The sequence below is a fragment of the Giraffa tippelskirchi genome, chromosome 2, assembly GCF_054371585.1.
Source record: "Giraffa tippelskirchi isolate mGirTip1 chromosome 2, T2T-mGirTip1v1.2.pri, whole genome shotgun sequence".
Classification (NCBI taxonomy): Eukaryota; Metazoa; Chordata; class Mammalia; order Artiodactyla; family Giraffidae; genus Giraffa; species Giraffa tippelskirchi.
In genome coordinates, this window is record NC_137276.1 from 91,421,684 (window position 1) to 91,545,679 (window position 123,996).

The 123,996-nt window shown below is 41.4% G+C and overlaps 1 protein-coding gene across 1 annotated transcript; it reads left to right on the forward strand.

The window, feature by feature from the left end:
* Nucleotides 1-35,646: 35,646 nt before the first annotated feature.
* On the forward strand, nt 35,647-121,528 carry PCOLCE2 (procollagen C-endopeptidase enhancer 2). Its single transcript, XM_081569628.1, has 9 exons — nt 35,647-36,122; nt 37,128-37,236; nt 92,214-92,469; nt 98,491-98,615; nt 102,217-102,353; nt 110,677-110,831; nt 114,888-114,971; nt 118,002-118,169; nt 120,956-121,528. Exons 1-9 carry the CDS (start codon nt 36,040-36,042, stop codon nt 121,084-121,086), a joined length of 1,248 nt encoding a protein of 415 aa, XP_081425754.1. The 5' UTR covers nt 35,647-36,039; the 3' UTR covers nt 121,087-121,528.
* Nucleotides 121,529-123,996: the final 2,468 nt, after the last annotated feature.

The window sequence follows — 123,996 nt, forward strand, 5'->3', positions numbered from 1 at the left end:
GATAGTATCTTTAGGGTTTTCTAAATACAGTATCATGTCATCTGCAAACAGTGAGAGCTTTACTTCTTTTCTCATCTGGATTCATTTATTTCTTTTTATTCTCTGATTGCTGTATATAGGACTTCCAAAATTATATTGAATAATAGTGGTAAAAGTGGACACCCTTGTCTTATTCCTGATCTTAGGGAGAATGCTTTCAGTTTTTCACCGTTGAGAATAATGTTTGCTGTAGGCCTATCATATATGGCCTTTACTATGTTGAGGTAGGTTCCTTCTATGCCCATTTTTTGAAGAGTTTTAATCATAAATAGGTGCTGAATTTTGTCAAAGGCTTTTTCTGAATCTATTGAGATTATCATATGGTTTTTATTTTTCAATTTGTTAATATGGTATATCACATTGATTGATATATGTATATTGAAGAAACCTTAAATCCCTGAAATAAACCCAACTTGATCATGGTGCATGAGCTTTTTAATGTCTTGTTGAATTCTGTTTTCTAAAATTTTGTTGAGGATTTTTGCATCTATGTTCATCAGTGATATAGGCCACTATTCAGTTTTATAATAAATAAAATCAGCATATTTTATTGTTTATCCTACAATAAACATTGTGTGCTACATGGAAGTTAACTCACGGAATTCCCAGCATAACTGGATTTATCTACATGCATTTGTTTGAGAGTTTAGTTCCTAATGGTTCAGAATCATTCAAGCTTGCTTGAACACATTTCATGTCTCCAACTCCAGCAGAACTCTGCTTCTGCATTTAAACAAAAGATTCTAAATTTAAAAAGGCAATCTTAACTCTAACAGCTACTTCAGTTCTCTATCATTCAACTGAATTTTCTCATTTTTCTGTGACCACTTGGAGCTTTAATGTGTGATTAAAATTTAAAATAGCACAAACTGCAAGATGGAATATTTTTGTCTGATAAACACAGAAATTAGTTTATATGTGAAATTTAACAGCATTTGAATTCATTTTTAGTTGTCATTTTTCTTATTTGTTATTTAATTACTATTCACCTGCAATGTTATTCATTTCTATGGCTGACTAATACACAGGTATACTCCCCCATTTGTTTGTTTGAAAAATAATAATGCAATTAAAAAGGAGTAACCCATTCCTTTTCCCTCTTTTTTGATCCTGTAATCATTATTTTTTGCTTAATTATTTGTTTTTACTGGACTGATTATACAAAGTTCAACAACAGAAAAATCTCGTTGTGGTTTTTCCTGTTCATGTTATTATTCTCATTTTATTACTGTCACTGAAAATAATGTATAAAGGAGAATCTGTTAAACAATGATTTGCTTTGTGTGTCAGGTAGGAAGGGCACACGGCTGCTTCCCAGCGCAGTGAGACCACCCTGCAGAGCCAAGGATGGGAGAACTGCTCCCAGCTAAGGAGGCTGCCCCTTGTGGCTGGAGTGTGAATCTGCCCACAAGGGTGATAGAAGTTAACCCTCACTTTACCCTCAATCTTCTTTTATTCCGAGGTATGTAATTCAGGGGGATTCCCTGGCAGTCCAGTGGTTATGATTCCAAGCTTTCACTACTTAGGGCCCAAGTTCAATCCCTGACCAAGGAAATAAGATCCTGCAAGTGGCATGGCCAAAACAAAACCAAACCAAAAAATTCCCAGAGGTGTATAGTTAATGAAATGACAGCTCCATGAGGACTCGAACTTGGTCTTGGCAGCACTGATCCCCAAGAACAGAGAGGGCAGTCAACACATTCTTATTAAATGAAGGGAGGAACATGCTGTCACTCTGCACACCTATGCATGTGCGTATGTTCCTGTTTCTGAGTGTTCAGGGTGAGCATTCCCAGTAAAGGATGGGACCCTATCAAGAGCAGACATTGTGTATTTTGCTTCCTTTGTACCTCCCCACAACTACCCCGAAATGCCAGAGACTTCATGCTTGCAGACTGACTAACCAATTGACTACAAGGTCAAGACTCAAAACATTATTCTAATGAAACGTAAAATGGCCAAGGAGTCATTTGTAGAGACATGGATGGACCTAGAGACTGTCATGCAGAGTGAAGTAAATCAGAAAGAGGAAAATAGTTATCACATATTAACACATACATATGGAATCTAGAAAAGTGGTACTGATGAACCTGTTTACAGGGCAGGAATAGAGACCCAGATGTAGAGAACAGATGTGTGGGCATGGGGCAAGGGAGAGGGGTGGGATGAACTGGATGAGTGGAATTGACATAGTAATATATACACTGCTGTTTAGTCACTTAAGTTGTGTCCAACTCTTTGTGACCCTATGGACTGTAGCTTGCCAGGCTCCTCTGTCCATAGGATTTTCCAGGCAAGAATACTGGAGTGGGTTGCCATTCCCTTATCCAAGGGATCTTCCCAACCCAAGGATTGAACCTGCATCTCTTGCTTGGCAGATAGATTCTTCACCACCGAGCCACCTGGGAAGCCCCATATATATATTGCTATGCGTAAACTCTATGGCTAGTGGAACCTGCTATATAGCACAGGGAGTTCAGCTTGGTGCTCTGGTGACCCAGAGGGGTGGGATGGAGAGTGAATGGGAAGGGGGCCCAGCAGGGGGGCGGATATATGTATACATATAGTTGAGTTACTTCCTTGTACAGCAGAAACTAACACAACATTGTAAAGCAACTATACCCCAATAAAAATAAATAAATAAAAAATAAAATGGTCAAGGAAGTAAAATTCAATAAAACAAAATAGCACTTTTTATTCTCTTCTTATCCTCTTACTGATTTCCTTTGGAGGGAGGACTACTCATTAGAAAAGAGAATGCTCAACATATTAAAAGATACTATGCCTGATACTAATCTTTGCCAAATTTTAATAATGTATTGCTCGTTTATATAACTGATGCTAGGAAAAATGCATCTAACTATGTGTCAGAATTACTAATGTTCTATTCAAAGCAGGAAAGTAGGGAGAATGTAACTTTTAAAGGATCTGAGCAGCTCAGATAAGATGTTCTTTCAAAGATAAGTAATATAGAATGTTAAAGACTCTAAAGATTACATAATCCGGCCTCGGTTTGTAAATAAAGATGCCAGAGCCTGGAGAACACAAGACTTCTGTCCAGTCTCACAGAAGGGGGAGAGCCAGGACCAACAGAGAGCAACCTTGACTTTTACCCCAGGTTCTTTTTCTATATGATGGAGCTTCTAAAGTACAAGAAAATGCTCCTTACTTGTTTATTGTATCAACTTGCTTAAAGTACTTAACAGGTGTTCCAGAGCTACAGCTGTTTATGATGGCCATTGACTAAACAATGAAAAAGAAATGATATCCTTACATTGGCAAATAACAAGATACTGATTAATGAAGATTTGAAGATATCTTTAAGAACCACTTATTACAACACACATATTTATAAAGAAGAATTGTGTGTTAATTGCTCAGTCCTGTCCAACGTTTTGTGACCCCTTGAACTGTAGCCTGCTAGGCTCATCTGTCCATGGGATTCTCCAGGCAAGGATACTGGAGTGGGTTGCCATTCCTTTCTCCAGGGGATCTTCCCAACCCAGAGACTGAACCTGGGTCTCCCACATTGCGGGCATGTTCTTTACCATCTGAGTCACTAAAGAATTAAGAAATATTTATTGAACATCTACCGTATACATGACACAGAGTTATTTCCTATAGAGATTACTGGATGAATAAATAATAGACACACTTGCAGAATACTCACCATATGCCAGGCTCTGAAATTCTTTACATTCACTAACACATTGGTCTTCACAGCAACCTTCCCCATTCTACAGATGAGGAAATTGAGGCAGAGAGAACTTCACCAAATCAAGCAGCTAATAAGTGTATCTCTACTAATCTGATCACCTGGCAATGTAGACTGTACAAACTATTGGATATGATCTACTTCTTGCTTTAAGGAACATAAATTAGGAAAGGTGAAGGGCAGTGCAGTGCAGATTTAAAGAACACTCAAGGAAGACTCTGATGTCCACCAGGCCATCCACAGAGCTGAGGGGATGGTAAATCAGGGAGTTCTCTGAGTCCAAGAAGCAGAAACTAAATTAGAAAGAGCTTTTAAAGAATGAAATAATGCCATTTGCAGCAACATGGATGTAACTAGAGACTATCATACTGTAAGTCAGAAAGAAAAAGACAAATACCATATGATATTACTTATATGTGGAATTTAAAATATGACACAAATGAACCTATCTATGAAACAGAAATAGACTCGTGGACATAGAGAACAGACTTCTGCTTTCTGAGAGGGAGGGAGTTGGGGGAGGGATGGAGTGGGAATTTGGGGTTAGCAGATGTAAACTTTTATATATAGAATGGATAAACAATGTCTAGTACAGGGAACTGCAGTATATTAAATATCCTGTGATAAACCATAATGCAAAAAACATCCTGTGTAAAACCATAATGTACATTCAAAAGGAAGGTATATATGAGTCACTTTGCCATACAGCAGTAATTAACACAACATTGTAAACCAACTATACTTCAGTTAAAAAAAGAAATAGCTTTTTTAAAAAGGAAGAAAGAAAAGAAAATATTATTTACTTGCAACCTATATTTGTTTTTATGTGCTAAATTGTGTCTCTACCCCAAAACCCCAAAATTCATTTATTGAAGCCTTAACCCCCAGTACCTCAGTATGTGACTGTCTGGAGAGAGGGGCTTCAAAGAGGTAATTAAGGTAAAATGAGGTCATTAGGGTGAGCCCTTGTCCAATATAACTGGTATCCTTATAAAAAGAGGAGATCTGAACACAGACAGACATGAAGGGAAGACCATGTGAAGGCACTGGGAGAGGACAGCCTTCAGTTAGCCAAGGAGTGAGGCCTCTGAAGGAACCAACTCCGCTAACATCTTTATCTCAGACTTTCTAGGCTCCAGAACCATGCGGAAATTCATTTCTGATGCTTAAGCCACCCAGTCTGTGGTACTTTGTTATGGCAACCCTCGGCAATAAAGAATCTGCCTGCAATGCGGGAGACCCAGGTTCAATCCCTAGGTGGGGAAGATCCCCTGGAGGAGGAAATGGCAATCCACTCCAGTATTCTTGCCTGGAGAATTCCATGGACAGAGGAGCCTGGTGGGCTACAGTCCACGGTGTCGCAAAATGTCAGCCACAACTTAGCAGCTAACAATGATGACAAAAACAAAAAGCAAAATAATATAGAAGGATACTGGATACTTTGCAGAATTGGAGGAAGAGTTAGTTACAGGAGCCAGTCAAAGCCAGTAACCACCAGGACTAGAAACAGAGCCTCCGCACGCGCGCGCGCACACACACACACACACACAATCTCTCTCATCTGTGTTTCACTTCATCCTTCTCTTCTAACTCTGCTTTTCTCTCTCAGCTTCAGAATATAAAAATGTCATGGATGGACTTGGTTCACCCAATGTGACTTGCATGTCCCACCCTAGACCAGTCAGTTCATTCTCTTCTCTCAGTGGTGTCTCTGCACATCCTTGGCTGGTCCATATCCCTGAGTCTAGAGGCTCCTCTGGGTCACTATACACAAAGAACAAACCTGGTTGCTGGGCTGGGAGAAAGATACTCATTTGCCTGCTGAGAGGAGGAACTTGGGGATCTGATTGTTCCTTCAAAAGACTTTCCATGAATCTCCTGTTTGCAGCCCTACCTTTTACCTTCTCTTTCAGAAGAATCTGTGCCCCTCAATCCTAGGGCCTTTCTGAAGTGTGGTATCATTAACTGGCTTCCTTCTTAACTGTTTCCCATCTGCAGAAACTGTGTTTTGGCTTCTCAGCTCTGCAAGGTCAGTTACCACTCAGCCAGACCCTGTCCCTATTCCCCACAAAGTTGACATTGACTATTCACTCCTTCCCTCTGTCCTTGTGGACTTGGGCCATTTTGACTTGTTTGTTGTCATTTTAGTGGTGTTTGGGAAGGGATCAAAGAAACGTGTATGCTTTTAAACAGCAATGTTTAACCAGAAGTCTATTCTGGGGATTTTCAAATAATCCTCTCTGAACATGCCACAGTGGCTGCCTTCCGGCTTGGGAGTGGTGGTGGGGGTTTGGGGACAGAGGGGAGAGAGGTGGAGGGAAGTGTGGGAAGGCTCTGGCCCCCACCCCGTAGCTCCAGAAGAAAATCTTTGCTTTTTTCTGCTTTATGTTTTGGGGCTTCTCCAATTTCATTTGGACAAAAAGCCTTTAACTAAAAATAGAAAACTTTTAAAACCACTGCATAACACCAGGCTGCCTCCTACATATTTTATAGAGCTGTAATCATAGTGTGCACCCAGTTTGGTATTCTGGCTTGTTTATTTTACATTATGTTGCATTATAAACATGTTTTCATATTTCAGTAGCTTTTTCATTACCAGTTTTTCAACCCGTGGCTGGCACATGATAAGTCCTTAGTAAACAGTGATTGAATGAATGAATGATAATATTTAATAGCTGCTGTTTGGGTTTTTTTTAATTACTTTATCTTTATGAAGCTAGTGAAACTTATATGTTGTACATGCTACTAGTAAACCTTAAGCCTAAAAAGTCATTTTACATAGAAAATTGAATGTCTTATATAGCTGTTTCAAATTGCTTCCATTTTTTTCTTTTTTTAAAATTAATTTTTATTGGAGTATAATTGCTTTACAATGTTGTGTCAGTTTCTGTACAGCAAAGTGAACCAGCTATACATATACATATATCCCCCCTTTTTTTTGGATTTCCTTCCTATTTAGGTCACCATAGAGCACAGAGTAGGGTTCCCTGAGCTATACAGTAGATTCTCATTAGTTATCTATTCTATACATAGTATCAATAGTGTATATATGTCAATCTCAATCTCCCAATTCATCCTATCACCTCCCAATAGCTGCTGTTTCTAATTTCTTATTATTAGTAATAACCTGTGTTGAATTCATACATTCATTCACCTAACATGCCTACTACATGCCATACACTGGTGAATGGTGCTGAGAATATGGCAATGAATAAGATAGACCTGGTCCTTTCCACACCACACATATAGTCCAAATGAAGAATCTGGCAAGTGCGTTGAGAATCACAGTACAGAAACATAAACACTAGAGTAAGCAAAACTGACTAAACAAAAATGGGAGCACTGAGTAGGTGTGTGTTAGTCGCTCAGTCGTGCCCGACTCTTTTTGACCCCATGGACTGCAGCTCACCAGGCTCCTCTGTGAGATTTTCCAGGCAAGGATACTGGGGTTGGTTGTCATTTCCTTCTCTACTGAGTAGGGGCCACTAACCTAGACTTGAAAGTCTCGGAAGTCTCCCTGAAGGAAAAGACCAAGAAAAATCATTTTAAAAGTAAGCAGGATGTGCCAGGTGCAGAAGGGAAGACAAATGCTCCACCCAGAGGGAGCAGCAGATGCACAGCTATGCCCAGAGGAGACTATAGCATAGTCCAGGACCTGGAAGAGGTTCAAGATGACTGGAGGACAGTGTGTGTATAGGTGAAAGTCCAGGGATGAGCCAGAGAGGCAGATGGGAGCCAGGGAATGAAAGATCTGGTGGATTTTCTGCATTTGGCCTGCATCCTAAAGGTAATGAGAATCGTAAGACTCTTAGAGTAAAGCCCACTTGCCATTTCAGGGTCATATCTGCAGATCCTACTATATGGCCTGTAAGCTATGATGAGTCTGCAACTTATCCCTAAGAGCAATGGATACCATTGAGGGATTAAATAAGGGAACAATATCTGCATCTCAAAAAAAAGAAAAAAGAACCACCCAATCTGATTGCAACATGAAGAATGGATGGAGGGAAAAGGAAGACCATTTAGGACTAGCAGAGAATATAAGATAATGGCAGTGGGGATGAACGGAAGTAGACGGGTTCAAGGAACAGGCTTGGAAAGAAAAGCCTTGGTGGCTGGATAGGGGATGTAAAGCAGAATAAAGAGGCTCAGATGACACTGGATTTCTGGCTTAGGCAATGTGTGGGCTGTGGCACCATTCATTAAGAGAGAGACTGCAGGATAAGGTAGCCAGTGAGATTAACGGACACACTGGGCTTAAGGCACCCAAAGAAACTCCAAGTAGAGTCGTTGGTATGGTAAGTGGAAGTGCAGTTCAGAAGCACAGGAAAGAGCACTGGACCAACGATGGGGATCTTGGTATCATGCTCAGCATGGAGATGGTGAGGGGTGTGGGACTGAAAAGGAGAGTGAGATCGCTCAGGAAGAGATGTGGAGAAGAAGGAAAGAGACGTGTGATCAGATCCCCAGGGTGTCCTGATAATTCAGGACGGGCAGAGGGAGATGAGCTTGCTAAGGAGCTGAGAAAGAGCAGCTCAAGATACTGGATGAAAATCAGGGAGGAGCTGTGTTATGGAGGCCAAGCAAAGACAGTGCAGGAGGAAGGGTCAGTGTGTCAACCTGATAGGGACTACAAAGTGGCATCCAGAATGTTACTGGGACCTCCCTAGTGGTGCAGTGGATAAGAATCCACCTGCCAATGCAGGAGACATGGGTTTGATCCCCAGTATGGGAAGATTCCACATGCGGAGCAACTAAGACTGTGTGCCACAACTATTGAATCTGTACCCTAAACCCTGTGAGCCACAGCTACAGAGCCCCAGCATTGCAACTACTGAAGTCCGGGTGCCCTAGAGCCTGTGCTCCACAACAAGAGAAGCCACCACAATGAGAAGCTGAAGCACTACAACAAAGAGTACTTCCCCCTACTCACTGCAACTAGAGAAAGCCGACTCAAAAAGCAACGAAGACCCAGTGCAGCCAAAAATAAAAATAAATAGAAATGTTATGGTAGCACAGGGAACTATGTTCAGTATTTTGTGATAATGGAAAAGAATATGAAAAAGAACATTATATATATATATGTGTGTGTGTGTGTGTATATATGTGTGTGTGTGTGTGTGTGTGTGTGTGTGTGTGTGTGTGTGTGTGTATATATAGTGGCACTAGTGGTAAAGAACCCGCCTGCCAAGGCAGGAGACATGAGACACTGGTTCAATCCCTGGGTCAGGAAGATCCCCTGGAGGAGGGCATGGAAACCCACGCCAGTATTCTTGCCTGGAGAATCCCATGGACAGAGGAGCCTGATGGGCTACCGTCCATAGGGTCACAAAGAGTTGGCTGCAAAGTGTGTGTTTGAGTAAGAACACACACACATAGATATATAACTGAATCACTTTGCTGTATAACAGAAATTAATGCAACATTGTAAATCAACCATAATTCAATAAAGTTTAAAAAAGGAATGTCAGGAGATGCTCGATAAGGCCGCTCAAAGCAGAATGATGAACAGAAGTCAGGCTGCAAAGGTTCAGAAGCCTCTGGTTTTTGAAGTATTTAGGCAAGACTTTCAAGAACTATGAGTGAAAGAGAGAAGAAAGTGATAGGACCCAGCTAAAACAGAAAAAGAAGGTAAAAGATATTTGAGCATGTTTGAATTCTACCAGTGGCTACATATTACCACCTATTTAAAACCAAAACCAACCAACCAACCAGATAAACACACAAAACTCTGTTCAAAGGTTGGTTCCAACTTTCTACTATTCTTTCACCATCACCTAGGGCTACAGCCAAACAGGTTAGTTCCTCAAATAAACTGCCCAGGTCACCACCTCTTTTTCTTGCTCTATATTATTTCCTCTCTTGAAATGTTACCGTCACCTCCCCTGGTCCAATCCAGCCCACCTGCATCACTTTTGGGGACCCCAAGATGCTCCACTCTGAGACTCTCCAGAGCTCACTGCTTGACCCACACGGTGGGCTCTTCTTTCTTCTGTCGCTAAGTTATTTAGATATTTCCATCACGCCTCATCTACTTCTGCTTCATTGCCTATGCTAAAGTCTTTGACTGTGTGGATCACAACAAGCTGTGGAAAATTCTTAAAGAGATGGGAATACCAGACCACCTCACCTGCCTCCTGAGAAACCTGTATTCAGGTCAAGAAACAACAGAACCAGACATGGAACAAAGGACTGATTCAAAATTGGGAAAGGAGTAAATCAAGGCTGTATATTGTCACTCTGCTTTTTTAACTTACATGCAGAGTACAACATGCGAAATGCTGGGCTGGATGAAGCTCAAGCTGAATCAAGAGTGCTGTGAGAAAAATCAATAACCTCAGATATGCAGAAAGTGAAGAGGAACTAAAGAGCCTCTCGATGAAGGTGAAAGAGGAGAGTGAAAAAACAGGTTTAAAACTCAACATTCAAAAAACTAAGATCATGGCATCCGGTTCCATCACTTCAAGGCAAATAGATGGGGGAAAAGTGGAAACAATGGCAGATTTTATTTTGAGGGGCTCCAAAATCACTGCAGATGGTGACCACATCATGAAATTCAATGATGCTTGCTCCTTGGGAGAAAAGCTATGACAAACTTAGATGGTGTATTAAAAAGCAGAAACATCACTTTGCCAACAAAGGTCCATGTAATGAAAGCTATGGTTTTTCCAATAGTCATGTATGGATATGACAGTTGGACCATAAAGAAGGCTGAGCACTGAAGAACTGATGCTTTCAACTTGTGGTGTTGGAAAGACTCTCGAGAGTCCCTAGGATAGCAAGGAGATCAAACTAGTCAATCATAAATGAAATCAACCCTGAATATTCTTTGGAAGGACTGATGCTGAAGCTGAAGCTCCAATACTTTGGCCAGCTGATGTGGAGAGTCGACTCATTGGAAAAGACCCTGAATCTGGGAAAGATTGAGGGCAGGAGGAGAAGGGGGTAACAGAGGATGAGATGGTTGGATGGCATCACCAACTCAATGGACATGAGTTTGAGTAAACTCAGGAAGATGGAGAAGGACAGGGAAGCCTGGCATGCTGCAGTCCGTGGGGTCATGAAGAATCGGACACCACTTAGTGACTGAACAACAACTCATGTCTTCACTTGACTAAATTTCTAGAAGGCATGGGTTGTTGCTTACAGAGCTTTGTAAGCTCTTTTTACACAGTAAGAGTTCAACAAATATGGATGAGTAAAAGCTTCAATGAACTTCATGGAAGTGTTCATCATACACAGTTGATACCCTGGCAAGCGATAACCCTCATTCAGATCCTGTCCTTGGCCCCTGCATTTTCATTAAATAGCAACTCCCTGGGCACTCATGATATGCCAAGCATATCATCTATTGTGCTCATCAGTCCTATGAGGTGGCTACTGTCATCACTCCATTTTATAAATGAGGAAACTAAGGGTCAGAAATGTTAAGTGATCTGCACAAAGGTCACATAGCTAGTGAATGGCTGAACCAAAACTCCAAATCCAAATCTTTTGGCCCTTGGAGCTTGTGATCTTATCCAAAATGGCACACTGACATTTTCCGTGTCCTCTTCACTATCCTTGATGACCTGAAGAATGGAGAAAAACAATTTTAGGAAGTACTCTAAAAGTGCCCTTAGTAACAGCTGTACAAAAAATTGTAAAATATGCTGCTTTAGAAAGCCCTTTCAGACTGGTAGAAAAGTTGGTGGACTCTGTCACTTTTTTCCTTTTTAAAAATTCAGTAATGAGTAAATAGCATAAATAGTACAAACCTCCAAGAAATAGTCAAATAGAAGTCAGTCATTGAGAAAGCAAGATATTGGGATACTGGAAAGAAAGGAAGTAGCTAGATAGCAGAAATATTCACTTTTCTTGGCTTTTATCAGGCAACACTCAATATTTAATAAATTCTAAATGTTCAGCTCCCTGGCATGATTCTGAAACCATTTTTTGTACAAAAATTATATTTCCAAGGAACATTTGTTCGTGATGACACAAAATTAGGTGTCCTTAGTTTTTTAAACTTGTAAAAATGACTCTTTGATTACATGACTTTGTTTTTCTAGTAGAGAAACATCAAGCCCAACAACTTATCACTGCCTGAAATGAGAACCCTGCCCTCATTCCTAGGTAGTGATCCAGGAGTTGGATTGTATTTTCTGTTTTCACAGACATGTTGTGGTCGGTCTTTTCCATTCATCTAATAACATTACTCATTATTTCTTGACAATAATTGCTTAACAACTCATTTGTTTTTCTTTGGAGCACCATTCTAACCAGATATTCATTATAATAAAATTAAAACATAGCTCAATTTCTGCTAATGGACTGTGGCATTCTTCATATTAGGAAAAGCTTCTATCTCTATGTCATTATAAAGATATTGAGTTCCAGGAATATTCTAAACAAAGTCAGAAACATCCAGTAATAGTCCCCACTTTGGCCAGATTCCCAGTAATGTCATTGTGTTTTTTCCCCAGATAGTCTATTAAAATGCTGGTTCCTCATCTTTTAAAGACAAGCTGTCCACCCTTGTTTGATGTGAAAGATTTCTTTTTTGGCCTAACTCCTTTTCTTCTCTCTGACCACTTGTCCTCCATCAAAAAGTGCTTCATGAAACACTTTTAAAAATAAGAATGAAATTAAAATATCTGGGTTTGAGAATCTTTTTTTCTCCCCCCAAAACTCTGGGTCAGGTCTAGAAAATCTGTTTTGGTCAAGATGATGTTATAACCCTTAGTGAACCCTTTTAGATTCACTAGTATTGAAATGTTTTATAACTGATTTACTGTTTATTCCTTTTCCCTTTATGAGAAATTTAGACATGGGCCACAATAATTTTCTTAAATAGAGAATTGTAGAGAGGAATCTGGCGTTTGGAGGCACGCAGTGTCCCATTGTTAGCCGTGCAGCAGCTGGGCTTTATCCTCAGCTCCCCCAGGGTAGTGGGAAGAGTCCATCCCATCACGCAATTGGCTGCGGCCAAGGCAGGGATGAAAACCTGAGGGTGACCTGGAGCGGGTGCAATGTGGCTTATCTCAGCTGTATTGAATAATGTAGGATATGCCAATGCAGTCCTGGCATCAGGTAGAACAGAATTCAAATCCCAAAGAACCACTCTGTGACCTTGTTGTTGTTGTTCAGTCATTCAGTCGTGTCCAACTCTTTGCAACCCCATGGACTGAAGCATGCATGCCAGGCTTCCCTGTCCTTCACCTCCCAGAGTTTTCTCAAACTAATGTCCATTGAGTTGGTGATGCCATTCAACCACCTCAATCTCTGTGGCCACAAGGTCCCTCTGTGACCTTTGGAAATTCTTTAATCAACTTGAACTCCTGTTTTCTCATTCACAAAATGGAAAACGGTGATATCCATCAGGGCCCAGTCAAGAGACAAGAAACCATATCAGTCATCTAAGAAATAAGAATCCAATATGAAAAAAAACCCTTAAGGACTTCCCTGGTGGTCCAGTGATTAAGGTTCCACACTTTCAGTGTAGAAGCTGTGGGTTTGAGTCCTGGTCTGGGAACTAAGATCCCACATGCCACGTGGCAAGGCCAAAGCAAACAAACAAACAAACAAACAAAAGCTGGTGGCTTAGATGGTAAAGCGTCTCTTTGCAATGCTGGTGACCCAGGTTCGATCCCTGGGTTGGGAAGATCCCCTGGAGTAGGAAATGACAACCCACTCTAGTACTCTTGCTTGGAAAATCCCATGGACAAAGAAGCCTTGTAGGCTACAGTCCATGGGGTTGCAAAGAGTCAGACGCGACTGAGTGACTTTACTTTCACTTTTGTTAACCAGGTATAATGTTATTAACTAGGAGACCAAAAAGGTAAAAAGAAGGCATTAAAAATCATACCAGTAGCAACTATGGGCAACAACTACCTTCCCACAAAATGGAGCAAAGAGACAAAAATCAAGTAACTGGCACAAATATCATCTATGGAACACTTACTCCATGCCATGCACAATGCCAAGTGCTTCACATGCCTTACTTTATTCAGTTATATTAACAACTTAGGGACGTGTCTCCATTTTACAGATGTGTATGTAAAGAAGCTGGGTTTATCTGACTCCTTAACTCCTCTACCATATATAATGAAACATTGTCTGGATCTTATCTCAGTAAGCAGACATCCCTCCCACCTTCACCCTCCCTTCCAGTTCTAATATATTCAATATTCTCAGAGCTTGGTGGATCCTGGGGAGAGGCAAGGGGAATGGAGAGTCAGGCAAACTTACAGAGGACTGTGGGGAGGAAGTGGACCCATTTTGTGGTTCAGAAGCATGTAATGTGACCCTGACAATAGACAGATGCGAAGGAAGAGCAAGAAGGGAATTCACCTGGCAGGAATTCACTAGGAAAGAGAAGTCTGAACTCATGGCCATTTGTTCACTGGGGAACAGTGGTGCTGGTCACTGAAGCCTTGGGAGATGGTCTGATCCAAGAGCGTCACCAGTGTGGAGGGTTCATAGGCCGGACTGTGAAGCTGGGATGGAGCTCCTGAGAGATCTTGAAGGGAAGAAGCCTTCTTCTTTGTATCTTAAGCCATCACTATGACCTGGAGCACTGGAATGAAAAAGCCATCTCTGGCCATCAGGGCTGAACAAAGGGTCCAGTTTAGAAAGAGAAGCTGTGATGAGGGGTTGCATCTTCCTGAATTTTGGAGGTTTCAGTGAAGAAGGCAAAGGTTTTTGCAGCAACAGCCCATAGTCATGTCGTCTCAAATAGTTCTAGAAAAAGAGTCAACCTTTAGAGAGGATTGTTGAGATGAGAGCCACAAGACTGAGTGAGTAGCATGTTCCATCTGCCTTGGGTCAAGTTGCCTAGAGACGGACTCTGAGATGGAGACTTGCAAGTAGGTGGCTCACCAAGGTGTTTAGTCAGCAGTAACACCCATAAAGGAAAGCAAGACTGGGCAGAGGGAGAGACTGAACTGCACTGCAGATGCAACAGAGACCTATCTAGCTGACTCCAGCCTCAGTGGGAGCTGGGATGGCCCCTCAGAATATTCCCAAATTGGGACTGGTCTTTTTAACTCCCACATAGACTTACCACTGGGTGCCATTCTGGGGGAGCGGTTGTAAATCTTGTCCTGTGGGAAATTCCTAGACATATGCCAGTCAGGAGACCTTAGCATGCTGACACCCCAGCAGTTGGGGCAATGATTGCCTTGGTCCCAAATGAGAGATCAAAGAAGCCCACCACAGCATACCCTGTACCTGCATCAATTTTAAAAGTATTTCTCAGATAACTACTCTAAGTCAGGCATTATATGGAGCAGAAGAAACACAACAGTGATTGAGATGGACAAATATTCAGCCTCAAAGTACAGTTATATTTACTAAACTTTTCTTTGCTTCAGTGACCTCATCTATAAACTGGATAATAATAGTTCCTAATGCAGAAGATTGCTGTTAAGGAGGAATGAGGTGCTTCCCTAGTAGCTCAGTGGTAAGGAATTCCCCTGCCAATGCAGGAGACAGGGGTTCGATTCCTGGTCCGGGAGGGTCCCACAAGCCACAGAGCAACTAAGCCCTTGTGCCACAACTATTGAGCCGGTGCTCTAGGCCCAGGAGCCACAGCTCCTGAAACCTGCATGCCCTAGGGCCCATGTTCCACAACAAGAGAAGCCACAGCAATGAGAAGTCCTGAACACCACAACAGAGAGTAGCCTCCACTCACTGCAACTGAAGAAAAGGCCATGCAGCTACCAAGATCCAGCACAGCCAAAAATACTAAATTAATAATTAAGATTATTTTTAAAAAGCGTGAATAAGACAGCACATGTAAAACCCTTAAGTCTTCCCAGTGCATAGTAAGCTCTCAATTTGTATTAGATGTTGTTATCATGATGTGCAATGTCCACTCTACAGTATTTGAGGACTGCCTGCAGGACCAGCAGGGCAGTCAGCTCCACCACTGCCATCCTTCAAAGGCAAGGGATTGCATGAAGAACGGGTCATCCCGCAAGGGATAAAGAGTTGGAACTCTGGCACTGATCCAAGAGCAACAGTGAGCAACTCCTGCAGGAGAGATGTGGTTCTCTGTAGTTTACCTTGTCCACTGATGGCCAGCCCAGCCCCCAGGGACTCAGAGAGGCAGAGGACTGTAGGAAAGATTAACTACTAACACACATGGTGGTTTGACTAATCTCTGTGGCCAAGTAAGCACAGCCTGGCCCAGCCAGCAGCTCTGAGAGAGGATACTCACCAGGCAATCAACTCAAGCTCAAGTCCATTTTTCCCCTTGGGTGCTTCTCAACTATCTGTTCCCCTCTCCTGGACTTGGGCTCTGAACTGGGACTTGAACCAGGCGCTGCATCCAGGAATTTCCCTGGACTCTATGGATTCATTTCCTTGGCTTCGTGACCACAAATAGCTGTGCCCCAACCCCTTCTTCTGGCTTACCTGTTAGCTGGGCACACCTGACCCCTGTCTGTCAGGTAAGAGGGCCTGAATAGCAGAAATGAGAGTGGAGGGTATTGTCTTCACACGGAGTCCTTGTTGGAGAAGTGAGGAGACACTGTTTTTTAAAGGGTTTGGTCCTTTCAGCAACATGTGCACCATCTCCACTGTCTCTGAAGGCATTGGACACTGCAGCGACAGCACTGTGCTTTGGGTACCTTGGCTTTAGCAGCCACGGAAACATCACAGGAGGCCACTGCAAAGGGGGAAGAGATTACAGGTCCTGAGCGATACCCAGAAGAACTGTTCCACACATGTACATGGGACTCCTCGCTAAAGTCTCCAGGGACTCCCCAAATAATTTGGGAGGAAGCTGAGGTTCTGAAGTTCCCACATAGCAGGGAGGGATAAAGCCAGAGAAATTCTAGTTTGCATGCTCTTGTGGCCCTCTTTGTCTCTTCCATCTGCCTCCAGCCAATATCACCACTCTTGTGTGTCCTGAGGGTTTAAGAGGTCTTAAGAGTTTAAGGTCTTAGGGGTAATTGACATTTGTTGTTTTGTCATGTAACTTCTAGTCTCCCTACTACTAACCACAGTATAATTTCCCTTGGGGGATCACTAACTCTTCTTCTCTCAGTTCATAAAATGAATATGGGGTTGATTGTACCCTTGACTCAACGTATGGACTTGTGTCTCAGCCTTGCTAACCAGAAAAAAAAATATGACATTTCTTTTGGTCACACTGATTGGTTTGGGGATGGGCATATGATCCAGTCATAAAGCTCAATGAAGCTTTTACTGGGAGTCTTAGGGAATAATTACTCTTTCCCAACATACTTGAATGAGGTCTGCTGTTCCTGGAAGCATCTTATAACCACATAATATTCAGAAATTGAACCAACACTGAGGATAACCAGAGATGAGAGAGAGTGTCTGGGTTCCAGTGATGCCACTGGATCCCAGATCTGTCTTGGGATTTTTCAGTTATGAGAGGCCAAAACATCTTGTTTTCAGTTAAGACTAATTGAGTTGTTTTTCTGTCACTTGCAACCAAGAGAATAAAGAGAGATGCAGTCTGTAACATGTGCACTAAAGGATACAGAACTTAAAAGGCATGCAAGCTCACTTCAGCTTCCATTTCTCCTTTCATTTAATCCTCATCTCAACTATAAGATGTATTAATAAGTAAGGATGATGATTTTATTGTCCCATTGAGGAGGTGATAAATCTATACCCTTGATATGCTGAATGACTTGCCCAAGGTTTTCTAGTTAATATTAATAGATGATGGAACTTAGGGTTGGTGACCTTCTCATTTGGAAAATGGAAAAAGTAACAAGATCAGTCCACAACATGACAGGTGATCAGACCTACTTACTGATAGTATTGTCTTGAGGATATTTTTGAGAAAGCATCTGATGCTGCAAACATTTTCTGTTTATATCCACTAACGTCATTTTATTTTGCCTTTGGTCATATTTATAACCCTAAGTGGGCTTCTCATATTAATGGAGACAAAAAAAGTGCCTGGAAGAAATAAATTCAGTTGATCAATAAGAATTAATCAAATACTTAGAAACTATTCCATGACTTTCAACCTCATCCTCTCAGGTTTTTTGCCCTTGGCTCTCCAGAGCTGCTCACCCAGATCTCCTTCTGAGAGAGAGCAGAGTTGGGGAAAGGTTGCCACAAAAATCAGTTCTGGGCATTAGGAGGCTTTTAAACAGCCCTGGGTTTCCTATTTCCAAGCATGAGTCGCTCCTCAGCCTGGGAGTTCCAGTTTCAGCTGTGAGTGATGCCTAAGTAGGTTTGGATAGACTGACCGACTGACTGACTGATGGACAGATTGGTTCTTTCCATTGTCAACCCGAAATTCTCCATAACTTCACTCTGTCCAGCTGCTGGGATCTGAATATCACTTATAGGAAAACTTGGATACCGACTCTTACCCCATTCACTGATTCATGTAACAAATGCTAGTCATATACCTGTTATGTGTCAGACACTGGACTAGACTCTGAGGATACAAAACCAATGCACAGACAGCTCCTGTCCTCAACAACTTTACAACTTAATAGAGAGAGAGCCACCAATGATAAGAATAAGGGTTCTAAGGCAATTTAGGTGTTTTGATACAAATGTGTGTGGAGTACCGTGGAGGAAAATGAAGAAAGTTCCACCTTGGGCAGGAGGGCCAGAAAAGACTTAGAGGTGATTGGTGCATAAAGTGAATCTTGAAAGAGGACATATTTGCCAGTCGGTGGAGGTGGGGTGGAGTGGAGTGGGTTAACTCCACGCAGTGGAAGCAGCAGGAATTTTCCATTCCAGTTGCATAAGACAGAAAACCTGAGACTGGTGGGTTTAAGGAAGAAGGGAATTGACTAGGGAACTGAGTGAGAAAACAGAAAGTCCCAGGGTGGACTCATCGATCACGGTGGGATTCTGGGCTCAAGCACTGTCTTTAGGACCTGCTCTCTATCTCTCATCTGATTTCCTTTGAGATAGCTCCAGTAGTATGAAGATGGTGACAGCAGATCTGACCCAACATCCCCTCAGATTTTAGAGTCAGAGCAAAAATGACTCCACATCCCACTCTTCACAGAAATGTCTCATTCTCCAAAAATGTTTCATGGCAACCCATGGGCTCTGGGGAGGGAGCAGTCAGATGCCCATCCCTGAAGTGCTCACTGTGGCCAGGGGAGTGGGAAGCTCTGATTTACTGCTGCCTGAGTCACTATTCTCCCCAGAGAGCCAGGGTGGAGCCTCCTCACCAGGACAACTTGGACTAGAGTGGGGATGGACAATCCAGGCACTAGGAGCACAAGAATGGGGAGTTGACCACAAGCGTCCATTTCAGCTCTAGCCCTGCCAATCTCTGCTGCCTGGTGTCATTCAGACCGGAAAGCTGGAACCAAGCAATTCACCAGCACAGAGTCCCAGGTGAGCAGCACCAAGTCAGAGTCTCCAAGAGGACCGATTTCTGGTCAATTCTCTTGTGAGCCTTGTCTTCTCTGGAGCCCACACTGACGGAAAGGCTTTCTCTTCATTCCCACTGGAGAGTCCCCACCTCTAGGGGGAGCCAGCAAGCAGGTGCAGTCCCAGAGAGGCCCCTGGAGTCTCAGGGGAGTCCTGGCTGCCCCTGCCCCCACCACCACCCCCCTCCCCGGGGATCTAATGAGGCCAGGCTACAGGTATTACCACCTCAGTTTTTTTACTTTTTATTATCCTTTATTGGAATCTATGAGCCACTGCTTAGGAAGAGCAGCTAGAAGCCTACCCTCCTAGGAGCTGAATTTCCAATTTGTGCAGTGGCTTCACTCCTGTGTTTTGGAACCTATTTCTACCTGCTCATTGCATGTTATCCTCAAAGCTAAGAAATATGCTCATTCTTGGTACAGTGTCTTCCTTGTCTGGAACTTTCTGGCTTACATATAGTTCCCTATATCTTCATAGACCTTCTTATACAGAGGAAAGGGAATTTAAGAACACACACACACATATATATACATTTTATAGGTGTATATATATATTTTTTAATTGTTTTTATTGATATATAAATTTCATATAATAAAATCTACCTATTTTATGTGTACAATTCAGTGGGTTGTGACAAAAGCATATACCCATGGAACCACCACCACGATTGAGCTATAGAACATTTCCACCTCCCCCAAAAGTCCCCTTGCACCCTTTGCAATCTATACTCATCCACTCCCCACCCCTATTTCTGGTCCCAGAAAACCACTGATATGCTTTTTGCTGCTCCAGATTAGTTTTGCCTGATTCAAAATTTCATATAAATGAAATGATATTATGTACTCTTTTAGGCTGGCTTCTTTTGCTCAGCATAATGTTTTTGAGATTCATCCATGTTCTGGCAGGCATTAGGAGTCCCTTCCTTTTTTGTGACTGAGTAGTTGTCCATTGTATGCATGTACTGCAATTTGTTTATCTATGTTCCTATTGTTGAACACCTGGGCTATTTTACCTTTGAGCAACTATGAATAAAATGACAATAAATATTCATGTATAAGTCTTTTTGTAGACATATATTTTTATTTCTCTTGAGAAAAGATGTAAGAATGGGGTTTCTGGGTCAGAAGTGTATGTTTAACTTTTTAGGAAAACAGGAAAAGCAATGGGCTTCCCTGGTGGCTCAGCAGTAAAGAATACACCTACAACACAGGAGACATGGGTTCAGTCACTGGATAGGGAAGATCTCCTGGAGCAGGGTATGGCAACCCACTCTAGTATTGTTGCCTGAAGAATCCCACGGACAGAGGAGCCTGGCGGGCTACAGTCCATAGGGTCTCAAAGAGTCAGACATGACTGAGCATAGCACAGGCAAAGTAACAAGGATATATTTACAGTACAGAGAATTGTAGACATTATTTTGTAATAACTTTTTTTCACCTAGTACAAAGCATTTATTTTAATTGTAAAGGAAAACTTTAATTATAAAATTGCCATATTCTTATTGTAAATAATTCATATATTCAGAAGAGTATAAGGTAAGCATAGAAGTCCCTCTTGCAGTTGCTTACTTTCCAGATTTTTCATGCATATACAAATATATATGGATAAATATAAACATATATGTGTGTATACAAATATGTACATATACATACACACACAGACATCTATATTATTCCACAAATGGGATCCTATTATAACAATATTTAACAACTTACATTTTAAACTTTTAAAACTTGATCATCATTTCTTACCAGTACAGAGATTTACTCCATTGCTTTTTTTTTCTTCCAGTTTTTTTGAGGCATAATCTACCTACAGTACTGTATAAGCTTAAGCTGTAGTGCATCATGATTTGACCCACATACACCATGAAGTGATTATCACAAGTCCAGTTACCATCTCACATAGGTATTGTGAACTTTAAAATGTAGTCACAACCTAGAAGTTCAAAGTTACATTTTATTTGGTGGGAATTCTTAGGACTTCAGCCTGGGAGACAGCATCTCAAGTGACCCTGAGAGAGCTGCTCCAAGGAGGCAGGAGGAGAAGTCACTTTATACAGAAGTTTGCAGCAAGGGGCAAGTAGTTCGAATACTGAAAGATTATTGTTAATTAAGGAAAATCAGATATCTCAGTTTAAGGAATTTTGTGCTTTTCTATGTATGGGAAGATGCAAGAGTCTGGACTTACTGAAATCATTCCTTTCACATGCATCTCAGCTATCTGGGGCCAGCAGCCTGCGGTTTGATTACTCATACCCTTAGTTCCTTGCTCCCCATAGGGAGTGGTGGCAGCTTGTTGTGGTAGCTCGACAGCTGTCAGATAGCAGGCATTGTTCTTTCTGGGCTCAGAAATTCATATTTAGAGGGCTGGATTCACGGATGGCTGGGACATCCTTGTTTATTGATATGGCAGGAAATACTCCATTTCATAGTACAGAAATAAAGAAATATAAAAATATTTTTTCTTTTGATGAGAACTTTCAGTACCCATTCTCTCCAAAATGTTCACACATAACATACAGCAGTGTTAATATATTTAACATGTTGTACATGGCATCTTTGGTACCCATTTATCTTGTAACTAGAAGTTTGTACCTTTTCACAGCCTTCACCCAATTCTTTTCCCTGTGCTGCCTTCCACTTCTAGTAACCACAAATGGTATCTCTTTTTTAAATGTTTGTTTTTGAAGTATAATTGACATACAACACTATGCTAGTGTCTGATACACAACATAGTGATTTAGTATTTGTTTGAATAGAATATAATTTATAGAAATATTGAATTACTATGCTATACATCTAAAACTAATACTGTATATCAACTATACTTCAATAAAAATTAATTAAAAAAAGAAAGTAGACAGTTGGATATTTAATAGAGAATAGAGCACTCATAGATATCAATACTCCAGGTCTTGGTTTCCTCATTAGAAAGATGGAAATAATATCTACCTTAATTCTTGCCACCGCTGCAGTGGTGAGAATGGATAATGCATGCAATACATCATAAAGTGCTAAGCTGCACAGCATGGAAAAAGGGCCAAAGGGATTCCAAGGGAGGGTAGAGAGGAAAGGGTTTAAGGAGGACTAGATCAAGAGGACCTGACCCTTGTATATTTGATGAAATCTGCCCAACAGGTGGATGGATGTATGGACATACAAATAGGTGGAAAGATGACATAGTCTCAAGGAATAAATAATAATTTAAAGACTTTAGGGAGAATATTATATGTATTTTAATCATGATGTGTGTGTGTGTGTGTGCTCACTCATGTCTGACTCTTGGCAACCTCATGAACTGTAGCCCGCCAGGCTCCTCTGTCCATGGTATTCTCTAGGCAAGAATACTGGAGTGGGTAGCCATTTATGTCTCTTGCTTGGCAGGCAGATTCATTACTACTGAGCCACCTGGGAAGCCCTTTAATTACGATACATATTTTGAAAAATCACATTGGCATAAAGAAGTTTCCCAAGAACTTCACCATACATATTTCTTGTTTTGGTGCTCAACTGAGACAAGAGTGACAACTGGCTAGTGTGGTCCTGCAAGAGAGATGATGCTCCTGTGAAAGAAAAAGCATCATCTTGGCTCTTGCTTCAAAAATTATGTTATACCAAACTCCAGACTTAATATTATTTCTGTACTGTGCTGTTCTTTGTTGCTCAGTCATGTCCAGCTTTTTGCAACCCCATAGACTGCAGCCTGCCTGACTCCTCTGTCCATGGCGATTCTCTAGGCAAGAATACTGGAGTTGGTTGCCATGCCCTTCTCCAGGGGATCTTCCCAACCCAGGGATTGAACACAGGTCTCCTGCATCACAGGCAGATTCTTTACCAGTTGGGATATTTTCTACTAAAAGTAAAAAAGAAAAAAAAAAAGAGTTATGCAAAGAATAGAAAGTGAAAGGGGAGAACTGCACAAGTTGATTAAAGAATGCTTACTTTTGTGTGGTTAAAGTCTAAGATAATATGAAAGCTTCTCTTTCCTAAAATTTGCTGGTTGCCCAAGTCCCTCCCTTACTGAGTCAGCCAGATGCATTGCTCAGGGTTAGGGAGGAGATACACTATTCCCTTTGCTGCTGCTGGAGATCATGGAAGTCTTCGGAGACTAGAAGCCAAGCTCTTTCTCTCCTTTGAGCTGGTGTCTCCTGTTTCCTTCACCCAAATGCTCTTTTCTCTTTCTCAAGCCTGGTTCTTTCTTATTATTCAGGTCTCAGCTTAAATATTATCACAGTGAGGATTCCCTGTTCACCCAGGGCTTTCTACCACAGCATCCTGTTTTAATTTTCTCTAGAGCTTTTACTAGTGTCAATGTTTTTCATGGATTTATTTGTTTGCTTTCTTATTGTCCTCCTTCCCCACTGGAACACATGCTCTCTGAGGGGAAGGACCTGGTCTTTTTTTTTTTAATTATTGTGCACACATGGCTTCTCTCTAATTGTGGTGCATGCCCGGAGCTCAGTTGTTATAGCGTGAGGGCTTAGTTGCCCCTGGGCAGGTGGGATCTTAGTTCCCCAACCAGATATCCAACCCATATCCCTTGTATTGGAAGGCAGATTCTTAACCACTGAACCACCCAGGAAGTCCTATGACTTTGTCTTATTTGCCATCATATCCCCTGTGCCTGGTTCCTGGTGAATAGTGGTAGCTCAGTAAATATTTGATGAATGAATGAATGAGGTCACTCTTTGAAGAAGAGGAAGAGAAGGGAAATGATGACTACTGAGTAACTACCCAAAATAAACTAAGAAACTGGCAGTGATTTGGGTTTAGACTCAAGAAGCAAGATGAGGCTTTCTGCTTTCTAGGGCTTTGTGTGTGTTAAGTCGCTTCAGTCATGTCCCACTCTTTGAGACCCCATGAATTGTAGCCCACCAGGCTCCTCTGTCCATGGGATTCTCCAAGCAAGAATACTGGAGTGGGTTGCCATGCCCTTCCCCAGGGAATCTTCCCAAACCAGGGATCTAACTCAAGTCTCTTAAGGCTCCTGCAGGCAGGAGAAATCTGGCAGGCAGGTTCTTTACCACTAGTGCCACCTGAGCTTGAGAGATGGCATAATTTCAGCTCGAGAAAAATCGAGAAAGTTCTGTTTTCATAACATCTAGCTCTATCACTAGAGGATTCATATGTGTTGAACAATTCAATTCAAAATTAGTGTCTGATTTGATGGGCAAGATTTTATTAATGATTTAAACAATAGACCTAGTGTCCCTAATTATATATGTGACATTTGACCAAAGTAAATATAAAAATATTTCTGATTTCTTTGAAACACTGTAAGTTTCACATACTGTAAAATTTTTTAGAATTTCAGAGTCCATTGGTTTTTCTAAAGACTCCTCTGAAAAGATAATTAAAGCTGTTTGTCCTAGCTCTCAAATATATTTTTCATTTTTATATAATTCTAAGTTCTTTTAAATCTATACTTGGCTAAATAAAATATAGAATTAAGATAATACAATTTTGTTTAATTCTAACAATTTGAATTTCACCTGTTGATAAAGCTCATTTTCAAGAGGAAGGGTACGAATCTCCAGTTGGTTATGTTGAAATTCTAACTGATTTAAAGTCTATCTTTTCCTCTGGGCTTTAAACACCAGGGATGGGAGAGACAGGCTAAATCTGCTGAGAATGTTTGGGAGCATAATGGGTCTTCACACCAGATAACAAAAAAGTCAACGAAAGGAAGAGCAAGAAGGAAGAGAGTGGAAGGTAAGCAAGGAGGGGAGTTCTCACAGCAAGAGAGATAAGTTATAAGCATTTGCTAAAGGCAAAAGCACTATTTATTTAAACACTTGCAAGTGAGAAGCTGTTTGACTATCTTGTAGACCAGGCCAATTTATTTAAAATCTAACCAGTCATCTAGATCAGTACTGCCCCCCATAGCTGTGGCTCCTGGGTACTCAAAATGTGACATGTACAACTATGGAACTGAATTTTTAAATTTTATTTTAATTGATATAAGTTTAATTTAAATTTAAATAGTCTCGTGTGACTGGTAGCTGTCATGGATAGCACACATCTGGATATTCAGCTAAATTATGTTTTACTTTACTGTTTCTCAGAACATTAAAGACATCATAGTTATGTTTTTAAATTAATGGAGGGAGCTAATATTTTGGATAAGTGCAGATCCAACCACAAAAATGTTGAGGAGTAGCAATAGCGAGAATCTCCTAATCACCTTCTCATTGTGTCTAATGTTCTCATGTTTCCTTTTTTGGAAACCAAGAAGCAAGTTTCTCCTGTTTTTTTAGTGCTTTTAGCAGAGATTAAAAAAAAAAAAGTCCAACCACCAGGTCATCATCTGAGATATTACCCATCTGGACACTTAGTATTCAGTTGTTTGTTTTTGCCCTGAAGAATTCAGTTGACTGCTGGTATTCAATTTTTTCTTGGTGATAATCATTTTGGAGATGGAGAGTTGTTGGCTTGCTATACTATTGGTTAAAATCCTTTGGGCTGCCTATGTTTTCAGACCCACTAGAGCTACCTGATGAGAGGGCAAGCTGGAGGAGGGTCCAACGGAAATGCATTAGGGTACAATTATTCTGGAGATAATCACATGGTTTTGTACTTTTCATTTTTTAATCCATTTTTTTACTTGGTCTTTCTTTTCCTCAACTACAAGTCTTTTGGTGCTGGTGGTGGCATGGGATGGTGTGGTTTTGGCTTTATTTTGTTTAAGAGAAGAGGAAAGGCAACCTAAGATGTCCTAGAACTGCAGGTCTGGATGTCCTAGATTTGTAGGTAACACAAGCAGTCTAGAAGAGACTGGCAATACAGGATGCCTGCTGTGTGTCTAATTCTATACCTTACTGCTGGTAAGTGTCTATTGTGCAAGAGTGAATAAAAGGATTTGGAGCCTTAGACATCCAAATAAATGCATCATTACAAATAGTCCTATATACACTTCCAGTAGAGTTGGACAATGGAGGGCACTAGACCTGTCTCCTAAAACGGAAGAACACAGTAATGCACTTGTTTGAGTGTTACAAAGGTAATGTTTTTCCACACAAAATTATTTTTGTTAAATTTCACCTTTTAAATTTTGTACCATCACTGTGAATTCATAGAATAAATTTTTATTCATATTATTTATTCTTTTAAAAAATTTATTGAATATAGTTGATTTGCAATGCTGTGTTAATCTCTGCTGTACAGCAAAGTGACTCAGTTATACATATATATAGATCTGTAATCTTTTTCATATACTTTTCCATTATGGTTTGATCACAGGATATTGAATATAGTTCCCTGTGCTTGCTTGTGTCCCTTGTTGCCAGACAGTTAAATTCCTGATATAGCAGTCTTTACATGGGGGGAGCAGTGAACTGTTTCTTCCACTCTCACTGGCCTCCTATGCCTTCCAAGAACTTGAAAATAAAGTTGCCTCTGCAGATCATCTCCCAGGTGGCGCAGTGGTAAAGAATCTGCCTGCCAACACAGGAGACACAGGAGACTCGGTTTCTATCCCTGGGTCAGGGAGATCCCCTGGAGGAGGAAATGGCACCCCACCCCATTATTCTTGCCTGGAAAATTCCATGGACAGAAGAGCCTGGAAAGCTACAGTCCATGGAGTCGCAAAGAGTTGGACACAACTGAACCTGCAGATATCGTACACTCTGTGGATAAAACCCGAAAATCTATCCGTGTGGCAGCCATGGAGTATACCATACAGATGTCCCTAAGGAGAGAACCTGGGATAAGGACTGTCATGAGCTGGTAGCCTCCAGCTGCCATACTTTAGGAATCTACTAAGACACATGCCAAGGCCACCAGGCTATTCCCAGTCAATGGCAGAAATATTAGAGCCAGGCCCTGCCTACCCAGCCCAGATCTCCTCTAACAGGCTCCTTGCGAGAGCTTTATGATGATGTGGCCCAGCCTTTACTCAGGACTGCACTGTTACCCAAAGTTCTTCCAACCCAACCCCCCTTCTTTCTCTAACTCCTTTCACAGATGCCAGTCTGCATTGCAGTCTGAGGCTCCCCATCTACTCATGCCTCCTCTTTCCTTTATCTCCCACAGGCATTTCTTGGACACCTAAGTCTGTACTAGGGTTTGCCTCCCAGAGGATCAAACCACCACCATACAAAATGAAAGAGATTAGTTACCTTAATTACCAAGGAGAAATAACCTTGAAGGGCATTCTCAATGGTAAGAATACAAGCTGGGTCTGCTCTATTCAGCACTGTATATCCAGGGCTTAGTGCAGCAATTGACATAAAGTAGACTCTCAAAAACTTATGAAAAGAAGAGAGGGAGGGAGGAAGGGAATATTTTGGATTAGCTGAGATTAAAAACTCAAATTAAACTTTGTTGTTGTGTTGCTATTGGTCAATCGCTAAGTCTTGTTTGACTCTGTGCAACTCCATGAACTGCAGCACGCCAGGCTTCCCTGTCCTTCACCATCTCTCAGAGTTTGCTCAAACTCATGTCCATTGAATCAGAACTGTAGCATTATAAGGAAAAACATGTAGTCAGAAGAGGCTGGTCAGTTTGGCATTTAGAAAAGGGAACTTCAAAGAGTAAAAATTTGTTATTGCATTCTCAACGCTGTCTAAGGACGATGCATACACACATTCAAAGCTGCATCCTTATCTATATATGCATAAACAGTACATGTGCAGAAAATCTGAGTATATTATACATGTATGTTCATACATTACTTTGTTCAGAATTCTCAATATATACCAAAAATAAAGCACAAAGTTGAAAGTAAAATGAAACAAAAAAAATCTCCTCTCCACACTGCCAATGGAAACATTACCAATTGAGAAAACAGACAATTGCCAGCTCCAGGCACAGACACAGCACTTCTGTTGCTACAACTTCTCATTTGTGTAATTAGTTCTACAGAGAGAGCCAGAGTACTTCTGTCATTAGCGTCTGGCAAACATCCTTCAGTTCGGATGTCGCAATTGCAGTGTCCCTGAGAAGAGTCTCTGGACTCTGTCAAGAGCTGTAATCCTATTAAATTCCATCAAACAAATCTCATGCAAATTTTTAAAATGAATAACCACTTAATATCCACAATAAATATATGTTGATGTGCAAACCTTTGGGCTTTATTTAAATTTATGCAAAGTGATATTTTCTTACATATATCTTCTTTTGCAACTATCAGTAGTGGAAAAAAATATGTAATCAGAGTTCAACTGGTTTCTTAGGAAAAATGAAGTTTTCGTTGGGATTATTTCAAAAGCATTTACAAGACTATAAAATGTCTTTAGAACTCTGAGGGCAAAGGCCTTAGGACACATACTTGAAGCTTGTTTTATTAATAGCATGGATTTAGAGCTGTGTTCATAGCCATAATTTATATACATTTATATATAAACATATATTCATGTATTATACTGCATATAAATTCTTTACACATGATTTTATATTAATAAATTCTTTATTTATAAAATTTTTAGAGAAATTCTTAAAATTTAATTTTGTTTAATTTTCATTCATTCTTAACTTGCAATATCTTTACAGAAATGCTTAAAAGAAAACCAAGTGCATAATTCACACCACTCTAAAGAATGTCTTAATGATTCAATCTCATAGTTCTAAACTGTTTGTTTGCATATAATATTTATTTGCATAATGGCTTTAGCTAGTTACCTCACTTTTTCAAAAGCAATAACCCCTAAACAATCTTGCAACTCATAACAAACAAGGCTCAGATTGCAAACACAAATTATTTTATTCCAGATGTTTAATGAGCAATGAATGTAAATCTTTTCCTTGAGGGACAAATAAAAGACAATTGAATGGAGGTAGATTTGCTAGTTCTGCCTGTGATTAGAATTAGTTTTTCCAAACAGCAGTTTAGAAGAGCAATGAGTAAGCAGGAAGTGACTTGCGAATGGGGTTAAAATAGAAAAAGATAAACCACCATCCCTCTTAGGAAGTCATGTTCAGCCTGTGATTGCAGTAATGTTGACACTATAAAATTATCATTGATTTTCTCTATTAGTAACTTTCCCAAAATCAAAGAAGGACTTGGATTGAAAACAAACTCTTCAAATCCCTAGATACAATTTTATAGTAGAAGAGGCACATCAGAAAGGACGAGGAACAAAATGGACACTAGTGTTATCTGCGGGTGGCAAAGTTAAAGGTGATTTTCTTCTTTCTCTTTTTAAACATGTTCCAGATTTTATATCATGAGTATGTATTTTGTTTTTACTCAGGAAAATTTTAACTTAAAAAAATAAAAAGAAGACATAGTGACCGAGAATGAAAACCCACATAGCTTAAGAGAGAGTTTCAGTTTTCACTCCTTGGTGCTGGTTAGGGTTGGATCTGACACCAAAACTCTTGAGCTTTGAGAAACAGTGAGGAGGGCATAGTACCTCAGGGTGGTCTAGGGCAAAGGGATCTGAGGTAATACTCTGTGGTACTCTGGTATTTCTTGCTCCAGACTCCTGGTTCCTTCTTAGTGGGCAATCATGGTGGCATTCCTCTCATCTTTGGGATCCCATCACTTTCCCTCAAGTAACTCGACTGCACTGCCTTCTTGAAGACAGCTGCCATCTTGGCATGACTCATGATTATGAGTAAAGTTGAGTCCCGGTGAGATAGCTAGATGAGTTAACTACAAAAACATCCAAATGACTTTTTTTACTTAATTATGGGACATATATCTAACAAATAAAAAGAAACTTCTTACCTACAGTTAATAATAATTATTCTTTTAGGCAAATGTTTATCCCCAAAAGTCAACATAATAAAATCATTCGGAGGTGTTTTGGTTTGATTTGGTCGTGTTGATAATTATACTGTTCACTTCATGGCCCTCAGTATCATTAATGTTCCTGAGGACTTTTTAAGATCAAGTCAGTTTTTTGATTAACACTGGTACTTATATCTTTTCTCATGACCAGTCTCCTTATTCTGTGGTAAAATCTTGGGTTCGCAACAGAATCTTTTCCAAATTCTTAGAGGTCCATTTCATGTGGAAATTGAATGTCTTGTTTCTCTGAAACATTTACCTCAGGCTCACTCCTCTTTCCTGGAACATCTGCTTACATGCTGCTTCCAGAGGGCAGAAGAACCTTTTCTCCAATACCTCCAGTAGAAGAGATGCAGGCTCGATCCCTGGGTCAGGAAGATCCCTTGGAGAAGGAAATGGCATCCCACTCCAGTATTCTTGGAGAATCCTGTGGACAGGGGAGCCTGGCGGGCTACAGTCTGTGGGGTTGCAAATAGTCTGAGACAACTTAGCACTAAACAACAGAAGAGTCCTGGGAGAGCTCTCTGATTGGACAGTCCTTGGTCACACGCCCCAAGGGGGGCAAGTGAGGCAGGGGCTGGAGAAACACTGAAAATGGAATCAGTGTTCCTGGGTGCATATACACAGCATATATCCATCAACTCCAGGCACCATCTCCATGTACACTGAACTTAGAATCCCCTGCGAGGCTCTGTTGAATTGATGTGCAGTGTTGATCAAGAGCCTGGACTTTCTAGTCAACATGAGTTCAAATTCTAGCATTTCTTTTACATATGGCAGACTTTGATTTAGTGGTTAACCTCTACAAATCTCAGAATCCTCACCTGTAAAAATAGTGATTATCACTTATACTATATAGGGTTTTTGAGATAATTAAACAAAATATTGTTGTAAAGCATTTATATCACAGTTCCTGGTGTATAATATTGAAAGTGAAAGTGAAAGTCACTCAGTCATGTATAGACCATACAGTCCATGGAATTCTCCAGGCCAGAATACTGGAGTGGGTAGCCTTTCCCTTCTCCAGGGGATGTTCCCAACCCAGGAATCAAACCCAGGTCTCCCGCATTGCAGGTGGATTCTTTACCAGCTGAGCCACAAGGAAAGACCATAATATTAGTGCTCAGTAAAAGTTAGAGATGGTGATGATGATGATGGTGATGATTTATCATGGAATGCTTCCATTGGACAAAGTTTCATTCCAAACTAGGAAAACGTTGCTGACCTCTTTGTCCAATATGGGCAGATGAGTGGAGTTGGTTTCATTCAACACAAATTAGGTTTCTTCAGGACCTGTTTACATAAAGACCACCTGGGAGCCGATTTCCTCAATCAGTTCAGTTGCTCAGTCATGTCCGACTCTTTGTGACCCCACGGACTGTAGCATGCCAGGCTCCCCTGTCCATCACCAACTCCCGGAGCTTGTTCAAACTCATGTCCATTGAGTCAGTGATGCCATCCAACCATTTCATCCTCTGTTGTCCCCTTCTCCTTCCACCTTCAATCTTTCCCGGCATCAGGATCTTTTCCAATGAGTTTGTTCCTAGCATCAGATTTCCTCGATAGAGACAGGTTGATGGAACTTCGTATATTCCCCTGTCTTGGACATTAATCATATTTGTGCCTGCCATTATTTTTTGAGTCACTTTTTAACATTGAGGGAAATTTATACAACATGCAATTCTTATCATCCACAAAGAGTTGAGCTCCTAGCTTTTCTTGCAGCTGAGATGTAGGCATGTGACATGAACATTACCATATGCACTTGCAGGAGATTCATTCAAGAGATCCAAGCAAAGAGGGTCTATGATGAGCTTTCATTCTGTAGGTGGCAGCAGAGCTGTCTAGCCTTTCAGGTAGGAGTGTTGGAGACTGAATTTCACTGGGCAGAAATGCATGCGCTACGCTCACAGAGGTGGCAGTGGCAACAAGTTGAAGTACTTGCATTTAGTACTTAGCCTTGGTGGCAGCAGTGTCAACAGATTTCTCATGGGACCATTTCTGAAGCAAGGTTTTGCCCATTATTCTGGGGGAAATAGCCTTGAAATAAGTTTCTCCAGTTCTCTTAATGGTAATATAAACTACCTTCTATTTTAAAATACATTCCTTATACTGCTTGAGCCAGCCAGAATAAACTCAGTTGCTTGAAGCTAAGAAGACTAACCAGTACAATTCCCCTCCAATGTTCTATTCATAGGAGGAATAGTATGGTTACTATTCATCATAAAAAAAAAAATTGAACTTTTAATTCCCCAAATCCTTGGTCATAAGAAAAAGAGTATCTGTGCACAACAATTCAAAGATTACAGAGTGTTCCTAAATATAGATAGTATCTAGAAAACTGAATTCAGGAAAGGCATTTCATCACTTAAGTATTAATATCATAACTCTACACTATTATATTTTCCTAGATAAAAGAACACAGGGAGATTCCAGTGTGATAGTTTTGAAGAATGACACACGTTGTGGAAACATCCTGAGCATTGTGCTGTCACTAACTTGGGCTGCATAAAAAAAGTTCTACACATTGCTTTCCATATACTTTTCATTTCCTTTATACATTTGGAGTACTTATAAATCTTGAGACTCGTGTGCTGCAGTTGGAGCAGTGTCGAGTTCAAGGAAGCACAGAGCACAGTTCCAGATATGGCTCATGCCTCTAAGAGAACAAATGGGAGGGATGTGAGCATAGAACCCAGCTCCCTATTATGTCCTCTCTTGGCCTCTCTTCCTCAATCTGATGCAGAGCCCTGGATTGTGGTTCAGGTGCCTTTCAGGGTAATTAGAGATGATCATATCTGAGATTAAAGGCCACTTAAAATGTACTGAAAACAGGTTCCAAATTTTCACAGCAGATATTGAAAAACTGTTTAGAGTTTTACCTTCAAAAACAAAACTAAAAAATTTTAAATTAAATTTTGTATTTAACAAAATTTCATCTATATTTGCAGCTATGTGCCAGTTCTCAAAATACTGAATCAAAGGTGAGTTTTTCAGAGTAATTTTCCCTATGAAAATGTATTTGAGCAAGAGACAAACATTCTTCCCTCCACCTTTGACTTTCACAAAATCATAAAGTAAATTATTTTTGAAAAAAATAGCATAGGGAGTTTTAATTGTTCACATGGGCATCTCTTTAATATTTTTGGCATTAAAAATCATTCTTTTTTTTTTTTTTTTGGTCAGAGACCTTTAGCTTTTTTCCTTCAGTTGTTCACTGGAGTGATTCTTCTAGGTTTTCATTTGACAAAAAAGTCCATTATTCCTCCACTTCTTTCAACATCACTTGTTTCCATCTTGTGAGATTCTAGATCTTTTACAAGATCACTACTGCACCATAGATTAAATGTGCAATGTATTTATGTTGCATTTTCAGACGTTTGCAAGGCTGATGAACTGACCAGGTACTAACTAACAAAGATGTTGACATACTGGGCCTAGTTAGGGAGTTTCTCAGGTGGCTCAGTGGTAAAGAATCCACCTGCTATACAGGAGACACAAGAAAAGCATGTTTGATCCCTGGGTCTGGAAGATCCCCTGGAGTAGGAAATGGCAACCCGCTCCAGTATTCTTGCCTAGAAAATGCCACGGACAGAGGAGCCTGGAAGGCTACAGTCCATGGGGTTGCAAAGGGTCAGACACAACTGAGCAACTAAGTACACACAGGTGCTGATATTATGCAGCAAAATACATTTGAGTGCGGTCTGATTTTGTTAGTGGTTAGTCCACTGGTGAATATTCTCATATTCTTATGACTTTGAGTCTCTGTGCAATTTGGTTTACTGCAAAGGCTGGGTAATATACACTTTGAACAACAAGGATCACCTCACCTACCACTCTGCATCCACAGGGTTTTGGTCCCCTCCGCCTTTCCCCTTTCCTAGTGCCTGGAATTCTGTGGCAACCTACCATTATACCAACACTGCATCTCTGAAGTCCAGAAATTGGTCTCACTGAAGGTTCTTACATGAACCTTCAGAGTCCACTTGGGTCTGTCTCAATTTTAACACGTTAAACTTCTCGGGACATTAAAGGTTCATAATTTTGGTCAGAATTGTAGCTCCAAGTTAAATATGCATTTCTAACAGCAAATAATAAGGTCTTAATAAATTTCTAAAATCATATGGTAACATCCATGTCTTTTTACATATCTCAACAATAATAGAACTATCAGTGCTGAAACTCTAACTTTTTCAGTGAGGATATAAACACAGTCATAAACACAGTCATTATATAAACACATAAATTAAGAAAAGAGTTGTTGTGTACTTATGTTCAAACAGTTATCTATCCACTTAGTCATGTTTAATACTTTGTTTTTTAATTTTAAATCTTGAAAACTCAGCTTAGTCTTAAGAATGAAGTATTTTCTGGCTATGATCACTTCAAATCATTACCAGAAAGTGAATTGAGCAATATTTTCACTCTATAATTTAAACTCTGACTTTTCAATAAAATACCATCTAAAACACGTATGCTATTGGATAGCGTACTCTTGAAACATGTGCAAAATAAACAATCATTTATTTTCCTATTTGCTGTTTTAAAACAATTTTATTGGGTTGAGGGTGTAGGTTTCAGGCTGTAATGTTGTTTGCCAAATTCTGTAATCCTTTTTTTTTTTTTTAATGTCTCACAGGGTGTGGTGCCTTTAGAAAATTTTTTAAAAGTTGTAGTTCTTGGTGCATTTTTCCTTCACTTTTTCAAAAATAGTAAGAAAATCTAAACCCCACAGGGAAATTCTGGTTCCTACTATTGACTCCTGGACTCCACTTTTCCAAAAATGAGATTATTCTATGTAGCCAACTTTTGTTTATTTTCTTGCCGGGAGTATTTATGTTCTTAACACTGTAGATTCATTATTAGAAATGAAGTCTTGGTAAGTACTATCTTAATGCTTATTTTTTTTTTTTTTTGCTTAGAATGGTGAAACTAATGTAGAAGGAACATCTAAAAGGAGGCATCTAAATTCAGCTGTATCCCTTTTGTGGGGACCTGGTCATTGAAAAACCTCAGTGAATCCATTCCGTTCTTGTTTTTCTTTTATTAATCCATGGTTATTGAGAAGCATTTAGCAAAATAAATATTTAAAATTATTTTTAATTAAAATTAATTAAAAGAAATAAAGCAAAGTCTTGACTCCATAAGACTGCAATTGTTCTTAGGAAAACAAATTCTCTGTAAATCTTAAGTAATTAATACTACAGAAAAAGACATTGTTGGAAAATATTTTTTTAAAAAGAGAGAGATGCCAGCAAAGAAGTACTATTTTCAAAACATTACAGGGGATAGTGAGAACTGATGATCCGGATTTTGTCTTATATCTGGCACAATAATGACAATTCAGGCACAAATCGCATGGCTGAAAACTCGTTTCTAACTCATAATCCCCCTCCCAAATAGAAACTATCTCCCTATTCTCACATACCAGTAAATACATAAAAGAATCTACTGACACTGTACGTGTGTATAGAGGGCTGTGTGTGTGTGTAGGTCTGTGTATGCTTAAAGTAAGAGAATTAGGGTAGGAGTTAAAATATGGTAGAATCCCTCTTTTATTTTCCCCTTTCTGTTCTTGGAGCTGGGTGTTTGAAGGAGGAACCCTACGTTTTCCAGCAACAAGCAAGCGTCAATACTTTTTATTTAAAAGCAACTAGAGAAAAACACCCCCTAAAGCAAACCAAGGCCACCCCACCCCCCATCATCTGTGGATCAAGGCACCAAGTCCCATTTGGGTACCACTTGGCAGGGGGCTCTCTTTCATCCTTCTCCTCACCGCCCCTGCCGGCGGGATGTGACCAGGACTGCGGGTCTCGGGGTGCCAGCGAGGAGCCGCCCGCCCGCCCCAAGAGAGGAGGAGGCTCCGGCCTGGGAGCCGCCCCCTCTGGCCGCTGGAGAACAAACGGGATATTCAGCAGTGGCCTGTGGCTGCCAGAGCAACTCCTCAGGGGACATCCAGCGGCGAGGCAGACTGCACCGTAATCGCCTCTAGAAAAGCGCCCCGGCCCCGCCTGCAGCGCACACCCAGCTACCTGGGCTGCCCCGCGGCGGCGCGTGCGAGCTAGCGGGAGAAGCCGCGGTGCGGGGCGCGCCGGGGCGGGAGCCCGGGCGGGTGAGGATCGCGCGGTGCTCCGGGCTGCGCGCCGGGGTGGGGCGAGCCCCGAGCGTCTCCACCAGACATGAGGGGCGCGGGCGCCTGGGCCCCGCTCTGCCTGCTGCTGGTCGCCGCCGCCCAGCCCTCGCGGCCGCAGTTCTCAGAGAGGTAAAGCGACCCCCATCCGCACCCCTCCCCTCCTCCCTCCGTTCCCCTCGCCCGCTGCTTTGCTTTACTCAGTCCGCTTTGGGGCGCTGGGGGACCCACGCGCCACCAAGACACGGGACGGCGCCCGTCGTCGGGGCTCCCTCCTGCGCCCCCAGTTTCGTCCGCTGGACGGCCCTGCAGTTGGCCAGCCACCACGTGGTAGGGGCTTAACCTGCCCTGGGTCTCCTCTGCCCGCAGCTTTATGCGGGTGCAAAGAAGCACTGGGGGCCAAATATGTGAACTTTGGTTTACTTCTGTTTTCTTCCCTGGAGAGGCTTTGCCCAGAGGCTAAAGCCTACGAAAAGCCCGAGTTGCCCGGCGCCCCGGGGAGCAGCTCTCGGAAAGTTAACTCTTCACCAACCTCTGAGCTGCCGGATGGCTCCAGGACCTGGGCTGGGGGACTCGTCCTATGGCCAACTTTGGCATCTCCTTTTCCACCTTCATCACCATCAACCTCCCTTTTCAGTGGGAGGCTCTGCCAGTGGCCAACTATTTTCCAAAATGGGGAGAATTAGGCATCCCTCTTAATCTAGGAAATTAAAACTTTTCCACCTTAACTAATTACTTGTCTATCTTTAAAACCATGCGCTTCACAGAGCCTAGCTCTCACCCTTTCTTTCTCACTCCCCCCGGTTACATTTTCTATTTACCATTTTCCAGTGACATCTTATCACTTGATAAGGAATTGATTGCATATGGATGGTGGATGGATGGATGGATAGATCAGTAGATTGATCTTGTTATTATGGTGTTACTATGGTGGAGATAATTGTAGCAGGACTGAATGTTTTATTAGGCTATAATTTAATATTCTAAGAGCTAATAAGTATTTCAAATTCCCTATATGATGCAGGCACTTAACAGTCAGTATTCATTTTATCCCTATTAATAAACTACATCTTTCTGAAATTGACAGTGAATTGTTAGGCTCTGTTTCAGATTTCTTTTCCTCTCTTATTTTCCCAGACCTGTTTTCACATGTGGCGGCATTCTTACCGGAGAGTCTGGATTTATTGGCAGCGAAGGTTTTCCTGGAGTGTACCCTCCCAATAGCAAATGTACCTGGAAAATCACAGTAAGCAGTTTTTAAAAGAGTATTCTCCAAAAACTAATATTGGAAACAGTGGAAGAGCTGCTGCTTTTTTCCTCTGGTGACAGAATTTGGGTTGGGGGTAAATGTCTGAAATAGTGAAATGTTGGCTTTGCCTCAATTATTTGGGAGATTTTTAATAGAACTGGTGGTGTCCTGCGTTAACAGAAAGTGCTCGAGATAATGCTTGGAGGGATAAATTCTTAAAGCAGATGTGTTTTCTGAAAACCCAGTTGGACTCAGCTGAATTTCATGGATTCAGAATGAAGGCTATTTTCAGGCAAAGGCCCCTTGTAAAGACTTTTAGGAGCTATTTATTGCTTGTGCCTTTCATAAATGTCTCCCAGTGGTGGATAGAAAATCAAAGGTAGTACTCACCTCTGACTATATCCATTGGAGGTCGGTTAAGCAAAAGAAAAAGAAAAAAAAAATCTTATTAATGTCTCTGACTTAAAACCACCCCTAAAGGGACTTGCCTGGTGGTCTAGTGGCTAAGACTCTGATCTTCCAATGCAGAGGGCAAGGGTTTGATCACTGGTGGGGGAAGTTCCACATGCTGCAACTAAAAGTTAGCATGCTGCAGCTAAAAAGGATCCCGCAACACAAGATCCTGCATGCTGCAGCTAAGACCTGGCATAGACAAATAAATAAATATTTAAAAAATTAAATGATTGTTCTCACATATGCATTTGGGGGGAATGGATATTTTTAAAAAACCACCACTAAAGGCAATCTAAAAATAGGGAATAATAGCAACTTAGTGGCGAAAAGGGCTTCCCTGTGGCTCAGCTGGTAAAGAATCTGCCTGCAATGTGGGAGACCAGGGTTCGATCCAGTATTCTGGCGTGAAGAATTCCATAGTCCATAGGGTCACAAAAAGTCAGACAGGACTGAGCAACTTTTACTTTCACTTTCAGGGGGGAAATGCCTAAATATCAAACAAAAAACTAACAGAATGCCCAGGCTGGTTAGTAATAGCATGCTGCTGCTGCTGCTAAGTCGTTTCAGTCGTGTCCAACTCTGTGCGACCCCATAGACGGCAGCCCACTAGGCTCCACCGTCCCTGGGATTCTCCAGGCAAGAACACTGGAGTGGGTTGCCAGTTCCTTCTCCAATGCATAAAGGTGAAAAGTGAAAGTGAAGTCGCTCAGTCATGTCTGACTCTTCAAGACCCCATGGACTGCAGCCTACCAGGCTCCTCCGTCCATGGGATTTTCCAGGCAAGAGTATTGGAGTGGGTTGCCATTGGCTTCTCCAATAATAGCATAGATTAAGTTAAATCAAGATAAGAAGTCAGATTTAGAGACAGCTAGCTTAAAAAAATTAAGTCTGGATTTAGTCAACTAGACTAAGTCATCTTTCCAGTCAGCACAGTAGTGACTGTTATCTTCTGTATTTTTTCATTTTGGAGAAGTTGTTTAATAATTGAACACATTAGTTCACTGAAAGCTTCATTCAATGTCAGCCATGGACTATGATTTTTTAAAATAGATACCTCTTGTTGAGCACTTACTGTGTGCCAGAAGTTAATAGGCATAATTTTACTGAATCTTTGAAATCACTGTGAGAAAGTACTGTTATTCCCATATTATAGATGAGGAAACTGAGGCCCAGAGCAGTGGTATATATGTTCATGCTCAGTTGCTTCAATTGTGTCCGACTCTGCGATTGTAGCCCTGCCAGCCTCCTCTGTCCGTGGGGAGTCTCCATCAAGAATACTGGAGTGGGTTGCCATGCCCTCCTCGAGGGGATCTTCCTGACCAAGTGAAGAAACTCGGGGCTCTTGCATTGCAGGTAGATTCTTTACTGCTGAGCCACCAGGGAAGCCCCTTGAAATATTGATATTAGCATAAATGTGAAATAAGGCTCTGAAACAAACATGTAACTTGGTTTTCACGTTCTAGTTGTGTTTCAGTTGTAAGTAAATGGCTACGAGTTAAAAATGATCCGAGGAAATTAGGGACTGAGAGGCATCTTATGCCTGACAAGTAGACTCTGTGGTTAGCCCAGTGTTTTGGGTGTTAGCGGCATTGTTAGTGTTGGCGGGACAGAGGAGGGTGTCCAGTGAAAGTTCTCCTTGACAAACTAGAGTGCTCTAGAGAGCCCTGACTACCCCATTCTTATGTATGGGGGAGGGAAGTATTAATGGATGCTGCATATGGATACAATGCAAAGGTGAGGTAGGTGGGCTCACATTTCTTCACTCATAAGCTGTGTGATGGATTTATCTTCTTTAAACCTCAGGATTGTTGTAAAGACAACATGAGATGGTACATATAAAGCTCTTGGGCTGAGTGCCTGGGATGTAATAAGTGCTCACTAAGTATTAATCCACACTGTTACCCTTTGTTGCTGGTATTGACTCATCTTTCCTTCTGACCCACAGGCAACGTGGCAGATCACTGCCACCCACTTAGTATATTGGCTCAGCTGGGCTTGGCAGCAGCTTAAAGCAGCTCATCTTTGATGGAACAATCAATGTTGTCATGTACCTTTAAGAAATTTTTGTACTTCGGTTCTCCTATAATCTCGTTGGAGAGATTCTATGTGAGTTAGGACTAGGTCAGCTCCCAGTTAAAGGGATCCAAAGTAACAGTGGCTCAACCAGAAGCTTGGGTTTCCCTGGTGGCTCAGTGATAAAGAATCCGCCTGTAAATGCAGGAGACGCAGGTTCGATCCTTGGGTCGGGAAGATCCCCTGGAGAAGGGAATGGCAACCCACTCCAGTATTCTTGCCTGGGAAATCCCATGGACAGAGGAGCCTGGCAGACTACAGTCCATGGGGTTGTAAAGAGTTGGACACAACTTAGCAACTAGAGCAACAACAAAACCAGAAGCTTGGTTCTCTCTTACATGAAGGGATCTGGAGGTAGACAATCCAGAATTGGTGTGGTTGCTTCAAATCATTAGTAACTCAGTATCCACTCGATGTGTGCTCAAGATCTAGCCATCAGGTACATACATGGTCTAGCCAACAAAAAGGAAGGGCACAGATCCTCCCTTTAAGGACATTGTGCAGAATTACATGCATCTTGCTGTTCACATCACATTTGCCAGTTATTAATTACATGGCCCCTTCTAGCTGCAAGGAAGCCCTGAAATGAAGGCTTCATGTCAGAAATCTGTGTGCTCCGCTAAAATCCAGAAGTCTTCTTTTGAATAAACATCTTCTATCAACTGTGGAAAGAAGGGAAAACAAGCAGACGACAGGCAGTCTCTGTGACATATTTATTTGTGGTTTGCCTAGGCTGCCCGAACTAATGTTCAAAAGTTGAGTAACAAATGCCAGCCTTTTTAGAAAAATATGTATTTTTAGAAAGCATAGGTAATGTACAAGAAAGGATGGCACAATTTGTTTTTCTAGTGAAAAGCTTTATAGTTTTCACTCTTAGCTGGTTGATTCTATTTCAAGCAGCTGCCACTTGTATATTTGCATGTGAGTAACACCAAGAGCTTCCAGAGGAGCCCAGCAAATTCTCCTGGTTGTACCCTCAGCAGAATGTTCACAAAGGCCGAGGATGCTCTCAAGGTTATAGTTTGACGGTATCTTCTTTTCTTCATATTTCAGAAGGAAAAGAACTGCATCATTGGTAAAAATATTTCCAGTTCTTCCTTATGGTCCTCTGGTGTGTCAGAGTAGCTAAAAGGGGCTCCCTAGCTTCTGTGTATCCCCGGGTTGATAAAAGAAGGAGAACTGTGGTTGGGCTACAGTTTGTAGAAGCTTGTAGCCCTAAGGTCTGTTATTCATTCAACAAATGTATGTTGGGTCTTGGATACTACTGGAGTTATGGTGAACAAGCTCCTTGCCCTCATGCAGGTGGCATCCTAGTTTGGAGAGATGAGGCAATTAATGTTTAAACAAACAAGTAAATAAGAAAATATTAAGTAGTGATGCTGCTGCTGCTGCTAAGTCACTTCAGTCGTGTCTGACTCTGTGCGACCCCATAGACGGCAGCCAAGGCTCCTCCGTCCCTGGGATTCTCCAGGCAAGAACACTGAATGAATTATAATAATAAAGTGGATACTACTTCACACCCATTAGGATGGCTACTATAAAAAGTAGAAAATAACAAGTGTTGGCAAAGAAGTGGAGACACTGGAACCCTTGTGCCTTGCTGGTAGGAGTGAAAAATCATGCAGCTGCTGTGGAAAAAAATGGGACACTTTCTCAAGAAATTAAGCATAGAATTATGATATTACCCAGAAATTCCACATCAGGGTGTATACAGAAAAGAAGTGAAAGCTGGAATTTGAACAGATATTTATATGTCCATGTTCTTCGCCACATTATTCACAATAGCCAAAAGGTAGAAGCAACCCAGGTATCTATCTACAGATGAATGGACAAACAAAATGTGATATACAGAGGAATATTATTCAGCTTTAAATATTAAATTCTGACACATGCTACAACATGGATAAACCTTGAAGACATTATGCTAAGTGAAATAAGCCAGTCACAAAAGAACAAATATTGTATGATTCTGTTAACATAGGGGCAGCAAGAGTAGTCAGAGAAAAGAAGTAGAATGGTAGTCTCCACAGGCTGGGGAGTAGAGGAAAGGAGTTAGTATTTAATGGATATAGAGGTTCAGTTGGGAGAGATGAGAAGGTTCTGGAGATGGATGTTGGTGATGGGTGCACCATGATGTGAATGTACTTAATGCTACTGACCTGTACACTTACAATAATGGCGAAAATGGGTACATTTTATGTTATGTATATTTTACCAAGATAAAAAATATTTTTAAAATAAGGGAGTTTCCTCGTGGCTCAGTGGTTAGGATGCTACACTTCCATTGCCAAGGGTGCAGGTTCAGTCCCTGGTCGGGGAAATAATATTCTGCAAGCTGCATGGCACAGTCAAAAAATAATAATAATGATAATTAAAATAAAACAGAGCAGTGGAGTGTTAGATAATAATTGTATAATTCACTTACATGAAATATTCAGAAAAGGCAAATCCGTAGAGACAACGAGTGTTATCGATTAGTGCTTGCCTCCGGCAGGGGATGGGTAGATATGGAGATTAACAGTTAATGGTCATGAGGGATCTCAAGAAGGTGGAAATGGTCTAAAATTGACCTATGGTGGTGGTTATACAACTTGGTATTTTCACTAAAAGTGCACTTAAAATGGGTGAGTTTTAGAATATGTTAATATTCCTCAAGAAATTTGTGCAACAACTAAACAGGCATAATCTAGTGGTGGGATAGCAGGAGCGATGAATGAGGTGATCAGGAAAGGCCACTCTGAGGAGGTGACACTTGAGCTGAGGCCTGAGTGATAAGGAGCCAGCCATGTGAAGGTCTGGGGAAGAGCATTTTAGGCAGAGGGACCAGCAAGCATCAATACAAAGGCCCTGAGATTCAAAGAAGCTTCACTTGTCTGAAGAACAGCCAGGAGATCAGTGTGACTGGGAACAGAATGAGCAAAGGGGATGATTAGAGAAGAAGTAAAAAAGGTGAGCAGGGCCTTGCAGGTCATGGTGAAGAGATTGAATTTTTTTAGTAGGAAGCTACCGGAGAATCTTAAGCAAAGGAGTGAGATGATCTGATTTTTTTTTTTTTTTTAAGATTTTTTTCTTTGATGTGGACCATTTTTAAAGTCTTGATTGAATTTGTTGTAATATCATTTCTGTTTTATGTTTTGGTCTTTTATCCTCCAGGCCTGTGGCATCTTAGCTCCCTAACCAGGGATTGAACCCGGACACCTGAATTGGAAGGCAGAATCTTAACCCCTGGACTGTCAGGGAAGTCCTGAGATGATCTGATTTGAAAAGATGATTCTGGCTGCTGTGTGGAAGATGAGTTGTAGGGAGCTAAGAGGAGAAGCCAGGAGACCAATTAGGAAGCTCTGTGGTCTCCAGGAGAAAGAAGATGGTAGAATGGACAAGGGTAGTTACCAAGGAGATGAGGAAATATGGAGCCTTCTGCCTAAAGCAGTTGTCTTAGAGGTTCTGAATGCAGCAAGGGTGGAGCGGTACCAGCCAAGAAGGCCGATGCTCCAGGTTCTCTCTGGACCCTTCCTTGTCATCTGCTCCAGACAGGGCCGTGTTCTAGTATAGCCTCAATCAAGGCAGTCTATTAAAGGCTTTCTGAAAGCCAGTGGATCCAGTCTACTTTCCAGCTCCTGCAGTCAGTAAACAGAGGAGTTCCCACTAATTATTCAATATCATAGAGACCCCTCAAGATGGCAGAGTCTCAGAGTAGCCCTCAAACTCAAGTTCCCGTAGCTAGAAATATCCCGCCTCTCACCCCTCATCTGCCTCCCAGTCCATTCTTCTAGACTGGAGATGTGTCCCAGCAAGGTGGCTTTCACCACCAAATGCTTGTCATCAAACTGTGTCTTATCAGTGGGGGGTTGGGGAAAGTCTGATGTTAATGTCTGTATACTTTGAGAAGGATGAAGGCCAGTTAGTGGTCACAAGCAAACTTTCTAGCCATTTGTATTGGACTTTCTGCTATGGAAGTTCAATTTGCAGAGTGGAAATTTAGATTTGTCCTTAAATTATAGTACTTAAAAGAGTTCATCGCTATTCTGTGGACAGCTGCACTGTCTAAATGTGCAATCAACGTTGGCTATGTAAATTTGAACTTAATTAAATTTAAGTTAAAAATTTAAAATCTAGTTCCTTGGAACTTCTCTGGTGGCCCAGTGGCTAAGACTCTGCACTCCCAGTGCAGGGGATCCAGGTTCGATACCTGGTCAGGGAACTAGGTCCCAGATGCCACAACTAAAGGTCCTGCATGCTGCAACTAAGACCCGGCATAGCCAAATAAAACTTATAAAAAATCCAGTTCCTCAGTCATATTTCACATGCTCAGTGGCCACATGTAGATGGCAGTCACCGTATTAGACAGTATTTAATATGAATATGTCCATCATCACAAAAAGTTCTTTTGGACAATGCTGTTGTAGAAAACGTTCAAGGTTAATTTTACTCATGTGGAGATATGTTGAGGACGTGATGCATGTGCTCTGTGCTGCTTAGTTGTACTTCTGCCTTGCAGGCAAGCAAGCCTACTCTTGTTCTGTGTAATGTCAAAGCTGTGACTGGAACTCAGGCCTCTTGACTCAGCTATATCTTTCTGGCCACCAACTCTTGGTGACCTCAGCTCGTCTTAGGTGTTTTTTTTAAACTGGAATGTAATTCCTTTACAACATTGTGTTCGTTTCTGCTGTACAGCAAGTGAATTAGCTATATCCCCACCCTCTTAGACCTCCCTTCCAACCCCCGCCCCCATCGACTTCCCACCCTTCTAGGTCATCACAGAGCACCGAGCTGTGCTCCCTGTTCTACACAGCAGCTTCCTGCTAGCTACCTGTTTTACACATGATGGTGTATATATGTCAATGCTGCTCTCTCAATTCTTCCCCCTCTCTCCCTCCCTTGCTGTGTCCACATGTCCACTCTCTAAGTCTCCGTCTGCATTCCTGCCCTGCAGGTAGGTTCATCAGTACTGTTTTTCTAGATTTCATATATTTGCAGTATGACTCTCATAACTCAAAAAGACACATGTGCTCTAATGTTCATTGCAGCACTATTTACAATATCCAGGACATGCAAGCAACCTAGATGTCCATTGATGAATGGATAAAGAAGATGTGGTATATATAAGTGTGTGTGTATATATATATATATATATGCTGCTGCTGCTGCTGCTGCTGCTAAGTCGCTTCAGTCGTGTCCGACTCTGTGCGACCCCATAGACGGCAGCCCACCAGGCTCCGCCGTCCCTGGGATTCTCCAGGCAAGAATACTGGAGTGGGTTGCCAGTTCCTTCTCCAGTGCATGAAAGGGAAAAGTGAAAGTGAAGTCGCTCAGTCGTGTCCGACTCTTAGCGACCCCATGGACTGTAGCCTACCAGGCTCCTCCGTCCATGGGATTTTCCAGGCAAGAGTACTGGAGTGGGGTGCCATTGCCTTCTCCGATATATATATATATACTGGAATATATATATATACACATATGTTGGAATATATGGAATATATTGGAATATATATATATATATATACTGGAATATTACTCAGCCTTAAAAAGGAAAGAAATTGAGTCAGTTGTAATGGTGTGGATGAACCTAGAGCCTGTTGTATGGAGTGAAGTTAGTATTAGGTTTTACTAATTAATTTTACTGAGTGTGTTCTAAAAAAAGAGTTCAAATCAGAGAATTTGAGGATTAAGAAATTTTAAAATATTTTGTTATCAGTGATAGGGTTAAGGGTTTCTTAGTTTCCTTCATGAGTTGATGTTTACTACTGTGACCTAAGGAGTGTCTGCATAAAATACTAAGCCTGCATACATAGGGGTGGTAAGGAGTTAAGTATGATTTGACAGCTGAAGGATGTCTAATTTTTAGAAAATCATGGCTGGTCTTCTAAACAGGCTTGGAAGGACATGATTGGGTTGAGGCAAAAGTCATCCAAAGTGATTGAAGGATAAGAACTATTAATAGTAACTGCACCTGTATCAAGCCTGGCAACACGAAGTGAAACTCCACTTATTGACATATCACCACCTGGACCTCTCTATGACAGTGGTCCTTGTGCTGGGCACATATGCCCAGAGGGGCAGGACTGTGCTGGAGAGAGTCCTGCCAGAGATCGCCCCCCCCAAAAGTCAGGAAGAGTGGACCATTGTTAACAAGAGCACAGCCAGTGGGATATGGCTTACTGCTACATTGGCAAGGCACATTTACGAAGAGCCCCCTAAGCATGGTTCTAGGTGCTGGAGACGCACAGATGAATACGTGGGAGATGTGAGCATGGCGGGCTGGGCAGCCTGGGATGATGTGTTTCCCAGGCTCTGAGTGGGAAGGGAGGTAAAGCCCAACAGGCACCTTGACTTCTTGATTCCAGAGGCACAAAGATCACCATTCTATTAGTGGTTTCCTTATAAATTCGTTGCTAACTTGGCACACCACCAATTCTTCTGAACCTTGATAGTCTCATCCATAACTTGTTCATTTTTCAATCTCATAGTAGAACTATAAATTCATAGTGATGATTTGAAACAATTTTTTAAAATAAGAAGACCATACATAGGTAGCAAAATAATACCTTGTGAAAGCAATTCTATTCAGAGTTTGACTTGGGCTGCATGTGATATGGCCAGCTAAGTGGAACCAGCTGAACCTTTGTTTATAGCAACTATGCAAATTAGAGGAAACTTGAAGCCTAGAACCTTCTGGGAACTCTCCTCTACTAGGTATGTAGAAATTGTTATTTTAAATTGGTTCCTGACGCTAAAACTAAATATTGCATCTGAATTGCTGTTATTATCTAAAGAAATAGCAGTTGGTATGCAGATGTCAGTGCAAATTATTCTGTCCTTACATTTAAAAGTGGGCATCATTAACAAAACAGTTTTTAAAAATGAGATAATTCATGTATGTGGTCCTGTTGTTATAAATCATCATTGAAATTGCAAGGTGTTTATTTATGATTTATATCTCTTCTTTATTTCCAATTTTTTTTAAAGGTACTGAAATTAGAGAGCAGATTATTGATGGTTTCAGTTATTATTTTTGGCAGAAATCTGGCTTGGGAAAAAAGCCAGCTAACATTTGAGCAGTTTAAAATTTGGTACTGGAGGTTCCTTTAACTCTGAAGTAAGTAATGTGGGTCGATCAGAAAGCCACAGACCTATGCCAGAAATGAAAGGAGAATTACAGCAATGAATAGAGTCAGTCCCATTGAAGCTGAAAATATGTGGCAAAATTTTCCTTGTTTAGCTAATTCACACAGAAGAAAAAAGGCATCAATTGTCATATGTAGATCTTCAGGTTCCCCAAGTAATATACGTACTGTCACTTTGATAACTACCCTTTTTTTTCTGTTCAACTGCAATTAAATATACTAGTTATTATGTAGGTCACAGATCTAAAATAATAACATGTAGTTATTTCATCTGCATCCTATTCCATGATGTCAGTGGATACATGTTATGTCCATTTCACAAATGCTGAAACTGAGGTCTAAAGCATTTGTATCTTTACAAATATCCCTGAAAATGGCATGAAAAGACTAGCACATTTCTAACTTGGCGATACAAATGCATTCTTATGCCCTTCTATAACAAATAAACATTCGTTTAATGCTTGTTGAGCATCTACTATGTACTGAGCATTGGGTGGGGGCCTGGGAGTAAAAAGGGAAGACCTAGTTTCTATCCTTAGGGAGTTTATAATCTGGTAAGGAGTAGTTAGAGTTCCCTGGTGGCTCAGTGGTAAAGAATCCATCTGCCAATGCAGGAGACCTGGGTTCAATCCCTGGGTTGGGAAGATCTGGAGAAGGAAATGGCAACCCACTCCACTATTCTTACCTGGGAAATCCCATGGACAGAGGAGCCTGGTGGGCTGCAGTCCATGGAATTGCCAAAGAGTTGAACACGACTTAGCGACTAAACAACAACAGGGAGTAGTTAGATAAGAAAATCAAGGACTTCCCTGATGGTCCACTGGTCCACTTGCCAATGCAGGGGACACCAGTTCAATCCTTGATCCGGGAAGATCCCACACGCTGCGGGGCAACTAAGTCCATGCACCACAACCACAGCCTGAGCCCTAGAGCCTGTGAACTGCAACGACTGAAGCCCATGAACCCTAGAACCGGTGCTTCACAACAAGCGAAGTCACCACAATGAGTAGCCCCTCCTTGCTGCAACTAGAGAAAGCCTTCGTGCAGCAACAAAGAACCAGTGCAGCCAAACATAAATAAGTAAATGGATAAAATTTTTTAAAAATAAACACCTTAAAAATAGAAAATCAATACCAATTATGTTGTGTAAATCATTATGTTGCGCACTGTAAGTATAGTTTTAAGTATTGATAATGTGGAATAAGGCTTATGAGATTTTAAAAATTGTTGAAGGTTTTAGATGATTTAAATGAAAATAGTTCTTACCTCATGCAAAGAGTAAAAGATGCTATGACTCATTTTACCTCTGTGCTGCTCTGAGACTTGAGAAATTGTTATATGCCCTTTGTTTGACAGCACAGGGCTATTTCACAACACATGCCTTGATATTTCTAAATATGCCTAACAAACAATGATGTCTATGCATTCCTGTACCATGGGGGAATTTTGTTACTAATGTGTGTTAAAGTCATCATACAGAATACATTATCCAAAAGCCTGATTAAATTTAAATGGCTTTCACATTTAGTTTAAAGAAATGATAGACTGAAAATGTGATTGGGATGTACATCCTCCCAATAACCTTCATATGGCTTCATGAAAATAAAACAGGGGTGGGACATGGAATTTCATGGAAATTGATACATATAGTGATTATTTATTAAGATTAGCACTAGGTATATAATTTGAGAAAACAAATAGGGAATTTAGACAGGAACTCAACATTTAAGTCCCTTAATTATACCGAAGGCTATAGCAGGGAGTTCTAAAATTACTGTAATTATTATTTGGGTGGCATAACCACAGCAGGACAGATAGGGGAATGGAATTTTGGCCTTCAACAAATATTTCCTGGCTTTAAACTACATGTAGGATTTAGAGTTAAATAGAGATTTAAATTCCAGTCTTAACTTTGGGGTTTGTCTTAATGTACATATACATTGGTTGGACTAGGCTTCATTATTTCAGCTGCCTGAGTAGTCATTTAACCCAATGCTTGACTTAATATTATTTATATCTAATTCCTTAGTAAAGATGAGTACAGTTAACAGAAATGTCTCATACCCAAACCTGATTATATGAACAAGAAAAGAGCGCCATAGCTGTTTGTTGTTTGTTTCTTAATTAGGAGAGTGTCATTCAGAAACTTTGTGATTCTTACAACCCTTATGTATGTACGTGTGTGTGTGTGTGTTGTGTGTGTGCTCAGTCGCTCATTTGTGTCCGACTCAGTCATGTCTTGGGCTGTAACCTGCCAGGCTCCTCTGTCCATAGGATTTCCCAGGCAAGAATACTGGAGTGAGTTGACATACCCTTCTCCAGGGGATCTTCCCAACCCAGAAATTGAACCTGTGTCTCCTGCATTGCAGACGAATTCTTTACCCACTGAGCCATTGGGGAAGCCCCCTTATGACTCATAAATTGTCCCAGTGAGGTTTCAGTTGATAAAGCACTGGAAGAATTAAAAGGTTTTCCTTGCTGCCTTCCATCCTTCCGAGAAGGAGGGAGGAGTATAGATCCTAAATAAATAAGCCAAGTAGATGACGTTTTCCCACTGGAGCCTCATTCCAATTTTTCTAAATTTGTTTATTTTCCTGTTTGCTTTTAAGGGCTTCTGTTGCTTGTTTTTGTTTTGTTTTTCTTTGCTCTCTCACATGGAAATCAAATATGTTTTTGTTGATTGACAACATGATGTTTTATTAATGTGCTTATTTGTACTGCCTGTATTTTTAGTGCTGGTGAAGACAGATACCTTAGAAAGGGTTTAATGAATAGAGAAGGAAATGAGAGACCATGAAAATGAACTCCTCTTTGGGTATTTTTTCTGAAAAAGATTCTCTTTAATAATATATAAATGACAAAAAGTCATTTTTCTGAAATATTGCTATAATAGAGCACAAATATAGCAATCTAAAACTCTCTATTAAAAAACTGTCTAATGAGAAAGCATTTAACAGAGGTAAAACACCCAGAAGTGGTTTTAAATATTTTGTTATTAGAAAGACTGGTGGAGTTACTTTCCCAGAGTTCCCTTTCTCAGATATGGAATTATAGGCAAATTATAGGCAAATTTGAATTGTTCCAAAAATTTTGTGGATTCCTTGCAATTGGAAAGGGTTGCCATGGAGTGGTATTTCTCCTGGAGTGGGTTGCCATGCCCTCCTCCAGGGGTTCTGGATCGAACCTGAGTCTCCTGCATTGCAGGCGGATTCTTTACTGACTGAGCCACCAGGGAAGCCCTTGAACTTACACACCCACCCCTTATAATTTAGCAGCTTTATCAACAGTGACAGTGGCACTTTGGGGGTACTCTTGAATTTCTTACTCTAGGAACTTGGGAGAATAGAAGTGTTTTCTTCAGTTATATTATTTCTTAGATCATAAGAGTCAATGTGGCAGGTCTCTGGAAGACCAATATAAATATCTGAAAATAAATGGGACACCCATAGAGATGTGGGGAGTTGCAGTTAAAGCAGGACAAGTCCTGCCCCTAAGTGTCACCTCTCTCTCACCACCTCTCCAACACACTGCTGAGCTTGACACATAATAAAATAGTGTTTCCCAGAGTGTGGAGGGAGGGGGAGACCTTTTAGTCGCAGACGGGCTGCTCCGTAGACCAGGCTGAGAAGAAGCACAGGGAAGCCAGTGGAGACTGGATTGCTGTTTACTGCTCCCAGAAAGGAGTTGATATTGTTACTGACTAGGGTCCTTGGCCTTTCTTAATCAATGGAGACTGATAAGAGGCCAGACAAGAAATTCAGGCAAGGCTTCGTTAGGGCCCCTGCAGCAGCAGAGGGGAGTGAAAACAAGTAACACATTCCCTTGCTCATTCCTTGAGGAGGGGTGAGCTGGTTCCTCATATGGGGTGAGGGTAGGGGTGTGTCCCGGGGTTGGGTCAGAGGGGTGGCTTAGGTGGTTGGCCCACCCCTGAAGTGGTGTTGAGTGCAGGGGTCTGCGCAGTACCCTGTTTTTGCTCCTGGCTCTTCAGAAGTGGCAGCTGGATATTTGGTCTCTTTGTATCTTGTTGTCCAGAATTTGCCCCAACTGCACATGCACACAGTTATTTTTAGTCCCTTAAAATTTCTTTGTATTTTGTTGATGGAGGAGATGTTTTTCCAGGTACAGGCACTGCAGCAAAAGCTCTGAAGTCTCGGCCTGTCTCAGTGCGGGGTCTGATGGAGGTCTGGCCCAGACTTCCTAAAAGCCTGGGCTATGACTGATCTTCTGTGAAGAAATCATACTTCATGACAATTTAAAGTACCTACCAGAGATCAGGTGCTGAGTTGCACACAGAGACTGTAATGATTGGAAAACCATGTCCCAGAACAGAGCTTGGGATAATAAGGAAGAGTCAGTAGTCTGGGAGATGTCCGGGAAATAAATCACGGTAGCACATTGTGACAGGGTTCATGGTGGAACTTTGTGAGTATGCCATTATCCAGTAACTAGAAGAAAGGGCATTGGCAAGTCATACTGAAATATCGTTCAGCCATTTGCTAGGAATGTGATGCAATTTCCAGAGATTTCCAAAGTTGGTTATCATGGCCAGACCTGCCTCATAAGGGTAATGTGAGGATTGAAGGAGGTAGTAGATGAAAGGCCCTTGGCACAGCGCTTGATGCAAGAAAGTACTCAATAAATGTTTTTTTTTTCAACCTCTCTTCCAGGGTAGTAATAAGGCATAAAAGTGTGGTGTTTGTGTAGAACTTGTCTGCAAGCCAGTGCATTTCAAACTGGATGGTAATCCCTTTGGGGCATGGCTAGCTCCCGCTGGAAATACCCATTCCTACTCACTATGTCCTTTCTTCACTTAAAATATGGTCTTTCATAAGACTTTGTCAACAGAAGTGCTTCCAAACCTTCCCTGATCCTCCTCAAGCCATGGGCACTCAACCAACCAGCCCCATGCCACACCACCTGAGGATGCCCTTTAACTTTTTTTTTTAATTAATTTATTTTTTAATTGAAGGATAATTGCTTTAGAGAATTTTGATGTTTTCTGTCAAACCTCAGCATGAATCAGTCGTAGGTATACATATATGCCCTCCCTCTTGAACCTCCCTCCCATCTCCTTCCCATCCCCCCCCTCAGAGCCGCTGTTTGAGTTTCCTGAGCCATACAGCAAATTCCCATTGGCCATCTATTTACCTATGGTAATGTAAGTTTCCATGTTACTCTTTCCATACATCTCACTCTCTCTGCCCCTCTCCCCAGTGTCCATAAGTCTGTTTTCTATGTCTGTTTCTCCATTGCTGCCCTGCAAATAAATTCATCAGTACCATCTTTCTGGATTCCATATATATGTGTTAGTATACTATATTTATCTTTCTCTTTCTGTCTTCCTTCACTCTGTATGATAGGCTCTAGGGTCTTCCACCTCATTAGAACTGACTCGTATGTGTTCCTTTTATGGCTGAGTAATATTCCATTGGTTATGTGTACCACAACTTCTTTATCCATCTGTCAATGGACGTCTAGGTTGCTTCCATGTTGTAAATAGTGCTGCAATGAACATTGGGGTACACGTGTCTTTTTCAGTTTTGGTTTCTTCAGGGTATATGCCTGGGAGTGGGATTTCTGGGTCGTATGGTGGTTTTATTCCTAGTTTTTAAAGGAATCTCGATACCATCTTCCATATAAAATGCCCTTCATCTTTAAAACTAAGATTTTAGAGGCAGAGAAGGAATTGCCAGCTAAAAATTAGAAATAATTTTCTGTCTTTAGAGATGGAGATTTTAATTTGCTTTTGGAGCCTCAAACCATCAGAATAGTCCCCATTATTACAACTTAAGTAATAAATTTATTCATTATTCCTGATAGAGACACTTCCATGAGTATAGTTTCTGGAGCGAGACTGCCTGGGTTCAAACACCAGCTCTGCTGTTGTGGTGGTGAATCTCCAATGATGACCTTTAAATAACCTCACCTTCTGGTATTCATGCCTTTTGCTAGTCCCTCCAAATGTTGAATCTTGACTGACCTGATGGAAAAATAGAATGAAGCAAAAGTGACACTACACGACTTCTGTAGTGAAGGCATAAGAAATCTTAAAGCTTTTGTCTTAGTCTCTTAAAACATGAACTCTGGGGGAAGCTAGCTGCCATGTAAGGACAACCATGCTGTGAGGAAGCCCAAGCTAGCCCTGTAGCGAGGCTTCATGGAGAGAGAGAGAAACATGCTCAGACAACCCCCAGCTGTTCCAGTATTCTGAGCTAGGGTGTCAGACATGTGAGTGGAAAAGCCATCTTGAGGACCAGCCCAGTTAAGCCTTCAGATGACTTAAGCCCTAGCGGAGAACTGATAGTAATTGCATGAGATAATTCAAGTGAGAACCATCCAGCTGAGACCAGTGAATTCACAAAACCAGAAGAAATAAAGAGTACATGAAAGAATCCGCCTGCCAATGCAGGAGATGCAGGTTTGATCCCTGGATTTGGAAGAACTTCTGGAGGAGGAAATGGCCACCGACTCCAGTATTCTTGCCTGGAAAATCCCATGGACAGAGGAGCCTGGAGGGCTACAGTCCATGTGGTTGCAAAGAGTCAGACACAACTTAGCGACTAAACGGTAACAACACACTGCTATATTTAAAATAGATAACCAACAAGGACCTACTATAAAATAATAATAAATAAAATTTTTCAAAAAAGAAATGAGTACATTGTTTCAAGTCATCAAATTTTGGGGTTATAACAGTTACTTACTAGCTGTATGAGGTTGAGTTTGGAATTTGCTAGTTTCCTCCACGCCCCAGTTTCCTTATCTATAAACTATGGCTGCTAATACTCCCTACCTCATAAGGATCACTTTGAACATTAAGTTAGCTATTGCACGTACAGTGTTAAGAACAGTGGTAAATACTAAAACACATTTTAGTGGTAAATACTAAAATACTGTTAGCATATAGTAAATACTAAAATACTGTTAGCATATAGTAAATACTAAAATAAAGAAATTATTCAGTCAGGAAATATTTACTGAATGCTTAGTATGTGTCAAGCCTTGTTTTATATTCTGAAGATACAATACTGAAGGTTCTTGCATTGATGGTGTTTACTTTCTGGGGGGAAAGAGAGATAATAAAATAGATCACTAATTGTAGGATGGGAATGGGTACCATGAAGACAGTAAAAGAAGATGATGTAATAGAGATTGATGCTGATGATGTGACATTTGAACTAAAACCTGAATGATGCAAAGCATCTCCCCACTGATGGTCCCTGAAGAAACGGTGAGGTCATCACTGCTCTGAATGTAGATGACTTGGTATGTGGCATTCAGCAACTTCTGAGGTTTCTTGTCCTTTGTGAATATGAAATACCTTCCAGATGATTATGAGTGCAAAGGCCTTACTCACGAATTAAGGTTAGCTCCTGTGGAAAGAGTAGTGGATTTGGTTTGCTTCTTTGTCTATGTATGTTTAAGTTGTTTGGTGTTTACTTTAGAAAGCTGCTTTAGAATATAGGGAGGGTGGAGCTTAAGGATCAGTTTTTGTGAGTAGTGTTGCCTAGGTCCCAGGTGACACAGTGGGATGCAGAGTTGGGAGGTAGGTGTTCTCATCATCCCAGTTCACAAATTTCTGCAATCTTGGGGGGAGGGGTGCAGAATCTTAGGTGCATCAGGAAATAGCACCCTTGAAATAGATAGAGGCTTCCTCTTTATCGGCATGTTCAGGGGACTTGAACTTCTGTTTATCCATTCATCAGTGAAGGGACACTTGGGTTATTTCCACCTTTTGGCAATTTTGAATAATGCTGCAGCAAAGATGGATGTACAAGTGCCTGTTTGAGTCCCTGCTTTTAATCCCCTTGGGCATACCCCTAAGAGTGGAATTGCTGGATCATGTGGTAATTCTCAGCTTTTTCAGGAGCCATCAATTTGTTTTCCTGGAGAAGGAAATAGAAACCCACTCCAGTATTCTTGCCTGGAAAATCCCACAGACAGAGGAGCCTGGCGGGCTACAGTCCATGGGCTTGCAGAGTCGGACACACTTGGTGACCCAGCACACACACACGCAACTTATTTTCCAGCAGTAACAGAAGAAAGACCTGTGAATACTATCACTAGGGGGCCAGACTGCTTTGTGGGCCTGTGTAGATAACCCTTTGGGATACTCCAAAACAACTGAGATTTTAGGGGGGATTCTGGCACAGTCATCAAGTTAATATGAACCTGCACCATTGTTTTTAGGGATTACAGCTAAGCATGTATTGTTTGGGGGATGCATATATGTAGCAGAAAAAAGTTTTTTAGAGCAAGAGGTTTATCAGAAGCCAGGCAGCTACCCTGAGAGTTGTCCAATATATTTGTTTTTATTATTATAATTGTGAGTTACAAGTTTAATGAACTTGCTTTATTATTCTCCATAAGTCTTGTATATATTTATCCATGTAAATCTTAGCAATGCATATATTGTTTCCTTACTTGCATCATTGTATTTAGGGATTACAGTGGTGTAGAGACAATTTATAGAGACAAATCTTAGCTATTTATATATCTGAAAATAATGAAACCGTATTCCTTATTAGAGAAATGAATCATAGAATTATTAAGTCAGAAAGGAGTTCCCAGTTAACATTCCTGGCTGTCTCTCTGTCCCCCAGTGAAGACTGGAATCTACTTCCTCTGTGACCCCATAGCATCCGGGGAATATCTGTATTACAGCACTGATCACTGATCATCTGTTTACTAATCTGTCTTCTGTACTAAACTGCAAATCTCCTGAGGACGAGACCCTTGTTTTAGTTTTCTGTTCTCCTAGTTAACCTAGTGCTTGACACATGCAGTAGTAGCTGAGTGAAAGAATGAAATGAATGTATAAGTGAGTGAATGAATGAGTGAACAGATTCAGTGACCAAACCTGATTTTAGGCAGAACAGCATGGAAGCTACAGATCCCTGCCGAAGAGTATCCATTTATTGCCAAAGATCTCTGGGGAAGGAGACAATCTGAAGATGTTCATAGTCTGCAGTGCGCTGCTGCTGAAAGAAATGCTCCCTTCCTCCCTCCTCCCTTGTGCCTAGTTGTGTTCCACACGTGTGCTGTTTGCTTTCCCCTGGGGTTTGTGCATTCTAAGTCACTATGATTGTACTGGGTGACTGCCAGTCACTTTGCGTATCAGTGACATGAGCAGAACAACACACCCTGTGGATTGAATGTCGATTTCTGAATGTTTACTTTCCCTGCCAGTATGGGTGAACATTCTTAGATGCATCATGGAGTGAAGCTCTTCTGTGCCTTCTATTCCACAGTGTTAGTATACGTGTTTTCACGTATGTAGTCATTTTGTATAGGCAACAGTACAATGCTGCACTATTCGTGTTGACTTTCAAAGCTGCAGCTTTACATATACAATCATTTGGGATTGGAATCTGTAAATATTAAAACAGAGAAATCGAGGAACAGCTAATATAAATTAAGAGTGTATTCTAGCTAGTTCACTTTGGGAAAAATGTGATTGACTTTTCAAGCCAGCCAATCCTACAAAAACGTGAGTGATATAGAGCTGAATGAAACAGATTAGATTATAGTGTCATTTTAACGTTTGTAGAATTGTTTGGTGAATGAGTGTTTATAACATACAGTCACAACATCTTAAGTGTTATATTTAAGTTTACATATTTCATTCCATTTATGCCGTACATCTTTTGGGAAAAAAAAGTCATTTGAGGGGAATTCTTCACGTCTTGTGAGGATGAATCAACAGTTAAATTGTCATCTTGTTGATGATGATACTTCTTTCTGGTTGAATAGTGATTTCACACTTCTCTAAGATGTGTATTTAGTGATCCTGGGTACCTTTATGAGGGGAATAGACATGGTGGCTTCTGTTGCGAATCCAGGCAATAAGAGACAAGATTTTTCTTTCCACTTGGTGTTATTTTGTGAACTGCAATGAAGGCACAAGACGCAGCATCTGTTAGGGACACAACAGGGAACAGTGCTGGTATGGAAATTGATGAAATGATTTTATTTGATTTATGCAAAAAATACTTACTGAGCACTGTGTTCCAGTTGGGCTTCTCTGGTGACTCAGTGATAAAGAATCCACCTGCCAATGCAGGAGATGCCAGTTGGATCCCTGGGTTGGAAAGATCTTCTGGAGAAGGAAATAGCAACCCACTCCAGTACTCTTGCCTGGAAAATTCCATAGGCAGAGGAGCCTGGCAGGCTACAGTCCTTGGGGTCACAAAGAGTCATACACAACTGAGTGACTAAACAACAACAACAGCTGTGTTCCAGGCACTGTTTGGGCACCAGGGGTACATCAAGGAACCTGGCAAAGAGAGCTTCTTGCCCTCAAGGAGCTTTGCATGCCTGGCATGTGCTGGGAGCAGCAAAGAGGCCTGTGGTATGAACCAAGGGAAGGGGAGCAGATGCTGAGGTCAGCCAGGGAAGTGAAAGTGTGAAAGTTGCTCAGTCATGTCTGACTCTTTGTGACCCCATGGACTGTAGCCCACCAGGCTCCTCTGTCCATGGAATTCTCCAGGCAAGAATACTGGTGTGGATAGCCCTTCCCTTCTCCAGGAGATCTTCTCAACCCAGGTCTCCCACATTGCAGGCGGATTCTTTACCATCTGAGCCACCAGGAGATCATATAAGGCCTGGAGACCAGTGTGAGCAAGGTAGTCTTATCAATCAGAGTCTCCATAGAAAACAGCACATTCAAAAGATGATGATGATGGGGTGGGGGGGTTGTTGTTTACAAAGAAGATGTTTAAAAAGGTTAGGGAAGCCTGGAGGAGGGAGACATTACTAGAACACAGGAGTCAACCCATGATGACCTCAGAGAAAGAACTAGGGAAGTTAACATCCAGATCTCACTCTTCCTATTTTCAGTTTCTTGTTGGGGCTTCCCATGGCTCCAGCACCCTGAAGACAATCCAGGTCAACCACCCAGGAAGGGGAGGAGGGTGGAGATGGGAAGAGAATGGACCCAGAGGGGCCAATGGAAGACATTGGACATGGGGAACCTGTGTCAGCAGTCTCCAGGGAAACAGGACCAGTAGGAGCTAGATAAACATATACACATGTACAAACATATGCATATGTGCATATAAATATGCAACATCTATACATATATACGGGCTTCCCAGATGGCTCAGTGGGTAAGGAATCTGCAATTCAGTAGACACAGGAGACGAGGGTTCTATCCTTGGGTTGGAAAGATCCTCTGGAGAAGGAAATGCCAACCCACTCCAGTATTCTTGCCAGGAAAATCCCATGGACAGAGGAGCCTGGTGGGCCGCAGTCCATAGGGTCGCAAAGAGTTGGACATGACTGAAGTGACTTAGCACACACACATACATATATACATCCATATATACCTGTGCTGTGCTGTGCTTAGTAGCTCAGTTGTCCATGCAACCCCATGGACCACAGCACGCCAGGCTCCTCTGTCCATGGGGATTCTCCAGGCAAGAGTACTGGAGTCAGTTATCATGCCCTCTTCCAGGAGATCTTCCCAACCTAGGGATCAAACTCAGGTCTCCTGTATTGCAGGTAGATTTTTTTATCATCTGAGCCACCAGGGAAGCCCAAGAATACTGAAGTGGGTAGCCTATCCCTTCTCCAGGGGACCTTCCCAACTCAGGAATTGAACTGGGATCTCCTGCATTGCAGGTGGATTCTTTACCAGCTGAGCTATCAGGGATGCCCCTCATATATACATATGTACATATAAATATATACACACGTATACATACAGACATATACCAACACATGCGTGTGTGCGTTCAGTTGCTCAGTCGTGTTCACCTCTGCGATGTTATGGACTGTAGCTCTCCAGGCTCCCTGTCCATGAAATTTTCCAGGCAAGAATAGTGAAGTGGGTTGCTATTTCCTCCTTCAGGGGATCTTCCCCATCCAGGGATCAAACCCGAGTCTTGTGTCTCCTGCATTGGCAGGCGGGTTCTTTACCACTGCGCCACAGAAGTACATATGTAAAGAGATTTGTTTCAAGGAATCAACTTATGCGATTGTGGAGGCTGGCCAATCTGAAATTTGTAATGCAGGTCAGCAGGCTGGCATTTGTCAGTCCGGGTCAAAGACGTTGCCGTCCTGAAGCAGAGTTCTCTCTACCTCAGGAAAACCTCAGTTTTGCTCTTAAGGCTCTTCAGCTGATTAGATGAGGCCCATCCACGTTATCAAGATAATCTTTATTTAAAGTGGAGTGATTGTAGGAACTTCAGGGGTAAAGAATCCACCTTGCAGGGGACTCAGTTCAATCCCTGGACCGGGAATTAAGATCTCACATGCTGCAGGGCAACTCAGCCCTCATGCCACCACAAAAGAACCTGAGCGCCACAACTAGAGAATCTATTAGCTGCATGGAAAGATCCAGCATGCCACAGCTAAGACCCAACACAATCAGATAAATAAATAAATAGATTAATTTAAAAAAAATAAAACGAGGTGATTGTAGATGTGAACACATTTGTGAAATACCTTCATAGCAGCACCTAGATTAATTGAATCTAATTCATTAGATTCAGTTAGAATCTAATTCTGTGAGATTGAATCACTGGGTGCTACGGGCCAGCCAAGCTGAAACTAACCATCCAGAGCCAGTGCCGAGCTCTGGGCGAGCAGTGACACAACGTGACGGGTGTTTGTAATAGATCCCTGGATGCTGCGGTAAGAACAGAGCATGGGGTGTGTGGCAGGGATGGAAGAGGGGAGGTTAGTTAGGTGGCTGTTTATAATTTAGGCAAGAAGTAATGATGGCTTGGACCAGCATGGGGGCCACAGAGGAGTAGGTGAGGGCTGGTCAGTTTCTGGATATACTTTAAAGTAGAGCCAATAAGAATTGTTGATGGACAGAATGTGGGCTGGAAGAGACAGGGAGGAGCCAAGGATGGCTTCACAGTTACTGCTCTGAGCATACTGGAAGGATGAGACCAAGTGTGGCAGGGAAGGTGGGATGGAGCAGATTTGCTGGGGTGATCAGGGGTGGTGTTTCAACATGTTAGGCTGGAGTGTACATCAGACCCCACACCAAAATGTCCTTCCAAATACTGCTTAACTCGGAAAGAGAACAGGTGGCAGTTAACAGTTGGCTTCCTATTGAATCAGTGCTTCAGGGAAATAAGGAAAATACAAACATGATCACATGACATCAGCGAGGCCCCCCCCCCCCCAGTCTTTAAAACATGCAGTTCAAGGGACTGGCTGCAGTAAAGAATATGCTTAGGTGTCTGGCAGCTGAAGATAAATGTGCTCATGCAAGTTTTTGAAATGAAGTGGCATATAGAGTTTGAAAAAATAGCTTTGCTTCACTGATAATTTTGATAAAGACATTTCTTTTACTTCAAATGACCTGCTCTGGTGTATGACAGCAATAAATCTTATTTCTTGCCTAGAGTAAACCTATTATTCGGAGCCTTAATGTCAGTATTTTACATTAAAAATTAGGAATTAGAATCTTTTGAGATTGAATTGGGGTACAAAGGGTTTGGTTGCTGAGAATTTGGCATATTCCCAACACTGGATGTTTTTCTTCACTTTTCAGAGAAATAAATCAATAACTTAATATTAGACATATTTTCTAACCACACTCAAATGCTGCAGCAGAACATGAAAAAACACTTTCTAGAGCTAAATGTTATCATAGACAGAATCAGGAACCCATTCACTGCTGCTGCCCAAATGGAAACAGTCAGGTTTCTAGGCCTTGAGTGTGATAAACCCATCAATCTGACATTTTACAGAATGCTGTCATTTATAATGAGAAGTCACTCTGTTATTCTGGATCCTGATTTGATTTGACTGACCAGAACTTTCTGACAGAGCCAGGAAACACTCGCTGCCTTTCTTGACATCCTATGATTCTTAGTATTTTCTAACTTTTAGAGACAAGAATAAAAAATAAAACTGACTGCCTCTGGGAATATTATAAAATGTATTGGTACACTTTTTTTTGTGAAAGTGTAATTGATTTACAATGTTGTGTTAATTTCTTCTATACAGAAAAGTGAGTCACATATATATACGTATACATATATGTACATTATTTTTTACATTCTTTTCCATTATGGCTTAATCATAGGATACTGAATATAGTTCCCTGTGCTATACAGTAGAACCTTGTTTTTATCATTGGCACAGTTTGTAATCACCCCTCTTGTTTATGTGAAAATACTGTTATTATAAGATAGTAAATGAGTTTAATTTTAGACTTTTTCAAAACAGACCTTAAGTTGACAAACTGTATATTCTCAGTATCCATTAAATGGTCCTTGGAGGTCAAAAATTTGAGAAACACTATTCAAGACAATGCTCTTTTGATTTACAATGTTGTGTTGATTTCTGCTATACAGAACTGCTACTGAACTGAATTTGGATCCTTTTGCCCACCCATGCAACATAGGCAATCTACTGACACTAAATACAGTGTTTATTTGCAGGGCACCAAGCAAGACTAGCAATCTCTTCAAGAAAATTAGAGATACATTAGGGAACATTTTATGCAAAAATGGGCACAATAAAGGACAGAAACAGCAAGGACATAACAGAAGCAAAAGAAATTAAGAAGAGGTGTCAAGAATACACAGAACTGTGGATCCAGATAACGATGATGGTGTGATCACTCACCTAGAGCCAGACATCCTGGAGTGTGGAGTCAAGTGGGCCTTAGGAAGCATTACTACGAACAAAGCTAGTGGAGGTGATGGAATTCCAGCTGAACTATTTCAAATCCTAAAAGATGATGCTGTTAAAGTGCTGCACTCAATATGCTGGCATATCTGGAAAACTCAGCAGTGGCCACAGGATCCTGAGAAATCTGTGTGCGGGTCAAGAAGCAACATTTAGAACTGGAAACAGAGCAATGGAACAATGGACTGGTTCCAAATTGGGAAAGGAGTACGTCAAGGTTGTATATTGTCATCCTGCTTATTTAATTTATATGCAGAGTACATCATTCTAGGAATCAGCGAACTAAGATGGACTGGAATGGGTGAATTTAACTCAGATGACCATTATATCTACTACTGTGGGCAAGAATCCCTTAGAAGAAATGGAGTAGCTATCATGGTCAACAAAAGAGTCTGAAATGCAGTACTTGGATGCAATCTCAAAAACGATAGAATGATCTCTGTTCGTTTCCAAGGCAAACCATTCAGTATCACAGTAATCCAAGTCTATGCCCCAATCAGTAATGCCGAAGAAGCTGAAGTTGAACAATTCTATGAAGACCTACAAGACCTTTTAGAACTAACACCCAAAAAAGATGTCCTTTTCATTATAGGGGACTGGAATGCAAAAGTAGGAAGTCAAGAAACACCTGGCGTAACAGGCAAGTTTGGCCTTGGAGTACAGAATGAAGCAGGGCAAAGGCTAACAGAGTTTTGCCACGAGAATGCACTGGTAATAGCAAACACCCTATTCCAACAACACAAGAGAAGACTCTACACGTGGACATCACCAGATGGTCAACACTGAAATCAGATTGATTATATTCTTTGCAGCCAAAGATGGAGAAGCTCTATACAGTCAGCAAAAACAAGACCGGGAGCAGACTGTGCCTTGGATCATGAACTGCTTATTGCCAAATTCAGACTTAAATTGAAGAAAGTAGGGAAAACCACTAGACCATTCAGGTATGACCTAAATCAAATCACTTATGATTATACAGTGGAAGTGACAAATAGATTTAAGGGTCTAGACCTGATAGACAGAGTGTCTGATGAACTATGGACAGAGGTTCATGACATTGTACAGGAGACAGTGATCAAGAAAATCCCCATGGAAAAGAAATGCAAAAAAGCAAAATGGCTGTCTGAGGAGGCCTTACAGATAGCTTGGAAGAGAAGAGAAGCGAAAAGCAAAGGAGAAAAGGAAAGATATTCCCATCTGAATGCAGAGTTCTAAAGAATAGCAAGGAGAGATAAGAAAGCCTTCCTCAGCGATCAATGCAAAGAAATAGAGGAAAACAACAGATTGGGAAAGACTGGAGATCTCTTCAAGAAAATTAGAGATACCAAAGGAACATTTCATGCAAAGATGGGCTCGATAAAGGACAGAAATGGTATGGACCTAACAGAAGCAGAAGATATTAAGAAGAGGTGGCAAGAATACACCGAAGAACTGTACAAAAAAGATCTTCATGACCCAGATAATCACGATGGTGTGATCACTCACCTAGAGCCAGACATCCTGGAATGTACGGTCAAGTGGGCCTTAGAAAGCATCACTACGAACAAAGCTAGTGGAGGTGATGGAATTCCAGTTGAGCTATTTCAAATCCTCAAAGGTGATGCTGTGAAAGTGCTGCACTCGATATGCCAGCAAATTTGGAAAACTCAGCAGTGGCCACAGGACTGGAAGAGGTCAGTCTTCGTTCCAATCCCAAAGAAAGGCAATGCCAAAGAATGCTCAAACTACCGCACAATTGCACTCATCTCACATGCTAGTAAAGTAATGCTCAAAATTCTCCAAGCCAGGCTTCAGCAATACGTGAACACCGTGAACTTCCAGATGTTCAAGCTGGTTTTAGAAAAGGCAGAGGAACCAGAGATCAAATTGCCAATATCCGCTGGATCATCGAAAAAGCAAGAGAGTTCCAGAAAAACATCTATTTCTGCTTTATTGACTATGCCAAAGCCTTTGACTGTGTGGATCACAATAAACTGTGGAAAATTCTGAAAGAGATGGGAATACCAGACCATCTGACCTGTCTCTTGAGAAACCTGTATGCAGGTCAGGAAGCAACAGTTAGAACTGGACATGGAACAATAGACTGGTTCCAAATAGGAAAAGGAATCTGTCAAGGCTGTATATTGTCACCCTGCTTATTTAACTTGTATGCAGAGTACATCATGAGAAACGCTGGGCTGGAAGAAACACAAGCTGGCATCAAGATTGCCGGGAGAAATATCAATAACCTCAGATATGTGGATGACACCACCCTTATGGCAGAAAGTGAAGAAGAACTAAAGAGCCTCTTGATGAAGGTGAAAGAGGAGAGTGAAAAAGTTGGCTTAAAGCTCAACGTTCAGAAAACTAAGATCATGGCATCTGGTCCCATCACTTCATGGGAAATAGATGGGGAAACAGTGGAAACAGTGTCAGACTTTATTTTTTTGGGCTCCAAAATCACTGCTGATGGTGATTGCAGCCATGAAATTAAAAGACGCTTACTCCTTGGAAGGAAGGTTATGACCAACCTAGATAGCATATTTAAAAGCAGAGACATTACTTTGCCAACAAAAGTCCGTCTAGTCAAGGCTATGGTTTTTCCAGTGGTCATGTATGGATGTGAGAGTTGGACGGTGAAGAAAGCTGAGCGCCGAAGAATTGATGCTTTTGAACTGTGGTGTTGGAGAAGACTCTTGAGAGTCCTTTGGACTGCAAGGAGATCCAATCAATCCATCCTAAAAGAGATCAATCCTGGGTGTTCATTGCAAGGTCTGATGTTGAAGCTGAAACTCCAATACTTTGGGCACCTCATGCGAAGGGTTGACTCATTGGAAAAGACCCTAATGCTGGGTAGGACTGGGGGCGAGAGGAGAAGGGGACGACAGAGGATGAGATGTTTGGATGGCATCACCAACTCGATGAACATGGGTTTGGGTAGACTCCGGGAGTTGGTGATGGACAGAGAGGCCTGGCGTGCTGCAATTCATGGGGTTGCAAAGAGTCGGACACGACTGAGTGACTGAACTGAACATCATGCGAAATGCTGGGCTGGATGAAGCATAAGTTGGAATCAAGATTGCTGGGAGAAATATCAATAACCTTGGATATGCAGATGACACCACCCTGATGGCAGAAAGTGAAGAGGAAGTAAAGAGTGTCTTGATAAAGGTGAAAGAGGAGAGTGAAAAAGCTGGCTTAGAACTCAACATTTGGAAAACGAAGATCATGGCATCTGGTCCCATCACTTCATGGCATCAGATAGTTAAGTCTATCCTTCAAGGAGGAACTAAGACTCTTGTTTTTTCACTGAACTGTTGTTTAGGCTGTCATTACTTTTCTTGCTTAACTGCTTTTCCTTTATTTCTGAATTCTACTACATCTCCAATTAGTATACCTTCTTGAATCGGTTCTCTGGAACTGAGGGAAGGCCCAGGAGACTAAAGCCTTTCTCTACACACAGGGAGTAGGAGACATGGAGGGGCTTTTGTACCTTAGAAGGCTCCAAAGGGTCCTGCTCCGTTTCACTGCCCGCTTCTCTTCGATACTCTTCAATCCTGAGGGGAAGCGAGGGGGCAAGAAAGCTCAGTAAAGTTTTGGATTGGTTAATCATAAACTTAGCTGTGTAAGTCAGTTTTAAGGAGACTGGGTTTCATTAACAAAACAGGATAAATTGGATGTGGCATATAGTAAGAAGTGAGTTTTTATTCTAGATCACAGGGCAAGGAAATGTGACTAGACCGATTTGTTATTCAGGTTCATATCAATTTCAGACTTCCTAAATAGTAGGTTTCAAGTCTGCACAATGTTGTGGGTGGCCTTAACTAGTGGCTGTGTTATAATAGATAATACTCATAATTTTACCCAGTATTTACTGAGCTTTTAATAACTGGCAGGCAGTGTTCTAAACTCAGTAGATTGATAGATATATGTTCTTACCACCTGCATGACATCGCGTGTTTCTGCTTATTTTAGTTTCGGTTTTTTTAAGGTATACTTTATATAGGGTAAGAGGCAGATTTAATGTTTACAATTTAGTGTATTTGACAAACACATTACACCTGTGTAACTGACACCTCCATCCACATAAATATTTCCAGCATGCAGAAACTTCCCTCTCCCTTCTTCCCCATTTGTTCCATATCCCTCCATGGCAAAAGCACCATAGATTAGTTTTTCCTATTCTAGAACTTCATAAAAATGGAATAGTTTGGAATGCACTCTTTTTCCTTCTTCGGGGTTTACTCAGCATAATGTTTTTGGATTTATCTATATTGTTGTATCAGTAGTTTATTCCTTTCATTGCTAAGTATTATTCCATCGTACGAACCACAATTTTTTTATCCATTCTCCTGTTGACATTTGGGCTGTTATGACTAAAGCTGCTGTGAACGTTCTTCTGTAAGGCTTTTTAATACATACATGTTTTCTCTTGCATAGCTACCTAGAGGTGGAATTGCTGAGTCATGAGATAGGTATGTGTTTAACTTCATATGAAACTGCCAGATCAGTTTCCAAAATAGTGACCCTTTTACACTCCCACCAGCAATGGTAGAAAGTTCTGTATGTTCCATGTTCTGGCATTTGATATCTTCATCAGTCTTTCTAATTTTAGCTGTTCTAGAGAGTGTACAGTAATGTCTCACTGTAATTTTAGTTTGCATTTCCCTGATGGCTAATGAAGTTGAACGCCTTTTCATGTGCATGTTGGTCTTGCTTTGTGACGTGTTCAAGTTTTGTGCCCGTGTTTCTTAATTGGATTGTTTGTCTGTTATCATTAAGTTACTTATTTATTCTGAATATAAGTTCTTTGTTAGGCACATGTATTCCAAATGTTTTCTTACCATCTGTGGCTTATCTACTCATTTTATGAGTTTCTTTGGATGACCAGAAACTGAAAACTTTTTGAAGTCCAGTTTTTCGGTTTTTACTCTTATAGTTAGTGCTTTCTTGCTACCCAGGGTTGTAAAGATATTCTTCTATATTTTCTTTTAGAAGTATTATAGATTTAGCTTTTACATTTATGTCTACGATCCATCTCAAATTAATTTTGTGAGATGTGAGGTGGGAGTCAAGATTCGTATTTTCCTGTGTGGATTTCCAGTTCAGTTTTTCAACATCTTTTGTAGAAACTGTTGCTGATTGAGAAATTAAAATGAGAATCCAGTGTTCTAACAAACACATTCTTTAAAAGCTACTGTTGTCAACTCACTGTAATTTTCTGTGTGGTAACTTCATCAACCAAACTTGTTAAGGGTGCCTTGCACGTTCCTCTTATCATGAAATCGATGTATGAAATCAGGTTTTGCAGTGTGACTCAGATGATCATCTTTATTACACATTAAGTTTTGGTGTTTTCTGTTTGAAATTTGAAACTGTTTTAGGGGTGACAATTTAGAAAAACAGGCAAAACATTTGAATACACATTTCACCAAAGAAGATATACGAATGGTCAATAAATACATGAAGATACGTTCAGCATCATTAGTCACTAGGAAAATACAACCCTAAACCACAATGAGCTATCACTTCACTTCCAGTAGGATAACTATCATCAAAAAACAGATAATTCTAACAAATGTTGTTGAGGATGTGGAAAAATTGTAACTTTTGTATACAGATGGTAGGAATGGAAAATACTGTAGCCACTTTGGAAAACAGATTCTTTTAAAGTTAAACATTTACTAAATGACCCAGCAATTGTACTCTTAGGTGCACACATCTACATAAATTTTGCACGAAGATGTTTATGAAATCATTATTAACAATAGCCAAGAAGTAAATACATCTCAAATATCCACCAACTGATGAATGGATGAATAATACATGGTATGTCACACAATGAAGTATTACTTACCCATAAAAGGGAATGAAGTGCTAATGAAGTTCATACTGCAACATGCATGAACTTCAAAGACACTATGCTAAGTGAAAGAAGCCAGATGCAAAAGACCACGTGTTATATAATTCCATTGATATGAAATATCCAAAAAAGCAGATTTATAGAGATAGAAGGAGAAGGCAATGGCACCCCACTCCAGTACTTTTGCTGGAAAATCCCATAGACGGAGGAGCCTGGTAGGCTCCATGGGGTCTCGAAGAGTTGGACACGACTGAGCGACTTCACTTTCACTTTTCACTTTCATGTATTGGAGAAGGAAATGGCAACCCACTCCAGTGTTCTTGCCTGGAGAATCCCAGGGACGGGGGAGCCTGGTGGGCTGCCGTCTCTGGGGTCACAGAGGGTCGGACACGACTGAAGCGACTTAGCAGCAGCAGCATAGAGATAGACAGTAGTTTAGTGGTTGTCTGAGGCTGGGCATGGGAATGAAGAATGACTGAATGGGCTTGAGGGATCTTTTTGAAGTGATGAAAATGTTAGAAAATTGGATCAAGAGGGAGTTCCTGGTGTCTAGTGGTTAATAGTCAATGCTTTCACTGCCATGGCCTGTGTTCAGTGCCTGGTCTAAGAATTAAGATCCTGCAAGATGCGTGGTGCAGCCAAAAAAATTTAATTTAAAAGTAAAATTAAATTCACATATAAAAAATTGGATTGTGATGATGACTGCCCAACTCTAAAGTGAAAGAAAGTGAAATCGCTCAGTCGTGTCCGACTCTTTGCCACCCCACGGACTGTAGCCTACCAGCCTCCTCCGTCTATGGGATTTTCCAGGCAACAGTTCTAGAGTGAATTGCCATTTCCTTCTCCATATATTTATTAAATATCATTGAGATGAATCAATTGTATGGTTTGCAAGTTTTACCTCCTGTATCCTTAAGAGGAATCAGTTGTATGGCTTGTAAGTTTTACCTCAGTGAAGTTTTTTTTTGTTCGTTTTTTTTTTTTAAGTTTTCAGAATTGGAATGGGGTCTGAGATACTAAAGAAACACTAAAACCCTACCTGACAGCTGTGGCCGAGTGGGGACTCATAAAAGCAGAACCGCTGTCTGGCATTACAGGGCTCTAGTTTCAAGAATCATTTTCTTGAATTAAAAACCCACACGATAACACCTCCCCTCGATATCAGCCACCCCTCTAGGCAGCCAAGAACTTTGATGAAAGGGTGAAATTTTTTTTTTTTTCATTTTATGAATAAGCCCAAGGTTTGCAGTTGCAGAAACAAGACCAGACAGGGGACAGCGTGGAGGCGGAGCAGGACACCGTGCCAGGCCATGACGTCATGACCTCCGCCCTGCTGTGACTTTTCAAACCATCTGTGCCAATTACATGCCGTCTGGACTACTGACTTCGTTCTCAGCGTCTCTCCAATTTTCTTCTTCTTCTTGCCTCCTTTTTGTGATTTTCCCTAAATGCGCTGTTGTCACAGAACATTTAATTTAAATGTCATACCATCTGGGCAAAAGAATTCAGTGTCTTTTCTCCTGCTGACTAAACTCTCCTCTGGGAGTCCTGAGGTTTTTCTTAAAAAGCATGTTCGTTTATCCACTTGTGTTTGTAATTTCATTTACGTTTTTTGAAAAGCTTCCTTGGGGAGTGGGGCTCTGAGGGGAGGAGAATTTATGAGCAGAGTGAGCGAGGTTGTTGGTCTTGGGAAGACAGTAGCGGAAATAATGGAGAAGCTGCCTCTGTTTACGCTCCTAACCGCTGTACCAAGGACAAGCCCTTTGAGTTGTGGCTTCTGGCATCTCTCAGCCCTGCACACACCCTCCTCTCTTACCCTCGCCTTGTGGCCTCACATTTGGGAGACATGTGGCTAGAGTAAGAGTCATCTCTGGCCTCAGACTGTGTTTTCTCTTGTAAAAGTTTTCCATGTCCTCTTTCCTGCGAGAACGACACCTTTTAAAATCATTCTCCTCCCTGCAACCATCACTCCAGCTGCCTTTTGATACTGAAATTATACCTCTGATATCTTCTGCTTGTCATGTTCAAAAGAAAACTCATGACACCCTCTCTCCGTCCATCCTACTTTCCTCTAAAACAAAACAAAAGCTCTCTCTCTCCCTCACTGTTCTAATGTGGATGGTACCCGTGGGCTTGAAGCCTCGAGGTCATCTTTAGAGAACTTTCTTTTCCCTGCCATTCTCCCTTTCATCTCCGCCTCCTTAAGTGAACCCAGTTGTCCCCTGCAGATGCCCATTGTAAAATGAAATCAACAGTGGAATGTCATTTTTTTGCCTACCAGATTGATAGGTCTTGATCGCAGCAGTGTAGCTGAGGGTGTGAAATGTGAGAATATGCATTAGTTCAGCTTTTTATTGGGTATATTTTGTAATCATCTAAAATGCCCATACTCCTTAACTTAACCGAGCCATTTCTAGGAATTCATCCTACAGAAATATTCCCTTAAACACAAGAAGACTTCTATAGTTGTGATCATATAGTAACGAAAAATTAGAAACGTATTGGCCTGTGTTAATCACTCAGTTGTGTCCGACTCTTTTCAACCCCACAGACTGTAGCCCACCAGGTTCCTCTGTCCCTGGGATTCTCCAGGCAAGAATACTGGAGTGGGTTGCCATTTCCTTCTCCAGGGGATCTTCCTGACCCAGGGATCAAACCTGGGTCTCCTGCACTACAGGCAGATACTTTACTGCCTGAGCCACCAGGGAAGCCCCGTGAAACATACTAAAGGGAGAAAAAGATGTGATTGTTTCTATAAACTATAGTATAGGCATACACTAGAATAAAGCCATTAAAAATGATAACATAGCTGTCTTTTAGTTCTTTTGAGTCCTCCATAGCATCTAGCATTGTTCTTGGTATTTAAGAATAATGCTTAATAGACTAGAAGAAGCATTATTCCAAGCATTATTCCACAGGCCCAGCAGAAGGGGTCAGGCCGAGGTGTGGCACTGGAAACTGGGTAATTAAAGTGTGCATACGGAAAGGGGAGGCCCTCCTGATCCCCTTACTCTCTGCTTAATAGAATCTGGCTTTTGTTTTTAAGCGTATTCTTATACATAATTTTATAATGTTATACACAGCATAGTCTTACAAATAACCTAGAATATAGTGTCATCATTCTTCTTACTTTCTGTAAAACATGTTTGAAACTTATCTTTATCTATGATATAGAGAAAGAAAGGAGGGAAGGAAGAAAGAAAAAGGAATGAGGGAAGGTATTTATCAGTAAGGAAAAGTGAGAAAGTGAAAGTCGCTCAGTTGTGTCTGACTCTTTGCAACCCCATGGTCTATACAGTCCATGGAAGTCTCCAAGCCAGAATACTGGAGTGGGTAGCCTTTCCCTTCTCCAGGGGATCTTACCAACCCAGGAATTTAACCCAGGTCTCACGCATTACAGGCAGATTCTTTACCAGCTGAGCCACCAGGGAAGCACTCAAAAAAGGAAAGGGATAAGATAAATGTTAGTCTTTATGAAAATCACCTTAGTGACTTTTGGTTAAGCATGGTAGATTAAATGCTCGTGTTTATTTCTGCCTTCTCTCAAGATCCCACAAAAATTATGGTAAGGAAATTAAAAAATTTAAACCCACAAGGACAAAGGGAACTGGAATGGAGCTAACAGTAGATGAGAGATACTGACAAAATTTTGGAGGGTAAGAAAGCAGATGATCAGTGGTAACTGAATTAACAAAGGAGAGAGAATGAAAATTGTGTATCTGCCAGAGGGGAGAGGGGTGGAGCCACTGCAGAGCAAGCTGATTTGTGCCACAGAATCCCTGAAAGGAACTGGAGGTGCCAGATTTCTTGGAAGGCAGCAGAGCAAGAGAGGTTAAAAACTGGAGTTATAGTTGAAAGCCTTTTAAGAGCAATTGGGCTTACCAGGTGACACTAATGGTAAAGAACCCGCCTGCCAATGCAGGAGACATTAGAGATGCAGGTTGGATCCCTGGGCTGGGAAGATCCCCTGGAGGAGGGCATGGCAACCCACTCCTGTATTCTTGTCTGGCGAATACAGACAATACAGACAATCCGTGGAGGGGCCTAGGGGGGCTATAGTCCATGGGGTCGCACAGGGTTGGACACAACTGAAGAGACTTAGCATGCACACATAAGAGCAATTAACCACCTCTCAGTTCCCTCGCCACTCCCTGCAGCACGGGAGCACCTCCCCTGCCTGTTGCCTCCATCATGGTAGGGCTGCTTCTTTAAGGAACCAGAGGGATTCTGGACCTGGGAACCACAGGCCTAGCAGAAGGGGTGAGGCCGAGGTGTGGCACTGAAAACTGGGTAATTAAAGTCTGCATATGGAAAGGGGAGGCTCTCCTGATCCCCTTACTCTGTTTCTTTCATGAAAGCTGCAGCAAGGTCTTTACCCTTTGGGCAAGGCATTGAAGAATCTCAGAGAAAATGAACAGCCCCAAAGGAAGGCCCTCCAGACACTGACTTTTGGGAGACTCAAGGAGAAAGCCAGTCTGTCTGCAGTCACACTGTAGTGATCAGTCCTGCCACAGGGTTTCCTGTCAGCCTGGCCCCAGTTCTGAATATGAATAGATGGCTGAAGGTCCCTAGACATTTGAGGAAAACCTCTTACTTGAAGGAGTGGAGCCCCAAACAGACAAAAACCAGAAACTCCAAAGAAACAGACAGTACAGAAGGCAGAAGAAAATTTCAAAATGAATATTGTTATCTCAGAGAGATCAAAAAGATTATTGTAAAATAAGAACAGGATACTTAAAAAAAGAAACAAGAAGATAGGCAAAATGCTCTTGGAAATTAATAAATTGGTAGAAATGAAAAAAATCAATAGAGCAGCTGGAAGATAAACCTAACACACTCAAAAAGTAGAACAAAAGGAGAAGAAGTAGGCTATTGCAGAGAAAAGAAAATTAGGGAACCCCTGTATGACCAAGGAGAGTTTTAGAAAAAAAAAGAACAGAATATGAAGGGGAGGAAACTATCAAAGAAATCATACTCAGCACAATGAATGGAAAAAGATAAACGCCAAGGCACATCTTTGTTAAACTTAGATGAGAAAATCCTTTCTGGAGGAGGGGGAATCACGTAGAAAGAGAAAGGAACATTAACTTATTGGAAACTAGAAGACAGTGGTGAACAATGCCTTTAAAATTCTAATGAAAGTATTTTAAGCTACAATTCTATATACCCTGCCAAGCTGGCAGACAAATATGAGCACAGAATTAAGGTGTTTTTAGAAATGAAAGATCTGAAACTTTCCATCTCTGTGTTCCCTTTGTAAGAAAACTATAAGAGGGTGAGCTCCAGCACCGTGAGGGAATAAGATAAACAAGAAAGAAGACATAGGAGCCCCGTGGGGATTTCCTGAGTTGATGATAAAGGGAAATCCCAGCCTCGCTGCTGTGCAGCAGGCAGTCCAGACTGGAAAGAGAGAGAGGACAGGAGGGTGGAAGGTTCCAGAATCATTGTTTCCAAGAGGAAAATGGAATTGATAGGACACCAGTGCCTGCCCATTATTGTGAGGGGTTTGAGTGACAGGCACGACACAAACAAAGGACCCTTAAGGAACAAGGCAACTTATTAACCCAAGAAAAACAAAAAATTATACAAGAACTGTAACAACTTAGTTCAGCAGTGAGTAATATTTATGTGGTCACAATACTGAAAATCCTAAATATTGATTTAACCAGAATTTTGATGATTGAATTCCCTGGTGGCTCAGATGGTAAAGAATCTGCCTGCAATGAGGGAAACCTGGGTTCATTCCCTGGGTTGGGAAGATCCCGTGGAGGAGGAAATGGCAACCCACTCCAGTATTCTGGCCTGGAGAATTTCATGGACAGAGGAGCCTGTTGGACTACAGTCCATGGCGTCACACAGAGTCAGACACAACTGAGATACTAACACTTTCACTTCGAGATGAAGTTTTAAAAGGATAAGTCAAGAAATAGCAGCACAAGCATTTTGTTAAAATCAGGAGGTAAAGGCCAGATAAAACAAATGAAAGAGTTAATTTGGTTGTCCCTGAGTAGTGGAAATCAGGGGTTGGAAGAGAGTCAGGGCTGTTATTTTTCCATTAAAGTCTTATAGTGTTGTTTTAAATTATAAAGTAGCATGAATTTTTTGGATAAAAGAATCATGTTGTTTTTTTTTTTTTAATTTTATTTATTTTTGGCTGCACTGGGTCTTCAGAAAGCTGCGTGGGTTTTCTCTAGTCGCGGCAAGTAGAGGCTCCTCTGCAGTTGTGGTGTGGTGGCTTCTCTTGTAGAGCATGGGGCGCTAGAACTTGGCCTTGGTAGTTGTGGCTCAGGGGCTTAGATGCCCTGCAGCATATGGAATCTTCTGGGACCAGGGATCAAACTTGTGTCCCCTGCATTGGCAGGTAGATTTTTAACCACTGGACCACTACAGAAGTCCAGGAGTTAGGTTTAAAAACAACTTGAGTTCTTTCTTGTAACAACCTAATGCGGCCACATGAACCCTGCTTCTTACTCCTTGAGGAGAATGTTGGATGCTCACATTTGCATCTGTTCTGCTTGAAACGTATTTATTACCTTCCTGTGACTTCTCTCATCCCAGAAGGGAAGGGCTTTCTGTTTCACTCCTAGTAAAATAGTAGAATTTTGTATTCCTGGGCCACTACAGATTTCTCAGATGAAATCACAGATTACAAAATTATTTTCTTGAAAATATTTCAGATTTTTTCCCTTAGGTCACTGCATAAAAATCAATGCTTTCCTATAAAAGCTTTAAAAAAAAATTACACCCAAATGTTCTTAAGGAGAAAACCCCGGGTACTATATGACAGAAAGGGCCCTCACTAGCAAAGAACAACCCTGGCTTTTGTATCTGTTACTGTTAAACTTCGCTATCAGAAAACATGAAACAGTGGCTTAGGGTAGAAACGCTTTTTCTCCAAGAATCTCCACCAATCATGTTTATCCCATTCTGGATTAACTTGTGTTGACAGCTTCTAGAGAATTGAAAACATATCCTAAAATGACATAAGTAAGTACTTTGTTCCATATTTTGAAGGCATGAAAAAATTGGCTAGCTTTAATTTATGTGACCTATCTGCAATCTGCTGAAACACAGCTAAGAAGAAGCAATGAACATCCTTACTGTAAAGAGTCATAATCCATTATATTCAGGTTGAGAGTGCTTGCGTGCTAAGGCATGTCCAACCCTTTGCGACCCCATAGACTGTAGCCCGCCAGGCTCCTCTGTCCCTGGGATTCTCCAGGCAAGAATACTGGAGTGGGTTGCCATGCCCTCCTCCAGGGGATCTTCCTGACCCAGGGATCGAACATCCCTTGCATCTCTGGCATTGGCAGGCAGGTTCTTCACCACTAGTACCACCTGGGAATCCCGTGCAGATTGAGAAAGTATAACAAAGCAGACAGCTTGGGATGGGCACTGTTACAAATCAACTTCTGTCTCCTGAGGTCAAGGAAAACTTCTCTCACATGTCTTAGTGGAGCCCTGACTTACTCCAAGCAACTTCCCTGGTGGCTCAGACGGTAACAAATCCCGTGGACAGAGTAGCCTGGCAGGCTATAGTCCATGGGGTGGCAAAAAGTCTGACACGACTGCAGTGACTTAGCATGCACAGCTTGCTCCAGGGAGGCACTGTCAGGTTACGGGTCACAGGGAACTTCGGAGTCTGTTTTCTCCAGCCTGATGTATGATGCTGTGCCAGTGGCTGGTATTTAACGAATACTTGTTGATTTGCAGAACAAATAATCAAATGGCATAGAAATTCCCCCAAACTGTTCACAGATTTGAGACTGAAATGAAGATTGGAAACTGTTCCCCGTCTCCATCCTAATGATCCTGGAGAGAGCAGTGAGCTGTCCTGAAGAGAGATCTTAGTTCCCTGTCCACGGATTGAACCTGGGTAGCCTGGATGAAAACCAGGAGTTCTAACCACTAGATCACCCAGGGCTAGAGGCTAGAAGCAAAGGGCTCCTCCATTTGAAAGCAGGGATGTTTCAAGGAGGCAAAAACTGTAAAAACAGGTAAAAGGTATATTAGAGACACAGTACAAGCTATGGGAGAGCACACAGAGAAGCAGTTTATTATTTAAGACAGAAGCTAGGCAGAAATACACATCCAGAGAGGCGTGTGTGTGTGTGTCCTGAATGAGGAGCACAGAAAAGAGGCGATTTAAATCACTTATATTGTTCTTCCGGGTCCTTGTTTGAAAGTGAAAGCTGCTCAGTTGTGTTCAACTCTTTGAGACCCCATGGATTATTCAGTCCATGGAATTCTCCAGGCCAGAATACTGGAGTGGATAGCCGTTCCCTTCTCCAGGGGATCTTCCCAACCCAGGGATCGAACCCAGGTCTCCTGCTTTGTGGGCGGATTCTTTACCAGCTGAGCCACAAGGGAAGCCCAAGAATATTGGAGTGGGGTAGCCTATCCCTTCTCCAACTGATCTTCCCAACCCAGGAATCAAACCAGGGTCTCCTGCATTGCAGGCAGATTTTCTTTACCAACTGATCTATCAGGGAAGCCCGGGTCTTTTGTCACCCTGGCCAATTGTCTCGTTTCTTTTTCCACATCTGACCTGTTCTAGGACCCTCCCCAACATGCATGTGCAGCATTTTACTAAGATGGAGTCCATTATTGCAGAGGCCTGTGGGTGCAAGCCCATGCTTCTTACGGGGTGGTGCCCCCTCCCTTTTGACCCCCAAGGAAGCTTCCTGCATGTGTGCAGACAGGGAAATTTTCCTTGCCCCCAGGAGTGGTCATCTCAATCTCTTTACTTCTGCAGAGCTGTTTCTGCCACTAGCTTTGTCCTTGGAGAGTCTGGGTGAAAACAAAGCTTCAGTTTTAATCCACTTGACAAACACCAGCTGTCCAACCCAGGAGCCATCTATCTCCTACCTAACTAACTTTCACTGCACTTTTTTTGATACCTGGCCTCCAGCAGCCTGTGGGTTCAGACTCAGACACAGATGAATCAAAATGAAACAGTCCTGCCTGTGGAAGTCCTTTGCAGTCCTTCTGGAGGCAGCGAACACACACTGCAGGCCCTGTGGGCCCCGTAGATGCTGAGGGATCTACCGAGAGAGCAAGGAGAACAGTAGATGAGTGGGCTTCGGGAGCAGAAAGAGGGAAGATAATGTCCCCCTGAGTGTGGACGTTGGTGGAGGACTGGGAGGCTGGTGGGTTCCTAGAGAGGTGCACTTGGCCCAGAATTTGAGATCGGGGTGGCAGTGGATAGTCTAAGACAGGAAGAGAGGATTCCAGGCAGGAGATGCACACATGATCTCATAGAGGTGGAAACAGAAAGGGGCTGGGGGTGTTCAAGTGATGGGTAGAATGTCAGAAGGGTGGGCCTCACGCACTATTATTCTAAGGAGTTTGGACTTCATTCTCCAGGTATCAGGAAGCCATCCTTTCACCCTTTTATCCATTCAGCAGCTCTTCGTTTAGTCAACCCATGGTTTTTATTTTATTTATGTATGTATTTATTTGGCTACACCAGCCTGTAGAACTTCCCCAACCAGGGATCGAACCTGTGCCCCCTGCGATGTGGGAGTTTGGAGTCTTCACCACTGGACCATCAGGGAAATCCTTTTTCTAAATTTTTAAAATTTTATTTTTAAATTTTGTTGGCCATGCCATTTGGCCTGCACGATCTTAGTTTCCCAACCAGGAATTGAACCCAGGCCGCTGTAGTGAAATCGTAGCATCCTAGCCACCAGATCATGAGGGAAGTCTCTCAGCCTGTGGTTTTTAAGGGGACAGCTTCAAACTTTAGAGGAAGGACCCAGGTGCCCTGAGGCCAGGATGGCCAGGTGTCTTCATTTGTCCTAGACCATTCTGATGTGTACCTGTCATTCAGGGCATCTCATGTGGTTTACTATTTGTTGTGGATTTTTCATTGTTATAAAAGGCATATTACTCCTAAGAGTTGCTTCAGTAATCCAAGATGGGTTTGGTAGAGCTTCCCGTGGTGGTTCCATCTTCTGCCGAGATCTTGTCTAGAAGTACATTCTCTCCTAAACATGTGGTTAGATGAGAAAGACAAATAGTGAGAACTTGTCTCTTTTTTCCCAACACAGCTAAGACCTCTCAAGGGCAGTATTCAGGACACACAGTGATCACATGAGTTAGCTTGGACTTCAGCCAATATGTTCAGTCTTAGGTGGTGGAAGAATGAGTATTTTATGCTTCTGCTCCCCGCAGCTATGTGGCACCAGTGCTATGGTTGGCACTGTGGCCATGAGACACATGAGGCCACCAGGCTTCCAGTGGGGCTGGTCCCATGGACAACATGGGAAGTATAGATTCATTGTCCATGAAATGTATGCTGGGAAACATACTGAGGCTGAGCTGTTCTGTTTAAAATAGTCTGAATGCTCTTGCTAGAATGGTTTTGTTATTTATTGCTTGGTATAAATCTACAGCTCTTTGTTTTATAAATCTTTATTTTATTGTTTGGTAAGTGCTTTTTTATTTTATTGTTGGGTAATCCTTTTTTATTTTGCAGTAAATCCTTTCAGGAACAAATAGCCAAAAAGGCAGCTTGTGTTTAGTGAAAAATTAAGTAGTGAATTTCCAGTTCTCAAGAAAGGTGATGATGAATCGCCTAACTTGCTCAGATTTGTCATCACTTACATCCACAGTAGGGTACTAGTGATGTCATGAGCCACAGGAAAAGCAGAAGAGGCGCCAGTGTGAAAAAATGTGAGCAGTATGGAGTTTCCTTAAAAAACTAAAGATAGAGCTACCATATGATCCTTCAATCCCCTTCCTGGGTATATTGGGAGAAAATGTAATTCGAAATGATACATGCACCCCAGTGTTCATTGCAGCATTATTTACAATCGCCAAGGTATGGAAGCAACCTCAGTGTCCATCGACAGATGAATCGATAAAGGAGATGTGGTAAATATATATTGAGATACTTCTCAGCCATAAAAAAGGGATGAAATAATGCTATTTGCAGCAACATGAGTAGACTTTCAGATTATCACACTAAGTGAAGTAAATCATACAAAATGTGGAATCTTAAAAAAAAGATACAAATGAACTTACATGCAAAACAGAAATAGATCCACAGACATAGAAAACAAAATCTTTGTTATCAAAGGGGAAGGGAGAGAGGAATATAGGAATTTGGGATTAACATATACACTCTACTATATATAAAGTAAACAACAAGAACCTACTGCATAGCACAAAGAACTCTAGTCCATATTTTGCAAAAACCTATAATGGAAAAGAATCTGAAAGAGGATATTTATATATATGTCTCCCTGGAGAAGGGAATGGCAAAACACTCTAGTACTCTTGCCTGGAGAATTCCAGGGACAGAGGAGCCTGATGAGCTACAGTCTATAGGGTTGTAAAGAGTCGGACATGAATGAACGACTAACACACACACACACACACACGCACACATGCACACATATATATACCAGTTCAGTTCAGTTCAGTTGCTCACTCTTGTCTGACTCTTTGCGACCCCATGGACTGCAGCACGCAAGGCCTCCCTATCCATCACAAACTCCCCAGTTTTACCCAAACTCATGGTCATTGAGTCGGTGATGCCATCCAACCATCTCATTCTCTGTTGTCCCCTTCAATCTTTCCCAGCATCAGGGTCTTTTCAAATGAATCAGCTCTTCATCAGGTGGCCAAAGTATTGGAGTTTCAGCTTCAACATCAGTCCTTCCAATGAACCCTCAGGAATGATCTCCTTAAGGATTGACTGGTTGTATCTCCTTGCAGTCCAAGGGACTGTCAAGAGTCTTCTCCAACACCCAGTTCAAAAGCATCAGTTCTTCGGCACTCAGCTTTCTTTATAGTCCAACTCTCACATCCATACATGACCACTGGAAAAACCATAGCCTTGACTAGACAGACCTTTGTTGGCAAAGTAATGTCTCTGCTTTTTAATATGCTATCTAGGTTGGTCATAACTTTGCTTCCAAGGAGTAAGCGTCTTTTAATTTCATGGCTGCAGTCACCATCTGCAGAGATTTTGGAGCCCCCCAAAATAAAGTCTGCCACTGTTTCCACTGTTTCCCCATATATTTGCCATGAAGTGACGGGACAAGATGCCATGATCTTAGTTTTCTGAATGTTGAGTTTTAAGCCAACATTTTCACTCTCCTCTTTCACTTTCATCAAGAGGCTCTTTAGTTCTTCTTCACTTTCTGCCGTAAGGGTGGTGTCATCTGCATATCTGAGGTTATTGATATTTTTTCCGGCAATCTTGATTCCAGCCTGTGTTTCCTTCAGCCCAGCGTTTCTCATGATGTACTCTGCATATAAGTTAAATAAGTAAGATGACAATATACAGCCTTGACGTACTCCTTTCCCAATTTGGAACCAGTCTGTTGTTCCATGTCCAGTTCTAACTGTTGCTTCCTGACCTGCATACAGGTTTCTCAAGAGGCAGGTCAGATGGTCTGGTAGTCCCATCTCTTTAAGAATTTTCCACAGTTTATTGTGACCCACACAGTCAAAGGCTTTGGCATAGTCAATAAAGCAGAAATAGATGTTTTTCTGGAACTCTCTTGCTTTTTAGATGATCCAGCGGATGTTGGCAGTTTGATCTCTGGTTCCTCTCCCTTTTCTAAAACCAGCTTGAACATCTGGAAGTTCACGGTTCACGTATTGCTGAAGCCTGGCTTGGAGAATTTTGAGCATTACTTTACTAGTGTGTGAGATGACTACAATTGTGCAGTAGTTTGAGCATTCTTTGGCATTGCCTTTCTTTGGGATTGGAATGAAAACTGACCTTTTCCAGTCCTGTGGCCACTGCTGAGTTTCCAAATTTGCTGGCATATTGAGTGCAGCACTTTCACAGCATCATCATTTAGGATTTGAAATAGCTCAACTGGAATTCCATCACCTCTACTAGCTTTGTTCTTAGTATGCTTCCTGAGGCCCACTTGACTTCAGATTCCAGGATATCTGGCTCTAGGTGAGTGATCACACCATAATGTGACCCATAAATGTGACCCATTATCTGGGTCATGAAGATCTCTTTTGTACAGTTCTTCTGTGTATTCTTGCCACCTCTTCTTAATATCTTCTGCTTCTGTTAAGTCCATACCATTTTTGCCCATCTTTGCATGAAATGTTCCCTTGGTATCTCTAATTTTCTTGAAGAGATCTCTAGTCTTTCCCATTCTATTGTTTTCCTTTATTTCTTTGCACTGATCACCGAGGAAGGCTTGCTTATCTCTCCTTGATATTCTTTGGAACTCTGCATTCAGATGGGAATATCTTTCCTTTCCTCCTTTGCTTTTCGCTTTTCTTCTTTTCACAGCTATTTGTAAGGGCTCCTCAGACAGCCATTTTGCTTTTTTGCATTTCTTTTCTTTGGGGAGGGTCTTGATCCCTGTCTCCTGTACAATGTCACAAACCTCTGTCCATAGTTCATCAGGCACTCTGTCTATCAGATCTAGTCCCTTAAATCTATTTGTCACTTCCACTGTATAATCGTAAGGGATTTGATTTAGGTCATACCTAAATGGTCTAGTGGTTTCCCCTACTTTCTTCAATTTAAGCCTGAATTTGGCAATAAGGAGTTCATGATCTGAGCCACAGTCAGCTCCCGGTCTTGTTTTTGCTGACTGTATAGAGCTTCTCCATCTTTGGCTGCAAAGAATATAATCAATCTGATTTCAGTGTTGACCATCTGGTGATGTCCATGTGTAGAGTCTTCTCTGTGTTGTTGGAAGAGGGTGTTTGCTATGACCAGTGCATTCTCTTGGCAGAACTCTATTAGCCTTTGCTCTGCTTCATTCTGTACTCCAAGGCCAAATTTGCCTGTTACTTGTGTTTCTTGACTTCCTACTTTTGCATTCCAGTCCCCTATAATGAAAAGGACATCTTTTTTGGGTGTTAGTTCTAGAAGGTCTTGTAAGTCTTCATAGAACCATTCAACTTCAGCTTCTTCAGCATTACTGGTCGGGGCATAGACTTGGATTACCGTGATATTGAATGGTTTGCTTTGGAGATGAACAGAGATCATTCTGCGTTTTTGAGATTGCATCAAGTACTGCATTTCAGACCCTTTTGTTGACTATGATGGCTACTCCATTTCTTCTAAGGGATTCTTGCCCACAGTAGTAGATATGATGGCCATATGAGTTAAATTCACCCATTCCAGTCCATTTTAGTTCGCTGATTCCTAAAATGTCAACGTTCACTCTTGCCATCTCCTGTTTGACCGCATCCAATTTGCCTTGATTCATAGACCTAACATTCCAGGTTCCTATGCAATATTGCTCTTTACAGCATCAGACCTTGCTCCCATCACCAGTCACATCCACAGCTGGGTGTTGTTTTTGCTTTGGTTCTGTCTCTTCATTGTTTCTGGAATTAGTTCTCCACTGATCTCCAGTAGCATATTGGGCACCTACCGACCTGGGGAGTTCGTCTTTCAGTGTCCTATCTTTTTGCCTTTTCATACTGTTCATGGGGTTCTCAAGGCAAGAATAATGAAGTGGTTTGCCATTCCCTTCTCCAGAGGACCACATTTTGTCAGAACTCTCCACCATGACCCATCCATCTTGGGTGGCCCTACGTGGCATGGCTCATAGTTTCATTGAGTTAGACAAGGCTGTGGTCCATGTGATTAGGTTGGTTAGTTTTCTGTGATTGTGTTTTTCAGTCTGTCTGCCCTCTGCTGGAGAAGGATAAGAGGCGTATGAAAGCTTCCTGATGGGAGAGACTGACCGAGGGGGAAACTGGGTCTTGTTCTGATGGACAGGGCCATTCTCAGTGAATATTTAATCCAGTTTTCTGTTGATGGGTGGGGCTGTGTTCCCACACAAGAGACTGACCCAGACTTTCCTGTGAGTGTCCAGGTGTTTCTAGTGGAGGTGTGGCTTGGTGGTGGCCTGCTGCAGGGTTGGGGACACTGAGTGTAGCGGTACATGCATGGGATCTTTTGAAAGAGGTCACCATTATCTTCATTACCTCCACCATAGTTTGGCCCCAGGTAAATAGCAGGTATGCTATACAGTAGGACTATGTTATTTATCCATTCTATTTGTAAGAGTTTGCATCTGCTAGCCCCAAACTCCCAATCCTCCCCTCCCCCTTGGCAGCCTCCTCTATGTCTGTGTGTGAATGCTAAGTCTCTTCAGTCACGTCTGACTCTGTGCGACCATATGGACTGTAGGGTGCCAGGCTCCTCTGTTCATGGGACTTCCAGGCAAAAATACTGGAATGGGTTGCCATTTCCTCCTCCAGGGAATTTTCCGGACCCAGAGATCAAACCTGCATCATTTACATCTCCTGCAATGGCAGGTGGATTCTTTACCACTAAGGCCATGTGTGAAGCACTCTATGTCTGTGAGTCTGAACAGATGGTGATTTCTTGCTTATGACACAGTCCAGGGCCGTTGGATGACTGTCCTGGACAGCTCTTTTGAGCATTAACTCCTGTGTGACTCTGCCTTCTCCTAGAACCTTCCTGTTTCCACCACTGAGTCCCCTCCTTAGAGCCAAAAGAGAACTCTGAAAGGATTGGGCAGAGACATTTATGGCTAGGCCTCGACGTGGGTACCTGACTTCCCTCACTACGTCCCACTGATCAGGACCCAGGCATCTGGCCTTACCTAACTGCAGTGCAGGCTGGGACATGTCAGCTTCCTGTGGGGCCGGGGAAAGGACTTGAGATCATACGCACCTCCTCAGCCTCTGCCTATGTCAGGCCACGGGAAACATAGTTTGGAAGAAGTCAGGAGACCTGGCCACTGCTGCTGACTTGCTGGGTGCCTCTAAGTCATCACAACCACTCCAAGCTGTTTCTTCCTTTTCAGAAGGGTGCCAATACCCTTTGCCTTGTACCTGTTTGTTGTTGATTTTTAGTCACCAAGTTGTGTCCGACTCTGTGTGACCCCATGGATTATAGCCCACCAGACTCCTCTGTCCATGGGATTTCCCAGGCAAGAAGACTAGAGTGAGTTGCCATTTCCTCTTCCAGGGAATCTACCTGACCCAGGGATTGAACTCACGTCTCCTGCATTGGTAGGATTCTTTACCACTGAGCCACCAAGGAAGCCCATTAGTTAATGTACACTGTTACATAAACTTAATGTGCTAGTTACAGGAGTTGTGGTCTGCGCCATTTTTTAAAAATTAAGATTATGAGTATTTGGGGACTTCCCTGGTAGTCCTGTGACTAAGACTCCATGCTTTTGACGCAGGAGGCCTGGCTTTGATCCCTGGTCAGGGAACTAGATCCCACATGTCGCAACTATGACCCAGCACAGCAAAATAAATAAATAAAATTTCTTTGAAAAAAGATTATAAGAATCTCAGTCATTTATTCAATAGTTACTTTTTGAATTCCTGTACTAGCCAGGTATTGAACTAGCTGCGGACAAGCTCTGGTCTCTTGATTGTACATTCTGGTGGAGAGACAGATGATAATCGATAAAGAAATAACATGGTTATGTGGATGACATGATCTAAAGCAACTGAAGGGCTCAGGAGAGGCCCCTCTGGGAAGATGACACTTGAGCTGAGTGTTAAATGATGAGGTAGGTAGAGGCAGACGTGTGACTATCAGAGAGGAGAGTGTGCTGAGCAGAGGGGCCTGACTGTGCAAAGGCCCTGAGGTGGAGAACCAGCTTGGAGGGTTCCTTGAACAGCCAGATTGTTGCATGACAGAAAAAGGTGAGGCTGGAGAGATAGTCTCGGATATTATACAAGGCCTTACCCTCTCTGTGCCTCAGTTTCCTTACCTGTAAACTGTAAAATTGGGCTAACATCACCTTCATAGGGTTGCTGTTATTAAACGGAATAATATGCTAAAGTGCTTAGAAAAATACCTGGCACCTAATACACACTACCCAGGTGTGCAACTGTAGGTACAGTGAGGATTCTATTCCTACCTCGATGGGAAAGCTTTTGGACAGTTTTCAGAAGAGGAGTGTCGTTCCATTTCGACTGGTTCTCATGGCCCGGGCTTGAGGTAGTTGGGGGTTTCCACCCTTCTTTGAAATATGTGGGTAAATAGAGTTGTTTTTTTTAATCCCCAGCCAAAAATATTTCTTTACTGAGCATCAGATGTTATTTCCATGAATCAAAATGTATGTTTTGTTTTCCAAATGCTTATACAGTTCAATCTTTCAAAAGAAGAGTATTTACATAGACACAGAATATACATGAATAAGATCTCGAAGCTTTGGATTTATCCCCCTCTTGAGGCATCGCCAAATATTTGCGCATAATTTGTACGTTGCCCTGGATTACATTTGGGGATATAAATGAGTTGACAACAGAGCTTCTGTGCCTCTTGAACTTTCCATAAATAAAATGTAGTCGGTGTTTTAGAACACACTTTCCCCAAGGTCTGTTTGTGGAACAGGAGAATTAGATTAAAACAAGGGCTTTTTTTTTTTTAATTAGAGTATAATTGCTTTACAATGTTTTGTTAGTTTCTGCTGTACAACAAAGTGAGTCAGCTATACGTATACATATATCCCCTCCCACTTCAGCCTCCCTCCCACCCCACCATCCCACCCTTCTAGGTCATCACAGAGCACCGAGCTAAGCAACCTGTGCAAACCATAATTCAAAAAGACACATGTACCCCAGTGTTCACGCAGTTCGTTCCTTTCATTCAGTTGCTAAATTGTATCTGACTCTGCAGCCCCATGGCCTACAGCCTGCCAGGACATGGAGCCAGAACGTGTGTGCGTGTGCTAGTCACTCAATAATGTCCAACTCTTTGTGACCCCATGGACTCTAGCCCTCCAGACTCCTCTGCCCATGGGATTCTCCAGGCAAGAAAACTGGAGTGGGATGCCAGTTCCTGCTCCAGGAGCTTGGACATGGAGGCAACCTAATGTCCATTGACAGATGAATGGATGAAGATGTATCGTACATATGTGCGTGCATGCTCAGTTGTGTCTGACTGTTTGTCATCCTGTGGACTGTAGCCCACCAAGCTCCTCTGTCCTTGGAATTCCCATACTGGAGTGGGTTGCCAGGGGATCTTCCTGACCCAGGGATCAAACCCATGTCTCCTGCAGCTCCTGCGTCAGCAGGCAGATTCTTTACCACTGAGCCACCTGGGAAGCATGGTATTAGTCATAAAAAGGAATGAAAAACAAGGGCTTTTTAAAAAATCAGGCTTTAGAAACAGATCTTTTTGCTTAAATTAGTAAATGGTGTTTTGGGGAAAGAAAAGCTGTAGATACAAAGGAGCGTTCCCACTTCTGCAGAAATCTACTCCTCCACACAAAAGAAGCTGACTTCTATTTGCATTTGCTTATAGTTTCCTGAAAATGCAAACAACCAGCCTAGAATGCAATTCCCAGTTCATTTTCTGGCAGCAGCCCTCGCATTGGCATCGAGCGACTTGGCACTCTTGCCTGTGACCGTGAGGACATCCCAGGCGCTGCGGGGTGAGCCGAGGTCATTGTTGCAGCACCGGGCTTTGGCCCACAAAGGATTCAGCTGCTGATGGGGAAAAATACGAATACAGACTTATTTTTCTACAGGCAGACAGTTTATCCTCTGGTCAATTTGATCTCACAAATCAGTGGCCTTGTCTAATATGTTACCCCAGGAAAGTGTCTTAATTGAGTTTCTGCACTGTGTTAGCATTTACAGGAGATTTGAAAGATAAAGTTTCCCCAAGGATATGTCTTCTTCTTTTTTTTTTTGTAAAGAATGACCTAGAAAAGAGAGAGGCCTTCTGGAGTTTTGCTGCTGGGTTGGGTATGAGATGTTAAAACTCAAAGAGGCAGAGCCACCCAGGAGGTACCATGTCCAGGATTTGTGCAGAGAACCTAATGTCCATTTAGCTCTTGATGGATTCATTCATTTAGTAAATATTTATGATGAAACTCTGCTTGGGGCCATGGCTTGTCCAGAAGCTGGGAATGCAACAGTGAACAAGGCATGGGGATCCTTACCTTCTAGAACTCCATCTTTCAGGATAAACAGACAGGGGCCAAGTAAGTGGGTTGAGCCTTCCAGGGCTCAGAGACCCGAGGGCCAGGCTGTTAACTGGGCAGAGCCCATCTTGAGAGGAGGATGTGGGAGGGGTCTGGATGCACCTCCAGGGAGAGGTGACCTTGAAACTGAGACCCTGAGCCTGGGTAAGAGAAAGGCAGAAGTGGAAAAGTGCTCTACGCAGAAGAAATAGCTTACTGAGTCCCGATTGTTGTTTTAATTTCTCCCACTTCTCTTCTTCCTCACCCTTGAGAAAATTCAAGGATGCCCAGGTTGGAAAGTGATATGTACAGCATTATCCCACTTTCATTCATTTTTAAAACAGACATAAAAACACAATTATGGATTCTGCATGGATACATATACAGGTATATTAATTTAGCTTTTTGAATAGCACAGAAGGAAACTCACTAAATTTGTGTTTGCTTCTGAGAAAAGCAGGGGAATGAGGCTGTACATGAGGGCAAAGAAAGCTATTTTATCTGAAATTATTTATTTACTTTATTGAAGGAGACTTTAAAGAATGTTAACAATATTCAGTTCTGGCTTGTTGGTATCCAGGTGTATATTACTTTATGTATCTTTCAATATTTTTTTATACTCCTAACAAAGAAAAATCAAGGCTACAGACTATAGATTCTTGAAGTGGAAGGTCATCTTCAGAGAAGATGCTTTCCAAAATCCTCTAGAATGATAATCCAGGAACTCTTAGCAGAGTTCAATCACAGGGCATCAATCTTGGTTCCTATATAAAGATGAACAGTGTTGTGCTATAGTGAAGGGTTCACTGTGGCGTGCATCTCACTTGCAACAGAATTTCTCTTAGCCTTCAATGCGAGATGGCATTTATCTATGGTTCCAAGAGACCCACAGTGAATACCGATCTCCCCTGAAATCTTCCCTCCAAAGAATTTTTGTTAGGGTTGTTGGATTTTGTGTTCAGAGTTACACAATGTAACCCATTTTCTATTACCAACATACTTGTGTCTCATTCTCAGAGAAGCTTCAACTTTTCATTGCATCTAGACCAAGTAAAGAACGTTGGAGAAGAAATGATTTACCCCATAGGGAATGAATTTCCAAAGCTTGGGTTCCATTTCAACAGCCTCACTGCAGTCACACTATTTTCTCAGTGACAGAGAACTGAGAAATTACCAATGAAACAAGACTGTCGTGTCCTGTGTCCCTCCATGTTGCAGTCATCGGAAGACTTCAGGACAGCCTTCCTCATTTCTTATAAACTTTAGGCCCTGGCTTATGGTCACTGTGTTCAGCACTAATCTTGTCATTATTCACAGTCATTTCAACATCTATGTGGATTATTCCTTTGGGTCTTTTATCTCCTCTCCTCCATCGCTTTTTAGTCACCCACATCCATTGTCATTATCCTTGCCTCCACCACAATCTACAGACTTAATTTTCTTGGGCTCCAAAATCACTGCAGATGGTGACTGCAGCTATGATATTAAAAGACGTTTGCTCCTAGGAAGAAAAGATGTGACTAACCTAGACAGCATATTAAAAAGCAGAGACATTACTTTGGCAACAAAGATCTGTCTAGTCAAAGCTATGGTTTTCCCAGTTGTCATGTATAGATGTGAGAGTTGGACCATAAAGAAGGCTGAGCATCAAAGAATTGATGTTTTTGAACTGTGGTGTTGGAGAAGACTCTTGAGAGTCCCTTGAACAGCAAGGAAATCAAACCAGTCAGTCCTAAAGGAAATCAGTCCTGAATATTCATTGAAAGAACTGATGCTGAAGCTCCAATACTTTGGCCAACTGATGCAAAGAGCCGATTCATTAGAAAGACCCTGATGCTGGGAAAGATTGAAGACAGGAGGAGAAGGGGACGACAGAGGATGAGATGGTTGGATGGCATCACTGACTCAATGGACATGAGTCTGAGCAAGCTCTGGGAGATGGTGAAAGACAAGGAAGCCTGGTGTGCTGCAGTCCATGGGGTCGCAAAGAGTTTGACACGACTGAGCCACTGAACAATAACAAGTGTCCTCACCCCACTAAGTCCTGACTTCTGTCCTTACAATCCAGCGTGGATTCCGTAGTCCACCATTGTGGTCATTCCCCTGCCTATGTCCTCTCTCCCTTCATCGTCCTAACTTGGCAAATATCCCTCCACCTCCCCAACCTCCCCCGACAACACTGCTTAAATTCAACTCTGCCTACTCTGGACCTCCACCTAGGGAGCTGAACATAGCTGGGGAGAAAGAGAATACAACCATGCAGAGGACTCACTTTTTTCTTTTTAAACGAGATATAGTTTATGTACAAGATTATGTAAGTTATAGGAATACAACATAGTGATTCACATCTTTTAAAGGTTACACTCCATTTATAGTTATTAACATCATAAATTATTGACTATATTCCCTGTGTTGTACACTATATCCTTGTAGCTTGTTTATTTTGTGAAAGTGAAAGTCACTTAGACGTGTCTGACCCCATGGACTATGAAGTTCATGGAATTCTCCAGGCCAGAATACTGGAGTGGATAGCCTTTCCTTTCTCCAGGGGATCCTCTCAACTCAGGGATCTAACCCAGGTCTTGTTTATTTTGTACATAATAGTTTTTACCTCCTACTCTGCTACCTTTCCTCCCTGCCCTCTCCCCACTGGTTTGTTCTCTGTATCTGTTAACCTGTTTCATTTTTTATATTCACTAGTTTGTTGTACTTTATAGATTCCACACTTAAGTGATATCATACAGTATTTGTCTCTCTCTGTCTAAATTATTTCACTTAGCCTAATACTCTCCAAGTCCATCCTGTGCTGTGCCTAGTCGCTCAGTCGTGTCTGACTCTTTGTGACCCCATGGACTGTAGCCCGCCAGGCCTCTGTCCGTGGGGATTGTCCAGGCAAGAATAGTGGAGTGGGTTGCTGTGCCCTCCTCCAGGGGACCCTCCCAATGCAGGGATTGAACCCAGGTCTCCTGCATTGCAGGCAGATTCTTTACCATCTGAGCCGCCAGGGAATCCTCGAGTCCAAGTCCATCCATGTTGTTGCAAATGGCAAAATTGCATTCTTTTATGACTGAGTAATATTTCATTGTATATATGTACCACATCTTTATCTATTCATCTGTTGATGAACACGTAGGCTGCTTCAATATCTTGGCTTTTGTAAATAATGCTGTTATGAACATTGGGGTACAGGTGTCTTTGAATTACTGTTTTTGTTTTTCTCAAATATGTACCCAGGAGTAGAATTGCTGGATCATATGGTAGAGAGGACTCACTTTTAATTCATTTACTTCTAATGGACCCTCAGCACTCATGGCAGCCCTGTTACACTTCCCTAATCTATTACACACCTACTCATCTGTTCTCAAACTCCCAGTAGCTCCTCCCACATCCACTCTTTTGCTGCTGATGACCTCATTCTCTACTTCACTGAGAAAAGCAAAGTGACCAGAAGAAAAGTTTTACATGCCATCGCAACCTCATGTACCAACCTACCTGCATCTGCCTCCCTTCCTCTCACTGGGCAGACCATCCATGCTCCATCAGTGTCTTAGATCAGCTCTCCCCTGGCCTGCTAATGACATTGCTCAAGCAATTCTCCCTCTCTTTTACTTCATCAGTCTTGCCCTCTCTACAGGATTATTCCCACTGGCAAGCAAACATGTCTTAATTCAGCCCATTAAAAAATCCTGTCTTGACCACACATCCCCTTCTAGTTCCAGCCTTTTTACTCCATTCATCTTTCCAGCTAAACTCCTTTAAAGACTTGTCTATATTCATTTTCACCAGTTCCTCTCACTCCATTTTCTCTTGATCCTTCTCTTCTCAGGCTTCATCCCTACTGCTCCAGCAAAACAGCCATGTCAGAGTCACCAGTGACCTCTGGTTGCTAAACCCACTGGTCATTTCTCAGTTATCATCTTACTGATTAACAGCAGTGCCTGATTCAGCCAGTCTTTCCTGCTTGACAGACTCTCTTCGTCTGGCTTCTGGGCACCACATCCTTCTGGTTGCCTCTTACTTACTGATTCATTCCCTTTGGTGGTTTGGCTTCACTTTGGAGACACAATGACATTGGAATACCCCAGGACTCCGTCCTTAGACCTCTTTCCTTTTTCATCTACACTCACTCTGTGGATGAATGAGTGTCATAGCTTTGAATTGCCCTTCATAGAGTTTATACATTTACACAATAGTCATTATTCACTCAAGGACAATCCAAATTAATTTAGTTCCAAAAGTTTTTCTTAACTGGGAATTTTTCAGTGATTCTTGGAGAGCTTGCCTATAGTCAAGGTAGCAGATGTGGCATCACATTGTGATAATTTTCTGATCATGGGATAAAGAGAGATTGTATGCAACAAAACAAAACAAAAAAACCCAAGGACATTCTGCAACAGATATCTCAGTGAGAATGTTTAAAAATTAAATTGTGTTTTCTGCTGTCAACTTCTTAGACTGTGGCTTTAGAGCTTCTGGTGTTCATACTTAAGATAAGCCTCCAGCGGTTAGAATGCGACAATGGTAAAGCTAAAATATCCCCCTTCTTGTGATTACTGGGTTATAATTTCTCCGTTGGGTGTTTATGTGTTTGATTAAAAAAGGCAAATAGCACTGACACACTGCTTATTATAGGAAAAAAAAATTTCATGTCACTTACCAGTATGGGGAGCTTACCAACATGGGGATGCCACATTTATGTGACGGCATCCGTTGAGGTTTAAGTCTGAGATGGTTAATTAAGATGAAGCGAACAGTGTTGCTTGTGGATCTTTGTTGTTTTTTAATCACTGACCTTTGTCATCTGTAGGTTTTTACAGAATGAAATTCTTATGCTATCAAGTGTAAAACAAATCTGATCAAGACTTTATGACTAAAGAGCTTGTATGAAGAAATGAAAAGATAGTGTGAAATAAATGGGGCTTTTGTACGAATCCTGCCAAATGCTTTTGTAGCCATTTTTCTCTATCTAGTCAGGGAACAAGGAGGGAGGAGGAAATTATGGTGAAGAAAGTCTTATGAGAAAGTGGATAAAGTGAAAACGCATCTTTTTCATCAGTATATTATGTTTCAAGGCTGCCTAGTATATAGTTTTCACCTGGAAAACAAAAACTCAGTGACTTTGAGAAGAGCTGATTCAACAATTAATCAATATAATCAATGTAGATAATTGATCTGGCCTCTTGAGGACCCAAAGTGAATTATCTATAAATTACCTGCACAGTTGCCAAATCACCCTTTGAGTTTGAACTTCATAGAAACATTCTATGTCTTTAGATTGTCCTATTGTGTTATTTGTAAGAATTGACATTTCAAATGTATCTTTGCTGAGCACTATGTCTGAGTACCGTGGTGCTTTAGAATGTGCAGATGTGTGCTAAGATCCAGTCGGGCCTGGTATTCTTTGTAAGCTATGATTTAGTAATTAATAAGACTGATCCAGGAACTTCCCTCGTGGTCTAGGGCTAAGACCCTGTGCTACCAATGCAGGGGGCCCAGGTTTGATCCCTGGTCAAGGAACTAGATCGCACATGCCTCAACTAAGAGTTTGCATGCTGCAACTAAAAAAAAACAAAAAAAAACGCATGCTGCTATTAAGAGATAGTGCAGCCAAACAAATTAATAATTAATTTTCAAAAATAAGACTGATTCAATAGTTTGCAACTTTGAGACAGACTCCCTAAGAATAAGCTCATGTACCCTAGAGAATTGTGGAATTTGTAAAAAGATAATAAATGCTTATCTTTTACTGGGAATGCATTATGGTAGAATGCCTTTTCTGGCCTCATTCAGAGTTGAAGCAAAAAATCATGATCTAGAGTATTAAACTTTTATTTGCTTATTTCAGTAATTGGCTTAGACGTAAAGGCTTCAGACGCCATTTCCATGACACAGTTTTCCCCTTGGCCGTTTTCTTGGCAGGTTCCAGAGGGAAAAGTAGTAGTTCTTAATTTCCGATTCATAGACCTGGAGAGTGACAACTTGTGTCGTTATGACTTTGTGGATGTGTACAATGGCCATGCCAACGGCCAGCGCATCGGGCGCTTCTGCGGCACATTCCGGCCTGGAGCCCTTGTGTCCAGCAGCAACAAGATGATGGTGCAGATGATTTCCGATGCCAACACAGCTGGGAATGGCTTCATGGCCATGTTCTCTGCCGCGGAACCAAATGAAAGAGGTATTGTTCCCACATTACAGCAATAATAAGGGCCCATAGTTACTGAATGCCTCCTGTATGTCAGACACTGTTCTAGGCACTTAATCCAAAGTTTAAGAGCAGTTCTTCTCAAACAGAGAGGTAATAAATACCAGCAAATCATCAAAGTGTTAGTCACTCAGTCATATTTGACTCTTTGTGACCCCATGGACTATAGCCCACCATGCTCCTTTGTCCATGGAATTCTCCAGGCAAGAATACTGGAATGGGTTGCCATTCCCTTCTCCAATGGATCTTCCCAACCCAGGGATTGAACCCGGTCTCTGACACTGCAGGTAGATTCTTAGCCGCTGAGCCCACCAAACCATCAAGAGACCATTAAAAAAAATCAGTCTTGTCAATGGGCAGGGAGGGTGGAGGAGGGATAGACTGGGAGTTTGGGGTTAGCAGATGCAGACTGTTACATATAGAATGGATAAACAACAAGTCCTACTGTATGGCACAGGGAATTATATTCATGTATTCTGAGATAAACCATAGACAAAAATCAGTATTTTTTAAAGCCCATATATATTCTTATAAAATTCAAATGTAGAAATTCATGGAGTAAAAAATGTGAAACCTTGCATACAGATATAGAGACTTTTCACCCCATTGTAGTCCCCTCTTAGAAATAGCCATGCATGGCTGGTGGGTCCCATACATGCTTTGTGCACTTACTTATAAGTTTGTACTTTTGCAATAACTTTTAAAATGTGTAAGTGGGATCATGCTTTCATATTGTTTCACAGCTTTTTCTTTTTGCTTCGCCCTACAAGTTGGAGTAGTTTCACATCAGTACATGTGATCTCCCAAGGGTAGAAACGTCCGTCCTTGGAAGACAGCCGCAATGGCCACGAATCTGCAGCCTTCTGCCCAAGGGCACGGCCTAATCTTTTCTTGCCTTGGACTGTAGTTCAGCCTCTCTGGTTTGAGATATTAGAGTACAGAATCTGGGGCTGACAGAGCAGCCAGAACACTTGGGAGGAAATCCTGGCTGGGAGCTTCTGAAGAATTGAGGCACAAAATATACATATAAAATCCACCCAAATCTTTGGCTAACAGCTAAACTCTACATATATGGGGGAGACCCCAGGTGGCCTGGCACAAAAGCATCATCTGGAATATGAAGAAACCGATCCGAGATACAGCTGCTGCCCATTAGCAGGATGACAGACTTCGAGCTTGGATCTAGCCAACTTGAATGCCTGCCAGAACAAAAATCACTTTTCACTGGAACGCAATAGAATCTAGAGACTTTATAGTGTATCATTCATAATGTCCAGTATCCAGTCATCTGATGAAACCAGGAAAGTGTGTCTATATACAACAAAAAAGCAGTCAATAAAAACTAACCCCCAGGGCTTCCCTGGTGGCTCAGTGGTAAAGAATCAGCTTGCCAATGCAGGAGATACAGATTTAATCCCTGATCTGGGGAGATCCCACATGCCACAGAGCAACTAAGCCCATGTGCCACAACTGTTAAGCCTATGCTCAAGAGCCCAGGAGTTACAATTACTGAGCCCACGTGCTGTAACTATTGAAGCCCATGCACCCTACAGCCTGTGCTCAGCAACGAGAGAAGTTACCACAATGAGAAGCCAGCACACCGCAACTAGAGAGTAGCCCCCGCTCACAACAACGAGAGAAAAGCCAGTGCAGCAACAAAGACCCAGCACAGCCAAATATGAATAAATAAATAATTAAAAAAAAAAACCCTGACCTGCAACTAGCCCAGAGGTTACAATTAGCAGACAAGCATTTTAAAGCGGCTATTATACATATGTTTAAGGATTTAAAGGAAAATATGTGTGTAAAAAAATAAACTGATTGAGAATCTCAGAAAAGAAACAAACTTTAAAAAAAGAATACAATGGTAATACTAGAGCTGAAAGATAGAGAATATGAAATTTTGAAATTTATCTGAGGGACTTACAAGTAGATTGGAGATGGTAGAAGAAAAATGCAGTGGTTTTGATTAGAACTGATTCAATCTGAACAAGTAGGAAGAAGATGAAAAAAAAACAGCCTTGGAGACTAGTGAGACAATATCAGGTGGTCTAACATATGTGTAATTTGTGTCCCAGAGGAAAAAGAGAGTGATAAAAGTGCAGAAAAAAGGTATCTCAAGAAATAATGGCTTGAAGCCACCCAAATTTAGTGAAGAACATCAATTTACAGAGCTAGGAAGGTCAACAACCCCAAATGAGATAAGTAAAAAATGAAGTCACACCTGGGTACCTCATAATTAAAGAAATCAAAAGATAAAGAGAAAATCTTAAAATCAATCAGATAAAAGCCAAAGTACATATAGAAAAACAATGGTATGAAGGATGGCTTTCTTTTAATCAGAAACAGTGGAGGTCAGAAGGCAGTGGAACAGCATCAAGCCAGAATTCTATAACCAGACTTCAAAAATGGAAGTGAAATAAAGACATTTTCAGATAAACAACCATGTCACAAGAAGTATTGAAGGAAGTTTCTTAAATTGAAGGGAAGTGGCCCCACAGGGTAACCGAAAGGTAATGGAAGGATTGAAGGCCACTGGAAATGGTAAATATAGCAGACTATGTATTATTTTATTTTCTTCTCTTCATTTCTTTACCATGTGTCTGTTCAAAACAAAAAGCTTAAGTGTGTATTGTGGCAAGTATAATATATGATATAATATATATGACAACAATGGAACAAAGGATGGAGAAGCAAGTGGAAATATACAATACATGAAGAAATATTCTGTTAACTCTAAAAGGCTGTGATAAGTTAGAGATGCATATTGCAGCTCCTAGAGAACCCATTAAAAATGCCATTTTAGTTTTAACTAAAAGCCAAAAGATTCAAATAAATACCAGAATTATTTAACCACCACAAATAAGGCAGGAAAGGAAGAAGAGATGGAACAAGAGAAAGGTGTGACAAATAGAACAAAATAGTAATTGACACACGCAATCCAAGCATATCAATAAATACATTAAATATAGAGGATTAAATACTTCAGTTAGAAGACAGTAAGTATTAGAATGGGTTAAAAAGCAGAGCCCAACCATAACTGTCTACAAGAAAGCACTTGAAATATGAAGACAAAACAGGCTAAACATAAAAGGATGGAAAAATATGTACCATGCAAACTTCATTAAAGTGAAAACTAATGCTTATAAAAAGATAATTTTACATAGACAGCCTAAAGAATAGGAAAAACATTTGCAAAAATACCTCATAATGGACTTGTATTCAGAATATATAAAGAACTTATATAACTCAACAGTAAAAAGATAAAGATCCCAATAATATAAAAATAGGCAAACATTTGAACATTTACTTTCCAGAGAAAATACACAAATGATTCATAAATGCATGAAAAACTGATCAGTGTCATTAGTTAACAGGGAAATGCAAATTAAAAACACAATGAGATACTGTTACATACACACCAGTTTGGGTTAAAAAAAAGAAAACTGACAACACTAAATGATGGCAAAGATGTGATGCAACCAAAGTTCCCATCCCTTGAGAGGCATAAAATACTACAACCACTTGGGGAAATATTTTGGTAGTTTCTTATGAAGTTAAACATCTACATCTACTCTTGGCCCAGCAATTGCATTCCTGGGTATTTTTATAACAGAAATGAAAACACAAGTCCACCAAGAGATTTGTACAAAAATGTTCATAACAGCTTCATTCACAGTAGCCCAGACTGGAAGCAACCCAAATGCATATCAACAGGAGAATGGGTGAACAAATTGTTGTTTCCACAGCCCAGAATACTGCTTAGCAATGTCAAAGGACAAGCTACCAATACACACAGCAACATGGATGCATCTCAGACATTGTGCCAGGCAAGAGAAGTCAGATACAGAAGAGGAACACCATATGATTCCGTTTATATGAAGCTATAGAATAAAACTAATCTACAGTGAAATCTTTCAGAAAAGTGACGTGGAGATCTAGCAAATCGACTGGTGAGGGATACAGAAATTTTGGACACATACATCATAGGAGTGTGGCTCACACAGGTGTAACCATTTTTCAAATTTTTACAGCCAAGATTTGTGCATTTCAAAGTATCGAGTTTACCTTCCCCAAATCTATAATAAAAATAGTGCAAGTGGTGGGCATTGGCTAGCTATATTGATAGACTAGTAGAATGATGGGATTTCCCTGGTGGTCCAGTGGTTAAGACTCTACACTCCCAATGCAGGGGGCCTGGGTTCAATCCCTGGTTGGAGTACTAAGAGTCCCCATGCCACACAGCATGGCCAAAAAGGATAAATAAATAAAAATAAAAAGACTTCAAAAAAAAAAAGAATAGTAGAATGATGATACTTGTTGAAACTGAATGATGAATACATAGAGATTCATTATATTGTCTGTTTGCTTTGCATATGCTTGAAGTTTTCCATAAACAAAAAGTTGCAGAAATTATTCCAACCTCAATTTTTATAATACATTGTCTTCAATTTAAAGAATCCTTTTAAGAATGATTAGCTTCTGTGTCAAAGAAATATTTTATTAAAGTATATGAATTAGTTTAAGTTTTTCTTTGTTGGTTAAATCCAAGGAAAATTAAATTAAAACTTGTATTGAAATATATTTCTAAAATTATTTCAATCAACCCTTTAGTACATATGCATAGAGATGTCTGAAATGAGTTGTCACATACTTATTGTGGTTAGTTTTAAGTGGTGGGATTTGACGGAATCTTACCCCAAATTTAACCCCCCCACCCCCCAGGGGGAATAAGCAGCTTTACCAGGAGTCTAGGTGTGTCCAGGAAACCCAGTTCAGTCCCAGGGAAGTGAGGTTAATATCGCACAGGCCAGGAAGCTAGCATTGCATGATCTTCTATTGAAAACCAAGTGTGAAACCAAACCTTCATCCTTAGCATCCTCGCTGTCAGAACTACTTGCTGAGTCTGGCTCTGGTGAATCTTCCGGAACCTCCTACTGAAATAATGAGATTTGTGCCTAAAGGGAGAACCTTCAGCAGGGCTGAGTCTGGGCTCTACATTAGGTGAGGGTCTGGGGTGGGAGAAAGAGAGGAATGGGTGGGGGACGGTCTCATCCCCCCACACAAGGCCATCTCAGTGTGCAGATGAAGGAGGAACTGAGGCTTTGGGGACAGAGGGCAGCAGAGGGACGCAGGGTGAAGAAGCACAGTCCTGGTCAAAACGTGCAGGCCTGTGCTGTGTGGTGTGACGGCGCCGTCAACAGCCCCTTCCTGAGCCTCCTGGGGGCTAGCCTTCCTGGTTCTGTTCTGACGTCATTCAGAGCAGAAATGCGCACGCGCGGCACCAAGTCCAGGGGCACGGTTAGCTGCGAGGCGCGGAGCCACCGCACGCGACACCTGTACCTGTTAATCCGGCAGACTTTTCTGGAGCAGTCACTTTTCTCAGACCAGGAGAGAGCTTGCCCGACATCAGCCCAATCTAGAAATCAATCCTACCTTTAATGCTTTTCTGTATTGCTGACAGTTTATAAACATGCATTGTTTTGACAAAATTATTCTTGAAAATTCTGAAAGATTTATAAACAGCTTTCTAGTAATAAAAGTTATCTATAATAGCTCATTCAGATTTTGTCCATGGACCTGAATTTTAGCCTTATTAATAAAGACCCCTGCCTTGAGTTCTTAAATGTATAGAATTGGTTGAGCCTGCATGGTTTTTGAATGAGTGAGTACCTGTCCAAATGTTTTGTCTCATCCAAAAAATGGGGAAAAGAAGAGAGTCTATGGCGCTCATTTCACTCCTTCACTCTCTTATGCTGATGTGATCTGTCAGGTAACCTCGAGACCATTCTGTGCGTGCATATGTGTGTGTGTGTGTGTGTGTGTGTGTGTGTGTGTGTGTGTTGTTAAAGGAGACCATACAACCATTTTTTAAGGGAAAAACTAAGAGTATCTGCTATTGCCTTTATTATGCTATCAATATTCCAAGTTCCTAATTTCCATATGTTTGCATTGCCATAAACTTGGACTTTTTTTCATTTTTAATAACTTCAGGTGATCAGTATTGTGGAGGATTCCTTGAAAGACCTTCCGGCTCTTTCAAAACCCCCAACTGGCCAGACCGTGATTACCCTGCAGGAGTCACTTGTGTGTGGCACATCATAGCCCCGAAGAATCAGGTGAGGTTCCCTGAAAACATGAAGAAAGTATGCATGTGTGAATTGCCCAGTGTGAACTGTTAAAGATACAGGCAAGGAAGGCCCTGCTGGACACAGTATTTCTTCATGCAGAGACCCAGTTAAAGTTGCCTTTGTGCTCTTTGGCTTGCAAAGTCATGGATTTAATTTCCCATTAGAGAATTATAATTTTCAACAGGTTTAAAATATAAATGGCCTGCAAATCCCACATGAGGTTGTTTAAACACTGTGGAAGGTGTTATAAGCACGGGTTTATGAGCAGCAGTGACTAACTGCAGAAGGACAACAAATCCCCAAGTTTACGTACACCTCAGGTTACCATCTGCTCACAGCGCATCATGTCCTGATAATAGCCCTCCAAATCACCAAATCCAAAACAGCCAGAATGCTTCACTTCAGCAAAGCCAGTGCAAGCACATCACATCATCTTTTCTAAGAACAAGGTCTCTGACATGAAAACTGCTGTGCTCCATGATGGTTTTTCTTTTTCTTTTTTTTGGTTGTTGTTTAAATTTCTGCAGGTTCCAGACAAATAACTTTATTCATTGCTCTAAAACAATCAACAGAGAACTAGTTTTCCAGTGTTTATTAGTTTGTGGTTAAATAAATTTTTACTCTTTCTGGGGACCACTTTCAGATATTAATTTCAACACTGAACTTAGCATGAGAATAGACCAACTCTTTGCTAAAGAATTTTGAAAATAACTTTAAAAAATTCTTATTATGGGAAACATTATGGACTTTAATCCAAACACTGTATAGTGAATATTACGATATTGTTAAAAAAATTTTTCAAACTTGATCTTTTGTTCACACAAATACTGTTTGCCATATACTCATTTCTTTAATGGAAAATTATTCAGGCAAATATACCATGCAAGTCAATGATTTGAGTGCACACACACATACATACTTTGATCATAATCCTAAAACACAGTTTTATTTTTAAGATGAAAAATTTATTCATTTATTTGATAATGAAGGATTCTGTAAATCCACTGAACATTTTATAGTTTAAGATAACATTTAAAAATTAAATTTATCCAACATTTAAGCTAATGTAATTCTTGAGATTGTATTGATCATTTTTCTCTTTGTGTCATTTGTAAATATGTTAGATTAAGTAATTTCCATTTAATTATACTTGCAGATTACAATTTAGCATCTTTTCCCCAAGTTTTTCTCTTTATTTAAATTACATTTGGATTTTATTTATGTAATTTTTGGCTTTAGCCAGTTGAGTCTCTTAGTCATAGTTGTAGTGTCTGAAATCAGTGGAAACTGTCCAAATGAGAAAAATAATATGAGAAAATTAAATCCTAAGTAATTTCTATGTAAATCTTTGGACATTTTCTTCTATTAAAATACATCTTTAAAAAAAAAACCATAGCTTTCCACTTTACCTTCCTTATTTTTAATTTGTAACCAATTTCTAAGTAGAAAAAGTTCAGCCAATTTTTTAGTAACCTGGAATGCATTTTATTTCTGACCAATGAGAAGTTACAGGACCCAAAGGGGAAATATTTTAATGTAACTTAAAGCAGTGTTGAGTATGAATAAGCTATTATTCACCCTTTCACTGTGCTTTTGAAAAGTGGACAAATATGTGGATATGTGGCAATCATGTTCAAAGCCAAACTTTCCTTTTATGTCTCTCTGTAATGTCACTGGAGAAGGCAATGGCACCCCACTCCAGTACTCTTGCCTGGAAAATCCCATGGACGGAGGAGCCTGGTAGGCTGCAGTCCATGGGGTCGCTAAGAGTCAGACACGACTGAGCGACTTCACTTTCACTTTTCCCTTTCATGCATTGGAGAAGGAAATGGCAACCCACTCCAGTGTTCTTGCATGGAGAATCCCAGGGTCGGCGGAGCCTGGTGGGCTGCCGTCTATGGGGTTGCACAGAGTCGGACACGACTGAAGTGACTTAGCAGTAATGTCACTGCTGTTATAACTTCACCCACATTACTGTCCAAGTCTTCACTAGCAAACAGCTAATAACAACATGACTGTCCTAACATGAGTTAACACCTATTATCTTCCATAAGCAGTAGGGACGGTTGCCTGCCCACCCAGGAAGAATGGGGCCCAGTCTCTGGGTGCCATGGGTATTTGTGAACCCAGTGAGACTTCCTTTGATTCACACGGTGGAGGGACTCTTGAAAGATCTGCTTTTGTAAGGGGAATGATTGCTCTTAAATCAAAACTTCCTATCGACTTGAGTACTTTAGGATACTATTGTTGGTACCAGTGCCGCCCCCAAAAACCTTCAGAAATCTAACACTGACTTTGTGCATTCATGCTTCTATGCAACCTCTTCAAAAATCAACCAGATCACCAAGCACACTGTGCTTGGCAGACACAGTCTTAAATCATACTTCCAGAAGACATCAGAGTCAATTCCCACTTCCCTGAACCTCTGGTCCTGAAGAATTTGACTTCTTTGCATGTGATGGGAATTTTAGTCTCCTTCCCTTGAAGGTAGAACTGCTGTGTCCACCCATCTCAGACACCCAAACACATACACAAACACCACATCCCAACATACACTACTACGGGGGACATTGTAGGTAATACTTTTTATTTCTATTAGTTTTCCTCTAGAGAAAAATGAAGTTGGCATATAGCCCCAACTTCCACTCCAATACAAACCCAATTTAAGTCTTAATATAGATTGCTAGGATTATGTAGTGTTTCTGTACGTTCTTAGCTGTGAGTGAACAGAGTTCCCATGTTTAAGATCCTAAATCAGTAACCTTAAAAATGCATCCTAACATACAGTTGTTGTTGTTTAATCACTGAGTCGTGTCTGACTCTTTGCAACCCCGTGGACTATAGCCTGTCAGGCTCCTCTGTCCATGGGATTCTGTAAGTGCAGACAAATACTGTTTGACTCCACTTATACGAGATACCTAGAATAATCAAATTATAGAGTCAGAAAGTACCTTGGTAGATGCCAGGGGCCGGCGGTGGGGGAGGGAGGATGGGGACTTGGAGTTTAATGGGGACAGAGTTTCAGTTTAGGAAGGTGAAATATTCAGGAGATGGATGACGGTGAGAGTTGCACAACAATGTGAATGTAAGTGCCATGGAACTATACAGTTATATGTGTCCGACTCTTTGTGACCTTATGGGCTGTATACAGTCCATGGAATTCTCCAGGCAGAATACTGGAGTTTCCCTTCTCCAGCAAATCTTCCTGAACCAGGAATCGAACCAGGGTCTCCTGCATTGCAGGCGGATTCTATATCAACTGAGCTATCAGGGAAGCCTGATTAAAACTGTATGTTTTATATTATGTGACTTTTACCACAATAAAAATAAACATGAAAAAAAGATCCTAACTAGGGTTGATCTGGGCTTAAAGTGATCTTTTGAAATAATTTAAAATGAAAACAACACAATGTTGCTAACTAAAGAAGAAGTTTGAAAACGATAAGAAAAAGTTTAAACAAGGTGAATACATTTTTTTTTTGGGAAGGAAAAACACAGTACTCTTACAAACCTGGGGAGAGGAAGAATTCTGTTTGAGGTTATTCGGCACTACCCCTATGACCCTTCTAATGTTGTGCTTTTACTAAAGCTTATAGAATTAAAGTTTGAGAAATTTGATGTTGAGCGTGATAACTACTGCCGCTACGATTACGTGGCTGTGTTTAACGGTGGGGAGATCAACGACGCTGAAAGAATTGGAAAGTATTGTGGCGACAGCCCCCCTGCGTAAGTAGCACCTGTTTTATTTTAGGGGCTCTTAACTTGTTGCTTATAAAATTGTCTGATTATTTTTTAATATATTTTCTACGTCAGGTCTTTGTTGCTGCACGCAGGATCTTTGTTATGTTATGTACATGGACTCTCTAGTTGTGGCGTGTGCGCTTCAGTAGTTGTGGCACACAGACTCAGTAGTTGTGGCGTGTGGGATTAGTTGCTCTGCGGTTTGTAGGACTCAGTAGTTGTGGCGTGTGGGATTAGTTGCTCTGCGGTTTGTAGGATCTTAGTTTCCCAACCAGAGATCGAACCCATGTCCCCTGCATTGTGAGGGGGAGTCTTAACCACTGGACCACCAGGGACGTCCCCTAAAATTGCCCACTTATATTGTATTTTCTGAAAGATGTTGTGTTGTTGTTTTGTTCACAAATTCTTGGGTTCCTTAGCAGTGGAGTCCCATACAACAACAACACAAAGAGTAGCCAACCCAGAGAGCAAGGCAGCATTAACAAGAGAGTAGAGAGGCCTGGGCAGCTGAACAGATAAACAGAAGCAGAGTTGGTGATGCCCCAGGCGCAGATGCTGAGCCAGAGACCTGGAAACCTCACTGCCCTGCGAGGGGAGCTCCAGTGTCATAGCAGAATGAGGAAAATTCTAAGGAAAAATTTGGAGGCTGTTTATTGAGAATCCAGGTGAGGAAACCTGGAAGCTTAGGCTAGGTGGATGCAGATGATTTTACCTGATCAGAGGTCTGTCCTGGACCTTTGGGGGCTTTATGCTTCCTCACATGGTTGCCCAAATTCTTGTTGAGTAAGCCCTGATAACTCAGACTGTACAAAATTTCCTTGCAATGCAGGACACCTGGGTTTGATCCCTGGATTGGGAAGATCCCCTGGAGGAGGGCATGGCAACCCACTCCAGTATTCTTATCTGGAGAATCCCATGGACAGAGGAGCCTGTTGGGCTATAGTCCATGGGGTCACAAGAGTCAGACATGACTTAGCAACTAAACTACATGTCACACCTTCGCATACAATACTAATAAAGGTGGCAGTTTGAATGACTACTGCTTGCCCGCAAGTCACCATTGTGCTAATTTAAATAGTCTTTCTAAAAAAACTATATACTCTTTCTTACCCTGTTCTTCAACCTAATGAGAGTATCTGCATCACTTGATTTTAGTGAATGTCTGTGATTTCCCATAGGCACATTAGAATTAAAGCACAACATTTTCTTTATTTTTTTAAATTTATTTTTATTTATTTCTTTGGCTGTGCCAGGTCTCAGTTGGGGCATTCAAATTCTTAGTTGCAGCATGTGGAATCTAGTTCTCTAACCATGAATCAAACCAGCCCCCTCTCCCCCCACCCCCCAGGTATTGGGAACATGGAGTCTTAGCCAGTGGACCACTAGGGAAGTCCCAAGTTACTTTTCCAGTTTAGATTCATTTATATTTATTAAGTTTGATACTATTAAGAATTTTCATACGTACAAGTTAGTAGTAATTTAAACATTGTATGTGTAGTCAGTCACTCGGCCATGTCTGACTCTTTGTGACCCCATGGACTGTAGTGCCCACCAGGCTCCTCTGTCCATGGGATTTTCCAGGCAAGAATACTGGAGGGGGTTGCCATTACTTTCAAAATTACTATACACAAATTTGGCTTTGGAGATGACTATGTGACACCAATGTGAATGAATTAATTTTCCTTCCCCCCAAGAGAGATAATAAGGAAAATTGTCTGTTTTTGGCCTTGGCTTCTGGTGAAAGGAAGAAAAAATAGTCTCTGATGGGCATTCTTAACCAAAAACCAGTCCACATGTGAATTTGAGGTTATAATTTACACTACCCCAAAAAATGCAGTCAGAAACTTAAAGAATTTCCAAGTTGTGAGTGCCCACATGGTATGACAGAGGAAAACACAAATCCTTGCTGAAAGAATGCATCTTAACTTAGGCTTTAAGAATTCCTATAAATAAAGTTTCAAAAAATACAAGTACTAATCAAAAAAATCATGAAACATGAAGAAAAAGCCAACATAAACAATAATCAGCAGAAACAAACTATAATCAGACCTACAGAGGCCTGATTATAGTCATCAGTAAAAATATAGTAAAATTTACATATTTTAATTTTATATTAATTAAATATAAATTAATTATATTAATTAAATATTAACTATATAATTACTATATATAGTAAAATTATGGGATACAGAATGTAAAATAAGTATGTGCAAAGAAATTCATATAAAATATATTACTTGAGAGCCTTTAAGGTACAGACTGTTGAAAGTGAATAAGAACCAAGAAACTTTCAGAAATGATCAAATAGATTTAACAAAGAGTCTAACAGAATTTCCAGAACTGAGATACATAATAATTTAAACAAGAAAGTTAATACATATGTTAAATAGTTGATATGACAGTTCCAGAAAGGATTTAAGGAACTGAGAAATAGGTGTGAAGTGATTCCCTGGAACTTGGCACAAAGAGACAAATAGATGGAAAATATAAAAGAGAGATTAAGATTTATAGAAGCTAGAGTGAAGGAACCTAATATACACTTAATCAAGGTTCCATAAGAAAAAATACAGACTGTAGGAAATTTAATGTTTGAAGAAATACTAGCTGTGCATTTTCCAAAACGGAGGAAAGATATCAATCATCAAATATGAGAAGTCAATAAAGCCTAAGCAATATCTATTTTAATAGATCCATGCCTACATGTATTATAGTAAAACCACAAAACAGCAAAGAAGAATGTTAAAAACATCCAGGAAGAAAAGACAGATTATCATAAAGAGCCTAACAACTGACTTCTCAGTAGCAACAATGAAAGTTAGAGCTTAGAAAAATATCTTCAAAATGCTAACACAAAATAACTGTCACTCTAGAATTAATTACCCAGAAAAACTTCTGTTTTGTGAATGTGGGTGAAATACAGACACTTTTAGTTGAATAAGAGCTGAGACAGTTTACTACCAACAAATCCAAACTGAAGAAACTTCATTATGACTTTAAATCAGGCAGAAAGGTAATGACCTCAGAATAAAAGACTAAAATGCAGGAACAAACACTGAGCAAAGATATTGGATATAGAGTTGAAGGATTCTCAGGTCTCTGTATTGTTTAAGAATTGGGTGAAGATATTGTGAAACTTTATAATATGCCAAAGTAACTATGGATGGTAAATTGAGGTAACCTCTTAAAAAAAGTAGAAATGAAGAGGTAGAAGGTTGTAAACCAACAGGCTTGGTCTAATGGATGGATAGAGAAGACTGTAGGACTTCCCTGGTGATCCAATGGTTAAGACTCCACGGTCCCAATGCAGGCGGCACAACAGATTGATCCCTGATTAGGAAACAGTTCTGAAGGAGAAGAACTGGCAGGAAGATAGAACAAGGTCAGAAAGCTGTTGTAATTAAGACAGTGTGGTTTTAACAGAGAGATAGAAAAGTTGACTAATGAAAACACCAGAGAAGCCAGAAACACATCCATGTGTCTCTGCAGAGTGGGCACATTCCAGAGTCCCACAGGTCAGCAGCCAAAGGATGGCCCTGTTGAGAATGGAGGCAGGGACCATTTTTGTTTCCATGCGGAAATGAATTGTGTTCATATCTCTGTCACACAAAAATCAATTACAGATGGGTTACAGGTGGAACTTAAATGAGAAATTTAAATGAGAATTTTTGCTCATCAAAACACACCTTAAAGGGAGAGAAAAGAGAAGGCACAAAATGGAGACAGATGTTTGTAAAATATTTGATATACTTGACAAAGACCTAGGTCTAGTGCCGGAGTCCAGCTCCGGCAGCCAGGGAAACGCCCTGAAGGGATGAATGGGGTCGGCAGAGAAAATGATGCAGTCTCCTGCTCAAAGCACTGGGCTGCATGTTTATTTTAAGCATCAGGTTTTCTTTTATACTTTTACAAAAGCGTTAGGTCAGAGGTATGACATCTTCAGTTTCCCCTCACCCAGATTTACTGTCTCCATAAATCACTGTTGTCCTTCAGAGTTCCCTCTTAAGTGTCCTTGTGATTACATTGTAACTCAAGTTTGTCTCTGGGCTGCATACCACATTCCTCAGTTTATTTCTTAACTTTCTAAATCCTGCTTGAGCTCATTAACTCCTAAAAAGACTTCTTTAGCTATTAGTATCTCTAAAATTCCTAGTTTCTATAAGCTGTAGTAAAATATGTCAACACTACAACATACCTTAAACCTTTAGCTTCTAACTATTCTTAATTATCCCTAACCCCTAAACTCTGCAAACCTCTTTTGCCATAAACATTCCCCTTACAGGCAGGTTTCAGATAACAATGTTTCCCATGGCCTCAAGCTGCAGCCTATGTGCTCATCCTGGAACATTCTTTGTAAAGATCCTTGAACAAATGTCAATAGTTAACTTTATGGGTTATAATATTCTTTCCAGCCAGCTCAACCGGAGGAAGGAAAGGACAAGTCAGAATCACAAGACCTAACTCCTTCATCCTGGGACCGTGCCTGCGGGATGAGGAGAGGGGGCTAGGGCCGTGCCTCCATTTTGTCAGTAATGCCTATCGCGGGTCCCGACAGTCTAGGTTCCAGAACATATCAAGAAATTCTTAAAAGTGAATAAGGAAAAAGTAACAACTCAATAGGAAAAATGGGCAAAGGACATGAAAAGGCATTCCCAGAAGAAGAAAGCTGCACAGTGAATACATCTTTGAGAAGAATATAAATTGGTCCAGTCACTTTGGAAATCAGTTTGGCAATATCTACTACAATTGAACACGAACCTGTACCTTAACCTAGTGTAGAGTGTACAACCTAACCTTCTGGTGTGTACACTAAGGACACTTTTGTCCTTGTGCATCACGGGACATAAAAATGTTCTCTTTAATGTTGTTTGTTCCGGAGGGAGAGGAAACAGCCCAATGTTTATCAACAAGAGAACAGTCAGATTCCATTGCAGTTCACACTATATAGCCATGAACATAATGGATAAATCTCATGGTTGTAATGTTGAGAGTGAAAAAAAAAAAAAAAAACAGGAGAAGACACACTATACGCTTTCATTTATATGAAGTTTAAAAGCATACAAACCTATAGGTTATATGGATTCATGATACAGGGCATTGTTGTTCAGCCACTCAGTCATGTCCGACTCTTTGTGAGCTCATGAACTGCAGCACACCAGGCTTCCATGTCCTTCACTATCACCCAGAGTTTATTCAAACTTACCTCCATTGAGTCAGTGATGCCATCCAACCATCTCATCCTCTGTCACCCCCTTCTCCTCCTGCCCTATTTTTTCCAGCATCAGGATCTCTTCCAACAAGTCGGGTCTTCATATCAGGGGGCCAAAGTATTGGAGTTTCAGCTTCAGCATCAGTCCTTCCAATGAAAATTCAGGGTTGATTTCCTTTAGGATGGACTGGTTTGATCTCCTTGCTGTCCAAGGGACTCTCAAGAGTTTTCTCCAACATTGCAGTTCAAAGGCATCAATTCTTTGGCACTCGCAGCCTTCTTTATGGTCCAACTCTCACAACCATACGTAATAAGTAAATCTGTAGATAAAGGAAGGGAAAGAAGGAGCACAAACTCAGGGTAACGGTTTCCTCCACGAGGGTGGGTGGGGGCGACGGGGGCGCTGTTGAGCATCCCTGGCTTCCTGAGAAGTTTGCCTGGAAGAGCAGGACTGCCAGTCCACCAACTAGCACTTGGACCAGAGGAGTATATTCCCATAGTCAGAATACTTCTGGGGTGGGGCAGTACAGAAAGTGAGAAAACCTGATTGGGGAACTTTTCCCCTGTTAGATGTGTGACTAGGAGGGGGAGTGTTGTGATTGGCAGGACATCACCAACATCCCTGTGCCTGATTCAACGCAGTATCAGTACCGTTGGATTCAGTTCAGAAACATTTACTATATATACGCCGGCCATGTGGTGGGCACCATGTTAGGGACCTGGAACTCCAAGATTAATAAAAGATTTGGAGGTGAGTAGCAGGAGGGGCGGAAACAAGGCAGACACGTAAATTGTCAACGAAAAGTCTTGGGTGGATTTCTGACAAGGAGTCCTTTGGTCCAGTAGGGACAAGTAGTGGGGAGATTGGGGGAGATTATCCTTCTTGAAGCTGAGTCTTGAAGGAAGAGTGGAAGTTAAGATACAGAACAGAGGATTCGTTCCAAGCAGAGTTTGGTTGTTAGGATACACAGAGGAGATAGGTGCTGTTCTGGAGCCTACACCTTGGATGGAAGAGAGAGAGGAGGCTGAGAAAGGAGTTGGACTCCATATCATGCCCTCCTCCTGCAGGTGGGGGAGATGACAGGACCCCGCTCCTAGACAAGAGGAGCAGGGGGGAGGCTGTGGCAGCGGTCCAGGTAAAGACAAGGAGGTAGGCAAGGGTGGTAGAGATGAAGACGAGGAGGTGGGTCCAGAAATATGGTGGTTGGTTGGCTGCAGACAGTTCTCATAGCCAATTCTGTAAGATAGCAGTCAGCATCCTTTATCCAGTCCTGGGATTTGCTAGTGGGGAGTGGGCACACATGAGATGTCCCCTTGCCTTTCGAGTGATTTGTAACATTAATTTGCAAATGCAACACTTGGCCCTCAGTACATTTATGGCACTGCGGTTCTGTCACATTCATACTAAAGCTCAGTAGCAGCATAGCTGAAATATGTCTTTGTTACAAAAATACTCTTCCTTGAGAAAATTCAGCTTCCAGTATAGTGCTTCCAAGATTAGTTCATACAAGAGGCAGTGAATGATCACTATAATTATAACATTGTGCCCATAAGGCTGCCTTGGTTTGATCTTCGGGTTTTCTTTGCTGCTTACAAGAGGTGCTTGTTGTAATTTTATCATCTAAACAAGGTTAACATGTCTTATTTGTAATTGTAATTGAGAACTGTGTTTCATGCACGCTGTGTTTATCTCATGGAATATTTTCAGAAGCAGGATAAAATATTCATGTTTGCAGCTTGATGCTCAGAAGCATTATTTAAATGATGTTGGTCCATTTTTGTGACTAGAAGGCAAAAGGGAGGTCACAGAGCTCGTTCTTAGGTTTGGTTCATCCCTTGGCTCGGAAGGCAATAACCTTCAGGACACAGAAGACCCTGCACTGTTTCCAACTGGTGGGCAAGTCCAGATCGACCTTCCCCGCCATGCTTCCAACTCAAAGTAGCTGATAGGTGTGGGAAAACAAGAGTTGCCTCATTTATTTATTGTCCAAGATGGCTAAGAAGTGGTTCTGCTGAGAAGATGCCTCAAAAAAGGAGTTTAGTCAAACCACCAATTAATTCGGTTAAATAATTTTAATTTTTTCCACTTCTGAATTAAATAGTTTTAAAATGGAATTAGCCAAACAGCATTTTTAAACCATTGTTTAAATAACAATAGCAAAAGATTAGATGAAACTACCAACTTTTATAATAGAGTTATCCCCTAAGATTTAAGTAAGAGAGCTTCTGAGCCTCAGTAATTATCGCCACTAAATCTTTAGTCCCAAGTAACCAGCACGCCCCTAAGATTGCTTTAAAATTAGATTCTTAATGAGGTTGTTCATGACCACAAAACAAAGTAATTACTTTCTCTTTCTCCTTAAGAGCATTTTGCTACCCAGATTATAAACAGAAAGGTTTCCATTTCAGGCATGCATAAGAACTCTTATTAACAATGAAATGAAAGTCTCATTAAATTCTGCATGGCTTTCTTATCCCTAGGTGACCAGCTCTCTGAGATGATCCCTTTGGTTGTGTCTTCACAGGGTGTGGAAATTTGTTCACCAGGTTTCTCCATCTGATTCCCCATGGCCAGCAATCCCTAGCTCCCCAGGCAAGCTGGAACTGAGTCTTAGTTCAAAGATGCTGTGTGGTTGCTGAGTCAGACCAGACCCTAGAGTGCTTATGAAGCACCAGCTGCAGCTTCAGTGTTTACATTGTCCCCAGTGTCTGCCACTGTCTCCAGAGGCACTTGGTCCTGGATTCAAATCCTGACTCTCAATACACATAAGCTGAGGGCCTTGGGCAAATCACTTGAACTCTCTGATCTTCAGTCACCCGATCCATAAAAAGGGAATAATAACAGTGTTGTTGTGAAAACACAATTCAACAGTTTGCAAAAAGCACAGTGCTTAACTGAGCAAACATTCAGTAAATGTTAGCTATTTGCATGAATATTGAGCAGGTTAAGAATGTCATCTTTTTAAGTCTTTTAACTTTTCAATTTAAACAGAGTAATCTATTGTTGGAAATTAAAGGGAAATTAGTTCTACATTTCAGAGGTGTCCCTTACACTTTTAAATCTATATATATGCATTTTTTAAACTTTTTTTTCCCTTTTAGGCCAATTGTATCTGAGAGAAACGAACTTCTCATTCAGTTTTTATCAGATTTAAGTTTAACTGCAGATGGATTTATCGGTCACTACAAATTCAGGCCCAAAAAATTGCCGACAACCACTGCACTGCCTGTTACCACCACCTTTCCAGTGACTACAAGTAAGTCTGCTTTGAAATTTCTACTCAGACTTGAGTATAAGAAAAATTCTTCTGAAGTGGGGGAAAAAAAAAACTGATTAAGAGGAAAATACTTGAAACTAAAATAAGTTAAAAAGACAAAAACTTACATAAGAGAATAATATGATTCCATGAATGAAAGAAAAATATAAGATATAAGAATGTTTATAAGCTAATAATTTTAAAATGTTACCCAAGAAAATTATGGTCACTTAAAAATACTAGGAACCCTATAATAGGTGGAGATCATAACAAGCCTAATTTTTCTTTCTTGGCATTTATAAAATCATGTTTTTCTTTTTATTACATAGAACTGTAGTATTTTGGGTTAAAATTTCAGGGCCCTGATTCCTGCCTGTTTTCATTTCTGCCAGTGTTTGGACTTTGTTGTGGGGAGAGGTATGATCTAAAATGTGCCATACAAAATATGTTATTTTTTCAAGCTGGAGTAAATCAAACAAAAATATTCTATGTATTGTAGACACCAGTTGGGGACCTCTGGTCTGGGTATGACCTAAGAAATACAAGGGCAACAGAGGGTTCCTGTTTCTTGTCTCTACACCCTGTCAGCACAGCCCACCAGGATTTCAGGCCTCAGATCTCAAAATCTGAAAGGGAGGAGAAAGTAGTGGGAAGGGGGAATCTAAGGTTAAGACGTGAAATAGGCTGAAATGAGCCCAGCTTTATTGCCCACCATTTTCTGACAGTTCGCAGAGAGGGCTGTCCTGAGTACAGGCACTTCCAGAAGGGCTGATTTTTGTGAGCACTCTGCAAGTGTGCCACCTTGTGGCCAGGAAGTGTACTGCCGCACATCGCAGCAATATTTCTCCAGTTCTCTCAGTGGACCTTGGTGTCCTTCTTCTTTCCAGTGAATCGTCTGTCTGCACCCATGTGGTTCTCCAGCTTTTATATCCAGTCCTAAACTTTCTCTGACGTTGTAAACATGAATTTTAAATTATCTCCTACAGGTTTGCAACTGCTAGACATTGAAATGAAAATATATCAGATTTAACTCATTTCTATCACACTATATTCTGTCTCATTTCTGCTTCTCCACCTGTTTTCTCAGGCCTGGGCCACAGCATCTGTAGCCACACTCCTAGGGTTCCCTTGACTTCCCCTATCTTAACTCCCCACAGCATGCCCTGTCCCTCCCCTCAACTCCCAACAGCGCAGACTGTGTCTTTCCCCCACTTAAATTTGTTGTCTACACCTATGCCTTCCACTACAGTGGCCACTTTTAGATGCTTGAAATGTGATTAGTGCAACTAAAGATCTGAATTGTTAACTTCATTAAATTTAAAAAGCCTCCTGTGGCCAGCGGCCAGACCAGAGGACAGCGCAGGGGCCAATCTCCTTCACACTTTTTTCCTGGGGCCTCTCCTTCTAGCTTCATCTTTGGGCTCTACCACCTTGCTCCTTATGCTCTAAGTATTTGGGATGTTATCCTACGTGTGGAGGAAGCTGTTGGTGGATTTAAGCAAAGTTCAGGATTAGATTCTCACTTAATGTTTAGAATTCATCTCACTCAGATGTTGATGAGACTTTTAAAAAGAGCAGGAATAGAATGGTACCATCTGATTTCATGATGTGGAGGCTGCTGGACACCCTGGTAGGGGTTGTGTGAACTGAATGGTGCAGGTAGAAGCTGGACGAGGGCGAGGGGGGGGTGCAGAGCATGGCAGGAAATGAACACCATGTCCAGCAACTCAGTCTGAGGGTTCAGCCCTGAGGAAGGGAGGTAGAGAGCCTGAGTGTTTGAACATGGTAAAGCTAAGGGGAAGTAGCTTGCAAAGAGGGAAAACAGAAGGGCAGAGCAAGGGAATAGCTGAGGAGGAAATTTCCACAAAGATGGCAGGGTCTGGCCTCCAGAGGGCGTGCAGAAGGACAGATCTTAGGCCAGAGGTAGGCAGCCTCCTCTCTTAGGAGAGGAAGGAAGTGAGGGTACAGATGGAGACAGCTCAGAGGTCTGGTGGAGGACATTTTGTTCTGTGATCTTTGTTCTCACCAGAAAATAGGCAAGGTCACCCGCTGAGAACGAGAAGGGAGGTGGGAGCCCTGGGGGTTGTGGGGGCAGCTTGTCACTTGGATGAGGGTCTGTTTGTGTTCTCAGCTCTCTGTGAGCAGGCACAGAAAGAGAAAAGAGTCTCCTACAGCACTCCTAAAGGGCAGAGGGCAGAGGGCAGAGCGGAACAGGGGTGTAAGTATTGTTAAGAAAGTGACTGAACTAATGGACCATGAAAACTATGTGGAGAAGCTAAGGAGTTAAGATGGGCCAGGTCGATGGAGTGGGGACTAGGAGAGGGGTCAGTGCGTTGAACCTCTAAAGAAAGAAAGAATAAGCAGTCATGAGAGCAGGAGAGTAAATAAATAAGCGTGAAGGAGAGGAGGTTCTGTTGGATGAAGGATGAGAGATTGGTGATGAGACTTCAGCAGAAGGACACGTGAGCTTGGGACTGAGGGGTGAAGATGGACCAGAGAGAACATCTGGGATGGGTGGGGGGTTGAGGCTACAGCCAGAGAGGGATTGTCCCCAAGGAGGGAGGACCCATCGAGATGGTTGAGGGAGCACGTGAAGAGGAAAGCTGAAAACCCCGTGCCACGCTTGGGTGTGCAGGGCAGCAGAGAGCAGACAGGAAGATGAAGGGTGTCAGGGTGGGACACCTACCCAACCTCCAGACCAATGTCCTGAGGCCGAGAAGGAGCTGGTTTCAAGTGGTCCACGTAAGAAGATGCTCTTTCATCAGACAAGGAGAACTACTAAGGCACTTAGCTTTGGACTCAGTGAATTAGATAAATTTAGGTCCCCAACTTTTAGAACAATATTCCCTCTAAATGCTTTCTGAGCCCTTTCTCTAAAATATATATATATATATATATATATATATATATATATATATATGCTATTATGTATATTTTAACATTAAACTGTGTATATTTTAATATTGTAATCCACTTTAGATCCTTTTGGAGATAAGTAGGGATACAAATTAAGCGTAAATTCACAGAAGGGTTAGCAGAACATATTAGAAGGGCAAATTCTTACCCAATATGCACAGCTCTATGATAGTTGTTCTGTTTAGTTCTTCCTAACATGTTGCCACATATAAGGGAATCATTACCAAATGTTTTGGAAACATTTTTAATGATGATAATGAGGGTTAAATATTTTCATTACATTTCATAAGGATTAAATATTATCATCATCATATCACAGCTTTCCAACCTTGGCACTATTTGCATTTTTGGCCAGATAATTCTTTGCTGTTGGGGTCTGTCTTGTTCACTGTGAAATGTTGAGCAGCATTGCTGGTTATCTACCTACTAGATGCTGGTATCAACCCCTAGTCGTGACTGCCAAAAATATTTCCAGAGTTTACCAAATGTCACCTAATGGGAGAAATCACCCCTGATTGAGAACCACTGTGTTTATCTATTTAGCTGTACTTTAAATTTGTCTACTTCTCAGTTCTTAAGATCCTTATAGGCAATGGCAGGCTCAAAATGTTTTAGTGATGGGTTGCATCTAATTACAGATATAGCACACTTCATCACATGAGCATTGTCCCCCCAAACCTGTAATACTAACATTTGGGCAATTGTGTATTTCAAATGCACCAAGAAAACTCTCAGGAACCCCATAAAATTCCTTTGGTGAAGTGAAGACTTTACCTATATTTCCTGTGCTCTTATTTGTTGTTCTGGGTTTTTGGTAAGCAGGGCACATGAGACTGTATATATTTTTGGTTACAGCATTAGTTATATATAAAGGAAGAAGAGAATAGGGCTAAATTTGGGTTATCTTTGATCTCAGGTTTAAAGCTCAGCAGAAGGCATTGAGTTACCCTGAGGAAATTAAGAGTAGAAGTCAGTAACATGAGGAATATCCTTTTCAGGTTCTTTAATTATTTCATTGCAGTGACAGATTGGTGGCTCAGAGAAATATATGAGAATTTTAAATTGACTGATTCAGATCTAAACACCAATAATATATGCATTCATTTTCCTGAATCTTGTGTATTTCTTCTTGGAATGAAGGTTTAAAGCCCACCGTGGCCCTGTGTCAGCAGAAGTGTAGACGGTCGGGGACTCTGGAGAGCAATTATTGCTCAAGTAACTTCGGTAAGAAAGAAAACCCAGTCTTTCCTCTTTAATCAGAAACCCGAAACTGCATGCTTAATCTCAAAGGAACTGCCATGAATGGGATGGTAAAGGATCAGTTACATTCTGCATCTACCCAGGAAAATATTTTCCTCCACACTAAGGTGTGTTGAACTGTTCGAAGCGTTACAGTTCACAACTGAGAAAAATGTGTGCAAAAAATGCATGTTTTTCACATAAACTTAAAACTTAGTAATTTGACTTCTGGTACATGGCACTGCTGTTCTGTGTGTTATGGCTAGGTCAGTGTTCCCCCCACCCCAGAAAAAAACCCCTGCATCCTTTTTTTTTTTTCTTACATAGTTTTCATGTACTGAGTATTTTTTCACACATCTGTAATTCAACTTAAATAAATCAGAAACATATCCAAGCTGGCCTCTCTCAGAAGAAATTCAAGCATTTCCTCTGCAATGTCCCTCCAGAGGACGAAATTAAGACTTGGAAATCTGCAATCCGTTTGGAAACTCTTATAAACTGGAACCTGAGGAGATATTCCCTAATGAATCAGAATTCCTAAAGAGTTTTTTTTTCCAGTTAAAAAAATCTTGCACATTCTGTGAAAACTGCTTAAGGGCAAATGATCCCAAGTTGAATTATGTTGGTTATGCTTAAAAGGAGTATGGAAGAAAAGTCTTATCAGGAAAAGAAAGTTGCTACGGCCTAAATAGGTTACCCAACACAGAGGGCCTCCCAGAAGAGGCTTTGCTTGCTTTTTCTTATGCCTTCAAGTGATAACTGCAGCCCAGGTTGACCGTATTGTAATAAAGATGTGAGGACAGTAAAGAATCTAGGGCCCTCAAGAGGGAGGGAATATATGTATACATATAGCTAATTTGGGGCTTCCCAGGTGGCGCATTTAGTAACGAATTCACCTGCCAGTGCAGATGTAAGAGACGTGGGTTCAATCCCTGAGTCAGCAAGATGCCCTGAAGGAGGAAATGGCAGCCCACTCTAGTATTCTTGCCTGGAACATACCATGAACAGAGGAGCCTAGTGGGCTACAGTCCATGGAGTCACAAAGAGTCGGACATGATTGAGTGTACACACACATGCACACACACAAACACATAGCTAATTCAGTTTGTTGTACCACATTATAAAGTAACTATGCATGCTCAGTAGCTCAGTTGTGTAAAATTCTTTGTGACCCCACGGAGTGGAGCCCGTCAGGTTCCTCTGTCCATGGGGTTTCCCAGACAAGAATACTGGAGTGGGTTGCCATTTCCTACTCCAGGGGATCTTCCCAACCCAGTAATTGAACCTGAGTTTCCTATGTCTCCTGCATTGACAGGCAAATTCTTCAGCACTGAGCCACCTGGGATGCCCCCAAAGCAACTATACCCAATAAAAAAGTTAGGGCCCTAAATCTAACTGGAGTTTGCATGCCAGAATTCAAATAACAGGCATGAAAATGAAGACCAGTAGCACCGGGTGTCATTGCTCCCACATCCAGTGTGATCTCCTGTAACAGGTGCTTAAGGAAATCTCCCTCCCAGTCCTTCGGAGCTATCTGATTTCACTCCGCTACCGACTGACATTTTGCAGAGAATTGCTCATCACTGGGAATCAAAGTAAGGTGTAATAAGAATTCTGATGTGATTAGCTTTGCATACCACATAAGCAGTGAGTTTTCACTTTATCCTGAAAGAGTAATATTATCAAGTCCAAAACTCCATCTATTCCATTGTGACTTACTCACACGGCAAAATGACCCCATATAATCACCAGAGGCCTGTTGGTTCCTAACCAGCATTGGTAACACTCTTAAGGGCAGGGTTTTGTGTTTGTTTTTAATAGGCCACATCATGCGGCATGCAGTATCTTAGATCCCTGACCAGGGATCGAACCTACGCCCCCTGCAGTGGAAGCATGGAGTCTTAACCACTGGACCACCAAGGAAATCCCTTTAGGGGCAGGTTTTGATTTCACAATGACTGGGGGCTGCAGTTGGTTTTCTGGGTAAGGACAGGATTATCAAAAAGTCATTCATCGCAAGTCCTGCATCACATGGAATGCTAAGTCGCTTCAGTCGTGTCCGACTCTGTGCGACCCCATAGACGGCAGCCCACCAGGCTCTGCCGTCCCTAGGATTCTCCAGGCAAGAATACTGGAGTGGGTCAGATGGAATGCACCCCCTCCAAAAAATGCCCGAAGCATGCTTTTGTGAAACAATGCATCTTTCTTTCTGTGGCTCAGAAGTAAGACTCTTCTCTGAGTGTTACACGTAAGAAGAGAGAGTTACATAATGAAAAGCAACGGAATTTTGCTAGAGTTTTTTCTAACCAAGGAAATGTTTAAAGTTATACCTCAGTTCTATACTTTGACTTGTTAATTGAGATAAAAAGTATGGATAAGAAAGAGAATATGAAAGACCCAGAGGGAGTTCCCCAGAAGTCCAGTTGCTAAGACTCCGAGCTCCCAATGTAGGGGGCTTGGGTTCGATCCCTGGTCAGGGAACTAAGATCCTGCATGCAGGAACTAAGACCCAGCTCAGCCAAATAAATAAATAAAAAGAGAGGAGCCAGGGGGAGATACAGAAGGGTAAGTGCTCACCCACACAGACACAAGGACTCAGATCTTTATGGCTCAACCGTCCATCATGCAACTTCTTATTATGGCACTGCCTTAAAGATACACAGTCCTGTTGAGTATTAACAAGCAGAGGTGCAATTACCATGTTTGGTAATTGATCCACACGTTGGATAAAACATTAGAACAAGTCTCTGTCTCAGCAACTGACTGCAGTTTGGTAGTTATTTTGTTTTTTTTCAATGCCTAACAGCTAGGGTAACATTACAGCCCCATGACTCCTGTTTTTCAACCTGTATTTTGGTGACAGATATACAGAATTAAATTTAATGACTCTTATTAGGTAGGCCCTTCTTTCTAACGTTAAAATGTTTCCGATCTGAAAGTTAGAGGAATGTATCAATACAACTATTTTCAGTTCTGCTCACTGTCCTATGATTTAAAGAATGTTTTCTTTTGCAGTCTTGGCTGGCACTGTCATCACCACCATCCCTCGAGGTGGGAGTCTGCACGCCACGGTCTCAATCATCAACATTTATAAAGAGGGCAATCTGGCAATTCAGCAGGCCGGCAAGAACATGAGTGCCAAGGTCATCGTGGTCTGCAAGCAGTGCCCACTCCTCAGAAGAGGTGAGCAGGAAGAAAATTCCAGGCTATCTTCCAGGGGAGCTCAAGGGCAGAGAAGGGGAGAGGAAAGTCTCTCCAAGCAAGTCATGGATCTTTCCACGCCATGGCTGGTCTAGAGAAGTCAAGTCATGGCTCATGTATTGGCTACTTCTGATGGAGAAGGAGGGCCTTTGAAGTCAGGCAGAATTGGGCTCCAATCTTAATTCCTGTAACTTGTGGAAGAAGACAGGATAATGGAAATGATCAGTGAGCTCAAGAAGCATTTGAAGTTGGATCAATAGGGAACAGACAGAGAAAGAGGTTCAGGAGAGAGATTTTCAGTTATTGCACTTAAAGTACCACTACTATGTGTAGAGGAAAATATCTATCAAGGAATAGGAAATTCAAGGACTTCCCTGGTGGTCTAGTGGCTAAGACTATGCTTCCAATGCAAGAGGCCCGGGTTCAATTCCTGGTTCAGGGAACTAGATCCCACATGCTGTAGTTAAGAGTTCACATACCTCAGTGATGATTGAAGATCCCATGAGCAGCAACTAAGACCCAGTACAGCCAAATAAAAATATTTAAAAAAAAAAAGGAACAGGAAATTCAGAGCTGATGTTCAGAAGACAGAGGTATCTATGGGCTAGAATGAAAGATCTGGGGCTCATCTGTAGATATGAGATTATTAAATTCATGGGTGAGAGTGAGTTTATTAAGATAAATTTTAGGAAAAGGAAGTTACCCTAGAGCCAGAGGCATGTGATTTTTTAAAACAGGTATATAAAAGTAATGTATATTCTATGGTTTTTTAAAAAGTTAAATAAGTAGTGCATGCTTAGTCGCTTTAGTCATGTCTGACTCTTTGTGACTTTATGGACTATATAGCCCGCCAGGCTCCTCTGTCCATGGGATTCTCCAGGCAAGAATACTGGAGTGGGTTGCCATGCCCTCCTCCAGGGGATCTTCCCAGCCCAGGGGTTGAACCCATATCTCTGATGTCTCCTGCATTGGCAGGCGGTCTTTATCACTAGTGCCAACTAAGTAGAGAAGGATTTAAAATGAAAAGGGAAACCCTTTCCCTTTCTCCAGAGGCACAATGAAAAGTATTGGCAGTAATGCCTGGCACTCCACTGTGTGATGAACCATGACTTCTCATCCAACATCAGCTTGTTCCTTTTCTCAGTCTTATTACATACCTCTTCCACAATCAAAAGAAGCCAAACCTCTACCACACATACAGAAATACAGATATCCACATTAAGAAAGCTTTACTATGAATTCAGATTGTTCAGAAAAGTCAGAGGCCAGCAGCGTCACATTGATTCTATTTTTGAAAAAATATATATATTGTGAGAAAATCTTTCTACAATAAAATGGAAAATGCCAGAAAGGGAAATTTTGATCAGTTTTATCATAACAGATTTGATCTTCAGAGCTTCATATAACATTATAAACAAGATTAAAATGCAAACAAACATGATAAATAAAATGGTAGAATAATTTCTGAAAACACAATGGATAAGAGGTTGATGTTACTTAAATAGTATTAAGGACTTGATTTCTGAACAGAAAATCATTGGTGATTTCAAAGCAAAATGTAGAAAAGATATAATCAAGAATAAATTATAAATTAATACGGTAACATTGTACCTCACTACTAAGAAAAGGAGTGAACATCAGAAAAATAAGACCAACACCACCTTATAGTTTGTTGAAAAAGCAACATAGTACAACTTTCATATGCTCACATGCTGTTGCTCAGAAATGACACTCTAAAACATAGTTTCTTGAAGAAATAATCAGAGATGAGCACAAATATGCACGTAAAACACATAAATTCCAAATAATAATCCCAATGACTCTTAAGAGGGAATAGTAAAGACTGTAAAAGTAACATTTCTTTCCAGAAGTATCCGGAACAGCAGATAATCCAGGTCTGGATACTTGCTGTCAGATCTCATCTCATCAGATCTCATACCTACTGTCATCTCTCTTGCGGTGGCATCTGCCTGCCCAGCCTGCCAAGCCTTCACAGGCTCAGGCAGGACCACTACAGTTATAGTGGTGGAGCACAGAGGAAGGCTTATACAGGGGGAAAATGTCTCTTATGACACACAGCGGGAGAGGGAGAATAAAGGAGCTGGTAACACATACATTTTTCTGAAGCAATGTAAAGCTTCAGAGTTGAACCCAACATAACTCAGTGTGGGCTCCAGTCTAGGCCTACCTACCTTAGCCAGACACACCGATATATAAAAAAATAGTACAACAGATAAAAGTACTTTTTAGTACATATCTTTTTAGTGACTATAAGAATGTAAAGAAGTATATGGTCCAACCATGCCCTCAAAATCTTACATAGTGTAAATGTTGGAGGGGTTAATAAATAGTTCAAGATAATAACAACAGAAAACAATGGATCAATAGTTGCCAAATTCCTGGGGAGATCCAGAAGCCTAGTGGGACCAGGAGGGGCCTTCTGAAGATGGTCCCTTGAGGAAGGAGCACCTTTCATAGGAATAGTGTTTATAGAGGACCCTCAGTAAATACATTAGACCTTATGCAGAGCTGGACTTGACTGGGTCTAATCATTCCAGTTTCCTAATGTAAGCAGAGCTGGAACATTCTATTCTGTCAAAGTTAGATTTTTTTTTTCAATGAGGGTCTTAAACAAGATTTTATGCTAGAAAGAACGAATATCTAATTACACCATTTGTAAAACATTTACCTGGAGGTAAGTTACAGTCTAAGTTGTTTCAAACCAACACACACAGAGAAAAAAAAATTAATCTTACATTCTCTTTTAGGTTTAAATTACATAATTATGGGTCAAGTGGGTGAAGATGGGCGAGGCAAGATCATGCCCAACAGCTTTATCATGATGTTCAAGACCAAGAATCAGAAGCTCCTGGACGCTCTGAAGAACAAGCAATGTTAACACTGTGTCCATTTAAGCTGCGTTCTGTCACTGCCTTTGAAAGATCTTTTTTTCTCAGTAGAAAAAGAAAATTTATAACCTGAAATATTGAGCATTCAGAGAGATTTACTCTTCACAGGATGTAGGTAGGAGAGCTCGGGTGTTGCTGATGGAAGTTCTGTTGCCTGCACGGAAGAGGAGCAGATATCTGATTGGAAGCCTGCAGACTCACAGGGGTGATGAGACTAAATGTATCAAACGTTGACAGTTTGGAAGCAGTTTATTTATGCATCGCTGTAAAAGGATATTTTAGAAATGAGTTGTGTGAAGATGTAAAAAAGAGATTTTTATACGTGCAATATTTATAGTGATATTTGTTTTACCTTCAAGCATTTGCTCTGAGGTGTTATATTCTTCTCTCGCAATTTTTAAACCAGTGCTTAATAAAATATTTTTAAATGATTATATGACTGCCATTAAACTTTTTTTTTTTTTATAAAAAGTGGAACACTATGAAAAGAATATTCCCTGGTATTTACCTGTAAGGTTGTCCTCGTATCAATTTATACTTTGCTAAAAGAGCAGTCCAAGGACGACAGGAACCAGTTGGATCCAGTCATGTAAACAGACTATAATTCTTTTCTGAAGAACCAGAGAATTGAGAGCTGGAATCTTGTCCCTCAGGAATCTCGTTCAGGTCCTTCACTTTGTAATAGAAATGGAAGTTCGAGTATATTTAGTAACTTGTCCAGAGCACACACCTCCCAAAAGACAGAACAGGCAATGAAGCTCAGAAGTCCTAAGTCCAAACCCAGTGCCCTTCCTGCCACTAGAAGAGGTCTTCTCTGTCCCAGAGGAAAACTCTCTCTTGCAGAGTTCAGTCTTTGTCTCCCTAGCCTAAATCATAATTAGTCATTTTATAGGACTTGAATTAGAAGTACAGAAATTAGAAGGGAGCCTCCCACCACTATTTTGTTCATCCCTAGTTAACTGGGTCAGGGTGTATCTGCTGGGATGCATTCTGCCACTGCCTTTAAAATATCTATACTCACCCAGGAGAGGAAGAACTGTAAAACGGCTCCCATCGTGTGCAGAGCTACTTAAAACGCAGCCGTACCTGCTGGGGGTGTGGCAAGCAGAAGAGGGAAAAACTGTCCCTATCCGAAGAAGGTAGAAAGCATACCAGGGGATAAATACAGACTTGGGTCATAAGGTCTCCCATAGCTGAAGTAATGTTTTAGAAATAAGGGAAAATACTCCTTTGGGTAAAAATAATAACTCCCAGCCCTAGACATGACCAGACACCCAAAGAGCAGAAAATGGAAATTCAAAAGGAAGAATCCTGCTTGGGCAGCTAAGGGAGGACAACAAAGCAATAAATGTGGGCTAGTTTAAGGGTCAGGAATCATTCTTAAACTATCCCAGTGGGATGACCATCGGTACCAGGGAATTCAGGGCGTCCCTGGTGGCTCAGCAGTAAAGAATCCACCTGCCAATACAGGAGATATGGGTCGACATAGGTTTGATCCCTGGGTGGGGAAGATCCGCTGGAGGAAATAGCAACCCACTCCAGTATTCTTGCCAGGGAATTTCCACGGACCGAAGAGCCTGGAGGGCTATCGTTCAAAGGGTTGCAGAGTCAGACTCAACAACTAGACAACCACAACCAGGGAATTCACCAGCTGAGAAGGTGGATGAACTAGAGGAGCTGGTGGGCGGCTTCCCTGGCCAGTGCCACCTTTTAGAAAAGCCCTCTCAACCCACAGAGGGCACAGGGCAGCTGTGAGCAGCCAGGATTTAACTGTGGAATCCTGATTGATTCCACCCTTCTCTAGACAGCTCAGTACCTTTTAAGAATGCATGTTGTGGGACCTTGGGAGCAATTACTAAAGATTTTAGCATTTCTTACAGAAACTTCTTATTGGTGTACCACAGGTAGCAGGCTTGCAACCATCAGCTTCCTTCACAACCAGTGGAAATACCTCCATAGGTTTCTGAGAGCGGGTTGGAGTCACAGTGAGGTAAAAAGTAATCCAGACTATTCATATCACTGACATCTCTGACAGAAGACTTAGAACCGTTGGCGGGATTTGTGGTTAATTATAGATGGCAATGATTTGTCTTTTTCTTTTTAACAATTTTTTTTTATTTTTTTATTGAAGGATAATTGCTTTACAGAATTTTGATGTGTTCTGTCAAACCTCAACATGAATCAGCCATAGGTATACATATATCCCCTCCCTCTTGAACCTCCCTCCCCATTCCACCCCTCTAGGTTGATACAGAGCCCCTGTTTGAGTTTCCTGAGCCATACAGCAAATTCCCGTTGGCTATCTATTTTACATATGGTAATGTAAATTTCTATGTTACTCTGTTCATACATCTCACCCTCTCCTCCCCTTTCCTCATGCCCATAAGTCTATTCTCTATGTCTGTTTCTCCACTGCTGCCCTGTAAATAAGGTCTTCAGTACCATTCTTCTAGATTCCGTATATATGTGTTAGAATACAATATTTATCTTTCTCTTTTTGAATCACTTCACTCTGTTCACCCACCTCATCAGAACTAACTAAAATGTGTTCCTTTTTATGGCTGAGTAATATTCCATTGTGTATATGTACCACAACTTCTTTATCCATTCATCTGTCGATGGACATCCAGGTTGCTTCCATGTTCTAGCTATTGTACATAGTGCTGCAAAGAACAATGGGATACATGTGTCTCTTTCAATTTTGGTTTCCTCAGGGTATATGCCTAGAAGTGGGATTGCTGGGTCCTATGGTGGTTTTTGGAGAAGGCAATGGCACCCCACTCCAGTACTCTTGCCTGGAAAATCCCATGGACGGAGGAGCCTGGTAGGCTGCAGTCCATGGGGTCGCTAAGAGTCGGACACGACTGAGCGACTTCACTTTCACTTTTCACTTTCAGGCA

Bases quoted from the DNA above. Each gene is read 5' to 3' on its own strand.
- PCOLCE2 (XM_081569628.1), top strand. From the start codon at position 36,040: ATGAGGGGCGCGGGCGCCTGGGCCCCGCTCTGCCTGCTGCTGGTCGCC. The intron at 36,123-37,127 runs GTAAAGCGACCC...TTATTTTCCCAG, and splicing joins CGGCCGCAGTTCTCAGAGAG to ACCTGTTTTCACATGTGGCG. The intron at 110,832-114,887 runs GTAAGTCTGCTT...CTTGGAATGAAG, and splicing joins CACCTTTCCAGTGACTACAA to GTTTAAAGCCCACCGTGGCC.